Source organism: Homo sapiens, chromosome 20 (assembly GCF_000001405.40).
Source record: "Homo sapiens chromosome 20, GRCh38.p14 Primary Assembly".
NCBI classification, from domain to species: Eukaryota; Metazoa; Chordata; class Mammalia; order Primates; family Hominidae; genus Homo; species Homo sapiens.
In genome coordinates, this window is record NC_000020.11 from 46,060,432 (window position 1) to 46,199,074 (window position 138,643).

A 138,643-nucleotide genomic window follows, 5' to 3' on the forward strand; every position below is an offset into this window, starting at 1 on the left:
AGGAGGCAGTGAACACTTAACTGGTGAGGCTCAGTGCTCTTGGCACGTTGGTCCCTAACTCACTGGAGGCCTGTGCCACCCACTTCACCACACCCACCCCAAGTTATTAAATGCTCTTCAAGGCTCCTTCAGGTTCTATGAATTCTGCCAACTCCCTGCACAATGGGTAGAACAGAGGGTGGCAACTGAGACAAAATGAAAACAGGAAGTGCCCCCCTACCAATGGCCATTAACCACAAATGGCCTCCTCACATCCTGTTTTCCTTTCCTAGAATAAGAGGACAAGGCTGCTGACACAATGAATGTCTACCAGAAGCAGGATGTTGAACACAGCACTATAATTAGCCAACAGGCCTTTGCTCTGAACTGTTATTAAAGCCTCTAAGTGAGCTACCTATGAAGAGAAGGCAGGGTTCAAAGAGGTTTGAGGCCGGATCATATGCTGAGGACAAAAGGGGGCAGACCAGAGTCCTCGAGACAGGAGCCCTCACCTCTGACTTGGGGAAAGCATCCTGCAAAGAGCATATTCACACCCAAAAAAGATGAACAAAGCTTTTACTTTTTTCATTTTAATTAAAAAGTAATCATTTCATTTTATTAACAACACAAGAGTTCCAAAGAGGAAAAAAAAAACCACTATATAACACAAACAGGTCAGAACATAAAATGCTGCCATTTGGGGACCTTGAATTTTGAAACCATTGTTTGCTTAACCACTGGCAGGGACTCAGCTGAAGTCGCTGCTCTCCCTCACCCCTGCTAGAGGACCTCAAGACTGTGATCCACAGGGCTCTACTGAGCACAAACCCTGGGGAGAGGGCAGCTTCCTGGGGCTCCATTTAGAACCACAGCCAGAAACCCTCCTTCTAACAATTTCACTCTGGTACAAAAGTCGCGAACAGCCACCCATCTCGAGAACATGTCCAGCTACCAGAAGTCTGACATCAAAGTGGTCCCTACCTCCTGCTGCTCAGGAAACAGAATAAGAGTCTAGACAAAAACAAGAGCCTGGGGTTTTGAGCCAAAAGCCCAAAACAAATCACTGAAGAAACGGGTGTTCACGGCCAGAGTCTCAGAACCAACTTCATGGAAGTGCTGCTGGAGAGGGGGATGCTGACAGAACTGGTTAACAGGGAAGAGTGGTGGGGCCCAGATTCACAGTTTGTGGTAACTGCTGCTGACTGGAGCTGTTCAGTCCATTGGAGATCTTCCAATGAAATGAAAACAAAAAAGAAAAGAGAAAAAAACAAAAAACAACCTTGGCTCAGAGAGAAAAATTCTTTTTTCTGTGGCTGCCATGGCCATTCCTCAACAATCCAGAGTGGCTGATTTATGAATCCTCAAGCAGACCCCAAACATATGGGGTGAGGGTATGATGACACTGTGCCTGCCAAGGCCAGTTTGCTTTTCTTCAACTCTAGGCAGGAGTTGCAGGCAGGAGCTTGAGCTCTGGTCAATGTGTATGAAGCTGGAAAGCCTTGGTAGGTTCACAATGAACAAAGGTGGTGGCTACTGACATGACAAATGCCATTCCAAACTTGGCTAGCTGGGCCTGGCTCCAAATCCAGTAGAAACAGGGACCGGAGAAACCCCATCAAATACAAGCCCAGACACCTGTACTGCCCCCGGAGATATTTATTTTCTACAAAACAAAAAACAAAAAAAGATACAGCCCCAAATGCAGTATAAACTTTGTAAGGAATAAGCAACACAGCCTTGGGCAGAAGAGAGAGCAGGTGGTAGAAATTGATGACACTCGATGCCGGCCTGGGAGCGCAGAGAACATCCTCCAAACAGCTCTATTTAGAACAAGTAAGTGGGAGGAGGCCAGGGGATGAGGGGACTGGGGAGAGTTGAAAGATTTAGCTTCAGTAATGCCTCTGGTAAGATCCCATGGGGGCCTGTGGCTGCCCCATCTGTGCTGTGGTCTGGCTAACCAGGTGGGAGAGAGCAGGGCCACTCTGGATCAGGGTATCCAGAGCCTTCTGTACACTTGGATTGTCAAAGTTGATACCTGTGGAAGACACAGGCCTCTGGCTAGTCATGTTGCTAGCAGGTGCCAGGCGACTGGAAGGCTGGCCAAAAAGCCCTTGGGAAGGAGCCCCAGGTCTGGGGCCCATGTTCTGAGCAGATCCTCCCTGTCCCAAAATGCTTGGAGGCTGATTGCCAGAAGCCTGTGATCTTTGTTGAGGCTGGCTGTTTGCTGCTGTGGAAAAATTCTGGTTTGGGGTGTTTCCGGCAGCAACCGAGGGGGATGCAGAGCTGCTATTGGCCGTCACTGTGCCACTATTGAAGAGGCTGAGGATTTTGGCCTGAAGCTCTTGCTGGGAGGTGGGGGGTGCAGATGGAGTGGGTGTAGCAGAGGGGAGCACTTGGCCGCTCTGGAGCGGTTGGGAGCTTGGCTGTGTCTTCAGCGAGGCACCCGAGGTCGCCCCGAGTGGTTGGCGGGAAATCGGGCCTGGAAGACAGAAGAGGGAGGTATCTGGTTCAAAGTACCCCCCAAGGGCAGGAGGCCTAGCAGCCAAAGGAAGAACAACAATCACTGAGTCACATCAATCATACAGTACACAGACGATAACATCAATTTCCCAAAGAGGCCGCTTCATGATATGTGCTGTTTACAGAAAACAATAGGCTAGTTCCCCTAGAGAACTGCTAAAAAACAAAAGGGCATCCATCCTGGCTACCACGGAGCCAGCAATACTAGTCAATCCACCACATTAACTATAGGGATCAGCATTCAGTACCCAAATATAAAGTTATTATTAACATTATATCAGCATGGGTGGCCCACGGGAGAACCCAAGGGATGGACTTAGTTCCCTTACCCACTCCAAAGAGCCCTGGGCCTGACACCCTCCCAACAGAGCCTGGGGATTAGAGAAATGCAGAGTCAGAACTTCACCTCGGCCCTGCCACGTAGCTCACCAGGCAGAGAGTCGGTGCTGCTCCTCATCAGCCGCTCCTTCCGCTCTCGCAGGTAGTTGATGATCTTGTCAGTCTCTTCAGCAGTGAGGTACCTGTTGTCTGCCAGCAGGTTGATGAGGCTCTGGATGGCTGGAGGGTGGCCCCCACGCACTCCCTCCTCAGGGCCTCCTCTCTCTCTTTCCTGCAGGATGGCTTCATCGGCCATCTTGGCTGCCTGTCTGGCAATCTCCTCACGTTCCTTCTCCCGGCACTCATTCTTGTAACGCTCATAATTTCTGGCCACCAGCACCATGGCATCTGCTTGGGGCATGTTGCGATGCTCTGTAGGAGGAAATGACATGAGTTATTTTCTTCCATGACATATTTAAGTGCCCACCTGCTGCACTCTGTCAAGTCTTTCCTAACCTCATACCAGCAAGAAAATCATTTTGGTGACAAAAAGCCTTGAGATTGAGAGTGGGGTGGTGTGGGGGGAGAGATGAAGGCCAGGAAGGGAAGTGAACGAACACTTTTGGTGAGGAGATGCACCTTTATATACAGCTGGTTCTTTGGGGGAATTCCTAGATCACAGACTTGTAGTAAAAACCAAAGAAACATGACATCCTCCCACAGATTCAAACAGACCACGTGGGGAACAGCCATGGGAGGCAGGCCCAACAGCCTCTAGACCAGCAGCAGGAGGCCAACAGGCCCCTCTGGAAAGCAGGGCTCTCCACTGTGCTCCTCAGGACAGAGCTGGCCTACCATTTTTTAATTCATCAGTTCAAAAGTCATAGATTAAGATCAAACTGTGACCCTAAATAACCTCCTCTCCTCACCCATGGGCAACATGGTTTACTGGGTAGTGAGAGGACTCCTTAGAACTTTTGTCCTCACACATCTTGAGGACTATTCCTCAGACAAATGACCCACTGGAGATCCTTATGTAATTGTATGGTTATGAGGGTAATGGGTGAGGCAAAGAGAGATCCTGCGTATAGTGGGAAAAGGGTTAAGTCTGTGCTGTAAGAGTGAGGAGCAGGGTATCAGCTGGCGGACTCTTAATCCTCTGGGCTCAATGCATTAAAAGCTACTTCTGAGGAGGACTTCGAGAACTGGGCCTGGGCCTCTACAGGGTCACGGCCTCTTAGCCCCTCTGGTTACTTCTCCAGCACACTTACAAAAAGGACCCTAAATGCCTGTTATATTCTCTGTCCTCCATTAGAAAGCTGGCAGAAGCAAGGATTTTGTCACATTCAGTGGAGTACATGGCAGAGGTGTGCTGGAGCCAGATCTCAGTGGCAAGAGCCAACTGTGTACATTTCTTTCCAACTCTCCCTTCAGTGACTTCAGGTTGGTGGCTTGAACTGAAACATGGTGGGAGTATTTACACCATGGAGATCAGCAAATGCTATAAACGCCCTCCCCCCACACTGGAACTTGTTGTTACACGTGTGCCAGCACACCACTGTATATACCTAGTGGCTAAGTATAGTGTAACAGAGATCCACTAAGAAACTATCAGATAAGTAAGTGACTATGCAAGACTCTTCCATGGTACTTAAGAGAGGGGCCCTACCATATATGAACTGAGATATAAGAGTCATTTGCCCAAAACCTGCTTCTTCTGAGTAAGGCATAAAGGACTAATAATGGACTAGTGACTACCTCCGGTATTCTGACTCTGTACCTTGCGGGGTTCCAAACATGATGTTGACTGTGCAGGAGCGGTGAATCTGGTGTTGCTGGGTGATGACAATAGCAAAAGGAGAACCTCCCCTGCTAACATCCTCCAAGGCTTGTGACAGTGACACTTCTGTGTTAAGGAAGATCAAGTCCACTACCATGCCCAGGTCTCGCACCTTCCGCCCCACAGACTCAGCATAGTCTCTGTAAAAATAAATAAGATCCAGGTGAGCGACCAACTCCAAATCTGCATCGTGTGTCTCAAGCCAGTTGTGTGTGTTCCTACTGATAACTCAAACCTTAGTCTACCCCAGTACCGTATTCAGGATCCAAGTATCTAGACCAATACTCTCTCTCTACCCTGGCTCAGAACGGTTGTGACTTGCTTGAGATCACGTCAGAAGTTGCCAGTAGCACAGTATGATACCCAGGTCCTTCTCTTGATTCTCTAGCCCTGTGGTCCTTCCTTAAGACCATCCTGCTCCCTAAGACTTGTGGCACTTATCTCTTTTTGGGTAGGCTGCACAACACAGTGGGAAGATCATGGGTTTAACGCTAGAAACATGGGTTTGGATCCCAGCCCTTAAAATTTATTTGCAAAGTTGTGAAGCTTAAGCAAGTCCATTTACCTCTTACAAACATCAGTTTCTTTACTAATAAAACAGGAGTAACATGGCTCAGTTCATACGTCATTTTTTTGACCTTCCCTCCAATCTAAATTAGATCTCTGACATTCTCTTCTCATAGGACTCATCACCTGTATGCTTTTGTCACCTGCCCCATTGGGTGTAAGCTCCACCAGTGGAATGAGGCTATACAGCCCCAATACCCGCCATCCACCATACGTATAAAAGATTTGCTGAATGCTCATTTTTTATGATTACTGTGAAGATTAAAAATAATTTATGTAAGGCACCTAGTATGGGGTAGTACATAAAGTAGGTGCTCAGAAAATAACAGCTATTATCATGTGTCCAAAAAAAGCTCTCTAGAGTTAAAAGCAGCATCTATCACTGAACAAGACAGCCAAGAGCCTGTGAACTCTGCCTACTGCTTGGTGTCTCAACACCTATTTCCCTAGTCACTGCCTTGAAATTAGCTCTTTAACCCCAAACTGCTAGAAAATACATGAAGTTATTTACTTAGTACCACCTAGGGAAAGGGAACATAGCTACTGCCAAGCCTGCAAGCTGCTATACTCCTTTCTGCTTCTCTGCTCTGCCTCTTCAAGGAGAAAATGTAAAACAGGGATGCAGTGAAACAATGCTATAAGCCCTAGCTTGGTAACATGGTCATGTAACAGTTCTGCAAGGCCATGGTACTTCACAAAGACTTGGTTCTTGGCTGACAAATGCAGAGGCGTGTCTCCCAAAGTATTGGGCATTTGGGTTGTCCCATGAAGGGAGTATATACTACTCTGCTTGACCAGCGGCTACACCCTCTTCCACTCTCAGTCTGCATGGTTCCACAGGGCTAATCCCACCTCTAGCTCTTGGGATGGGAACATGACTTAGCCCTGGCCAATCAGAACACCCAGCACCCCTGCCAAAGTGACAGGCTCAGGGATGGGAAAGTGAGTCAGGTCAATCTAAAAAGAACTGCAGAACTTCAGGTGGAAACACTGGGAAAGAGAAGTTCTCTTTCCACTTGGCTTGCTAAGCTAAGAAGACACACGTTCAGGGCCAGTGCCATTCTGCCTCTTCAAGCACAAAACCTGCCTGAGAACAAAGGCAAATCTGAGGAAAACAGTGCTTAGAGACTAACACAGAGACCAATTTTGATGACATGGTTTGATCCTGGATGTGGCTGTGCCTCAATTTCCCAGTTAATTTTTGCTTAAATGAAAAATGTCCCTTTTGGCCTCAATTTGAATTGAGTTTTCTGTCACCTATAACTGAAAGAACCCTGGCTAACAGCGCACAGCAATGCAAGAATACACAGCTCAGATTCAGTGGATAGAGGTGCTAAACAGGAGCCTGAATTTCTCTGACTCTTCTCCTTACTGGGGAGAAATATCTAAGGGTTCTTACTTTGTCTGTTTGTTGACCACAATCACAGAACAATCAACGGGCCTTTCGGCATCAAAGCGTCTCTGGATTTCCTCAAAATATTGACGATAAAGCTCTTCTCTACGCCGTTCCTCACGTTTCAAACGCTCTGCAAAACACCACCAGGGTAAACTGAAATAAGGACTGGACCCTCATTTTAAATCCTGAGCTACTTGTAGGCAAAGGTCATAATACTCTGAATCAATCCTCTGGTCTATCTCCTAAAAACAGCCAGTATTAATATTTTTTACTATTATAAATTAACCAAAATGTAATGCTGGATTAAAGGACGTGGCCATTTTAATGCTGCATCTGATACTTACTGCCAAGCTGCTCCCTGAGAAGGCTGATACTAATTTATACCTCCACAGAGGTAGATCATCTAGTGCCTATTTCTCCACACCTTAGTCAACAGTGAGTACTGTCATTCTTTTTAAGTCTTGCCAACTTGACAGATAAGAATATTATTATTATTCTAATCTGCATTTTTGCTTTTTTTTTGGGGAAAAAATCAAGTAGTAAAGTTTAAAATTAAAAATTTAAAAGTTCTTTTTTTAAAAGAAAAAAATCAAGTATAAAGTTTAAAATTAAAAAATTAAAATTAAAAATGAGATTCTTAAAGATTTCAACTTGGCCAGGTATGAAATAATTTAAGAACCTTTAAAGATGTATTGAGAAAAACCAGGCTTTAAAAAGACATGTTTGCCTTCATCTAAAAAAGAGATGCTGTTAGGTAAAAGTTATAAAAAAAACCAAAAACCTATTTTGCCTAGATAATGCAGATAGTCAGTCATAGTTACTTGGTCAGTAGGCAAAAAACAAGCACTTAATGTCTTCAGCTCCAATCTTTTGTTCATTTTTCTCTTTTTTTTTTTTGAGACAGGGTCTCACTCTGTCACCCAGGCTGGAGTGCAGTGGCACAATCATGGCTTGCTGAGACCTCAACATCCTAGGCTCCAGCGATCCTCCTGCCTCAGCCCCCCGAGTAGCTGGGACTACAGGTGTGCACCACTGCACCAAGACAATTTTTGTATTTTTTTTTGTAGAGATGGGGTTTTATCATGTTGCTTAAGCTGGTCTTGAACTCCTGGGCTCAAGTGATCTGCCGGCCTTGGCCTTCCAAAGTGCTAGGATTACAGGTGGTGGCCACAGTGACCAGCATTTTGTTCATTTCTTATTGCTGGAATTTCATATTTATTTCTTCTTGTTGGATGACTAAACCAGATGATGGTACTAATTTGCATCTTAAAAATCATTTTCAAGCCAAATGCTCTTTACCCACTAATAAGCTACTTATATTTCTTCTTTTTATACACTGCTTGGCCAAGGCACTAGCCCTTTTTCAGATGGGGGTACTGGTTATTAGTTTCCTCTCTCTTTTGTAAAGTGTTCTATCAATAATAGGAATAGACTGTTTCAGCTACTTTACCTTTTGCACGAGACTGACTTTCTGGGCCTGGAGGGCCCCGTCCATCAAAGCTATCTCTGTAACGGTCAAAATAAGAGTCATCCTTTCTCCTGCAATAGTCATCCATTCGTAGGTATCGGTCATAAGAGCCTTCTCTCCTGAAAAGTTAAGGAAATTTTCATAAAGATAAAACTGTGTCTTATCCTGAAAAAGTCACCTAGAGAATTCTCTGGGATTAGACAAATGAGGTTTATATCTGGGACTCACTGCATTATCAGCTCTGTGGCTGTGATAGAGTTAACCTGTCTCACTGAGATGATGTACAGAAAGCACTTAGCATGGTCTTTGGCATATATTAAATGCAAAATAACTGGCAGGAATTATTGATACTAGTTTTGAGGAAACATTACATGTCCCTCCCTTGTGCTTTTTAAAATTATATCTAAACGCATATAACAATAATTTGCCATTTTAACAATTTTTATTATTATTATTATTTTTTTTTTAGTAGAGATGGAGTTTTGCCATGTTGCCTAGGTTGGTCTTGAACTCTTGAGCTCAGGCAATCCAATCCGCCCACCTCGGCCTCCCAAAGTGCTGGGATTACAGGCGTGAGCCACTGCGCCTGGCCTAACAATTTTTAAGTATACAATTCAGTGGCATTATATTCACAATGCTGTGCAACCATCACCATTATCTAAAATTTTTCATCACCTCAAACATAAATTCTGTATTCGTGAAATAACTCCCCTCTCCCCAGCCACTGGTAATCTTTAATCTATTTTCTGTCTCTATAAATTTGCGTATTCTTGATATTTCACATAAAGTGAAATCATACAATATTTGTCTTATGTCTGGCTTATTTCACTTAGCATAATGTTTTCAACGTCCTTCATGCTGTACCACAGATCAGAATTTCATTTCATTTTATGGCTGAATGATACCACATTATATGAATACACCACTTAAAAACAAATCCACACAGTGGCTTACACCTGTAATCTCAGCACTTTGGGAAGCCAAGGCGGGAGGATACCTTGAGCTCAGGAGTTCAAGACCAGCCTGGGCAACACAGTGAGACTCCACGTCTATACAAAAAAATTAGCCAGGTGTGGCGGCATATGCCTGTAGTCCCAGTTACTTGAGAGGCTGAGGTGGGAGAAGTACTTAAGCCTGGGAGGTCAAGGCTGCAGTGAGCTGTGATCATGCCACTGCACTCCAGCCTGGGAAACAGAATGACACCTTGTCTCAAAGAAAAAAAAAAAAAATCCATTAATCTGCTGATAGACATCTGGAGTGTTTTTACCTTTTGGTTATTGTGAATAGTACTGCTATGCATATTCATGTACAACTGAGTCCCTCTTTTCAATTGTTTTGAGTGTATACTCAGGAGCGGAACTGATAGATCATATGGTAATTCTATGTTTAACTTTTTAAGGAACTGCCAAACTGTTTTCCATAGTGGCTATACCAATTTGCATTCCTACCTACAATTTCTCAGAGTTTCAATTTCTCCATACCTTTCCAACACTGTTATTTTCTGTTAAAAATGTTGAAAATCATTCATACATTCAGCAAAATTTATTGAGCAGCAGCACATCTATCACTTGACAGTCACCAGAAATAAAAGGCTGATAAAATGACTGCTCTTACAGAGCTTTCAATTAGTTTAGCAGAACATACATAAAAAGAACTCAGGAAAAAACAAGCAGAGTAACTACGTATGTACCTGTACATAGGATCTCGGGAGTCTCTCATGTCTCTGTATCTGTCGTACATGGGGTCTCGCTGATCTCGAAAATCCCTAGAGTCTCTTAGATCACGAAAGTCTCTAAGATCCCTCACGTCCCGAACGTCGCGCACACTCCTGCTGTCTCTGTGATCCCGCAAATCTCTACTATGTCTGTGGTCCCGCAAGTCTCGGGGGTCTCGAATGTCTCTGCTGTCCCGGGCATCCCGGCCATTTCTGCCATCCCTGGGCTCTCTCCTTGGACTTCCTCGAATTGGGGATCGATCACGCCTTGAATCTCGACTGTCTCCAAAGCCATATGGATCCCTGTGGGAGGTAGCAAGAAAATGCTAAGACAAAGAAATTGAAAGTAGCCAACCCATCAGCTCTTCATATGAGAAAACCCCCACCCTCCAAGCATTCTTCTCTAAAACAGGGCAGCCAAACAGAACATGACTCAACATTTAAGGCCAGTCATCCATCTGGTCAGCAAATAGTCTAGAGGTTCCACAATCTCAAAAGATTAGGACATCAAAAGAATGCATGACCAAAAACTGAAGGTTTTGACTGGATAACAGTATTCATCAGGCTTTCAAAGTGAAAGTGTCTTTCCACCAGACTTGCTTGAAAGAGACTTTACAAGGGGTAAAAAGTTGGAGTGACAGAGTAAGGAGGCAAGACTCATGAAGAAAAAAAGAGCGAATGGCACAATCTTATAAAAGTGATCAAAGGAACTGTCCTTAAAGTACGGAAAATGCACTTGAAGTATCTTGGCAGGATAATAAAATTAAGGGGAAAAAATTACTATAAGATACATACAGTAAAGGACCAAGAACAATCTGTTTCTCTGTTTTGTCAGGGCTATTGAGTATTGGTATCTCTCAATCTGAGGGTTTACGTAGAAGCTGATTCCATTTTGCTCAAGATGGTTTAAAAAAAAAAAAAAGAGAACAAAACAAAACAAAAAAACAACCTGAACAGTGAAGTCACAGATATGCTTTGTCTGCTCTGACTCAATGTTCTTCATGAGACGTTTCAACCCACTGGAAACTCCTCTTCAACATATTTAAAATTAAAAACTTCTTACCCCAACCCCATCAGTCCCATTCCCCACTTTTCCACTTTTGACAAAATCATCTTTCCACTTATCAAGTTTTAAGTTCTTGAATATTAACTATGCTTTTTCTTCCCCCATCCCAATAAAGTCACTTGTGTCCCGTTCACTTTTTCTTTCCATTCCCATTGGATTTGTAAGTCCAATCCAAGCCCTTATTTCTATTCTGACACCAACAGGTTTCCAAAACACAAAATTAAAAATCAACCTACTTGCTTTCAATTCATTCAACACATAAATACACTAACTATCCTAAAATGCCAACTTCTATGTTAGAAAGCCTAATAAATCTGACAGCTATTATCTCCCTCTCATTTCTAATTCAACCTCCTCAGTTCTACTTAATTCTTATAACTCACAAGATATAATCTATCTCAATAGTTTTATTTATTTGATTTCTATACTTGGAATATTTTTCCTGCACTAATCCAAGTACCATCCAATCCACACAGGCAAGTTCGTGTCCCATGTCTTCCAAGAAACCTTCCCTACCCTTCCTAACTGCTGATCTCTTCTGCTCAGCTCAGGGCACTTTCTATCTGTATTACTCATCTTGATCTGGCATTTACCCTTTTACAACAATGTCTTATGTCTGACCCGCTTTAAGGATTACCTTCTCCGTAAAACCTGCCCTGAACTCTTGATCTTCCCCAACAACCATGCTCCTCCTCCAGTCCTTCCCATCTCAGTAAATGGCACATCCAACTACTCAGTTACTCAAGCCACGAAACTGGATGTCATCTTTCCCTTAAAGCCTCATCCTCCCTTCCAACCACATTTCCAAATTTTCTCCATTCTTTCTCAGTTCTGCCCACTTTCCTTTACCTTCTTTGGCAAAACTGAAGGCCAGCGCATAATCATCTCACCCTCAAACCACAGCAAGAGCCTTCTAAAGCAGTCTCCTCATTTCTGTTTTTGCCTCTTTCCAAATCTTTCTCCAGAAAGATCACTCTACAGTGATCTGTTACGTATGTAAAGCCCTTCCCTGGTTTCCCACAGTATGTATTTATTTTTATAGGGATGAGATCTCACCTATGCTGCCCAGGCTGGAGTGCAGTGGCTATTCACAGGTGGGATCACGGAACACTACAGCCTTGAACTCCTGGGCTCAAGTGATCCTCCTGCCTCAGCCTACCAAGTAGCTGGAACTACAGATGTGTGCCACTGTGCCAGGCTCCCACAGTATTTAGAATTCAATCTACAACCTCTACCAATGCCATGAAGGTCCTGTATAATCTTGGCTCCTGTCTTCTCTAACCCTGTCACACCCTCTCCCTAGTTCACCACTCTTTGCCACACCGGCCTTTCAGCTCTGCCTAGCCAACGTCTTTCCTGATCCCTTTACGTGAGTAGCAGGAAGAGATCTATACTCCTCTTCCAGGTCTCAGCATATAAATATCCCCTACTCCCTGATTGTTAGATTCAATCAAAGTTTACTTTCTGCCCCTAAAATTCTCTCATAGCACTGTTTTCACTTTTGTCATTTATCACAAATTGACATTACATATTTACTTAATGTCTGTCTGCCCTACTAGACTACAAGTGCCACAAGGACAAGAACTATGTCACTTTGATTCTGCACTACAAACCCACTATGTAGAACAATGTCTGTTATACGACAGATGCTCTATATGTATGTTGAATGAATCTTGCTCCAGTACAAACTTCTATAACCGCACTTACCACACTGTTCTGTAATTGTTTACGTGGCTTCCCTACCAAATAAGAAGTTCTCTTGAAGGCTTTGTAGCTCTAGGATACACCATAGGAGTTCAGTAAATGTTTAATGAATTGAATTATTCTACTAAACTGTAAGCCTCTCAAGAGCAGGCAGCATGTTTTGCTCATACTTTTGTCGTCTACCATGGTTACACACGTTAGGTATTCATCATGATGTCATCAGCTTGTGGAAAACCTCACCTCAGCTACACGGGCACAGCAAAAACAATTTAAATGCCAATTTTGCTTCCATGAAAAATATTTGTTATATATTCTAAGGTTCACCAGCATTCCTGACTTGTGAGAGCAAACATATCATAGACCAGGGACTTTAAATGAGAATAGCTAAGCATTATTTTTCTTATTAGAATAAAGTAAAGACTAACCAAGATTCTTACTTCAACCTTCCTTATTACATCATATAATCTTCCTAACATGTAACATCTGATGTAGCATGTAATGTGGGCAAACACTCAAGATCCAAAGAGAAAGGACAACTGCAAAGTATTTTTGGATTAATGATCGGCAGATAAACCTGCCTTGGGGAGCAGTTAGAAGTAGTCATTAGAGGTGGAATCCAATTTCAAGTGTTCTTGGCAATCAGGGCTGAGATATCATGATCCTGACAGACCACAGACCACACACAAAGCCTTGGGCTGGTGGAAATCGGGGTGGGGCATGTCATAGCATGTTATTTACCACCTTCGGAGTATTATAAGTGTTATGTTATGATTGGTCCTCATTCTTTTGAATCCACTGAAAAACCTTACTTACCTGTCAAAGTCCATCCCTGCAAGTTGACTAAAACTCTAGATTCGCAAAGTCTGGGTTCAATCTTCCAGTCTGAGAGGGCAAGCCCCACCCTTTCCCTCAAATAATTTGAAGTCCATGTGCAACAAAACTACTAATTCCCTCTCAAGTGCCTTCAGGGTAAAAATGTAGAAGAGGTGATATTCACAAAAGGAAAAAGAACCAAAGGCATGGTGGAAGTAGGGACAAAGAAGATAATAATTTTCTCAAAAGGAAAGGCAAAGCCTTTTTTCCTTTCTCCAAAAGATAAACACTATGGTAGACTGCTGTTCTTCTGGAGACGAAAACAAAACAAAAAACCCTTTAGGGTTGCTTTAGGACCCAAACAAAGAACTCCTCAGAACAAAAGGGCTCCTGCTGCTGGCCCCAACATATTTTTCAAAACAAGACTACAGCTAACAAAAGGGCAGTAGTATGCACGAATCAAAGTGCAAGAAGACAAAGCTTCCTGTGGGAGACGCTGGACCTCAGATGATAAGTGGGTTAGAATCAGGTTTCTGGAGCATAATAAGGTTAACAATATCATCCCACAGCACCAGAGGTGTTTTACTAAAGGAACCAAATGCAGCATACCCTCAGGTACTACATCACTAGAGGATAAAAAGAAACTGAACAGTGGTTAAATTTCAGCACTGGAGTCCACAAACTGAAGGCAGGTGGCAAACACAACTAAAATTCTGCTGTAAATTCCTCATCTATTCAGGAGGGGGAAAAAGGCAAATACTCTTTGCCTTGAGGGGAATATAGTCACACTGCTGGGAAACATTTGAGACGTAAGGGCGAAAGGGGTGAAGGGGAAAACAATGGCTCTGGTGGCAAGTGATGAGCTTCTGGTAGAATGTGTCTCTTCCTGAGGACTAAAGGGGTGTGCAGAGCACCAGGCATGTGACAGCCTACAGAGTAAGAACTGATAGATGATCATCTTGGAAAACTGTGATGGACTTTGAATTTCTCTTTGGCAAGAGACTGAAACTTCACATCCAAGATGGTTTTCTTTGGCTTTGGTTCTACAGACGGTCAGGGAGGAAGACCCCTGTCTTTTTCTTTCTTTTCTGCAAAGGTCAGCATCTCCTTTCTTCCTTTCTGTTCACCGGAATGTCTTCCTTGGGAGGGCCAGCCTCTTTCTGACCCTGAAAAATCCTTCATTAGCTCTTCAAACTTCTGTCACAGATATACTGTCCACAAATATCATCATCTAAATGGCTGGCTGCTGTATGATGTTGATCCTCCACCAGGAGGGCTTCATGCTACTGTTAGAAATGGAGACAACAGACTTGTCCAGAATATTGCCATTAGGTGGAGGTAGGATATGGACGTGCAATGAGATATCACACCTCACAGACCCAAATTTTACACATGTCCATGCTTTTCCTTAGGAAGCACTGACAACCTTCTCCAGCACAAACAGAACTTTCTTATTGGTAGAGGTGGCAGCTGCTGAGAACTGATGACTTCTTCAAGTGTTACTGCAGAGGTAATCACAACCTGGAATTTCTTTGTGGCCCACCTAGAGCAAGGGCTGTCTCACAACCAGGGAGCAAGCAATAATCAAAAGCATTAGGGCCCTGTGGATAAGCAGAAAGCATTTCAGGTCATATAAGAAACTTGTCTACAGCCAGGTTATTTCTGATGAGCCGATACCCAATGACTTTCACCAAAGAGATACCAGGTTTAACATCTTTCACAAATATATGGGGAAAAATCCTCTGCAGAGCGTTGGATGCAGACAAGTTAATTCTATTTGTTCTTCTTTAAGTCATTCAGAAGTACAGTCTTACTTCTTGTACCTAGAGGCCACATCTGCATAAAGATATGCTACAAGATCTGGACTGTCAAGGTGTTGAGCTGAAGATGGTAACTGAGATATCTAAGGCACAACTGGAATCATGATCCTGTCTTTGAAGAAGGACTAATGCTTAGTATCGATGCTTGACAACTTGCATGGTAACTATGCAAGGTACTCACAGGAGTTCAATGAAGTGGCCCTCAAGAGTTAGATGATAAGAATTCAGGCTGAAATGTGATCCAGAGCAGAGATTCCTCATGCAGAGTTCTGTGCTTGGCTGGGCCAATATTGTCAGAATTACACACTGACAGCTGGAGTCATCAGGGAGTCATATTATTGAATAGAGAGCAAAGCCAGCAGAACTGTGGTTTACTGAAACATCTGAAGAGGTGATAATCCTGTAAAACTCCCAAAGATACCTACGTTAAGTCCAGCAAAACAAGGTGTTATAAAGGTCTTGCCAGTATGCTTATACCAATATTCTTATTAAACGTAGAAAGCGCTAAAAATGTAGAGGTATAACTTTAGGAAATATTTGCCATAGGTAGTGTTTTTTTTCCCCTGTGAATGATGCACCCCCTGTGGCTGGGGGCATACAAAATGATTAGGGCTGCCAAATAAAGGCAGTTTGTTGTTGTCAACTATTGATACATTTGGAGTTATCTCAAGGCTTTGACTGGAAGCATGCACCCAAAGGAGGTACCCAGTGTTCACCCTCAGTTAAATGATTTGCCCCTTCCAGATTAATTACTTGCCCGTCTCACCTACTCTTTGCAATTTATGTCTGCCCTATTGGTATATCTTAAGAGATAAAGTATGATCAGGACAATGATTAAAATGTTAGTGCTCGCTATTTTGAATACAATGTTAAACCTGTCTTTTTTTTTAAGGTAAAAAACTGGGATTTTGAATACAATGTTAAATTTGTCTTTTTTTTTTTTTAAGGTAAAAAACTGGGACTCTTAGTTCGGTTTTTAGATGGGGTTACTAATGGTGACCATCATTCTTCCCTGAAGCAAATAAACATGACTGTATGGAACTTCATCATGTTAAATAACATGCTGAGGAACCCAGCTAGGGAAATATCACCAAGGGGAAGATGGATTGTTAATGGAATTTGAATTAGCCTAGCTGTCCCTCCTGTTGATTGTAAATAAAGCAGGAAGTCACTGCCCTATCCACACCACCAAATGACCTCATTTTACAATTGATTTCTGAGGAAGGTGATATTTTAAAAGGCATACAAAGGTGACCTGTATATTTATATAGTTGGTAAGGAGCTCATTTTATTTTTTGAGACAGGGACTCACTCTGTTGCCCAGGCTGAAGTGCAGTGGTGTGATCACGGCTCACTGCAGCCTCAACCCCCTGCACTCAAGTGATTCTCCCGCTTCAATGCCTCCCCAGTAGCTGGGAGTACAGGCAAGAGCCATGACGCCCGGCTATTTTTTTGTAGAGATGGGGTTTTGCCATGTTGCCCAGGCCGGTCTCAAACTCCTGAGCTCAAGTGATCCGCCCACCTCGTCCTCCCAAAGTGCTGGGATCACAGGTGTGGGCCACTGTGCCTGGCTAGAAGCTCATTTTATAAGGCCCTCTCCAGTGCTGTCTGTATGTTTGTTTGTGCGGGGACTATTATTTAAAAAAAGCATAAAACTATTTCTAGATTGGGGTAAATTAATATTTTTAATTTAATGCTCTGGCAACGGCTATTACTGGGTTTCAACCAGGGAAGTTGGTCATTCCCCAACACTGCAATGTTTGTTGAATATCTACAATCAACTAGAAATGTTAAAAGCATTTGGTTAAGTATCATTAACAGGATGATATAAAATACCCTTCTCAATCCATAACAGAAACAGGATCTATTCTCTATTCTGCAATGTGGCTTATTTGTTGTTGTTGTTTTTGCCTGCAGAAACACACAGACATTATCCAGAGATCACCAAGTATCATGGAGACAACAGAGAGGGGTAGGATTTTACTAGCGGAGTCAGTGTCTTTTATAGTTACAAATTCCACACTCCTGGTAAGTCACCAGGAAACACACACGTTAGCGCTCTTTGGAAATTGGATACACACCTTATCTCCTTTCAAGCCACCTGGCAACTAAAGATTCCAATGGGAACCCTGTACTTCTGAAGATTAGATGCAACTCTTATCCACCTGTATTCCATTCTGTGCTGGGACAATAAGGAGCAACACAGATAGGACTGCCCAAGATCTGTGGCATGGTTAGATGAAGGCTAATGAAAGCAGACATTATACGGAACTGCTGAAGTTCTGCAGGATTTGTTTATGTTCTTCAGGATACTCACACATACACACAAATCAACCAACAGAGTATTTACCTGCAAGCTGCAAGCATTCTTTAGAGAGAACAGACAGAATACCAATTTACATGCCCACTTCCGCAGTGAAACCAACGAATGGCCAGGGAATCCACACGACAGCTGTGGTATATAGCTGTAGCTATGGTATTGGATTCAACTCTGCTGCACAGGCAGAGTGGACAAAGACTCCAACTGAATGAAACCAGCAGCATTACTTGCCCTTAGGGTCTGCTTAAACTGCAGAGTGGGCATGCGTAATCTATTCCCGGTAGCTAGAACTTCACATCCAAGTAGGAGTATATACATGAAACACACAGTGGACATTCTTTCATATAAGCAGGTAACAAAATACAGGTGTTTTTGTCCAAAAGCAGGACAGCTGTATGTTATGCGTAATGCTCAGTTAGTTGGGTTCACAAGGTGACCAGTGGAGCTACCAGTACAGACGAGGATTCACTGTATGCAGCACTGTCCAGTTCACTGTAGGAAATGCAGTTTACTGTGGTACGTAGTTTAGTTATGTTTCTGGGGAAAACTGGCTTTTTTACTTAGAGGCAAGGCAAAATCAATTAATCCATTTGGGCCTTGAAGAGACACCAGATATGAAATATATCATTCGTATGAAATATATCATATCTGTCTGCCCTCTACACAAAACTGCATCCACTTGTGTGCTGTTATGGGGCCAGAACAATTGAATACAGTATCTTTATTTTTGGTGTAAATGGTATCATTAATAAAGCTCTTCTTTGAGAGGAGGGACCAATTTAATGTGTATCTTGAGGGTACACACCAGGATTATCTCTTTTGTATACACCGGAAGGAAGAATACATTGGGAAAACACCCTCGATTTCCGTGAAAGCTAAGAAAAAGGGAGACCTTCGAGAGCTGGAGTGTTTTGCCCTTTTTATTTCCCCTCAAACAGATAACCCAAGTATGTAAGCAAACAGGGGATCTGCAGCACAGGCACAGCGGCAATCTCTCAAGCAGCACTTTCCGTAAACCTGGGTTAACATCTGGACCGGCAGCCATTTGGAATGAAGAGTCGAATCTCTGCTGCCCACTGCAGTGCAGCATGGCATACACCAATGACTCTGGGGCACTCCTTCTGCTCTGGAGGCTCCCAATGACACGTGAGCTGGGGACAGACAGAGGTTTATCCTCTTCCAATTGCCTGCAACTCATGTTGCAAGCTGAACTTGCTGGATTTGCCACCGAAAACACAAAGCTTCCTCTGTATCTCCTGATGTATGTTTAAAAAAAGCAGCAAGGCCCTTCACACAGGGTTCATGTTCTTATTGTTTGCTTGAGCGTTTCACTTGTTGGGGGGAAGAAAAGACCTTTGGTGTACGAAGCTGGGCTTAACTCCCCAGAGCCCAACTCTCCCAAGGTAACTCACGGCTTCAGGGTACTTTACCTTCGTGTGGGGCTGGGTCTTGATGGAGCCGTATTCATATTTCTTCTTTCCGCTGCCTTATTAATATCTGAAAAGAATAATCAACCCATCTGTTCAATGCTACGGAATAAAAACAAGATCATCAGCACATTTCAAATGAAAGCAACAACAACAAAAACTACAATGACAACCAGATGGTGTAAGAAAAGCCATTCAGCAGAGACACACTGTCACTTGGGCAATTTTTATTATTGAGTTAAGGTAGTACATTGTCACGGCTTGGTAAGAAATGTCCCTTCGTTTTCTAGTTAACACGTAATTTGTCTTAAACTAATTACGTCAATGCTTTAACACGCTGCCAAGACCTAGACCTGACACATTCCCTCCAAGGGGAGGAAAAGGTTGTTTTCTAAACTCTTAGAAAGCAGCTGTAAGATTCTTTTTGTGAGGAAGAAAGTGGGGGGGAAGATAAGGAGAGTTTAAAAAACAAAAGAGCAAAGGCAAATAATTCTATTTTATGTTACTAAGAAGTAATAGCTGGATTTCATTGTCTTAAAACTTCCAATATCCCATGAAGCAGGGCCTCCTGTTAGTGTGTCTTGTGTTGAATTCCACTGGATAGAATCTTCCAGAATAACATGCAGGAAAGAAAATTATTATTATTATTTTTAATAAACAAAGAATATGACCTGTTAACATCTACAGATAACCAAGAATAAGGACTGGCGTTTGGTATAGTAGGGTTAGGTAATAAAACACTCCTCCTAAGTTGTTTTCATTAGAGAAGGCTGGCGTATAGAACTAGATATGGGAGAAAAGTAGAATCACATAAGCTTAAAGAAAAGCAAATTTGTATAGCTAAAGCCTGCTTTGCTAAAAACCAAGAATACCTGCTTTACAAAAATTGAAGTGAATAATAAATACCATGTACTAAGAAATCTATGCCCCAAAATAATACCTGACAGTTTTCATATGACTTAAAGCTAAATAAATACATTACAAATTTCATACTTCAGATGAATGAAGAAATAAAAGTGCTTTCTGCTGCAGTAGAGTTTGTTCCCCTTTTTCCGTATTAAACAATTAATAGTGTATCTAATGACATCAAATGGTATTAAGTACTCACATAATTCGAGTGCTTTAAAATAATAATTATGTATTTTAAAAATCCCAACCAGATTCCTATCACATGAAAGACCACAGCAATAACAAGAAACTTAGAGGTCTGGTAGAGATTTTATGCTGCTATTTTGCCAACTTTTGAGTTCCTGATCAAATGAAGGTAATCTTCAATTCCATTTTAAATCAGAAGTCTCTAATTTGTCTAGAAAAATGGCTTCTGACAAAACTGAAAATAATATAAAGCTAAATAGTGAAGTATATCTTAAATTGATTCTTACCTTTTCAATTAAGCAGACACAAGATATAATCCTTCTATTTTAAAAAAAACCTGAAAATATTTTCTATGTAAGACTTGGCCAGTAATATCTGACCATAGCTTTGCTACTGCATGCAGTACTTTCACAATTTACAACTCTTAAAGTTTATAATGGTCTAAATTACAAATTATATAATGACAGGCCTTATAGGGAATATCTAGTTCTATTATACGTAATTGTGAAGAATACTAGTTCAGGTTTATGACTTACTGAGTCTGTTCACTTACTGTGTACCACTTTCTAATTATATAGGTTGGCTATGATTCAGAGAGAAATATAATATCTTTGAGTATTTTAAGTAGTTTTCAAGGTGTCTCTGGAATACACTGGGTGTGTATTAAGATAAAAAATATACATAACATAACTTCAGCAGGAGTTCATATATTATTAAATGGTCTTGTGAATAAAGGAAACTCACATCTAAACACTGACTAGACCTGGCAAACATTCAGGTTAAGAGTACAACACATATAGTATTACTTTAATTGGTAGGTTTCTATTACCAATAATTTGCTCTCTACATATGAAAAGGAATATTACACTGTATAATTATAGCCAGTTTCGTGAGCATCTACATACAGAACTGGAGAAATCACATGGTCATGTATACTATATCTTTGGAACAAAACCAGTTCTAGTTAGAATGAAGGACATAAATATTTTACTTTGAAGCTGGTGGAATCGTTTTGTAATTACTTAAAAGATTAAAGAATATTCAAGATTATATCTTTAAACCATTTTGATTGTAATTTGCCTCGTAGTATCTATTTTCATTGGGTAGTCCAAAGTATTTATATTTGACAGCATGGGATGTTTCTTCTGCAAAAACAAGAATTCTCAGATAATTGTCTCATTTTAGGGTTTAGTAAACTTTTAGTGTAGTATGTCAAGTATCTGTTTATTCATCTCTATTTAAGAGTTCCTTAAATTTCCATCTGGGCTGACGTATGGAGAAAATGAGACCTGGATTTTTTTTTTTTTCCTATCTAATAGAATTGCTCAGATTAGGGTAGGGCTGGGGAGTTTTCAGTGAGAGTTGTAAAAACACAACCACCAACATTACTGCCAATCCCCATACACCCAAAAAATCCTAACACATGTGCACATAGAACTTTTGGGAAATCCATGAGTTCAGAAATACAGAAGAATAAATAACTTTAAGGAACTAATCACGGAGAGCAAAGATTCAAGAAGTCAAGAAAAAACTTCCCTCATCCTATTTTTTTTGTCACAGAATTTGAAAACCTGTCAGTTGGAAGCAGAGGGTTCATTTAAAAAAGATTTTCTTTGAAAATGCAAATATTGAGAATGCTAAAGCACCAACTCACGGCTTTACATAAAAGGAAGAAACCAGAAAATAATCCAGAAAACATGTAGGAAATGACAGAACTGTTTTAAACCACAAAAGAATGGGGTGAAGAATTCCCAAAGAAAGACACAGTATCTAATCTATAGTTTTATTTTGTATTAAATAATCAGATTATTTTCTCCTAAATCCTTATAGAGAGATATAATCAACACCAAGCAAATAGAAATGGTGTTAATGTAAAGAAGGGAAAAAAAGGTAGAAAGACAATTTGGAGATCTTTCTGGACATCAGATGGGGAACTCTGGTTGGAGAAAAATTAATCAACAAGAGGGAAGTGGCAACTTGGGAATCTCTTCCAAGGAGAGGTCTAATGTCTCCTCTGAATAGAAAAGGGAAGAAACGGTACTTCTTTCCCCTTCTGCTATACTTTATTCTGGCCAACTGCCCTTAAGACCAAAAGTCATCTCTCAGTGTCTTCTCCACTTCAGTTTGGGTGATACTTCTATACTTTGTTAATTATACTAGCAATGTGAATGCCATTCAAAATCATCATAATCACCATGAAGTGCTTTATCTTGGCCTGAATATCTATAGTGTCCAAGTGGTGGTCTGAAAACAGTTAAAAGCACTTCTCAGTTAAGAATTTTTAGACAAGAAAAAGAGCTTTACATACAAGGAAAAGAACTGGAAAATAATCTAGAAAACATGCTGGAAATGGCAGAACCATTATAAACTACAAAAGGATGGGGTGAAGAACTCCCAAAATATACAATATCTAATCCACAATTTTATTTTAGACTAATATGCCAGACAGGGGTCACAAAATGGTCCTTGGATAATGCTATAAATAAAAATGCATGTTTCTTTCACTCACAGTACCAAAAACTACTTTGTTCTACTTATTTTTTAATTGTACAATCATAAAACAACTCTTTTCACCTTAAAACCAGATTTTATAGTTCATAAGCTACAGCCACAGAAAACAATGAGGACTAGGAATAACAAGAGCGGTGTCAAAGAAAATTTCCAGGAGGCCATTGCTTTGGACTGAGCTCCTGAACTAGGCCCAAAGACCAAACCAAATTCATGATGAAGTTCCACGCTATCAAGCCAAGACAAAGATCTTTTCCTGACGTTCTGCGAAATCAGGAGATAAATAATGGCCAAAACCACAAATAGGCCAGTTTTAGCCAGCATGAAAAGGAAGTCTGCACTGCTTTACCCTTCACAAGAAAAGTAACTCTGAAATGACCAATCCGCTTTTTGCTCCTTGTCTCTGCTTTCCTCAGCTCCCTTCTCTGTTTATAAAGCCAAACGCCTCTGCTCAGCTCATTGGAACACTTGTTCTATTTTATAGAATGAGGTGTTGCCCTATTCTAGAGTTGCAAATAAAAGACAATTAAGATCTCTAAACTAAGTGTGCTGTAATTTTGTCTTTTGACAGCCACATGAACTACAACACTTAGTGACAGTACCACCACTAGCTGTTCAAAGAACCCAGAAGCCTATACTGTTTTAATAACTGACTACAAATGACATAAAACTCTCTAAAAGGCTTAGTTGAAAACCAACTAACAATCAAGAATTACTAAAGTGGCATTACATGCTGATAAAGATAATGCCAGTTGGAAAACCATACTGACAAGACAGAGAATATCACACATTAAATCCCCCAAATTGGGAGGGGAAATGACAGGACTTCTCGCTAAACTATATTTATGAAGACAACTTTGATGATATATTGCAACATCAGGGATATTGTAATGAGTTATATTGTAACAAGTCAGGGATAAGAGAATGTTATGCTTGCTCTTTCTAAATCAACCCTTTAAGTTCACTTTGAATACTATACTTTCCCTATATATTTGATTATCTCCTTTATTCTCCAACTAAAATAATTATTACATCTTTAACTGTATTAGAATATTATTCCTGGGAACAGAAATGGGGGAAACAATAGTTTATACTTACAGAATGCTTATTTTGTTCCTGAGCCTGTGTACTAAGAACATTATGTGTATTATTTCATTCAATCCTTTTACAACTCTTGGAATTAAATACTGCTATAATTTCTACTTTGCAAATGAGAAAATTTGAAGTTTAGAGAAATTAAGTGACAGGCCACACAATTATCAGGAGGCAGAGCTGAGACTCAGACCCAGGTCTTTCTTACACCAAAGTACTTAAACATTATGCTATGCTGCCTCCAACGGAGTGGAAAGACATGCTTTCCATTTAGAATATTCTTGCTAGGACTCCCTGATCAAATACTGATGGAACCTGGAAAAGGTCCAGTCTATGCTAGACACTCCATTGCTTAAATGACCCAGAGACACCCAACAGGGTAGAACCTACTTATTCAATGACGACTTCAGTTTCTATTACCTCAAACTACAGTGTTTCTGGGGTTTGCTATTAACATTCACCACAACTCTTCCGACAAAAATTATCAACATTTAATTTCCTACCTTTCTTATTCTTTTAAGGAAAGGGCATTTGGCTGGGGATAGCAAATCTGAGCTGTGGTCCTTACTTTGGGAAATTTACTCCAGTCATTTGATTTCTCTGAATCTATATTTCCTTTCTGACAAAATGGATATTCTGCCTGTGTTAGCTATGTTGACTCAAGGAGAAAAATCAGCTGAGAAAAAATGATTTTGGATTTGCAAAGGTTGAGCTAATCTAAACTACAAAAAAAGAGTCTGAGCTGCTTAAAATTTTAAAATACAGATTTAAAACTGGCAAATTTTCAACTAAACTGTACAAGTGGAGAACAAGTGATGAATTTGAAAAGGATAGCTTATAATTAATACATTGAATGCTTCATTGATTCATAATGTCAAATGCCTACTATGTGTCACACATGTCCCAGGCCTTACACATGTGGAAATGACACAGCTAAAGTCCTTGCCTTAAAGAAGTTCATTTTTAAAAAAGAAAGGGTCTCAGCTCTGTTGTCCAGGCTGGAGTGCAGTGGCTCGATCATAACTCACTGCAGTCTCAAACTCCTGAACTCAAGCGGTCTTCCTGCCTCAGCCTCCTGAGTAGCTGGGACAAGACGCATGCACCACCACACGCAGCTAATTTTTTTTTTTTTGAGATACTGTCTCCCTATGTTGCCCAGGCTGGTCTTGAACTTCTGGGCTCAAGTGATCCTCCCACCTCAGCCCCGCAAAGTGTTGGGATTATAGGCATGAGTCACCATGCCTGGCCTGGAGTTCACTGTTTATTTAATAAAGGAGAGGCACAAGTACACAGATAATTACAATACAATCTAAAGTGGGATTATGGCAGAGATAATGGAGTCCTAATTTTGTGTATGTGTGTGGCAGGTGAAAGGAACAGAGCAGAGAGGAGACTAGGAAGAATGTGTGTATGGAGGGGGTGGGGGTGAATGGGATGGGAGGAGGCAGGGAAGGCTTAAAAATAACATTTAAACTGGGTCCTGAGGAATGAGTGGGAGTTTACCAGAAAGAGAAAAGTCATCCCAGAACATACAAAGGTAAAGGAATGGTGTGAAGGACATAATAAATTAGAAAAACTACAGGAAGTTTGGTGTTGGGAACACGGGGATAGGAGGAATAAAAGAGAGAGGAATAACATGAAGCAAGAGTTGGACTAGATCCAGATTGCAAAACACTTTGCTATGGACAAGGAAGAATCTAGTGGCTAGAGGGTCTATTGGGGGCTATAAACTGAACTACCACAGAGTCTCAATGAAGCCAAATTAACGAAACTTTATGTATATTATCCCCAAATGCGGTGAGGGAGTATTTAAATGTAAGACATTCAAAATATTGCCCATTTTAGTAACATTCTTCAAAGACCATTGGTTTGACACTGAAGGAGAAAAAAATTGAAAAAGTCATGATTTTACTTTCAATAAAGGGCTCCCATGTAGCTAGGAATACAGGTGCATGCACCACCACCCTGGCTAATTTTTTTTGTAGAGACAGGATCTCACCATGTTGCCCAGGTTGGTCTCAAACTTCTATCAAAAGGGATCTTCCCACTTCAGCCTCCCCAAACGCTGGGATTACAGGTGTGAGCCACTGTACCCAGCCTTAAGATACTTTACAGAGCTAAAGGTATAAGACAAGACACTCTGTTTTCTAATGCAACTTAAGCTGCCCTGATCCTTGCCTAAAGTTGTCTGGTCTTTACATAGGATGTCTGGAAAAGTTCTGATTCTTATGAGGTGAACTATTTCCTTAACATAAAATTGGTCCAGATGACCTATTATCTCTTTTTTTAAGTGAAAGGATAAAGAATGAAGATGACCATTCCCATAAATATTCATATCTGGTGGTAACAAAACCACCATTTAAAAAGCAGCATGCATGCTGGTATTATATATTTAGCTGTCAATATACTTCATATTTCTCTAATGTACTGCTGCTTGAGACAGTGGCTTTACCCTGATCCTGTCATTAATGACTCTCATTAATGAGAGTAACATAAAGGATAATTCTGTTAGTCATTGCTCTTTTAACTTTTTGACAGTTTAACTCTGCTTAAGCAGAATGGTCTAAACAAATATATGTGCTATTCACAGGACAACTATTTTTGCACAAAAAAGCTGATATTGAGCTTTAAAAGCAGCTGTCTTAAAGATATGCAGTAATCATTAATAAACCACAAGGTACAGAGAGGAAATACAGCGTAGTAGAAAGAGTAGTCAGTTCTGAGGAACACTATTACTTCAAAATATTCATGAGAGGATAGCAGGAGAAAGGCATCATGATAACTTCCTCTCTCAGATATTGACATTGCACATATTTAGCACATAAATGCCTCTGAGAAGTTTTGGAGTAAGGACACCACTATATCTCAACATTTCCCAATTTTGCTTGACCCTGAAATCAATTATCTCCAATGATGTCTTGAATATGTTCTACTAATTATGTGATCTGGGGCAAGAAATCTAACCTCTTTGAGTCATCATTTCCCTATAAATAAAAAAGATCAAACTAGTTTATCAGTCTCATAAGATGACGGGCAGGAGCAATGATTTAGTATTTACCATATGCACTACTGGCTGTATGTTATTATCATTACTACACTAAGAGTAACAGTGACTTCAGGAATAGACGTTTCATTCTTCACGTGGGGAGTCAAAAACAAGAGAACAACCTAAACTGAAGGGAAGAAAAAGTTTAATATATTTCTTGTGAAGATTTTCCATTCTTAAAAGCACAACTAAATTTTATTAATCCTCACAGTAGTAAAACATTACACAAAGGCACTGCCATCTGCAGGTCATAAACATGGACTGCTTGCAATGATTATTTAAAATGAAGTTTCAAACCAATAAATCTTTTCTCATCAGACTACGAAAGTCTTTCCAAAAATTGTTTATTCTGGTTGGACGCGGTGGCTCATGCCTGTAATCCCAGCACTTTCGGAGGCAGAGGCGGGCAGATCACCTGAGGTTGGGAGTTCGAGACTAGCCTGACCAACATGGAGAAACCCCGTCTCCACTAAAAATATACAAAATTAGCCGGGCGTGGTGGCGCACGCCTGTAATCCCAGCTACTTAGGAGACTGAGGCAGGAGAATTGCTTGAACCCGGGGGCCAAGATCGCACCACTGCACTCCAGCCTGGGCAACAAGAGTGAAGCTCTGTCTCAGAAAAAACAAAAACAAAACCAAAACAAACAAGTTGTTTTTTCTTAGCTCTCAAGCACTGGTAGATGAGTTTCCATTTGCTGAAGTTCTGAAACGGACGCCGGGCTTAAATCAAATTCTCAGAAATGTGAAGAAAATGACCTTAGCCTTACGTAAATTCTACATTGTGATCATACCAAGGTAACCCCAAAGAAACATGTTTTTAACAGGGGGAGAGATACATACACACACACACATATATATACATATACATATATATATATTTTTTTACACAGCCTTTGAGGGGAGGGGAAGAAAACTTGAATAAGCCTGAACTGACTTATGGGACTTTCCTGTCAATGATTTAAATTAAATCTGCTCTTACATTCACATAAACAGATCTTATGAACACACTATTAACTTACAAGTAAGTTAATCTGTCAATGCCTCCTTTAAACTTGTGGTGTTCACAGGTATGCAACATTGAGCAAACTGAATCTAGAAAAACTCCTTCCAATGAGCCTTGCAATATGGATTCGCTGGGACATTCTACAAGGAAAATCAGTGTTTCTAAGTTTTAGGTTAAGAGAAGTGTCAGAGGTTTCAAAGGCAATCTGAAGAGTGACAGATGAGCTCAAAGAAAGGCAAAGAAATCACAATAAAGGAAGAAATGGATGTTAACAAATAGCCAAGTGATTTCTAATATCCACAATGCAAAGCATGGGCTTTACTGGTTGCAAAAAGTAGACACAAAGTTAGTTTTCACACCCAGACTGACTCATAGAGAAAACATTAAATTAAGAGTTGTCAAAACTCACAAAAGCTTCCCCAGCATTTGTAGAAACATCTTTTTATGAGCCAACAGGGGGCTACGACATCACAACGCTGTAAGAAAATTCAGGCACACCGGGTGCACCTGAGTGAACACAGTTCTTGCAGTTCCCTGGGACTAACACTTTTAAGTCAACAAAGAGAACAGTTTACAAGAAAGCTGTTACATTATCCCTGAAGAGCCCAGGGCATTCATAGAATCTGCTTTGCCTCAGGAAAAATTCTGTGCACAGAGTGCAAGCCAGAAGAACCACAATTAATCAGCTACTCCTCGGGCAGCGTTTCCCAAAGTGTGGAACGCAGAATAATTTCAGGAGGAACAAGGACGCACTGTTTATTTCAACAGACAGATATTTATTTTTTTTATAAGCATTAGAAAAATAACTGGCTTTCCAGTACCCGGTTTGTGATTGAAGTTGCCGCCTTAAATATATTTAAGGAGAAAAAAAGAGTCAGTTTGAATTTTTTAAAAAATGTAACATTTGGTAAATAGCAGTACAGATGGTCCACGGACATAAAGGTGCAACGCGAGACTGAAACGTGTGCAACGCCGTCCTAAGAGAAGCCCCTCGCCCGCTGGCGGGGAGCGGACAGTGCCCCGCGCCGGGAGCTTGGAAAGCCGGCCGGATCGGACGCTGGCGCTGAGCTACGTGGTAAACCCGGGAACAGTTCCTCTCCCCGTTCTCTGGGCCCGAGGTCCGCGCCTACAAAACGCGTGGGGTGTCACACCACAAGGAGACACCCCGAGAATGCGGTCAGGGGCCGCGAGACGGTGGCGGGGGACAGCGCTCAGTACACCGCTCGGCGCTGCACGCCTGGAGAACGCCCGGTGCCACGGGACGCCTTGGGCCCGGTTCGAATCCCGACTGCGCCACTGACTCGCTGAGGACCCGCGGGCGAGCGACTCCACCGTTTCGACAGGGGGTGCGGGATGTGCGGCTCAACCAGAGAAGCCTTGAGGACTCCTAGTGACCGACCGTTCGTGCACAGACAGGCGGCTGCGATGCGACGCCGCCGACCTGCGTCCACCACAGAGAACCGTAGGCCGCCTCGGCCGGCCGGGCCTGGGCCTGACGGGAGCCGGAGGCGGCCGCGCCCCGCACCGGGCATGCGCAGCACCGCGCGCACCCGGAGAGGAGCCGAGACCGTGGCCGCGCGTCGAGTGGGCCTTCCCGCCTCAGCCTCCCCGTCCGGCCAGGCCCCCCACAACGGCCTGCCCGTCAGCCCCACGCCTCGGCTGACGGCCAGCGCTTCCCGGCACTCACCGCTACCAGCGCGGCGGGCTCCCGGCCGCTCCTTCGCCTCAGGCCCGCCGCTGCCGCCTCCGCGTCGGCCCACCTGCCCGCCGTAGGACAAAGGCGCCACCAACCGACCGGCGCGGGCACGAGGCAATGGCGGCCGGGCGGAGAGTGGAGATGGGGGCAGAGGGCGCGCACGTAGCGGCAGGCGCGGCACTGTCGCAAGACCGCGCGTGTTTACGGCAGGGCTGAGTTGGGGCGTCGATCTCCTTGGCAATGAGGGCCCGGGAAGTGGCTCTCGGGCGGGAGTTGAGAACGCAGGGAGTTGCCTAGCAACAGCGTCCTAGGCTGAGGATGGGCCCCACGGTGGTCGCCTCAGCCCCCGCCCCAGAGTACTTTTTTTCTGTTTTCAGAGCACATTCCCTCCTCCCTAACTGTGGGAACAGAACATTCAAATCCCCAAATACCTTGATTTAGTCTTGCATAAAACTGAAAGCAAAAACCCCAAATCCCTATACACGTGTGTATTGGAGAATATATATAGTCCTGTAACCTCCGGACCACAAGGAACAAAGAGAGCAGAAAGGTGGAGAAAATGTTGTATTTAAATTTACATTTAAATAGGCTCTGTACTCTATTAGTTTCACTGACAAGCGGCAAAAGGTTTCTGGAGATATAGTCACAGGTTCTTCTTGAGTTATTTATTCTTGGAATATTCGTTCAACGTCAAAAATTTCCCGGAATGTAACTGTTGACCGTGAAGCCTGTAAAATGTTGTACTGTTCATTTCATGTATAGAATACATTTGTCACAGGGAATGGGATTTGCTCACACAATAGTAAATGCACTCTATTAATCACAGCCATAGCTATATTAATCAGGTACTCTTTTATTAGTGTTGGAAACGCCTCAGACTCCATGGGGTCTAGTTCTTCTCCTTGCGAATATTGCCTACTAAGAAAAAATGGTGCCTGCGGAATTTAAACACTACAAGAAGCCAGATTTCTTTGACATCTACCCCTATGCTCACTCCACTCATTTATTCACTGAATGTTTATTACATACCTACTATGTAGCCCTATACTTATTATATGCCTGCTTGTTAGGCGCTGTTATGAGCAAATGCAGACCCTTTTCTGCTATCTTTGAGATTACAGTCTGGTGAAAGCATTAGACGAATAATCACACTTGAGTGTGTAATTGCAAACTGAGATAAACGCTGTGATGGAAAGAAATAGGGATTCTCAATGGTTGTAACTAGAACTTTAGTTTACTCACAGGCAAAGTGGGTTATTCCAATTCCCACTTTATAAGACTGTATGAAATTAGAAATGAAGACATAAAGTCTGTCAAATAATGGATACCCAACAAATGTTCATTCTTATTCCTTTCCCTCCAATATAGATCCTAATACTATGAAAATTTAAGAAGAATCATATTAATTAGATGATTAAGATAACCAAGCTTAGGGAAAAATGTTGGTTTAGAGGTGAGTGGCAGTACCTCAAGTGGGTAGTGGACTTTAGCCAAAAGATGTATTCAGTGACTTGTGTATTAAGTGTTTAATGAGTGTTTTTTATGCACTTGATTTTGTGGAGAGTAGAGAGTAAGGTAGACAAAATCCTTGTGCTTAGGGAGCTCATGGCCTATTAGGGAATATGAGCAATAAACAAACGATAATATATAGTGTTTGATGAGTATTTTTGATAGAGGAGCAAGTTAATTTTATGAAGAAAGATTCTTGTAGGGAGGCAGGTGCTCAGGACTTGGTGACTTCTTATTTAGATGTTTGCTTTACATAATAGGTAACATCTATTGTGTGCCTACCATGTGCTGAATCCTTTACACATATCATCTCATTTAATCCTCACAACCCTATTGAGAGGTGACAGCGTGCTGGCAGCCCTCACAGCCCTTGCTCACTCTCGGTGCCTCCTCGGCCTCGGCGCCCATTCTGGCCGCGCTTGAAGAGCCCTTCAGCCCGCCGCTGCACCATGGAAGTCCTTCTCTGGGCTGGCCGAGGCCGGAGCCGGCTCCCTCCGCTTTCGGGGAGGTGTGGAGGGAGAGGCACGGGCGGGAACCGGGGCTGCGCGCGGCGCTTGCGGGCCAGCTAGAGTTCCAGGTGGGCGTGGGCCTGGCGGGCCCCACACTCGGAGCGGCCGGCCCGCCCTGCTGGCCCCAGGCGTGAGAGACTTAGCACCCAGGCCAGCAGCTGTGGAGGGTGCGCCGGATCCCCCAGCAGTGCTGGCCCACCGGCGCTGCACTCGATTTCTCACCGGGCCTTAGCTGCCTCCCCGTGGGGCAGGGCTCGGGACCTGCAGCCAGCCATGCCCGAGTCTCTCCGCCCCACCAACCCTCCTCCCTCGGGCTCCTGCGCGGCCTGAGCCTTCCTGACGAGCGCAGCCCCCTGCTCCAAGGTGCCTGGTCCCATCGACCGCCCAAGGGCTGAGGAGTGCCGGTGCACGGTGCGGGACTGGCGGGCAGCTCCACCTGCGGCCCAGTGGAAGATCCACTGAGTGAGGCCAGCTGGGCTCCTGAGTCTAGTGGGGACTTGGAGAACCTTCGTGTCTAGCTAAGGGATTGTGGGTGCACCAATCAGCACTCTGTGTCTAGCTCAAGGTTTGTGAACACACCAATCAGCACCCTGTGTCTAGCTCAGGGTTTGTGGATGCACCAATCCACACTCTGTATCTAGTGGGGACTTGGAGAATCTTTATGTCTAGCTAAGGGATTGTGAATGCACCAATTGGCACTCTGTATCTAGCTCAAGGTTTGTAAATGCACCAATCAGCACTCTGTCTAGCTCAGGGTTTGTAAATACACCAATGGACACTCTGTATCCAGCTAATCTAGTGGGGACGTGGAGAACTTTTGTGTCCAGCTCAGGGATTGTAAACGCCCCAATCAGCACCCTGTCAAAACGGACCAATCAGCTGTCTGTAAAACAGACCAATCGGCTCTCTGTAAAATGGACCAATCAGCAGGATGTGGGTGGGGCCAGATAAGCGAATAAAAGCAGGCTGCCTGAACCAGCAGTGGCATCCCGCTCGGGTTGCCTTCCACACTGTGGGAGTTGTGTTGTTCTGCTCTTTGCTATCAATCTTGCTACTGCTTTTTGGGTCCACACTGCTTTTATGAGCTGCAACACTCACTGGGAAGGTCTGCAGGTTCACTCCTGAAGTCATTGAAACCACGAACCCACTGGGAGAAACAAATAACTCCAGACGTGCCACCTTAAGAGCTGTAACACTCACCTGGAAGGCCTGTAGCTTCACTCCTGAGCCAGCGAGCCCACGAACCCCCCAGAAGGAAAAAACTCCGAACACATGCGAACATCAGAAGGAACAAACTCCGGACACGACGTCTTTAAGAACTGTAACACTCACCATGAGGGTCTGCGGCTTCATTCTTGAAGTCAGTGAGACCAAGAACCCACCAATTCTGGACACACTGTAATATGTGTACTATATTCCTATTTTACAAATGAGACAATTGAGGCCAGTTAATTTGCTTGTCCCACAGAGATTATGTGGCATGGCCAGACTCACTGAACCTGTGCGGCCTGATGCCCAAAATGCTATTGTAACCACGAGTGATACTGTCTTCTGGGATAAGAGGTTCCCTTCCAAATCAGGGGGTACCTGATTGGTGTAAAAGCCTGTAACCCTTCAGAGGTGAGCACCAAAGTTTGACCAGGAGATAAATTGAAAATCTGCTACAGTGGAGGCCATCTGATTTCTGTCAGATAGATCTTTAAGCTCACTGGCTGTTAAAATTTGGTGTACAGTGGGTTACCCCTTACTGTAAGGGAAGAAAGGTATAGTTTAAAGTGTGGCCAGTACTAAAGAACGATGTGTGTTTCCTAGAACATATGAGTAGGCCTTGTGGTTTACAGGACAGCCAAGACAGGGCAATGAGCAATTCCACTCAAACAGCAAACTGGAGGGGGCAGCATTTGGTGCTCAGCAAATACCTGTTGAATGAAGAAAAAAAAAGAAGAAAGAGTAAATTCAATACCATAGTCAATAGTGGAGGAATTTTTTTGAGATATCAATTTGGTTTTATTTTAATCTGGTATTTTTCTTAGTATTTCAGACTGCTTTATAGGATGAAGCCAGATACGTTTTGGGTAATGAAGTGGTGATTAAAAAGTGTCTAAGCAATGGGCTCAGGAATATCCCAGGAGAGAGAACCAGAGGGTCTATGATAAAGAAAACATGTAGTTTTTTTTTTTTTTTTTTTTAAGGACAAGATTACTGCAGAGAATCAGAAAGTAGGATCAGAAGGCAATCTTGAGTAAAACCCTTCCATTTTGACAAATGCAGGGCATAATATAGCCTCAAAATTTTGATTTTTAAAAATTAATTTTTTTAGAGACAGTCTCACTCTGTCAAGGCGATCAAGCCTTGACCTTCTGGGCTTAAGTGATCCTCCCACCTCTGCCTCCTGAGTAGCTGGGACTACAGGCATGTGCTACCATGCCGGGCTTTTTTGGGTAATTTTTGTAGAGACAGGGTTTCACCATGTTGCCCAGGCTGGTCTCAAACTCCTGGGCTCAAGTCATCCTCCCTCTCGGCCTCCCAAAGTGTTGGGATTACAGGTGTGAGCCACTGCACCCTGCTGAATCTCACTTTTGTATTGGTGATGAGCGGCTGGCCTAAAGACCTATTCTATTTTTTTTTTTTTTTTTTGAGACCGAGTCTCGCTCTATGGCCCAGGCTGGAGTGCAGTGGCACAATCTGTGCTCACTGCAACCTCCACGTTTCAAGCAATTCTCCTGCCTCAGCCTCCCGAGTAGCTGGGAGTACAGGCGCCCGCCCCACGCCCTGCTAATTTTTGTAGTTTTAGTAGAGACAGGGTTTCACCATATTGGCCAGGCTGGTCTGGAACTCCTGACCATGTGATCCACCCGCCTTGGCCTCCCAGAGCGCTGGGATTACAGGCGTAAGCCACCGCGCCCGGCCCATGAAGACCTATTCTAAACGCCAACAGCACTCAGATGCAGCCTGAGTTTGCAAAAACACTTTCAGGAATACTTTGCATATCATCTGACACAACCCAGGAGAGGAGAAACCTAGTACTTAAGAGCGGCAGCTTTGGTGATAGAAGTCAGAATAGAGGTTAACTCTGGGGGCATAGACTGGGGAGGAGCTTGAAGGAACTTTCAGGAAGATGGAAATGTTCTATATCTTGATCCCATAGTGGTTACATGGAATATGTACACAGGTAAACGTCTATAGAGTCATGGGTTTAAAATTGTGCATTTTACTATATGTAAAGTATACATCAATAAAAATTTAATTAAAAGAACAAAATGAAGATTTTGAAATCAAAATGATTTGGGTTCAAATCATGGCTCTGTCCCTTAATTTAGCTATGTGAGTTTGGGTCTTCTTTCATACATTTGATATGTATTGAGTACCTCCTAGGTTTACCATGCTAGACACAAAGGACACAGCAGTGAACAAGAAAGAGATGGTCCGTGCTTTCACAGAGCTTCAACCAAGCCACAGGTACCTGTCTTGACAATAGGGATAATAAGACCTTCCTCATGAGGTCATTGTAAGGATTAACTGAAATCATGCATGTAAAGTTCCTGGAATATAGTTGATGCTCAAAAACAAACAAATAAACCCAAACATTTTATACAGTGTGAGGAACCTGATACTTAGGTTAAGTGACTTATCTAAAGCCATACATTTACTAAGAAGTCAAGTCGAAACCAGAACTTAGAACCCAAGTCTTAATTCAAAGTCCTATAATTTTTCAATTACAACCACATTTTCCTGTTATATCTTTCATTTGTGTGAAAGGAAAGCACTTTACATCTTGTGTACTATAGCTAATGTTTACAAAGATCCCTGAATGACACTGAGATAGAGTTGTCAGATTTAATAAATACGAGTAAAATAAACTAAACATTTTGGGCCTGCTATGGTGCCTCATTCATTTAATTCTAGCACTTTGGGAGGCCAAGGCAGGAGAACTGGTTAAGGCCAGGAGTTTGAGGCCAGCCTGAGCAAGATAGAGGGACCCCTGGCCTACAAAACATGAAAAAACTAGCTGGGTATGGTGGTATGCACCTGTAGTCCCAGCTACTCAGGAGGCTGAGATGGGAGGATTGCTTGAGCCTGGGAGGTTGGGGCTGCAGTGAGCCATGATCGCGCAACTGCACTGCAGCCTGAGTGACAGAGTGAGAACCTGTCTCAAAAGAAAGAAATAAACAAAAATTACGCTTTTTAAAAAGTATGCCCCATGCAATATTTTGGACATATTTATACTAAAAAATTAGTCATTGTTTTTCTAAAATTAAAATGTAACTGGATGTCCTATATTTTATCTGGCAACTCTACACTGAAAGAATCATTGAATTTTAAATAGATGGTTCTTCATTAGAAGTGATCTTAGTTTCTAAAAGATTCACATAAAGAAAAAGACTGAAAAACATTTAGAGGTTGAGGTGCTTGTTTCTTTTCTTTTTTTTGTTTTTTAGTCAGGGTCTCCATCTGTCACCCAGGCTGGAATGCAATGACATGATCAGGGCTCACTGCAGCCTCAACCTCCTGGGCGCAGGCGATCCTCCCATCTCAGCCTCTCAAGTAGCTGGGACCACAGGCACACACCACTAGTCCTGGCTAATTTTTGCATTTTTTGTAGAGACGCAGTTTCATCATGTTGCCTAGGCTGGTCTCACACTCCTGGGCTCAAGTAAGCCTGCCTCCTTGGCCTCCCAACATGTTGGGATTATAGGTGTGAGCCACTGCACCTGGCCTGGTATCTCTTAATTTAATTTTTTAATTATTATTTTTCTGGTTACATATACAGGGACAGAGATTCTGTGATCCAACTTCATCTTGCCATCTTTACCCAGAACTTTCACATTACCTCATTTACTCTACACAGCAACCCTGTGTGATGAATGCTAAATGATTTAAACTTTAAACGTTCCTTAACATTTCAAACATACATAAAATACATACCTTTCTACTCACCACTGTGATTAAACAAATGTAAATGCTTTTGCTAACTTGCTTTAGAAATGAAGTGATATAAAAACAGCTGGCTGGGCGCGGTGGCTCACACCTGTAATCCCAGCAGTTTGGGAGGTCAAAGCAGGTAGATCACCTGAGGTCAGGAGTTCGAGACCAGCCTGGCCAAAATGATGAAACCCTGTCTCTACTAAAAATACAAAAATTAGCTGGGCATGGTGGCACCTGCCTGTAATCCCAGCTACTCGGGAGGCTGAGGCAGGATAATTGCTTGAACCTGGGAGGTGGAGGTTGCAGTGAGCCAAGATTGTGCCATTGTGCTCCAGCCTGGGCAACAATAGCGAAACTCTGTCTCAAACAAACAAACAACAACAACAAAAACAGCTAAGATCCTTCTATCACCCTCATCTCTCTCCAGGTAATCACTCCCCTGAAATACATTCCCATGTATATTTCGTACTTTAATTTTATTTTATTTTTAACAGACAGAGTCTCACTCTGTTGCTCAGGTAGGAGTTCAGTGGTGCTATTGCTCACTGCAGCCTCAAACTCCCGGGCTCAAGCAATCCTCCTGCTGCAGCTGCCCAAGTAGCTAGGACTACAGGTACCACCACCATGCCTGGCTAATTTTAAAAACTGTTTTTTTGTAGAGACAGGGTCTTGCTATGTTGCCCAGGCTGGCCTCAAACTCCTGGTCACAAGGGATCCTCTCACCTTGACTTCCCAAAGCACTGGAATTACAGGCATGAGCCCAGTCATAGAGTGCCCAGCCTATATTTTTTACTTTTATCATAAAAGATATATCCATAAACTGTATAGCGTTGTTTAATAGTGTTTAGATACAGTTTATGTATCCTTTTATGACTTTTTAAAACTGTACTAGGTTTTTAAGATTTAAGTGTGTTGAAACATGTAACTAGTTTACTGGTTCTTAAAGTGTAGTCCCTGGACTAGCAGCATCAGCAACATCTGAGAATTTGTTAGAAATGCAAATTTCCACTGAATAACTCAGAAACCCTAGGGGTAGGACCCAGTCATCTGTCCTTTACCAAGTCCTTCTGATGATTTCGATATACCCTGAAGTTTGAGAACTACTGATCTAATTTATTTGTTTTCTAGTATTATACTGTATGAATCAGCCACAGTTTATGTATCTGTACTAGATAAACCTAAGGAAGTTAGGTTTTTGTTTTGTTTTGATTTTTGTGATTGTTGTTGTTGTTTTTGAGACGGAGTTTCGCTCTGTTGCCCAGGCTGGAGTACAGTGACGCGATCTCAGCTGCAATCTCTGTCTCCTGGGTTTAAGTGATTCTCCCGCCTCAGCCTCTTGAGTAGCTGGGATTAAAGGCATCTGCCACCACGCCAAGCTAATTTTTCTATTTTTAGTGGAGGTGGGGTTTCACCATGTTAGCCAGGCTGGTCTCGAACTCCTGACCTCAAGTGATCCGCCCACCTTGGCCTCCCAAAGTGCTAGGATTACAGGTGTGAGCCACCGCGCCCGGCCCTGCTTCTTTTTACAAATGGTGCTGCATTGAACCTGCTAGTGTGTATCTCCTTGGGTACCCATTTCAGAGCTTTCCAGGATACTCATTTAGGAGTGGAATTGCTATCTTTGTAGTAGATCACATTTTAAACTTTACAAGATTTAGCAAGATTACTCGCCAAAGAAGTATTATTTAAAGAAGTATATTCCTGCCAGCAGTGTATAAGTACCATTTGTAAATTTCCTTGCCAACTTTTGATATTTTCAGACTTTATTCATTTATTTATTTTTGACTACGATGATGGCTGTGAATGATGTATTTGTGGATTTCATTTTAATTTTCTTGAATTCAGCGATATTCAGCACCTTATCCTACAGCTCTCCAGGTTTCTTTCTTTGTGAATTGCCTGTTCACATTTCTGGCCCATTTTTCTATTAGGTTTACCTATGGTTTTAAAAAATTAGTTCATAGGAGTTCTTTACGTATTCTGGATACTGATCTTGTGTCCGGGTTGGGTCTTCTCTCTGTGGTTTGTCATTTTACTTTGTCAATGGTGTCTTGTCATTCAAAAGTTTTAAATTTTAATTGAAATGTTTCAACATTCCCCTTTATGGTTCGTATGTAGTGTCTTGTTGAAGAACGTCTTTCCCAGTGTCATATAGATAGTCTCCTTGGTAAATACTACCATGATGTCAGTTTGGTAGATGAGTCAACTGAGGCACTGAGAGCTTAAATGACATGCTCAGGGTCACAGACCACTGGAGATGAGAGACTTGAGCTCTTGGTCCCTGGGTTGCACTGCACTCCACGGTTCCAGAACTTTTTGCCATCCTATTCTGCTGCTTGTTTCATGAGAACTCTTGTCAGCCTTTTTCCGTAGGTAGAGAGGGTGTGCAGAGCTCAGAAAGGATGCAGGTTTGGTGCAGTTTTTATTTACTCCATAATGAAGCACCCATAATGAAGCACCTGGCTCTAGACTTTAGGATTTTTAAAAAGATTTAAATTATTTAAAACAACTTCAGATTTATAGAAAAGTTTCAAAAAATAGTATAAAGAATTATCGGCCCAGCATACTGGCTTACGCCTGTAATTTCAGCACTTTGGGAGGCGGAGGTGGGTGGATCACTTGAAACCAGGAGTTTGAGATCAGACTGGACAACAAAGTGAGACCCCATCTCTACAAAACAAACAAAAAAATTACCCAGGTGTTGCTTCCGCTTGGCTGTTTTCCTGCACAGGAGGGCCGTAGGCACCCATGGCGCCCAGCCGGAATGGCATGATCTTGAAGCCCCACTTTCACAAGGACTGGCAGCGGCGCGTGGCCACGTGGTTCAACCAGCCGACGCGGAAGATCCGCAGACTCAGGGCCTTGCAAGCCAAGGCGCACCGCATCGGCCCGCGTCACGCATCGGGGCCCATCCGGCCCATCGTGCGCTGCACACCACCCTCCCTCCCCGCCCCCGTGGTTCCGTACCACACGGAGGCGCCCGTCGGCCGCGGCTTCAGCCTGGAGGAGCTCAGGGTGGCCGGCATTCACAAGAAGGTGGCCCAGATCGTTGGCATTGCTGTGGATCCGAGGAGGCGGAACAAGTCCATTGCTGTCCCTGCAGGCCAACGTGCAGCGGCTGAAGGAGTACCTCTCCAAACTCATCTTCTTCCTCAGGAAGCCCTCGGACCCCCAAGAAGGGAGACAGTTCTGCTGAAGAACTGAAACTGGCCACTCAGCTGACAGGACCGGTCATGCCCACCCGGAATGTCTATAAGAAGGAGAAAGCTCGAATCGTCACTGAGGAGGAGAAGAATGTCAAAGCCTTTGCTAGTCTCTGCATGGCCCGTGCCAACGCCCGGCTTTTCGGCATACGGGCAAAAAGAGCCAAGGAAGCTGCAGAACAGAATGTTGAAAAGAAAAAATAAAGCCCTTTTGGGGACTTGAGACAAGAGAAAAAAAAAATTACCCAAGTTTAGTGGTGCGTAACTGTAGTCCCAGCTGCTCGGGGAGGCTGAAGCAGGAGAATTGCTTGAGCCCAGGAAATTGAGGCTGGACTGAGCCATGATTGCACCACTGTACTCCAGCCAGGGTGACAGAGTGAGACCCTGTCGAGAGAGAAAAAGAGAGGGAGAGGGAGAGGGGAAGAGAGAGAGAGAGAGAAAGTAAGAAAGAGAGAAAGAGAGAGAGAAAAAGAAAGACAGAATTTCTGGGCCGGGCGCAGTGGCTCACGCCTGTAATCTCAGCACTTTGGGAGACCGAGGTGGGCAGATTACAAGGTCAGGAGTCTGAGACCAGCCTGGCCAACATAGTGAAACCCCATCTCTACTCAAAAAAAAAAAATACAAAAACTAGCTGGGCGTGGTGCTGTGCGCATGTAATCCCAGCTACTTCTGAGGCTGAGGCAGGAGAATTGCTAGAAGCTGGGAGGTGGAGGTTGCACTGAGCTGAGATTTTGCCATTGCACTCCAGCCTGGGCAACAGAGTGAGACTCCGTCTAAAACTAAAGTAAAATAAATTTAAAAAAAAAGAATTTTTGAATGTCCTTCACACAGATTCCCCAAATGAACATTTCACTGTTTGCTCTATAACTCCTCCTCTACCCATCTCTTTCTGTTCCCCTCTCTCTGACTCTTGTCTAATCTACAGACTTCATATGCATTTCACAAATGGTCCCAGTAATGTTCTTCAGAGCAAAAGAAACACTGTTTTTTTTCCTAGTCCAGAATCCAATCTAGGATACATGTTGCCTTCAGTTTTCAAGTCTCTTGAGTCTCCTTTAATCTACAACAGTTCTTCAGTCTTTTTTGTCTTTCATGACCTTGACATTTTTGAAGAGTACAGGCCATTTATTTTATAGAATGTTCCTCTTTGGGGCTTGTGTGATGTTTATTCATTGTTAGATTCAGGTTATACATCTTTGGCAGGAATGTGCAGAAGTGACGTTGTGTCCTTCTCAGCCAGTGTTTGTTCTAAACCCTTTTGACTAGAACCCCCTGAAGCATTATGCGCATAGATGCATTTTTTTTTTTTCAGGCAAAGGGATTAAAATCTCTTATATACAATTCTCAGAGGGCTCACACGACCTAATAAGAGCCAACATATGGCCGGGTGCGGTGGCTCACACCTGTAATCCTAGCACTTTGGGAGGCCGAGGCGGGTGGATCATTTGAGGTCAGGAGTTCAAGGCCAGCCTGGCCAACGTGGTGAAACCCTGTCTCTATTAAAAATAGAAAAATTAGTCAGGCGTGTTGGCGTGTGCCTGTAATCCCAGCTACTTGGGAGGCTGAGGCAGGAGAATCGCTTGAACCCGGGAGGCAGAAGTTGCAGCGAGCTGAGATCGTGCCGTTGCACTCCGGCCTGGGTAACAAGAGTGAAACCCTGTCAAAAAGAAAAGAAAAAAGCCAAGACATTCCACATTTCTCCTTGCAGGTCTTGGTGGAAGTCCTTGGCTAACAGGGCTGTCTGAAAGAGGCTAGGAGACAGGCACCGAGAGTGGGTGAGAAGAGGTTTCTGCATCCTTTACAGACTCCACGGCCTTCTGGGACCTGCCTATGCTGCCCCAGGGAATATATCTAGTGTGCCATGCAAACAGATATCCCACTCTCCAGCTTCCTTGGCCCAAGTATATTGAGGGAATTTACCATTTATGAAGTCTTGGTGGGTCAGAACACAAGCTGTGGAATCTGCATCGTCCGTGTTCACTTCTTTCTCCACCACTTCCTAGCTGGGCAAACTTTGGCTTTAACCTCCCTGCACCTCACTTCCTTCATCTGTCAAAGCCGTGTAAGAATAGTCAGGAGGTCAGGATGAAGTAAGTTAAGTTAAATGAGGTAGCACGTATCACTCTTAGAATCATGCCTGGCTCATCGTGTGGGCTCATTAGCTCATAGATCTCACCTTCTCTAGGTTCACTTGATGACATCACACTTTGTGTCTTCTTATAGATTTGCTTGTTCTATTTGTTAGACTATTCCTAGAAAGCAGAGGCCCTTGGGTTTTCATGGGCTACTCTGTTGACAGAGGGAATAAACTTCACTGATCATTGAGTGATCATTGAATTCTGGTCCACTAGGACATTGGAGTGGGGGTAGAGGGGACTTTGTTGGGACCATATCAAGTTTCTGGTGAGCCCCAACAGAACTAATAGCTTCTCAAAGCGAGATTCTGTAAAACACAGTGAATCAGAATGGAACTGCACACACTTGACAAGCTCTGTTGTATGTTGATAGAGGTGGCTCAGAGAGTTGTTGAAAGACTACCCTAAAGTCTCTCCCGGCCAGTAGAGAGCTTCTTTGGCAGGGTTACCTGGCTTGAAGCCCAGCCTCAGTGACACCTACCATGTCAGCATAGCTCTGTACAACTGTGCTAGTCAGAATAATGACTCCCTGAAGAGGTCCACGCCCTGATCTCCGGAACCCGTGAATATGTCACCTTAAACGGCAACAAGAACTTTGCAGATGTCATTGATCTTGAGATGGGGAGACAGTCCTAGATTACTTAGGAACACTCAATGTAATCACGAGAGTTCTTATAAGAGGGAAATAGGAGGCTCAGAATCAGAGAAGATGTGATGATAGAAGCACAAGAGGGCGGGAAGGAAGGAGGCATGGGCCAGAGGAGAGAAAGATGCTACACTGCTGGCTTTGAAGACAGAAGATGGGGCCATAAGCCAAGGAAAGCAGGTGGCTTCTAGAAGCTGGAAAAGGCAAGAAAACAGATTCTCCCCCAGACCCCCCAGTCCTTCTGACCCATTTTTGACTTTGGACTGTCTTCTCTCCAGAAGACTAAATAAATGCATGTTTTCTTTTTCTAATTTTACCATGGCTTACTTTTTTCCCTTTTAATAATTAAACCTTTAATCCAATTAAAATCAGTTTTTGATGCATGACGTCATGAGTAGGTGTAATTAGATTCTTTCTCCCTTTTAATAATTAAATCTTTAATCCAAATAAAATCAGTTTTTTTTGGTGATTTTTTTGGTTTTGTTTTGTTTTTTCTTGAGACAGTCTCACTCTGTTGCCCAGGCTGGAGTGCAGTGGCAAGATATCGGCTCACTGCAACCTCTGCCTCCCGGGTTCAAGCAATTCTCCTGCCTCAGCCTCCCAAGTAGCTGGGACTACAGGCGCACACCACCACACCTGGCTAATTTTTTTTTCTCTTTTAGTAAAGATGGAGTTTCACCATGCCCAGGCTGGTCTTGAACTCCTGAGCTCAAGCAATCTGCCTGGCTTGGCCTCCCAAAGTGTTAGGATTACAGGTGTGAACCACTGAACCCAGAATCAGTTTTGATGCATGAAGCCATAGGTAAGTGTAATTAGATTCTCTCTCTCCTCAAATAATACTGCTTAACCATTTTTGTGTTTCTTATTTACCGCATACATTATTTTCTACAGGAGGATCAAGTTCAGGGATATCAATTGTTTCTATAGCTGTCTCTTTTTGAGGCATTCTGTACTGTTTCAATTATGTTACTCTAGATGGAAATATTTAGATATTCTGTTTCCAGAAGCCATGTGAAGTATGCTTGTGAAAATATTTAAAGAGAATTATCTTTGATGTAGGTAAGCGAATCTTGTTTGTGCTACTCAAATGACCAGATTAATCTGATTAATGCCCTCCTTCACTTGAAATTCAAAGGATCCATTTTCCAATTTGCCTACAAGTGTTGGGGTATATAAATAGAATGTAACTCTAATAATCATACAGAAAGGTAAAGTAAAATGTCAGAGTCAGGCAGCTCAGCTGAGTTGGTGGCTCACTGTTTCCTGAAGATTTTTATTCATTGAGTCCAGGGTAGAACTTGAGAATATTTATTTATTTTTTTTTAAAAAAAAGCTCTCTCAGGTTTGCAAACCACTGGGCTGGTTTACAAATTAAAACTGCAGAGATAAACTACCTAAAAGCCATTTTCCACATGTCACCAACTTTCAGGGTCCCTCACAAATAACCCAAACTGAGAATGTTAAATCTCCCTTATGAGGGTTAGAAGTAGATAACTGGCCAAGTCAGTAGAGACAGAATTTGAAGAATAAGTTTTCCAAATTCAAAACTTAGTGGTGTTAAGTAACTATTTTATCCTTATTCATAGTTTCTGGAAATCAGGGTTTCCAGAGGGGCTTGGTTAGGCAATTTTTCTTCACATAGTCTTAGGGCCTATCCACGTGGTCTCTGCACAGGCTGTGGAGAGAGGGCTTCCTCACTTCATGGCGACCTCAGAGCAGTTGTGCTGCTCACATGAAGCTCAGGGCTCTGAGGGAGTGGCTAAGAGAACCAGGCAGGAGCTGTATTGCCTTCTATGACAGTTTCAAGAGTCACATAAGCCTGGCCAGATTCAAGGGAAGGGAGCGTAGAACCCCATCTCTCAATGGGAAGAATATCAAAGTCCCACTCTGAGATATGGTTGTGGCCATCACTGGGAAATGCGGTCTGCCACAGTGGAGTCATCTGTTGCCCCCACATCCAGTGCACCAGAGCCTTTCTCTCAAATCTTTCTCGAATCTATCCACTTCTCTATGTACCCCTGCCCACCACTAGTCCAAGCCATCATCATCCCTAGCTCGGACCCCTTTGACTGCCTCCAAACCAGGGCCCCCAATTCCACTTTTCTTTCCCTTCAATTCTTTCTCTTCTGCAGCTAGAGTGATATTTTTATAAAACAAATTTAATTGCACTCCCCATTGTTCTCAGAATAATAATAAAGCTGCCTTCAAGGCCCTGCGAGATCTGTATACTTTCTGCCTTCCAGACTTATCTTATCCCACTGTGCCCCTTGCTTTCCAATCTGCAACCCCATTGGTATTCTTTCAGGTCCTACATCCACCATGTTCTTTCCACCTCAAGGCCTTTGTACCTCCCATTTCCTCTGCTTAAAATACTTCCCCAGCCCCTTTCCTACCTCTCCCCGCTCCCTCCTCCCTTTCACCTCTTTAACTCCTACTCCTCCTGAAGAATGAGTCTTTGCAGATATAGTTAATATGGGGTCATACTGCATGGGGGGGGGGCGCTAATTCAATGCTGGTGCCTTAATAAGAAGAGAGAAATGTAATTGAAATCTTACTCCCCTGCACTCAGAGTAGAGAGGGAGTATGGCATGGTAGCTAGGAGCACAGACTATGGATTCAGACTTCTTGGCTCTAAATCCTGGCTCTACCATTTACTGGCTGTGTGACCTTGGGGACGTACCTAACCTCTCCGTGCCTCAGTTTTTTCCTTTGTAGAACAAGGATGGTAACAGTACCTGTCTCAAAGGATTGCTGTGAATGTTGGTGAGTTAACATAGGTCAAACACTGAGAAAAACGCCTGCCACTTAATGCTAAATAAGCTTGGCTGGTAGTAGTTTGTCATCTTGTTGCATGCTCTTATAGGATGGTGCATTTCTCTTTTCTACCATTTGCTCAATCAGAGGCCAGATAATGGGACGTGAGGAGATGTTTCCTATTGTCTCCTAATCTATGACTTTAGACCCACAGCTGAGGATAAACGGGTGCTAAATATATTATGAACCTTAACCTGGGGTTCATGAACTTGGATGGAAAAAATTTACTCCTTTATTTTCATTGACCTCTAACTTAAATTAAGCATTTCTTTTGATCATGAATGTAGGCAATAAACTACAGTAGTGTTAGCAGGGCCTGCTACATTGTCACCAATAGAAGGCACAGATATTTCTATTTGATATCACACTAGAGTTGCTGCTGCAGATGTCTTGAATTATTGTTTGCACACATCATTACTCTGAAATTATGGAGGTTTTAGGCTTGCCACTAGAGCTTGTTATTTAATCCAGTATTAAAGAGGCATATATATACTATATCACATACTTGTCTTAATATTTTGATAACTATATTTCAATATAACTGGTCTTCTTTATAACTCTCTCATATTTTACATTTACAAAGATTTTTCTGAGAAGAGTCTGTAGGATTCTCCAGATGGCCAGAGAAATCTACAACACAAAGAAAACTTAAGAATCCTGTTTTAAAGAAAGTAGCCAACAACTTGGGTGAAAAGCTCTTTTAAGGGCATATTAAGAGGTGAGTGCTTTCTTTGAGTCAGCCATAGTGCTGAGGACTTTATATATATCTTCATTTAATCCTCCCAACACCCTTAGAAGTAGGTATTATTATTTATTCCCATTTTATAGACGAGAAAATTGAGGCTCAGAAGAGTAGGGATATTACCCAAGGTCACAGAGTAGTATGTTAATGGCAAAGTCGTATAAATCATTTGAGTTGGTTAGGCGCAGTGGCTCACGGCTGTAATCCCAACACTTTGGGAGTCTGGGTGGATCACGAGGTCAGAAGTTCGAGATCATCCTGACCAACATGGTGAAACCCCTTCTCTACTAAAAATACAAAAATTAGCCAGGCATTGTGGTGCGCGCCTGTAATTCCAGCTGCTCAGGAGGCTGAGGCGGGAGAATTGCTTGAACCCTGGAGGCGGAGGTTGCAGTCAGCTGAGATCATGCCACTACACTCCAGCCTGGGCAACAGAGCGAGATTCCATCTCAAAAAAAAAATCCTTTGAGTCTTTGCCACTACCTTGCAAAGTAAGTACCTCATACTTTCATTTTACAGATGAGGAAACTGAGACTCAAAAAGATAGAGTCATTTTATTTCTCACTGTTAAGTGATATAGTCAGGATTTAAACCCATTTCTGTGAGACTACTAAGCCCACATGTTCCACTGTACCTGGCAGGGTTAATTACAGGTACCATGGAAATATAGCCTGGGAGAGCTGGTGGTTTATCAGATACCTTTCTATGGCATCCATCAGGATCAAGTAGTTTGGAAAGAAATTATTACTTTTACTGTTTTTGCTGTGGGGTGACAGAACTGTGCGGGGAATGTCTTTATGGATGTGAAATTCACGTCAGCATTTGGAAAACTCCATTAGCCACTATTGTCTAGACTAGGGAGTTAAAAGTAGGAAGCAAGAGATAAAAGAATACATGGGTAGGAAATTCTGTGTTGGCTCATGCTGAAACGGAAAGAATCATTATTTTGAAACCATTAATGATGAACTTGGTAAGGATCAAAGTAGTCTCGTGATCTGTAAATCTAATGAAATGAAAATGAGGTAATGGTATGTTTTATAACTACGGAGGATCTGAGAAGCTGGAAATTATCTCAGCGTGAATACTGTAAGAGAAGAGGGAACAATGGAAGCCATCTAGAAAAGAATCTTTATTCAGCTTTATTTATAGCAGGTATTCGTCTTGTCTTTCAATACAGGGATCACAAAGGAGTTTGTTTCACCTTGCTGGGTGTATGAAAATACAACAGTTGTCACAGTCCCTGCTGCTTCCTTCCATGGAACTTAACACGTACAAAGGAGGGAAAGGTGGAGACCTATGATGAGGGGGATGAATAGCTCAGGCTGGGAGGGGAGACTGGAGGTAAGAGAGACTGGGGAGAAGAAAAGACCTAAGAGAGATTCTTTCCACCATTTCCCAACCCCCTTTCTCTAATTTTTTACTTAAAAAAAAAATTTTTTTTTTACAGAGATGGGATCTCACTATGCTGTCCTTACTGGTCTCAAACTCCTAGGCTCAAGTGATCCTTCCTCCTTGGCTTCCCAAAGTGCTGGGATTACAGGTGTGAGCCACTGCACCTGGCCCCAACCCCTTTTCTCTAGACCTGAGCTATCTAACATAGTAGCTACCAGCTATATGTGGCTTTTTACATTTGATAAAAGTCAATACAATAAAACCCCCACTTTCTTGGTGGTACTAGCCACATTCCAGATGTTCAACAAGCACATGTAGCTAGTGGTAGCTACCATATTGAATGGCATAAATATACAATGTTTACATCATCACAGAAAGTTCTATTGGACAGCACAAATCAACACTCCAATCCACCTAGATGTTTAGGAGTATTTAAAGCCTAGGACAAGGGAAATCCCATGACTGTAACATCCCTGGCCCAAAGGATGACAGAGAATAGAGTCTTTGAAATGGGGCATAAGGGTCCCAGTTTCCTGGGTGACCATAGGCTAGCTACTTCTGTTCTCTAGAACTCAGTTTTCTAATATTAAAGAGTAATACCATTTTTTATTAGACATTATGTGAGAAAATCACATAGTTAACTTAGTCCTTATAATAACCATGTGAGCTCTTAGGCTCATTTCACAGAGAAGAAACTAGAAGTTAAGAATATGCTCAAGGACACACAGTCAGTAACAGAATCAGATTTTGGGCCAGGCCTATGACTTCAGAAATTACACTTTTACTCATCGATCGATGCTGCCTCCTGCTGCTAGTTCCTCATTTGTAAATCAAAGTGCCTTTGCTGTATTCTCCCAGAAACAGAAACTGAGACAAAGATTTGAGTGCAAGTAGCAAGTAGTTTCTTTGAGAGGTGACTCCGGGGAGCACTGATGGGGTAATGGGGAACTGAGACAGAGAGGAGAAGGAAGCCATTACAGGGTGGGTGAATGAGCAGGTTACACAGTGGGCAACTGTGGCTTCACCTTGACTGGACAGACAGTGTAGAACACATACCTTTTAGTTATCCCAGCTGCGGGGAAAGGCAGCTGCGGCATTGATCCACCAACTCCTCATCTGTCATTGGTAGAAGGCTGCATTATCTCCAGCCCTTCTGGCCTGCCCTCTGAAGGGCTAAACATGCTCTTGTGGCCAAAAAAGGCTCTGGGGCAGAAGGTCACAGGTGCTTGAGATAGGGGACAGGAAGAGTGGGAACAGTGAATATGGAAGGCCTGAGGGTGGAGTACCAACAAGGTGCTACATGGGGATTGGATTAAGTCCTCTTTCTGCTCTAACCAATTAGTGGCTAGCGGTGCTAGTACTAGGTATTATTAGGTATTTTTACATCATAAAACCTGAAAGCATAATGACTACAATCTACCAGAGCAGGGATCCCCAACACCCCGGCTGTGGACCGGTACCAGTCCGTGGCCTGTTAGGAGCCGGGCGCCCAGCAGGAGGTGAGCGGCTGGCTAGCGAGCATTACAGGCTGAGCTCTGCCTCCTGTCAGATCAGCGATGGCATTAGATTTTCATGAGACTGCGAACTCTATAGTGAACCGCGCAGGTGAGGGATCTAGGTTGCGTGCTTTTTATGAGAATCTAATGTCTGATGATCTGAGGTGGAACCGTTTTATCCAAAACCAGGAACCATCCTTCCCAACCCCTCTATCCGTGGAAATATTGTCTTCCACAAAACTGGCCCCTGGTGCCAAAAAGGTTGGGGACTGCTGTACCAGAGCCTATCTGTAGAGGAGAGACTGGAGATACAATTAGACATCTGAGCTGATTTTCAACATGGATGACAGAGTAAAGGGTTAATATTCAGGGCTGGGATTTTGTCTAGTTCACGTGACCTAGTAAGTGCTCAATGCATATTAGTTGAGTGACTACATGATTGAATAAAGTTAATATGAAACAGACAATTTAATAGAAAATGGACAAAGGATATATACAGTTAGTTCACAGAGGAGGATATCCAAATGGTTGATAAACATTTGATAGGATCCTCAACTTCCCTAATAATTGAGGAAATGTAAATAAATGCAGCAAAGAGATCTCTCTCTTCACCATCAAATGGTCAAATATTAAAATGAATGATAACATTTAGTACTGGGGAGAAGGCAGAGTAAAGGTCCCTTCAAACATATGAATTTCCCAAGGTTTTTGGAAAGTATCTTTAAAATATCTGTTAGCATTTACAATATAAATACCCACAAATTCCTTCTAGAAATCTATTGTATAGAAATAAAAACACACGTGCCTAACCATACGTGTAAAAACATTGTTGCAGCCTGCTTTGCAGTAGAGAGAACCTGGATGCAACCTGAATGTACATCAACAGGAAAATGGTTAAATTGATTGTGACAAGTCCACACCATGGAATCTTACACAATTATTTTAAAGAAAGAATGTGTACGATCTGTATCTACTAACCTGGAATTATTTCCATGATATATTATTAAGTGACAAAAATGACTGCAAAAAAAGATAGAGATTCCTTTTCTTATTAAATGAACAAATATATTCTTAAATGTGTAGACAGATATTTATCAGGCTATTATGGGGAGAGAGGTGTAAAGATAGATAAAGAAAAAAAAAATACATGCCAAGGCGGGAGGATTACTTGAGTCCAGGGGTTTGAGGCTGCAGTGAGTTATGATAGTGCTACTGTACTGCAGCCTGGGTGACAGAGTGAGACCCTGTCTCCAATAAAAAAAATAGGAAAAGAAAAGAAAAAATAAAAATAGGAGTTTATAAAGGTGGAAATAATATACGTGGTCTAATATTATAGGAAAATGTAAAATAGATAATCTATTTATGATATCCCTTGGAAAGAAAAATCTGAAGGTCCCTATAGGCAAGGATTAAAAGGTGGCACACGCAAATGTACAAACCAAAATGCTGATTTCATTATGAGATGGGACCATGGATTTTTTTGGTCTGTAATAAAGCGCCTGTTTCATATTTATCTTGAGTGGGAAAGTCTCGATTACTCACTGGGCTATGGCTGCATGAAAATATACAGAATTGTATCTCTAGATCCTGATTCTCAAAGTGCTTTTTTCTTTTCCCCAGCTAATTCACTGGGCAGAAGTTGCCTTCTAATGGGTCTTTCTTCACGGTCTGGCATTTTTAAGGCAATCAGAACTTTGAGGATGTTTTCCCTGCATTATTGGGCCAAAAACTATCTGCCCTCTCTGGTTCTTACGTTTGGTGTGTGCCCAAAATTAGGAAGAGCAAGGGGAAAGGAGAAAAATGTCATCCTGCATAGAGAACAACAAGTTGTGCCGAGTGTTCTGAGGGAACATTGCAGGGCAGATGGATTGTTCTGGATGTTCAGGATGTGTACCCTTCTTACTTGAGGGGAAGGAGGGCAGGAGGCTTGACAAGGAAGCCAAGGAGGCATAGAATGTGCGTTGTAAGCCAAGTGTGGCCACTCTGATTCCTTTCCCAAGACTTTGAACCTCGAAGGAGTGATGCTCAAGTTCAGGGGTAGTTAGAGATTGTGTTCATTATCTATTGCTGGGTAAGAGGTTGACCTGAAACTTAGTGGCTTGAAACAAGAAAACATCTATTATCTCACAGTTTCTGTGGGTTAGGAATCCAGAAGCAACTTAGCTGGGTGGTTCTGATTAGATCACCACTGGGATCAATGTGTCAGCTGGGGCTGAAGTCATATGAGGCTTGACTGCTGCGGGAGGGTCCACTTCCACTTCCACTTCCACTTTCACTTCCTATGTGGCTGAGGGCTGGAAGCTTTGAATCCTTGCCATATGGACTTCTCCATAGGCTGCCTGAGTGCTGAGTGTCCTCACGACATGGCAGACAGCTGCTTCCCCAGAGGGCCTGGAGACAGTGCAGGGGGTGGGGGAGAGGGGAGAGAGAGAGAGAGAGAGGAGAGAAGAGAGAGAAAGGAGAGAGAGAAGAGAAGGAGAGAGAAAGAAGAGAGAGAAAGAGAAGAGAGAGAGAAAGGAGAGAGAAAGAAGAAGGAGAGAGAGAAGAGAGAAAGGAGAGAGAGAAAGAAGAGAGAAAGAAAAGAGAGAAGAGAAAGGAGAGAGAGAAAGGAGAGAGAAGAGAGAGAAAGAAGACAGAGAAAGGAGAGAGAGAAGAGAAAAGAGAAGAGAGAGAGAAGAGAGAGAGGAGACAGAGAAGGGAGAGAGAAAGAAGAGAGAGAAGAGAGAAAAAGAAGAGTGAGACAGTGCACACATAAGATGGAAGCCTCAGTCCTTTTATTTTTATTTAATTTTTTTGTAGAGATGAATTATTGCTGTGTTGCTCAGCTGGTCTAGAACTCCTTGCTTTAAGTGATCCTTCCTTTCTTGACCTCCCAAAGTGTTGGAATTACAGGCATGAGCCACTGCACCTGACCTCAGTGGGTTTGTAACCTAACCTTGATGTGACCTACACTCACTTCTGCTGGTTTCTGTTGGTCACACAGACCAACCCTGGTACAATAAGGAAGGGGACTACATAAGGGTGTGAAGACCAGGAGGTAGGGATTGTTGAGGGCTGTCTTGGAGGTAGGCTGGCACAGAGATGGTTTATAGAACTTTTCTGTGGCAGAGTCTCATCTATTCCCTGCCTCCTGTGGTTTTGCCTGGGTGCCTCCCTTGAGCCTTCCTGTCGGCTCTCTGGGCTGCCCAACACCCTTTCAATAGTGTCCTCTTTTATTTAAGTTCACTGCTACATCTTCTCTTGTTTGCAAGGACAACTCTGATTAGAACAGGTGCTACAAGAGAGGACAGTGGCGGGGGAGGTGGGTGGGTAGCAGAGGAAACTCATTTTAGATAAGATGGTCAGGGAAGGCCTCTCTGAGGAGGGGCCACTTACCCTGAGACATGAATGGTGAGGAAGAGTCAGCAGATGAAAGGTGGGAGGAGGGGCGTTTTAGACAGAGGGGGCAGCATAGCCAAAGCTCTGCGGTGGGAACCAAGGTTGCCAATGGCCAGGTCACGCAGCCTCTTGAGGTCACAGTAAAAACTTGGATCCTTTCCCCTGCAACCAAAGCATCTCTTCTTCCAAACATCAGAGTCTGGGAGGGCTGAGGACCAGGCTCCAGGCCTCATTGTGCGGGGATCAGATCAGCCGAGTAAGTGGCTTTAACCAGATAAGGATCAAGACATTCTCTGCTTTGTTCTCGCATCTGTTTTGCCGGCTCTTGGGTTTTCCAAATTTCTGCTTGGGTTCTTTTCTGAGTTTCTTAGTTCCCTTTGATAAATTCCCACGTGATACTGGTGAGCTAAAGGGAAAGCTTTTTGTCCATAGTTAGGCCTGGGAATCCCAGCTAGAGAGCCCTGTCATCTTATGGAGATGGGCTGCTACCCAGGACGGTGTGGGAATGGGCAGGTGGGTCTGAGGGATCCCTTCAGCCTCATTACTCTATAGTTCTGCGTTTATTCAACAAATACCTGTTCAGCATCTGGCAGGTGTTCAGACTCTGTGTGGGTGTTAGGTTAAGAAGATAAAGGAGGCACTGTTCCTCCTCTCCACAATTCAAGTTAGAAGTGAGGGATGGCCTGATCCAAAGGCGATTGAGTGCAAATTCCTTGTTCCTTAGGAATCAGCCACATGGCTGGCCCACAGCCAAAGCCAACAGGTCCTCTGTACCCTGTATTTTAGGGAGCCAGATAGTTTCCCTCCAGGTTTACTAAAGGAGGCAGAACTCGCTTTACACCCACAGCCCAAAATTCCAATTTCCTCTTCCTTGCCCATACAGCAATCTTGGGGAGGAAGGAGGTCCTTGGTTTTACTGAGTAGTCAGGTGTTCATAGGAGAAGGCCATTTCCTCCCTCCCCGTTAAGGGTGGGGTAGTGGAAATTCAAAGGAAGTCCCTCATGGAGACTGAGAGGTGACTGCAAGCATGGGGTGCTGGGATGCTGTTCCCTGATGGGTGGTGGACTGTGGGCAGTGGACTGTGCCTATCTGAGCAGGGTAGAGGAGAGGTGAGAAGAGGGGCATTGTGGTGTAGCTGACTGGATGCGTGAGCTTCTCTAGGTCAAGTGGACGTTGCAGTAATCAGCCTGGCTGGAGCACTTTTCTGGTGGCCTACTCAAGCAGGTTGACTGCTGGGCAAGAGGGTCAGGACACTGGTAGGCCCTAGGTGGTGGGGTGGGGTAGGCGAGGTCAAGCCTGGGCTGGATGACCCTGTGAGAGAATTGTGCAGTGGAGAAGCCGCTAAGGAACTTACTCATTTGCCCATGAGAAACCATATATGGACACGGGGTTGGGGTGGGGGTGGTAGGGTATGTCTCCCAATCAGACCATCCGCCCCACCTCCACCAAGTCCTTTTCCTCCTAGCAGGCAGGGTCCTGGCTCAAGTTAACTCTTGAATGAGTAAGAGAGAAGATAAAATGAGATTTAAATTGAGTTTGAGAATAAAGGTCTAAAGGATGGAGGTTTAACAACAGAAAGTGATCCAAAAGTAATGCAATCTGCCCAAAATGTCATTAAGGGATGGAAAAGGGAGATTCAACACAGCATGGCTGAAGGCAGAGATTAGGGGAGAAAATCTTCATCATTATACCCCACAGAGTTGAATCGCCTCAATACACTGGCTCCACAAGTAAACAGAAAAATTGAAATACAGTGTGGTCGGGCTAGAGTCTTGCTTGGGTAAAGCTGCCCCAGGTTCTGAGAGAGCACAGGGGGATAGGTTGGTTGTTAGAGAGAGATTTCCAGAGGAGGGTTGCCTGAGATGGACCTTGAAGGGTGAGAAAGAGTTGGCCAGGTGAAAGGAGAGTGGCAGTGGGAAGGGAGCTCTCCAGGCAGAGGTGACAGCACGGGACATCTGGGGAGTGGGGCTGGAGCATGAAGGGGAAGGCAGGAAGGATGCTTAGAGATGTACACCAGGAGGCCCATGGCCTTGCAGCTCTGCAAGCTTAAGGGGTGAGGGCCCTGGAGAGCCACTTTAAACCTTGGAGCAACACAATTGGATTTGCATATTAGACAGAACACTCTGGATGCCAGATTCTGGCAGCGCTGTGGACACTGGACCTCTAGGCATGCTCCTCACCCATTCACCTGGCACTGTGAACCCACCTCCCTACAAAGGCCATTTCATCTCTGAGTTTCCAAAATCCTGGCTCCCTACTCTTTTGAATGTCCTTTGCCCCATTCCTATTGCAGAACCCTTCATTGTTCCCTTTTTGATTGGCCTCCGAATATTGCCACTTTCCCTTAAATCATCTTCTCGCTTTCCTCCTCCAGCACACTCTTCTCAGCTCAACAAGATTCTAGGCCTTCTCTGGGCCTGTGCCCACCAGCACATGCCTCCTCAGGATATGTATATACTAAAATATCTTCCCTTTATCTTATCTGGTCTTCGCCCCATGGGGCAACCCGAAGGCTAACATTTATTCCTTCACACATTAATTTAAGCTGCTTTAATTGCTGCTATGATATGTTTTATATAATATAATTAATGTTTTAATTCTGTGTACTTGCTTCCCCAGGCAGTTTTGTGAAAGGCCCAATTTTGGAATCAAGCAAATAAAGAATAAGTAATGGCTGAAATCATTATAGTAACACCCCTCTCTCAAAGGATTTAAAACCGTGCTTGTTTTTTTCAAAGTATGTTAAAAAGGGAAAAGATATTTTAATCTTCTCTCCATCCTGGGCATGTTTGGGTGGCTTTAATGAAGTTCCCTGGACCCTGATTTCAAGAGTTTCTGGCCTTTTGGTATCTGACCACCATTCTCAAGAGGCCACTGCAGCTTGAGGTCTGTGTTGAGATTACCAGCTTCGCACCCCCTGCCACCAACTCTTTGTCATGATTGGAGGCTGTACTTAGGATGAGAAGTTGCTGAACCCACTCATTCATTTATTCATTCATTCAGCACCCATATATTGGTGTCCTATTATGTACCTAGGACTGGGATAGATCCAGTCCTGCCCTCAGGGAGCTCACAGTCAAATGGGACCAGGCAGAAGGAGTTATGAGCTGGCATGCTAAATGCTGTGGCAACACAGGGGAGGAGGCAGGGTGGGATAGAGTACCTACCTCTGCCTCAGGGAGTTGGGGAAGGTGTAAGAGGAGGCAACATTTAAACTGTTTAAGAAAGGAGAAGGAAAGGAAGGAAACATCAAGAGCAATGAGATAAACCGTAAGGAAAAAAGATTGTGTGCCTGGGAAGTGGGGAGAGGCTGAAGCCAGTGTGCATGGGAGGACGTGGCAGGAAGTAAGCATAGAAAGAGAGGTTGGGGCTGAGTGAGGAAGGGTGTGCTTTGCCAGGATAAGAAATTTGGATCATCCTGAGGGTGCAGGGAAACCCAAAGAGGCTTTTATGCAGGAAAGTGTCCCAGTCGATCAGATCTGGAGTTTATCAAGAGAATCGCAGCAGTGTAAAGAGTTGCCTGGCACATAGTAGGTGCTCAATAAATCCTGTGGAATGAGAGAGGCTGTTGGGACAGTCCAGATGAAAGATGGCACCCTCTGAATTAGGGCAGTGGCAGAGGTGACAGAAAATAAGGGATGGATCCTAGAGGCAGAATCCACAAGACTTGCAAATGTGCCCTTAACAGCAGAAGCCATGAGAATGGGGTTAGAAGTGTCCTCCTCTTCCATCCTCCCTGATCTGTGAGGTCTGGCCTCTTGTCCTCTTCCAGAAATTGAGAGCTTGGAGGGTCATCACCTCAACCGTTGTCTAGTTCAAGCTCCTAAGTTTTCCTTGGAGAAAAATTTAGGCCTAAGGGAACACAGTCCTTCAGAGGCAGAGGCTGCACCAGAACCCAGGTGTTCCATGCTGCAAAGCAGAGTGTTAACACTGGTTCAAGAACATCTTGAGGGCCAGGTGCGGTGGCTCATGCCTGTAATCTCAGCACTTTGGGAGGCCAAGGCAGGCGGATCACCTGAGGTCAGGAGTTTGAGACCAGCCTGGCCAACGTGGAGAAACCCCGTCTCTACTAAAAATACAAAAATTAGCTGGGCGTGGTGGCGCCAGCCTGTAATCCCAGCTACTCGGGAGGCTGAGGCAGGAGAATTGCTTGAACCCAGGAGGCAGAGGTTGCAGTGAGCCGAGATCATGCCACTGCACTCCAGCCTGGGCAACAGAATGAGACTCTGTCAAAAAAAACCCAAAAACCAAAAACCAAACAAACACCCAAAAAACAAAACGAAACAAAAAACAAAAAAACAAAAGCACGTCTTCAGAGTTCATGAACCCAGGAAATGTAGGCACAAGTGTGTGTGTTTCTGCAAAATGAGAGGGTCCCGAGTTTCCTAACATACTTAAAGTGTTTTATGATGCCACAAAAGGCTGGCCCACTCTTTTTTTTTTTTTGAGATGGAGTTTTGCACTGTCGCCCAGGCTGAAGTGCAGTGATGTAATCATTGCAATCATGGCTCACTGCAACCTTGACTTCTTGAGCTCAAGCGATCCTCCTGCCTCAGCCTCCTGAGTAGCTGGGACTACAGGTGTTTGCCACCATGCCTGGCTAACTTAAAAATTTCTTTATTTTGTAGAGATGGGGGTCTTGCCATGTTGCCAGGCTGGTCTTGAACTCCTGGCCTCAAGCAATCTCCCTTTTTGGCCTTCCAAAGTGTTAGATTACAGGCGTAAGCCACCGCGCCTGGCCCCCACCTTTATTTTTATTTTTATTTATTATTTATTTTTTTTTTTTTTGAGACTGAGTCTTGCTCTGCCTTCGAGGCTGGAGTGCAGTGGCACGATCTCGGCTCATTGCAATCTCTGCCTCTGCGGTTCAAGCGATTCTCCTGCCTCAGCCTCCCGAGTAGCTGGGATTACAGGCGAACGCCACTACATCCGGTTAATTTTTGTATTTTTAGTAGAGACGGAGTTTCACTATGTTGGCCAGGTTGGTCTCGAACTCCTGACCTCAAGTGATCTGCCCGCCTCGGCCTCCTAAAGTGCTGGATTACAGGCGTGAGCCACCGCGCCCGGCCCCACTCTTAATAAATGCCTGTCTCCAGGTGCTGGGTGGGAGGTGGGATGGAATGGAATGAGGTGAGGACGCATGGATGCATGGATGAATGGATGGGAAGTTGAGACGACGCGCCCACACGAGGGAATTTCCTTTGAAAGAGAGCGAAATTCTGAGTTGGGAAACTCTTCCTTGAAACGCCTCCCCATACCCCAGCTGTGGCCTTCCCGTTTTCTGCGTGGTGGTGTGGGGGGAACTTCCTCAGGCCTCTCCGCAGTGGAGCCTCTTTCGGTTCTGCCAGGATACCTAGAGGCAGCGGAGAGCGGGGCAGGGAGGGGAAAACCGTGAGGGTCCCTGTGGCAGGCCCCAGCACCCATGGGATCTCTCTCCGGTCGCAGGAAGCAGGCTAGCTCCTAGCCCGCCTCGGCTTGGCCTTTGTGGGACCTGGGGGCAAAGAAGAAGAGCTGTCTCTGGGACCATGCCTCCTCCCGTACACAGCAAGATGCGTCCCTAAACTCCCGGGGGAATTAGACTTGTGGGAATGTTCTGGGGAAACTCCTGCGCGGTGAATTGCTGGGGGCTCCGCCCCCCCGATAGGTGGACCGCGATTGGTCTTTGAAGACCCCGCCCCTTTCCTGGGCGGGGCCAAGGCTGGGGCAGGGGAGTCAGCAGAGGCCTCGCTCGGGCGCCCAGTGGTCCTGCCGCCTGGTCTCACCTCGCTATGGTTCGTCTGCCTCTGCAGTGCGTCCTCTGGGGCTGCTTGCTGACCGCTGTGAGTTGTTTTTGCCCCGACCAGACGGGAGTTGGGAGTGGGGAATGAGAAGGAAAGGGAAGGAAGACTTCGGGGAAGAGGCCTTCCTGGCTGATTTTTGTGGGGGCAGGAGGGTGGGTGGGAGCTGGGCAAGGTGCCCCCGCTCCTGGCTGAATGGGGTGGGCTGCCTCTCTCTTCTCCCGGGCTGGGGTCCCGGGAGCGGCCTACAGGGGCCGCTCAGGGAAGGCACTGGCTGCCCAAGCGTGCCTAGACGGCCTGGACGGGTTTAGGGAGCCTCAGAGGCTGGCCACACAGAGACTGGTAGGGGGTTCAGAGGGCGGGAAGTGAGGCGGACCAAGGGAAGGGGCGGGTCTGGCCCGTTTCCTGTCCCCTTCTTATTGTGGACAGATGCCAGCCTCTGTAAGTAGTTATCATCTCCTTGCCAGCTGGGGCTGCCTTCTTCCAGGGCATCTTGTGGGAACAAGAGATGGGTGCAGAGGCCCAGGTACTTTTGTGAGAAGGCAAGGAGCTTTTAACATCGCCTTCCACCCCGAACCGTATCTTGGGTGTTCCAACCTAGGAGGAATCCCCAGGGCTTTGCCTTTTTCTCCTGAATTTAAGATGACATAGGAGACCCCTGGGGAGATGAACAGTTTATGGGACACAATAAAGGGTTAGGAGACCAGAGTTCTGGTTGGCTCTGACAGGGCTGGTGATCAGAGGGCTGGAGAAACCAGGGGTTTCTCCAGGCACCAGAGGGGCTCAGAGCCAACCAAGCATATCTCCGGGATTTTCAGAAGCCTACACTTGACTCACTTTTTGTTTAAATGTATTTTTGTAGTTCCTCATTCTGGAGGCTGGGAATCCCCCAAGTACCTGGCTCCTTCATCCCAGCCCCTCTGGCCTCCCCCTACTTTAGAGGGCTGTAGATTCCTGCCTGAAGCCTGGGCAGGAATGACCCATGGTATCAAGGAAAGCAAGGGAAGCAGCAAGGGAAGAGAGGGAGTGGGGAGGCTGCTTTGGTCCCACAGCTTTCACTTTCACCTGAAGCAATGGCTCTTAGGGAACAGGGAGGCAGGGGGAGGGCGGAGCTGGAAAGAGGTAAAGGGGGGCCCTTGTGGTAGGAGTGGAGAAAGAGCCAGAGGAGGTGGGGTGAAGGGTGTGATCCAGGCTTCTCAAGAGCAGAGTTTGCCCTCATAACTCCCAACTTTGGCTCCAGGTAGAGGCTGGGCTGTGACAACAATGTCAGAAGCTATCTATTGAGGGCTTCTTGTGTGTCAGGCTCTGAGCCAAACACTGCCTGTTTTCTTTGTCTGATTTCTCACAACTCCCCCATTATACAGATGGGCAAATTGAGGCTCAGAAAGGGGGATTGTCTTGCCAAAGGTCTCATAGCTAGCTAATGGAAGAACCTGGTTGTGAATCTACATCTGCATGATTCCCGAGCCTGCCTCTCAGATAGTGAGAGTCTCCAAGCTCTGGTCCTGAGCTGTTTTGTGGCAGAAGGACCAGAACTATGGGGAGTGAGAACTGGAGATTGACAGACTTTTAGGGGAGCGTTTTATTTCTCATGTGTTTGAAGATGGTATCAAGGACTTTCCTATCTTTGGGAGTGTGGGAGCTCCACGTTCACAGGATGGTGTCTTGCAATGAGCTGGTGGGGGGCAGTAGCCTTTTCTACTTCCTTTCCCATTTTGGGTAAGACACATTTCTGTAAGTAATTTGCTGAGATACCCAGGTTGAATGAGAGCCACCAGTTAGGTAGGATTCTGGACAGCCAGCCAGGTAGCCGGGCTGCTTGCCATATATCATGCAAGCAGAAACAAATGAATGATGATTAAAATTGCCATTTAATGAGCACCTACTATGTTCCTGACACTGTGCTAGGCCATATACATGTATTCTTTCTTATCTTCGTAATCCAACCTGCAGGGCAGGCATTATTACTCCCATTTTAGAGATAGAGAAACTGAGGCTAAGAGAAGCAAAATAACTAGTAAGTGTTACAAAGTCAGGACTGGAGTCTAAAGCTGTCTGACTCTCAAACTTGTGTTCTTTTCACTGGCTGTTCCCAAACTGTGGGACAGTTTTAAGGAGCACATGGACATAGAATTAAACATACACTTACTTTACAGTTCTTTTAAAAATCCTTCTCATTTTTTCAAAGAGGAAGTCTCTGGAGCTAGAATAGAGTTAATGCCTCTCAAAGGCTTGCTAATCCTTCTTTTAAAACAAAAATCAAGAGCAGGCCTGGGAGGGCCTTCAACAAGCAAACAACCAGCTGGGTTTTAATAACCTTGTTTTGTTTCCCCAGAATTTATTTTTAGGGTTACCTTTTATTTATGAGAAGTGATACTGGTTCTTGTCTCTTGGCAATGATGTGAGGTTTACATTTAAAGTAAATGTACCGGCCAGGCACGGTGGCTTGTGCCTGTAATCCCAGCACTTTGGGAGGCCAAGGCAGTCAGATCACTTGAGGTCAGGAGTTTTAGATCAGCCTGGCCAACATGGTGAAACCCTGTCTCTACTAAAAATACATAAATTAGCCGGGCATAGTGGTACACACCTGTAATCCCAGCTACTCAGGAGGCTGAGGCTGGAGAATTGCTTGAACCCAGGAGATAGAGGTTGCAGTGGGCTGAGATGATGCCACTGCACTCCAGCCTGGGCGATGGAGCGAGACTCTGTCTCAAAAAATAAAATAAAAGTATTGAAATTAACAATAAGTAATTAATAGCATGGGTGGTACCTGGATGTAGTAAAATGGTGAAGATGAAACACAAGTTGATGGAGAGAGGAGCATTGAGACCTGAGTTCTCATTTGGACTCTGTCACTGTGAGACTCTGGGCAAGTGACCCTCCTCTTTGGTGCTCAGTCTCAACTATCTGTAAAATGAAAGTGTGAGTTTACCCTTCCAGCTTTACATTCTAGCATTTTATGAGGGAAGGGCTGGATGAACAGATGATGAGGAGTTGGAGGAAGAAAACATGATGGGCTTTGGAAAGGAGCAGGAAGGGAAGCAGAAGAATAGGAGGAAGAGGCCAAGTGCTAAACATAGCCCCAAACAGCACTGGGACCAGCTGAAGTCAGCCAGCTTCAGGACTCCAGGGGAGCTGCTGGAGTCCCCATATCCTATGGGATCTTTGGGAAGAGGAATGACTCAGGCATCAAGCCCCAAGGAATTCTGTTCTGTTCAGAGAATATTGTGAGTTTACAGTACCATTGCTTTGTAAAAATACCAGAATGATTCTCTGGGTGCGATTATAATCAGCTCAGTTGACAATTTACTTGAAAACAAACATGCCAAATATCATGCAGGTTCCACTTTCTGTTTTGACTTGCACTTCAGTTTGCAGCCTCTGTCCTGGATGACTTTTACCTTTCTGCTGAAGAAGTTGCAACGGAGATTTCAAGATCCCTTCAAATTGCACAATTCTGTTTTTAGGTCCATCCAGAACCACCCACTGCATGCAGAGAAAAACAGTACCTAATAAACAGTCAGTGCTGTTCTTTGTGCCAGCCAGGTGAGATGCCAACCCTCTAGCCCCATCATGGAGTCCCCCTTTGCTTTGGTGGCAGACGCAGACCCCATATGTTAACTGTAAACTCAAATCTGAAACGACCCATTTCCCAGCCCTGCTTCACTGTCAGAATGTTCTGGTTCCCTCTCTACCAGGTAAAACTCTGTCTACCCTGAACTAGGGATCCCAGCTTCTCCATCTTCCTCGCCTGATTATGAAGGATCCAAGACTTTCATCTTTGAATCCCCTACCCTAAAGCCTGGCCTGATCATTGTGTGGTTAGTGTCTGACTCATGGAGTTGGCCAGAGCCCTCCCTCATTTCCTGATGTTTTCCAGGACAGAAACTGGTGAGTGACTGCACAGAGTTCACTGAAACGGAATGCCTTCCTTGCGGTGAAAGCGAATTCCTAGACACCTGGAACAGAGAGACACACTGCCACCAGCACAAATACTGCGACCCCAGTGCGTGCGCTGTTGGGAAAGGGACGCTTGGGAACCGGGCTGATATTCCCGACAATGCAGCCATTCTAATTTTATGTAGCCAGGGTCTGCTCTGATTGGTTGGAGTCCGGGCTGTACTGATCATTAAATGATTTGATTGCCATCTCTACTTGGAAGAGGGTCTGAGGAAGAAAGAGCAGGCAATGTGGGGAGTGAGGCTCAGAGCATGGCCCAGCAGGGGGTTCCCATCCTTCCTGCCCTTCTCTTCTCAGACCTAGGGCTTCGGGTCCAGCAGAAGGGCACCTCAGAAACAGACACCATCTGCACCTGTGAAGAAGGCTGGCACTGTACGAGTGAGGCCTGTGAGAGCTGTGTCCTGCACCGCTCATGCTCGCCCGGCTTTGGGGTCAAGCAGATTGGTAAGTGGCTCATCTGGGAATCAGTTTTGGAGGGGGACAGAGGAGCTTAGGGCCCAAGGTGAGGGGCTGGGCAGTGGGCACTTAGCCCCAGAGGCAGAGGAAGCAGAGGCTCCAACCTATGTCGGTATCCCCACTGGAGTGAGCTGCAGACGGGACCTTGTTCATTCTGCCTTCTGCCATGGGGATCTGCCTTTGAAGGGCAATGGGAGAAGTCCTCCTGGGGACTGCAGCTGTCGGGGGCAGTACCACATCGGGGGAAGAGTGCTCAAGGCAGGAGCTCTTCCCGTCCTGCCTGGCCACTGGCTGCCTTGTGAGCCGGACAGGTGGTCCACTGTGATGGTTAATGTCCCCCTCCCCACCCACTCCCAGCTACAGGGGTTTCTGATACCATCTGCGAGCCCTGCCCAGTCGGCTTCTTCTCCAATGTGTCATCTGCTTTCGAAAAATGTCACCCTTGGACAAGGTATAAGCACTCATCCCTTGTGTTTCCTGCTCTAAGAGTGGCATGGAGCTGCCTCCATTCTCTCCAGCCACCTGTCCTGTCCCTGCTCCCAGAGGTCCACACACACTCATGTACTTGTGAAGCATCTGCAGAGTGGCCTCATGGCCAACCAGACAGGCACATTTCCACATTTTTTTTGCCTGCTGTCTCTTTGAGGTAATAGACACTGTTGATCTCTCGCTTCATGAGAGCCTCCTATCTTGGGGGTATTGGGACACTTATTTTAGCTTTCCTTCTGCCCCTCCTGCTTCTCCTCAGTTTTCCTCGTCTTGCTTTCACCTTACCTGGCTTTCTAGGGCTTTCTGGGCTCTGGGTGCTCACCCTGAGGGCCTCCCTCTCTTACCTCCAACTCCAAACCCACACCAGGTCCTGCCACTGGCTGTCTACGTGTTTTGGGAACTTACTGTCTCCACTGTTGTCACTTTAGTTTGGGCCTCATCACTGTGGTCTGGGTGATGCCTTTTCTGCCTCCTGGCCTCCCTGCCTCTGTCTCTCCCCTCCTGCTGGTTCTGTCTCCATCCTCTTGCCAACATGAGCGTTCGACAGTTTCTTTCAAATCATGACACTCTCCTATTTGAGATGCTTCCTGTCTCTCTGTTGGAACTAAGACTCCTTAGCATGGCACCCAACCTTCCTGTTGCATTTCCTGCTCTCTTTCCTGCATCGCATAGCTTCATGCTACTTGCAATCCTCTGAACACACTGTTCATTCTCTTCCATCAAACTCATCTGCCTGGAATACCTTAAACATGGGCCCCAGGCCAGGCGCGGTGGCTCTTGCCTGTAATCTCAGCACTTTGGATGCCAAGGCGGGTGGATCACTTGAGGTCAGGAGTTCAAGACCAGCCAGCACAACATGGTAAAAACCCATCTCTACTAAAAATACCAAAAAATTAGCTGGGTGTGGTGGTGGGCGCCTGTAATCCCAGCTCCTCGGGAGGCTGAGGCAGGAGAATCACTTGAACCCGGAAGGTGGAGTTTGCAGTGAGCCAAGATAGCGCCACTGCACTCCAGCCTGGGCAACAGAGCGACATTCTGTCTCAAAAAACAAACACCTGCCCCATTAACTTTTTGCATTTGATTTTTAAAAATGGGCAAGATAGGCACATGGGACAGAAGGCACAAAAGAGCCAAAGTGATGTCTTTCTCCCATCCCTGCCCCTTAGGCTCCCAGTTCTTTCTGGAGGGAGCCATTGTTCCTTGCATATCCTTCCAGAGATTCTACATATAAACAAACCAACACACACACACACACACACAAACACACACAAAATTTCCCTCCTTTTACTTTTGCACAAATAGGAGTATACATTTTATTTGTTAACTGTCTGCCTTTCCCTAATAGATTGAAAATTCCTTAAATGTAGAAACTTGGCCTTTTTTTTTTCTTCCATTGATACATCCCCTATACCTGGAACAGTACCTGACGCATGGTAGGTGCTTAAATTTTTACTGATAAATGTTGACTGATAACTGGAGGCACCACTGGTATAGTTTTTTTTTTTTTTTTTTTTTTTTTTTTTTTTTGAGACAGAGTCTCACTCTGTCGCCCAGGCTGGAGTGCAGTGGCGCAATCTCGGCTCACTGCAAGCTCTGCCTCCCAGGTTCACGCCATTCTCCTGCCTCAGCCTCCTGAGTAGCTGGGACTATAGGCGCCCGCCACCACACCCGGCTAATTTTTTTGTATTTTTAGTAGAGACGGCGTTTCACCGTGTTAGCCAGGATGGTCTTGATCTCCTGACCTCGTGATCCGTCTGCCTTGGCCTCCCAAAGTGCTGGGATTACAGGCGTGAGCCACCGTGCCCGGCCACCAGTGGTATAGTATTAATGGAATCAGTGCATTGGCTTACGTATCTGATTACAGCTCAGTAAGTGTGTGACCCTCACTGAGCCTCAGTCTCCTCATCTGAAAAATGGGAATGACCTTCATTTCACAAGGCTTGAGCTAAAAACATGTAAAGTGTATTGTAAATTCCTGAATGCTCTACTCATGTAAGACTAAAGTAGGCCGGGCGTGGTGGCTCACACCTGTAATTGCAGCACTTTGGGAGGCCGAGGAGGGCAGATCATGAGGTCAAGAGATCGAGACCATCCTGGCTAATATGGTAAAACCCTGTCTCTACTAAAAATACAAAAATTAGCTGGGCGTGGTGGCGCACATCTGTAGTCCCAGCTACTCAGGAGGCGGAGGCAGGAGAATTGCTTGAACCTGGGAGGTGGAGGTTGCAGTGAGCTGAGATCGCGCCACTGCATTCCAGCCAGTCTGGCGAAAGAGCAAGACTCTGTCTCAAAAAAAAAAAAAAAAAAAAAAAAAGACTAAAGTACATGGTTTCTTCAAAGCTTCTCTCTCTTTCTCCCACCTTAGATGATTTTTCCTTTGCAATGTCCTGTGTCCATTCCGCCCCACTCCTCCTGGGGCCACCTGGACCAGGTCTTCATCATCTCATATCTATATGTTTGCTGTGTCTCCTGGCTGGCCACTCTTCTGTAATTTCTCCTCCTCTGAGCTCTCTGGGCAGCTGAATCTTCTCACTAGTGAAGTCGCCTGGTTGGATGCTGATGAGACTGACCAGCTGAATCCAGTTGAAAACTTCACACTTGGCAGTGATCTGGTTCTAAAGACACAATTTTCCATAGTTTCCTAACACCATCCTGCATGCCACCTGCCTTATTTCCCCACATCACATCGTCCCACTTAGCGGGACTGCACTGCTGATCCAAATTTTACATCCTTTAGGGCCCACTCAGGTCATATGTCCTCAGGGAAGTCTTTCTGGAAGAACCTTAAACCAGAGGTTCTCAACAGGGGGCAGTTTTGCTCCCTGTGGAACGTTTGCCAATGTCTGGACACATTTCATTCGTCACAAACGGAGAGGGGGATGCTACAGGGATCTGGCGGATAGAGGCCAGGGATGCTGCTGAACATCTGCAATGCATAGGACAGCCCACCCCCACCCCCACACCCCCAGTAAATAATGATCCAGCCCAAGTGTCACTGGTGCTGACGTTGAGTAACCCTATCTTAAGCTGAACTCATCATCTCTCCATTCCAGCCTTGGTGGATTCTGTCTCCTCTGAACCATTCCCATCTCACTTTAGCCTACCTAGATCACAAAGCTTGGCACTCATTATAGACTCCCCTATTTATTACTCCTTCAAGATGTGCAAGAATCTTTTCTCTGCACTTTTAAGTTCTGTAAGAAGAGTCTGTGTCGTTCCTATAATAACCAGCATAGGACGTTGCACGTGTTGTGTGCTCAGTGAACCTGGATTTGTTGATTGTTGACTGACTCACTCTAGAGTTGGAAATCTTATGCTTGGGGAAACTTAATATCTCTTTCTTTCTCTGTGTGTGTGCATTTGTGCACGTGTCTGTGCATAGCTGTGAGACCAAAGACCTGGTTGTGCAACAGGCAGGCACAAACAAGACTGATGTTGTCTGTGGTGAGTCCTGGACAATGGGCCCTGGAGAAAGCCTAGGAAGGTGGGAACTGAAGGGGGAGATGAGGCACACAGGAACACTGGATGGGAAAAAGGGGAGGGGAGGCAGTTTGGGGGTGTGGTATCACAGCTCTGCCACTTATCTTGGGAGTCTGGGCAAATCACTTCCCCTCTCTTAGCCTCAGTTTCTTCATCTGTAAAATGGGATGATAACAGCACTTCCTTAGTAGGTTTTGATTTTAGAGTGAGAAGGTTGGCCTACAGTAAAGATCAGATAATGTAAATCAGTGAAAAAGGTCAGGGGTAAGAAAATTACATTCTCTTTACCTAACGCTAAATGACCAGTTAATGGGTGCAGCACACCAACATGGTACATGTATACATATGTAACAAACCTGCACATTATGCACATGTACCCTAAAGCTTAAAGTATAATAATAATAAAATTTAAAAAAACGAAAAATACATTCTCTTTGCTTTTTCTCAAAATGTACTTTCCTCTTTGTAGGGCTGGGACTAGAATGAGGTGAGCAAGGCACTTGCCCTCGGGCGCAATATTTAAGAAGGTGCCATAAAAGTGTAGTAATCAAGGTAAATTCATTTTGATGCAATATTTTTAAAAATAAAAATTAATGCAAAGAAATCCATGATGAGCAAGATAGCAACATTTTAAATAAAGAACAGGATCCGACCCTGTGTTTGCATGACCCTGCCTCACTCACCTCACCCTAATCCTGGCCCTGGTTCCAGTAAAAGGAATAGGCAGCCAGCCTGCAGGCCGTAGTTTGCTGACTTGGTGTCCGCCTGATGATTTTCAAAATATGGCATTAAAAGAATGTTTACCTTGATGACTGAGTGTTTTGGACATCCTTTTCAATTTTGTCCTGAAACAATTTCATCCCTTGCCTCACGCTAGTCTCCGCCCTGCCTTTTGGTCTTTCTTTTATTTTCCCACTTTGAAAAAAAAATTCGGCATGAGAAATACTTTACCTTTCCCCTCCACTCTTCTATACCAAAAGCAACATGCAGACATGAATCATGCTAGACCTCGGCATTGGGCAGAGAGCAGGGAGTGGCGGGGAGCATGGTGAGCAGGTGGTGACAGCCACTGCCACCACTCGCTTCTAGATGGTTCCCAGGTGGGGAGGCTGCCAACTGGAACCCAGTCTTCCCAGTTTGTAAGAGAAATCAGATGTCTAGGTTTGAATATGTGATCTCCCAGTTTAAAAATGTCGGCAAATATTTCCAAACGTTAAGAAAATGTTCTGGCTCCTTTAAAGACATCTGCCAGCCACATTTCCCCAAGGACCGCGGTTTGAACCTTCTGATGTAGATGAGCTCTGACATTGGAAGATTCTGGAGTCTGACAAGTCACAGCAGGTTGAGGGTAGGGAGAAACTGCAGGTGAGGGGTGCATGCTGAAGTCCTGATTTCTCCAGGTCCCCAGGATCGGCTGAGAGCCCTGGTGGTGATCCCCATCATCTTCGGGATCCTGTTTGCCATCCTCTTGGTGCTGGTCTTTATCAGTGAGTCCTCAGGTGGGGAGGTGTTGGGGGAGGGAGGGGAGACCACCTGTTTCTTATCTGGCCTCTCCAACTCCCCATCCTTTTTTTTTTTTTTTTTTTTTTTAGAAAAGGTGGCCAAGAAGCCAACCAATAAGGTAGGTCACCCCTGAGAACCCGGGACAGAGTTTTGACAAACTGGGAAGATGGCCTCACGGTTGCCTATGGGGCAGTAAAACTGATTCAGAGTCTGTCTCTGCAGCCAGTGGGGTGGCAGCAGAATTGGGGACTGTCATCCCCACCCACCATGCTCCTTCCATCCAGAGCTCAATCCCCCACAGAACTGCCCCTGGCACCACTGGCAGAGCCTAACACTGGCTGTTCTTCACTCCTTTCCTGGCATTCAACGCGTGGGGAGCTGCATCTTTGGGCCTTGGGGCTGGGTCAAATGGGTGGGAGCAAATGTGGCAGCCCCTTAAGCCCACTGGCTCCCACTCTGGAAGCTCTTCGTCGCCCTTGGTGTGGCCAGCAGGGGGCAGGAGGCACCCGAGGAATCAGCACTGACCCGCCGTCTGGGAAAGGGGGGAGGGCTTGGGGAAGGGATCCGCTTCCCAGGGAGGGGCTCCTCAGAGGCACAGCTGCCCCTGCTGCTGGGGGTGACCTCACACCTTGCCTCTCCAGGCCCCCCACCCCAAGCAGGAACCCCAGGAGATCAATTTTCCCGACGATCTTCCTGGCTCCAACACTGCTGCTCCAGTGCAGGAGACTTTACATGGATGCCAACCGGTCACCCAGGAGGATGGCAAAGAGAGTCGCATCTCAGTGCAGGAGAGACAGTGAGGCTGCACCCACCCAGGAGTGTGGCCACGTGGGCAAACAGGCAGTTGGCCAGAGAGCCTGGTGCTGCTGCTGCTGTGGCGTGAGGGTGAGGGGCTGGCACTGACTGGGCATAGCTCCCCGCTTCTGCCTGCACCCCTGCAGTTTGAGACAGGAGACCTGGCACTGGATGCAGAAACAGTTCACCTTGAAGAACCTCTCACTTCACCCTGGAGCCCATCCAGTCTCCCAACTTGTATTAAAGACAGAGGCAGAAGTTTGGTGGTGGTGGTGTTGGGGTATGGTTTAGTAATATCCACCAGACCTTCCGATCCAGCAGTTTGGTGCCCAGAGAGGCATCATGGTGGCTTCCCTGCGCCCAGGAAGCCATATACACAGATGCCCATTGCAGCATTGTTTGTGATAGTGAACAACTGGAAGCTGCTTAACTGTCCATCAGCAGGAGACTGGCTAAATAAAATTAGAATATATTTATACAACAGAATCTCAAAAACACTGTTGAGTAAGGAAAAAAAGGCATGCTGCTGAATGATGGGTATGGAACTTTTTAAAAAAGTACATGCTTTTATGTATGTATATTGCCTATGGATATATGTATAAATACAATATGCATCATATATTGATATAACAAGGGTTCTGGAAGGGTACACAGAAAACCCACAGCTCGAAGAGTGGTGACGTCTGGGGTGGGGAAGAAGGGTCTGGGGGAGGGTTGGTTAAAGGGAGATTTGGCTTTCCCATAATGCTTCATCATTTTTCCCAAAAGGAGAGTGAATTCACATAATGCTTATGTAATTAAAAAATCATCAAACATGTAAAAAGAAAAACGGGGGTGAACATGCTGGGTGACATGAGCTATTTAACCTGCTGTCAGGCTCACGGAATGAGGGCATTTTCTGTAGATAAATAAGAATGTCCCCAGGCTGCTGCCCCTCCAGGGTGGTTTCCATGTGTGCTCACATGTGGTATTGAGATTGCAAAGTGCTCTTCCCATTTGATTCATGTTCACAAAAATAGCCTTCCCCAGCAGGGTGGGTCTGCATCCCTCCCTCTTTTACAGAGGTGGAAATGAGGTCCAGAGAGGCGAAGTGACTTGCCTGTGGTCACACAGCGGTGTCTGGTGGTGCCATGCTCAGAGCTCCTCACTCTGGGTCCTGAGCTCCTCCCAGATCTGCCTGCTGTCTGGAACTGACATCTGTAGCTCCTTCCCAGGGAGATCCTGGGTCTCTCACCGCCTTCTGACCTCCCTGTGGCTGCAGGAGCTACTGCTTCTCGGTCAGATGGTATCCCCTTCCCCCAAGCAGTATCTCAGGATAAAAATAAACCATCCTGTTCTCTTTTCCTGCTGAGCCAACTGAGGGGGAGCCTAGCCAGGAGGAGCGGCAGATGGAGTGGGAGCAGAGGGGAGGGGAGGGGAGGAAGGTTGGAGGACAAGGAGGAGAAGGAAGAGCAATGCAAAGTGCCATGCAGAACCCCGGCACAAAGGTTCGAGGTGAGGTTTAACCCAGGGGTCTCAGCCTTTCCCAGGAAAGAACCTGCTTTGGATTTCCCCAACACATCCTGCTGGCTGGAGGGTGTGGGGCGATGGGGGGCAAGGGGAGATGTGGAGAGGGCTTATCCCAGTGGAGGCTGTGAGGGCAGCTGCGAGCCAAGAGAGGGGCACCTGGCTTGGCAGGCTTCCCAGAAGAGCTTCAAGAACCATTTGGATACACCAGGTGGAGGCCTTTGGTTTAGAAAGTGGAGCAAAGTGGTGGTGGCGGGGAAGGGGAACTTTGGGACCTAATTCTTGTCTCTTATCTAGAGCCTAAGAGTGAGTGTTGTTCACTTCTTTGGTGGTATGGTGGAAAGAGACCAAAGACCCACGCCTGCCACAGATCATCTGTGTGGCCTTGGATGAGTCACTTTCACTGCTTCACTTCTCAGTTTCCCTATCTGACAAATGGTGACAATATCTGCAGCAGACGCTATTGATGCCTCCTGTGTTCTCTTCTAGGTCAGAGCTTCTCAAATTTGAGTGTGGGTCAGGCGCAGTGGCTCACGTCTGTAATCCCAGCACTCTGGGAGGCTTAGGTGGGCAGATAACCTAAGGTCAGGAGTTCGAGACCAGCCTGACCAACAGGGCAAAACCCCGTCTCTACTAAAAATACAAAAATTAGCCGGGCATGATGGCGGGTGCCTGTAATCCCAGCTACTTGGGAGGCTGAGGCAGAAGAATCACTTGAACCCGGGAGGTGGAGGTTGCAGTGAGCCGAGATCATGCCACTGTACTCCAGCCTGGGCAACAGAGTGAAACTCCATCTAAAATAACAACAACAACAATAGCAACAACAACAACAACAATAGCAACAACAACAAAACTTGAGCGTGTATCTGGACCACCTGCAAGGTGGTCCTCTCCACTATTTTCAGAACTGGAAGGATCCTTAGAACTCCTAGGGACCCATCATGCATCCGGGAACAAAAGCCCAGAACTGAGTAACTTTCCTGAGGCCACATAGAAAGCTCCTGGCCAATCTCTGTTTAGAACCAGAACGTGCTAACGCTGCCAAGAATAACCACCTCTTCTTGTTAAAGATCGTGGGGCCCCACCTCCTGTGTTTCTGATTCTGTGGGTCTGGGATGGAGATCAAGAATTTGCATTCTAAGAAGTTTCCCAAGTGGTATTGATGCTGCCGGCCCAGGGTTTATACTTGGGGAACTACTGCCTTCATATTTCTTTCTTTCTTTCTTTCTTTCTTTTGAGGTGTTGTCTTGCTATGTTGCCCAGGCTGGAGTGCAGTGGTGCCACCCCAGCTCACTGCAGCCTCCATCTCCCAGGTTCAAGTGACTCTCCTCCCTCAGCCTCCCAAGTACCTGGGACTATGGGTGTGCGCCACCACGCCTAGTTAATTTTTTGTATTTTTAGTAGAGACAGGGGTTTCACCATGTTGTCCAGGCTGGTCTTGAACTCCTCACCTCAAGTGATCCTCCCGCCTCGGCCTCCCAAAGTGCTGGGATTACAGGGTGAGCCACCGCGCCCAGCCAGCATTCATATTCCTATACTGTGTAAGCAGCCAGTTTCTGACTGCAAGCACTGGGGATCACTTGCCTCAGGGCTTTTCCAGGTCTTGAAAACATGCTTGGTGCAGAGGCAGGCCAGGTAAGCTGTAGATGGGGGAGTTAATTCCCCGAAGTACTTTCAGCCAGCCAAGGTTGAAAGTGGGAGGATAAATACTCAAGCTTCCTTGCCCTTGGGAGGGACAAATGTGAGCTGTGTTCTACAGTGTCTCCGAGGCTCCCTGGAGGGACTGAGCTATGGAACCTACAGTGGGCACTCTGCACTGATTCCCATCCTTTCCCTGTCTCACATCCCCTCTCCACCACTGGTGCTTCCCGGGTTCAACTCCCAAATAAACGACCTGCATTCATCCCTAGTCTCAGGATCTGCTTCTGGGAGAAGTTCCCCCTGAGAATCAGCAGAGCCCATGCACAACAATGTGCAATTTTGTTTTTCTTAGCGTCCCTAATGAAGGGAAGAGGTGGTTATTCTTGGCAGCGTTAGCACATTCTGGTTCTAAATAGAGATTGGCCAGGAGCTTTCTATATGGCCTCAGGAAAGTTACTCAGTTCTGGGCTTTTGTTCCCGGATGCATGATGGGTCCCTAGGAGTTCTAAGGATCCTTCCAGTTCTGAAAATAGCGGAGAGGACCAACCTCTTCAGGGTGTAGGGTCCTGCCCGGTGCGTGGACGGAGGGGGTGGCCGTGAGGCGCGCATCAGCCAGAAGGTGGCGCCAAGGTAACGCCCGAAGACCCTGGCGGCGGCTTGGGCTCCCTGAGTAAAGTTGGGTTTGCTGACTCGCCCCACACCCGCCCACACTTGGAAGAGGAGACCTTTCTTCCCTTGACCCCATCAGCCTGAGCCTCCTGAAGCTTCTACTCTGCAACTTCATCCATTCCCAGGTCTCATCCTTGTCATGAATACTTCCTTCCTTAACAAATACCAGCTGCGGTCCCACTGTGTGCCCCATCCGGAGCTAGGGTTGTGCACAGTGACACTGCTAAGACACTGAGTGCTCACTATGTGCTAGGCACAGCGCTAAGGACTTTGCATGCATTGCCTTAATCTTTATGACAGCCCTGCGTAAGACGTGGTCTCTTACAATATACTTTTTACAGATGAGATGCAGAAGTCAAATGACTTGCTAAGGTCTCGAGAGTTAGAGCTGGAATTTGGACCTAATTAGGTTGACTCAAAAGCCTGAGGTTTTTGCTCATTCAGTGAGTAGGAAAGTAGGCATATGTTGCGGGGTGATGTAAACTCATGCCCGCAGGGGCTGGAGAAAGGGCTGGGAGTCAAGTCAGGTGGCAGACGCTAGGCAAAATGGAGAGGCTCTGCCCATCTTTGGGGGACAGCCTCCATTGGCTCCTTCCAATGGTTGCCGAGCAGGAATGAGGGTTGCAGATTGTCTGGAATCTGGATTTTTTTTTTTTTTTGAGACAGAGTCTCGCTGTGTCGTCGCCCAGGCTGGAGTGCAGTGGCATGATCTCGGCTCACTGCAAGCTCCGCCTTCCAGGTTCATGCCATTCTCCTGCCTCAGCCTCCCGAGTAGTTGGGACTACAGGCGCCCACCACCATGCCTGGTTAATTTTTTGTATTTTTAGTGGCGATGGAGTTTCGCCATGTTAGCCAGGTTGGTCTCGATCTCCTGACCTCGTGATCTGCCCGCCTCGGCCTCTGAAAGTGCTGGGATTACAGGCATGAGCCACCGTGCCAGGCCTGGAATCTGGATTTTTATGTGAACTCTTACTATTTTTAAATTCCAAAAATTGGTCAAAAAATCCACAAAAGTGGCCGGGCATTGTGCTCACGATTGTAATCCCAGCACTTTGGGAGGCTGAGGCAGGCAGATCACCTGTGGTCAGGAGTTCAAGACCAGCCTGGCCAACATGGTGAAACCCCATCTCTGCTAAAAATACAACAAAATTTGCGGTCATGGTGGTGCGTGCCTGTAACCCCTGCTACTCAGGAAGCTGAGGCAGGAGAATCGCTTGAACCCTGGAGGTGGAAGTTGCAGTGAGCCGAGATTGCACCACTGCAGTCCAGCCTGGGCAACAAGAGCGAAACTCTGTCTAAAAAAAACCAAAAAAACAAAAAAACCCACAAAAGCTTGGTGAGAGCATGGGAAAGCATGTCACAGACGGCTGGGATTAAAAGAGACTGGAAACTTCCCTGTGTCCTATCCTTTTGTTTTTATACGTGGGGAAACAGAGGCACTGAGAAAGTCCAGAGCTGGCTCAGGCAACATGTCCTGGGCAGCTTGTCTCTCTCTGTGCCCAGCCAGGAGTTGAAGAGCCCCTGGGGGCTTAGGATCCACCCTGTGCACCCCAGGTAACCAGGGCCTAAGGCACTGATGCTCTGGGACTGAGGGACTTCCCTTGGGAGAGGCCTAGTTGTGTGTAGATGTCCTCCTCATTCTATGAACAGTCCCCCGACACTCCCACCCGTGCAGCCCCAGCCACAGGCAGGAACACACACCAGCTCTCCCACTTAAGCCTTCAGGCCCTGCAGTCAATTCCTCGGGCAGCAGAAGTTATTAAAGACCCTGCCCCCAAGGACTTCTCTCCCACCGACTGATTCTGGCACAGCAAATTACAAACCCATCTGTAGGGGTGGGGAGATGCAGTTTTAATTTGTAAAAACAAAGAAAGAAAAAAAAGAAATCTATGCTGTGGTCCTGGAGTTGGGGAAATGGAGGAAGCTCCTGAGGGGGCTCCTCCTGGGATGAGCAGTATGGTTACCGTGGGTGCTCCAGGAGAAGCCCAGCAAGGTCGGTGAGCAGCTTGGGCCCAGCCAGCTACAGCCAGTGGGCAGGGGGTGAGGGCGCCTCTCTCTTCCTATGCTCGCCCTCCCTTCCTGTCCCTGGGGCTCCCTGCTGACTGGCACATCCCTCTGGGCCTTGGTGCCCAGCTAGTTCTCTGCCTCCCGCTCACTCCAGTGCTCCTTCCCATCCTCTGCAGCATCTGCCCGCACCCTCCTTCCTGCTTTCTCCAATGCTTTCTAACTACCTCCTTTCCCATCTCCAGCTATTCCGACTCACCTTGTTCTCTTTTGAACAAGTGTTATTATTCTGCCTAATTATAAAAGTCATGCTCATGCACCACACCCCTCATCCAAGCAATAAACAGGACCAGGGAAGTAAGACCACTTGTAAACCTCCCACCCCCTGCTAACCACAAGATATGGGTCCTTCTAGACTTGTTTTCTCTGAGATAAACATTTTTTTTTTTAAACTTGGGCTATTATTATATGCATTGTTTTGTAAGCAGCCTTCTTTGCTTAGCAGTGTACGGCAGACGTCTCTCCATGCCAATTACATAGAAATGGACAGCATGGCTTTTTTTTTTTGGTCTCACTCTGTCACTCAGGCTGGAGTGGCACGATCATGGCTCACTGCAGCCTCAACCTCGTGGGCTCAGGTGATCCTCCCGCCTCAGGCCCCTGAGTAGCTGGGACTACAGGGATGCAACACCACACCTGGCTAAGTTTTGTGTTTCTTTGTAGAGATGGCATTTCGCCAGGTTGCCCAGGCTGGTCTCAAACTCCTGGGCTCAAGTGATCCACCTGCCTTGGCCTCCCAAAGTGCTAGGGTTACAGGCCTGAGCAACTGCACCCAGCAACAGCATGCTTTTTAATTGGTGCATAGGATTCCACTGTAGGGCTGGATGCTGATTCATGAAGAGGCTCCATGAAGTCCCTCCTGGACTTTCAGGCAGTGTTTCTCTTTCCTTTTCCTCATGAGTCTCTCCCTGGTGCCTCCTCCGCTTTTCCTCTCTCTCCATCTCTTCGTCTCCTACCTCCCATTTTCTCTCCACCTTTCACTCTCCCCTCCTCTCTGACTTCATCCCTGAGTCCCCACCCTTAGTTTCTCCTGTCTTCTCCCCTCCACACCCCACTCTCCCCAGCCCTACCCATTCCCTCTGACTCTCTGCTCCCTGCGGAGGGTGGGGGGTCCATGGTGTTTAACACCGGCTCCCACATCAGACACGTGCCATCTCATTAGCGTGCCTGTCCCCCAAAGTGAGGCAGGCAGGAGCCACAGTAGCAGCGAGAGGCCTAATTGAATGTAACTAATTATTCACTCCCTTAAATGGGCCTGGGAGGGACAGAATTACTCACTCTGAACTGGGGAGACAGGGAACTGGCCGCTGGCAAACAAATCCTGGGGCCTGTGGAGAGGGCTCTCCTTGGAATACTAATTAGGGCCGAGTGATGGGATAAAATCAGGGACAGAGACGCCTCTCCCTGCCCTCCCACCTCGTCTGGGAAATTGGGGGTCAGGAGGAGGAAGGGACTCTTGTGTGAATCTAATTGAAGGACCCCTGGGAAGTGTTAATACGGGGTGGGGGCAGGGGAAATGAAATGCTGAGCCTGGGGCTTGAGGAAGGCAGGGGGCTAATGTTTAATATGGAGAGAGGCGGGAGGGCACAGCAGTGCCTGAGGGAAGGAGCTGGCAGCAACCCCAGAGCCACCAAGAGCTGAGGGAACCCCACTGGCTCCTGGGAGGAAGCCCTTCTCCTCCCAAGCACTACCAAGTGCCAGGCCCTGTGCTAAAGACCGGTGTTCCAAATCTTCTTGAAGCCCTTTGTGTGTTGGCTCACTCCGTATCTCAGATGAGAAAAACTGAGGCTCAGAGAGGGGAAGCGGCTCCTTCATCCATGATCAGGCAGCTAGAACATGCAGGGCGGGGCCTCGGTTCCACCTGGCTGCAAAGCTTCTGTTCCTAACCCCTAGAATTACCCAGGCCACATCCCAGACCAATTAGATAAAATTTCCATGGAGGTGGCATGTGACGGTCATAGTCTAGGCATCAGTATTTTTTTTTTTTTTTTTGAGACAGTCTTGCTCTGTCACCCAGGCTGGAGTGCAGTGGCGCGATCTTGGTTCACTGCAACCTCCACCTCCTGGGTTCAAACGATTCTCCTGCCTCAATCTCCTGAGTAGCTGGGATGACAGGTGCCCGCCATCACACCAGGCTAACTTTTGTATTTCTAGTAGAGACGGGGTTTCACTATGTTGGCCGGGCTGGTCTTGAACTCCTGACCTCAAGTTGATACATCTGCCTTGGCCTCCCAAAGTGCTGGGATTGCAGGTGTGAGCCGCTGCGCCTGGCCAATCATCAGTATATTTTTTTAGAGCTTCCCTGGTGATTCTGAGATTCAGCCAGAACTGAGGACCCCTGGTCTGGACTTTATTTCCCTATTTGAGTCACTGCTTCTATTTCACAAGTGGCATCCATCCTTCTACTGAGCCAACCTGTCCCAAAGGACCTCTAGGCTCTATCTAGCCTTATCTCTGGGACTGGTTTCCAGACAGCTGGGAGCACGCAAGTTGGGGCAGGAGGGACTGTGTGGAATAGGATGAGGGAGGGTTCTAATGTCCAGGGGTGGACCCAGGGTAGAAGACCTGAATGCAGCCCCAGGAGACTCTGGGATGCATCATTCTGGGCAGCTCCTGAAGGTCAAAGGTGAGAAGTCAATTAGGGATTGTGCAGATATGAAAAGAAGGACAAATCACACGATGGAGAGACGTATAGAATGGAGAGGTATGTGTGTGTGCATGCGTGCGTGCACGTGTAGTAAGGGAGTGGTTGGTGTGGGTGGGTATAGTAATCGTGATTCTTGATACCATTTATGTGCCAGGTGCTTTTCCCATATTATCTCATTTGGTCCTGACAACAGTCCTTTGAAGGTGTATGGTCATCCTTGCAGCTGAGCAAGGTGCAGCTCAGAAAGGTTGAGTAAGCGTCCCAAGGCCACACGCAGAACCAGTATTCAATATCTGGCTCCCAGTTTCAAATCCCATGCTCCTTTCTCCTACTCTGCCTTGATTGTGCTATTGCACTTGTGATCTCTTCTCTAGCAGGTGTTGGTGTGTGTGCATGCTGGTTAGGTGTGCATGATGTGCGTGTGCTTGTGTGTGTGTTGCTCCCTCCTTTTGGGAGGGACAAAACTTCCATTCTGCCCAGCACAATGCCTCCTGCTGACTAGTGAGAGGGAAGAGGAGGGGCACCCACTCCTGCTTCTTGCCCCTGTTCCCCAGTGCCACTCAGCTGGTGACTGCCTCTCCTGTGGCTGGGGCTGAGGAGGGGCGGGGCAAGGCGGGTTATCCTCCCAGCCAAGTGACAAATAGCCTTATTTGTAACAAAGGTGGAGAGACAACCTATTTCTAGGGTGGGGAAATTCTCTCTTTTTCAGGCTTTCAAGCTGCCCTCCTGCCACCCCATCCCCTGCCCCAGTGAAGGTGGCAGGGAGAGATGGGCCTGTCACACTCATTCCCCTTCCGTTCCGCCACCTCAAGTGCAGGGGACTTCATGGGAGCTTCATAGAGGGGCAGCAAATTTATGAGCCCAACACCGATTCCCCGATCACCTCGCTGGCCAATCCATCTTTCTGGAGCCAGAGATGAAATGAAATTATTGTGAAATAAATCCATACAGATGATCGAGGGACTGGCAGCAGGGGGACAGCAAGGGGTGGGAGCCAGGAGCTGGGGCTCAGGTGGGAGGGCTATTGCCACTCCCCTTGGCTGAGACCCAGAGAGGGGACTTCACTGGCTTTCCTTCCTTTGATGGGGTGGGGCTGCGTTCTGCTTATGCCACCAACTCTCTATGGAGCCTCTTGCCCAATAGGATCCTTATCTAAGGGGCTGAATGAAAGACCCTCCAGCTTGTGATGGGTCCTGTGTCACTCATGCTTCCAAACTCCCAGGGTCAGAGAGCAAGGAGGGAGTGGGAGGGGTTGCATTCAGGGTGAGGTGGGAGTGAAGACAGAGTCAGAGTCAGGGCCAAGGGCCTGGGTGATGCTTCCCATATTTAATTACCCGCCGTGGAGGCCCCCTGCTGTGCCAGGTGTTCGTGCCTAAGTTTTGGGAATGAAGGGAGACCCAAGGGAAGGCACCAGTGTTGGGGTTACTCAGGCAGCTTGGGGCCACAGCTGTTTACCAGGAGGTTTGGAAGTAGTTCAATATTTTAACAACCTCTGTAGTAGGACTTCATATTCCAGCTGAGTTCCGATCTTGGAGCAGGGCGAGGGTTGGGGCTGCTTGGTGCCCTCTCCCTCCTCTTTGCCCAGCAGTGTCTGGGATATTCCCCACAAAGATCCTGCAGGATGGCTGTGTCTCAGGCTGGTGCATCAGGGGCTGGCCTCAGAGCCAAAGGGTCCACAGTGGACTTGCCAAGCCCAGAGTGCCAGAGCTTTCCTGCCTCCCCTCCCACTTTAGCCAGCTCTCAGGGGGCCCCCCACCACCCTGAGCACTGAGCTGGAATTGGAGGCAGCCAGCCGGCTGGGATGTGATCATTCGGCCTCCTGAGCAAGGCCAGCCCTGGCCACAGGGAAACAATGAGGTCCCTTGAGTAGTCAAGGGTCTGCTGGGGCCACTGGGCAGGACAGGCCCTCCCTAGCCTGCCCTGGTCTTGCTCTGGGACCTTGACCCTCTCCCCTTCTGAGGAAGGAGTACAGTGGCTTTGGGGGATGATGAAGGCCAGACAGCCAGACCCTCAGCACCTATTGATGTTGCTGGCTGGGTGGGTGTGTGTCTGAGTGCAGCCCCGGGCTCACATTAGGTGGGGCGGGGGTGGAAGCCAGACATAGACTGCTCTGGAAATGAGATTTGCCTCGTTATCTGTGCTTGCTCAGACCGAGGGCCTTGGGCATTAGCCAGCCCATCCAAGGAGTTAAGAAGCAGGAGGAGGGGCAGAGAGCCGAAATCCAGGCTCCAGTGGATAGAGCCCCTGCTGGAATGTGTGTGTATGTGTGTCCCTCGGTGGTTTGGATTTGTGGGGTTTTGTCTACAAAAGTGTGTGTGTTTTCCTGGTTAGTGTGGATGTCCTTTAAAAGAATGTGTGTATAGCACTTTGCCTCCTGCTCATGGTGGTTGCTGTTTCTCTTTAGTGTGTGTGTGTGTGTTGCTGGAATTAACACAAGTATGTCTGTTTCTGGACTGCACCTGTGTGTGCACACCCACAGGCTCCTGTTGGTTTTGTTTGTACATGCCCTGTTCGCATCCCAGCCCACTCAGAAGGCTGCAGGCCCAGACACAGCCTAATGGACAGAGCCAGGTGGGCAGGGCAGGCTGGCTGGCCTGCACCCAGGGGGCGGTGGGTGGATCTGGGCATCTTCCAGAGGCACCGGCCTGGCAGGGAACAAAGGGGCAATCAGTAGAGAGGCCACTAGAGCACAGCTGATTGAGGAAGAGGAATTAACTAGGAGCCCCATGGGGCTCTGCAGGGGGCGGGGGCGGTGGCCCCTGGCATTCTGATTAGGAGGGGGAGCAGGTGCAGCTGGGCTTACCTGAGCCACAGGAAGGAGTTGGAGGGGGCAGAGGGGAAAGCCTAGGATGGGATGAAGTAGAGCAGAGCTGGGAGCTGAGGACCTGGACCAATGACTTTGAGGGAGAGGAGCAAGGGGTCCTGGGTGAGAAGGTCACAGAGTGTACTGAGCAGATATTGTCATCCTAAATGGGATCCTTGTCACCTGTCATCCTAAGTGGATCACACTCCCACTTATCCAGAGCTTGCTGTGGGCCTGGCAATGGGCTAAACATCTGCCATGTAATCCTCACAGCACAGAAGCCAGTTCCATCATCAGTCAGGCTCACACATGAGGATGTGGATGCCCAGAGAGGTAAGGCAACTTGCTGGAGGACACACAGCTATGAATCCAGGTCGGCTCGGCTTTAGGGTCCTCATTTTAACCTCTATGCCACCTTGCCACTCCCCAGGCCTCTGCTGCATTGCCAGTGGGGAGATGCTACAGGAAGACAGACTGTGGCACAGAAAAAGAGGGATGTACAAATCCACCTGACCAAAAAAGCAGCCTGATCCTGGAGGGGGTGAAATGCCTGACACTGGAGGTATGCAAGGAATAGCTCACTAACAAAGGGGTTCCTTGCTGGATAGGTGGTTGGATTCCATTCTCTCCATCATTGTAATATGGATTGAGTCAGAGTCCCCGGGTTTGAATCCCAGCTCCACCATTTATTCACTGTGTGATATTGGGCAACTTGCTAGACCTCTCTGTGTTTCAGTTTTCTCATCTGAAAAATGGAGGAGTGTGAGGATGGAGGGTCAGAGAGAGCTGGGGGAAGAGGTGGGACTTGGGATGAACAGAAAGCAAGGTGGCAATGCAGGTGTTAGGCTCTGGGGCTTGAGGGGTTGAGTGGGGTTCAGGTGACCTTAGGTTCAGCTTCCTCTGCTCTAGCCCAGACCTCACATCTCTCACTGGGGCCATTGCTTCAGCCTCCATCCTGCTTTTCGTGCCCAGCCTCTCCTCCTCCGGCCCATTCTCTGTCCTCTTCAATTTGACCATGTCACTCCCCTCATCTGTAGCCTTTAATGACTCCTCTCCCCCTATAAAAGTGGTTTTCAAAGTGTGTCAGGAGAACCCCCTGCGGGTTGGGGGATAACCTTAGGTGACACATGATCCAGGTCTCCTGGGAGACTTTGCACAGTTCTCTTTTGATCCCAAGGAGGACACCCCAGTTTGGTGCTGGTTTGTCTTTCATATCCTTTGCTGTAGGAAGATCAGGTCAGACTCGGCCACCAGCAAACAACTGAGTCTAGTTAGAACTCAATAACGCTGATTTGTTCTAAGCTTTGATTTCTACAACTGTTTCCTTCTCAAACACCTTCTCCTCTGGGCTCCCCAATGCTGCATTTTCTCATTTGCCACCCTGCTTCACTGCTTGCTCCCGGCAGGTCTCCTGTTTTGCTTTTTCTGCTGCGGCTGGTCCTCTCAACGCAAGTGTACTATCAGGCTCTGCCTCATTCCTATTCTTGTCTGGAGCTCCATCTAGTCCCAGAGCATTAACCACTACCACTGATTCTCAAATGTAACTCTCGACCCAGATCAATTTCCAGCTGCCTTCCTGATATTTCTATTTGGATGTCCAATAGGTATTTCTAATCTACAAGTCCTAAACGGAGCCTGTGCTACCCACGCCTCTGCCTCTCCCCTTGCCTGCCTTGCTTCAGTAGGTGGTCACACATCTAGGAGTTATCCTTGACTCCTCTCTCTTCTTTGCCTTCCCCATCCAATCCATTAGCCATGCCTGTCAACTTTACCTGCAAAACATATTCTGGAATAGCCAATTCCCTTCATGTCCTCATGCCCTGGTCCGAGCCAGCATCACCCCTCACCTGCAGGCTGCAGCAGCCTCTGGGCTGATCATGCCGCTCTCAACTTGCATCCCTCCAAACCTACCACACGGCAGCTGGAGGATCTTTTAAAAGCATTAATCAGATTACATCACTCAACTGCTTAAAACTCTCAAAGGGCATCCCCTTGTGCTTACAACAAATCCAAGCCCTTTGCTCTGGTTTATAAGGTGCTGTGTGACTGGGGTTTTTTTCTGTCAGTTTCTCTTACTCCATCCATATCCCTCTCTCCCTTGCTCACTCTGCTCTCGTCACATTGCCCTGCCTTTGCCCTTGAACCTACTGAGCTCGGTCCCACTGTGTTCCCTCTGCCCAGAACTTCTCTCCCTTGATCTTCTCTTCCTTTAGCTATCTGCTGGGGGGGGGGTCACTTCCTCCGAGAGGCCTTCCCTGAGTACTCAACAATAAAGCCACTCCAGACACCACTGCATCCCTCTCTTCTTGCTTTTTGCTGAGCATGACAGGTTTTTTTTTTTGCTTTCCTCCATATAATTACAAACTCCACATAAGAAGGAATGTTACCTGTCTTGTTCATTGCTGTATTTTCAGTGCCAAGAATGGTACCTGAATCATAGAAGATGATTATTATTTGCTGATTGAATTAATGAGTTGTATTTTTTACAGTTACCTTTGATGTATGACAGGTGTCACTTTTTTTTCCATTTTAGATGGTGACATAGGTTTCCTTTTAAGAATAAAGCAAAAAAAAATTCTGATAAGAGACTTGAATATATAAGGAACTCTTATAACTCAACAATAAAAAGACAAATACAATGAAAACATGAGCAGAGAATTTGAACAGACATTTCTCCAAAGAAGACATACAAATTGCCAATAAGCACATGAAAAGATGCTCAACATCATTAGTCATTAGGGAAACACAAATCAAAACCACAATGAGATACCATTGCATTTCAAACTACAATGTGATTATCACTTTACTAGAACGGCTAAACCTGGTGAAATTGGAATGCTTGTACATCACTGGTGGGATTGTAAAATGGTGCAGCCACTTAGGAAATAGTCCATCAGTTCCTCAAAAAGTTAAACTTGGTGTTGTCACATGACCCAGCAATTCCTTTGCTTGGTATATACCCAAGAAAAATGACAACATACGTCCATACAAATACTTGTACACAAATATCGATAGTAGCATTATTTAAAAATAGTCAAGAAGTAGAAAAAACTCAAATGTCTGTCAATGGATGAATGGCTGAACAAAATGTGGTATGTACATACAATGGAATAGCATTTGGCCATAAAAAGAGATGGAGTACTGACACAGGCTGCAACATGGGGAATCTTGAAAACCGTGTGCTAATTGAGAGAAGACATTCACGAAAGGTCACCTATTGTATGATTCCATTTATATGAAATGTCCAGAATGGACAAATCCAGAGAAAAAAAAGTCAGTGGTTTCCAGGGGCTGGGGTAGGGAAGAATGGGAAGAGGCTGATAAAAGGTACAGGATTTCTTTTTGGAGGAAATGAGAAATGTTCTGAAATTCAATAGCAGTGGTGCTTGCATGACTCTGTGAATATACTAAAAACCACTGAATTATACATTTTAAAAGGGTGAATTTGGCCGGGCTTGGTGGCTCATGCCTGTGACCCCAGCACTTTGGAAGGCTGAGGAGGGAGGGTTGTTTGAGGCCAGGAGTTTGAGACCAGCCTGGACAACATAGCAACACCTCATCTCTACAAAAAAATACAAAAATTAGCTGGGCATGCTGGCTCACACCTGTAGTTCCAGCTACTTGGAAGACTGAGGCAGGAGGATCACTTGAGCCCAGGAGGCCAAGGCTGTAGTAAGCCATGATTGTACTACTGCACTCCAGCCTGGGTGACAGAGTGAGACCCTGTCTCAATAAAAAAAGGGTGAATTTTATACTATGTGAATTATATCTCAATAAAGCTGTTATAAAAATAAAGTGAAGAAAAATGATAATTTAAAGAAAAAGGCCAACAGCCCCAGTACAGGGACACATGGATCTTTGGCAAAGTCATAGAAGACTCATGTGAATGACTGAAGTTGGTTTGTAGGCTTATAAGGATAAACTGCAGACATCCTAGTTTAACATTGAAGACCTATGCTTAACTCTAGCTTCGTGTGCTGCCCTTTTTAAAATGACTATGTTGACCTTATCCCTATTTCTGGAACACTTAGGAATCTTTCAAGCTGCTTTGTCTTTGCAAATTTTGGGCCCTCCCTGGGATGTCCCTTCTCCTTTTCTTCATCTGGTTGAACCCAAGTCAATATAGGTGGGCTTGATAGGGGATGGGGCATGTGCCAGGCACTGAGCTTGGTGCTGGTGAGACAGTGCAGAGGACTAAGACAGATATGGTCTGGGGCCTTGGCTGGCTCCCAGACAGGGTGAGGAGACAGATGAGGACCTGCCACACCCACACTGGGCTGCAGGAATGCAGTAGAAGAACCTAACACAGCCTGAGAGATCAGAGAAGGCTTCCCCAGAAAGGGACGCTTCAGCTGAGTAGTTGGCCAGGCAAAGAAGAGGGGAGGAGTGCCCCAGATGGAGGGAACAGTCTGGGCGAAAGCCTCAAGACAGCGCGCAGCAAGTTGGAGGAATCCTCAGAAGGTGGGTGTGGCTGGAACACAGCCCAGAAGGTGGTGAGTGCTGAGAAACGGTCCTAGAGAGAAAGCCGGAGCCTGGGGATCAGGGCCCTCATAGGCCATGCCAAGGAATCTGGATACTTGCAGAGCTCAGTTAGATTGCATACAACGCTAGCTGGGTGTGGTGGCGCACCCCTGTAGTCCCAGCTACTCAGGAGGCTGAGGCAGGAGAATCGCTTCAACTCCAGAGGCAGAGGTTGCAGTGAGCCGAGATTGCATCACTGCACTCCAGCCTGGGCAACAGAGTGAGACTCTGTCGCAAAAAAAAAAAAAAAAAAAAAAAAAAAAAGATTCCATACAACTCCAAATGATGGCTGTTTGACTATTTTTTCTTCACATCACGGATCACCCCTGCCGTTATACATCCATCTGTTGATTGTCTTTCCCCCTACTAGAAAGGACAAGGACTTTGTGCTGTTCACTGCTGTGTCCCCAACAGCCAGAAGAGTGCCTGGCTCACACAGACACTCAATAAATACGTATTGAATGCATGACTTTACTGGCCTGTGTCCTCTGCTTACTGAGTTATTGAAAGTCAGGGACCTGTTGGATTCATCATTGCGTCCCCAGGGCCTAGCACAGAGCTTGATGCACATGCTGTTTAATAAATATTGAAAGAATAAATGAATGGAAAAACGTCTTCCCCAATGTGTTACACACTCCCGCAGGGCCGGGACTATTTGATTTATGTATCTAGCGCCCAACACATTGCCTGGCAGAAAGCAGACCCTCAATAAAGGTTTGTTGAGCTAGACAAGAGTCTCTTCTGCATGCGGGCCCTTGTCAGGCCTGTCATGGGAGCTCAAATAAAGGCAACCAGACCCTATACTACTGGATCAGGCAGAAAGAGATACCTTGTTGGCAAAGGATCTTAGGACCCTGGAGTCATAGGCTGTGCAGGCAGGATCAGCCTGCATGTGTAGGGTGGCCAGAGAGACCAAAGAGGGCTTCCCGGGGGTCAGGAATCCTGCCTTTGTTTATGTCCCCTAGCACTGCCCTTCTCTGGCAACTGGCAGGCAGCCCCACCAATGAGGTTTGGGCACAGCTGGGGGTGGAATGGGATGGGACAGATGGTGGGAGACAAGGAAACCCCCATGTTTTCCTCCATCTGTTACATTTAATTGACTTCCCGCAGAAAGAAAAAAAAATAAACCAGTTGCAAGGATGAAATTGCTAATTAAAAGGCCCTCTGATTAGATAGACAAATATTTACCAATTATGCCTGACCCTGCCTGTCCCCTTTTACGTCTGCGAACTCCCCCATCAGCACTGTGGCCACATCATACCCAGCTGGTGGCTCTTCCACCAATCACTCTCTTGGGGCTCAGACTGGCTGCGGGTGAAATAGGGTAGAAGAAAGGTGAATACTGCAAACAGCCGTTCAACAAACGCGATGCCTGTTGCATGGTCAGGCTTAGTGCTGGGCCCCTGGAAGCCATAGCAGAATTTCCATGGACAGCCTTTCAAGTTGTGTGCTGCACAAAGGTGCACCTGCAGGAGAGTGGGGGCTCCCCCTGTCAACCTGGGACCCCTGGCACCAGGCAAGGGGGATTTTTATTTTCTTTGCGCAACGGGTCATTAGCTTGCCAAGCTGAATCCACAGGATTTTGCCTGCCCAGAGGGGGTACCTTTTTCTAATTCACACAGAATGGGCTAGTGGCAGCTCTACAGAGATGAAGATAGTTCAGTTCCTGATCCTCAAGGGCTCTAGGGATAGTGGGGGAGAAAAATATGCCTATGATGTATAAACATTCATGTGTGATTTTTTTTCTTTTTTCTTTTCTTTTTTTTTTGAGGACAGGGTCTCACTGTGTCACCCAGGCTGAGTGCAGTGGCACGATTACGACTTGCTGCAGCCTTGAGACCCCTCTCTCCCCAGCAGCCTCCTGAGGAGCTGGGATTACTGGTGTGCATCACCATGCCTGGCTAATTTTTCATTTTTTGTAGAGACAAGATCTCTCTATGTTACCCAGGCTGGTCTCGAACTCCTGGATGCAAGCAATCCTCCTGCCTCAGCCTCCCAAAGTCCTGGGATTACAAGTGTGAGCTACCATGCCTGGCTTAAACATTCATTCAATAAACATTTCTTGTTTACTGGCCACTAATGTTTGCCAAGCACTGTACTAGATTCTGGGAGAGAGAGAGATGAGTAATATATGTTTCCTGCCCTCCAGAAGCCGGGCTATTTGGGGGAGACAGAGATACTTACCTGGGTCTGCCCTTCCTTTTTCCCCTTCCCTTTTTTAATTCCAAATAATCTTCACCTGGGAGGTATGAATAACCGCTCTGGACTCTCACCATTCAAATCCTGGCTTTACCGTGTCTTGGCTGTGTGACCTTGGGCAAGTTATCTCACCTCTCTCTGCCTCAGGTTGCCTCTCTGTAAACTGGAGATAATGGTAACTGCATCCCAGGGTTATTATAATGATTAAATAAATTAGCACATGGAATTCATGCCTGACACGGAGTGCTCAGTAAAGGTTAGCTATTGTGTGACTGTTTCTTTTTTTTTTTTGAGTGCCTACTGTGTGCCAGGCCCTGAGTCCTGGGGATACAGAACTGTTACCAGTTCATTTCCTCTCCCTTCAGAGCTCACAGTGCGGAACACACAGAGAAACCCACCAACACACAGGCAGGCTCACACATACTCAGGCCTTGCTGAAAGAAAGTTGTGGTGGCAGGGTGTGGTTCTAGAATGAATGAGTCTTAGCTTGGAAGTCAGAAGATTTGGGGTTGTCTTAAGTCCAAGATAGGGAAACGGAATGATTGCCTGGTAAGGTAACGATCTCTACATCACTGGAGGTATGTAAACCAAAGTGTGAAGTTGCCAGAGAGAGGCATCTTGGCTGTGGGAGAAAAGTAGGTCAATTCTGGTACGATCGTCCCCTCCTGGGACAGTGAGACAAGCTTCCCAGGACCAGCTGGGGAGCCCTAGAGAAGCCCGGCACTGGCAATGTCCTGAGAGTCCATTCCTGGAGCCAAGGGACCCAGGCTTCCTACCGTGTATGTCCATTTCCTGGGCAAGGCACTGGATGGCAGGACTTTAAGCAGAGGCAGGAAAGGGCAACTTCCAGCCTCTTGCAGAAGGCCTGATTGCGGGGGCAGTCAGTTGGGATTGCTCAGCCCTGAAGCAGAGACTGAGAACCCCGCCTGCCTGTGTGACCACCATCCATGTCCACTCCCTCTCTGAGCTTCAGTTTCTCCACCGGTAAAATGGGAAGAGAATGGACCAGAGAGTATTTTTCTCCCATTCCCAAATTACAGAGTTTTTTTTTTTTTTTTTAAGACAGGTCTTGCTGTATCACCCAGGCTGGAGTGCAGTGGTGTGATCATAGCTCACTGCAGCCTTGACCTCCTGGACTCAGGTGATCCTCCTGCCTTAGCCTCCCTAGTAACTGGGACTATAGGCACAGGCCACCATGCCTGGCTAATTTTGTATTTTTATTTTTTGGTAGTAACAGAGTCTCCCTGTGTTGTGCAGGCTGGTCTCAAACTCCTGGCCTCAAGCGATCCTCCTGCCTGCCCTCAAGCGATCCTCCTGCCTTGGGATTACAGGTGTGAGCTGCCATGTCCAGTCCACAGACAACATGTATTGAGTGCTCACTACATGCCAAGCACTGGGCTAAGCCTGTTGCATGTAGCATCTTGTTTACATTTCACAATAATCAAGGGGGCAGGCATCTGCCTGCTTTACAGATGAGGAAACCAAGGCCCTCAGCAGTAAAGTAAATTTTCCAAGTTCACTCAGCATGGGAATGATAGACACAGGTTTGTAATCCAGGTCTTGTTGACATCGAAACCTGGGATGCTAGTAACCCTACCCTGCTGCCTGTCAGTCCTGCCAGGCTTTCCAGGACGGCCCCCACCCTGAGCCACATCCCCAGGAACACTCTGCCACTCCCTATCCCCCTCCTGGGCTCATACCATGAAAGCCCCATGCAGAGCCTGCTACTCTAGAGGGATATATATTATCTAAATTTGATAAGACAACTCAATTTCACTCCGTGTCTGTTACCGGCGATAAAACCAGGAGACTTTTATGACCCAGCATCCTCAGCAAGATTGTCAGGAACTTATTATACAAGGTCTAACTGGATTTCTCTCTGCAGATGGCTGGGAGCCATGGGCTGGAACGCAATTCGGCAACACATTTGGGGAAATAAATGCAAAATGCTTGTTCCAGAGACTTAGATAAGGCAGCAGGCCTCCAAGCTCCCCAAGAATCGGATCTGCTTTTCCTGGGCCCTGAAGGGCGATTTGGGGAGGATTTACGCTGTCGGAGGAGGAGGGAATGGCGGGCTCTTTCTCCCCTCATCCCTTGACTCTTCTTGCCCCAGGGAAGGAATGTGAGCGCACCTGAGACTTGGAGTTCAGCAACTGTAATTCCCTGAGAGGTAGCAATTCAGAGTAGACCTGGGGGTGGGAGGACAGGATGGTGGGCAGTGGTGAGACCAAGGTTATGAGGACTGTGTGCATTGAAAGAGGGGTGCAGGATGATCAAAACGATGGGGAACTGGGTCTTCACTAGCTGCTCGGGATCTGCCATAGAGTCACTCCTTACTGCCCTGAGAGGCCCGCGTCCTTCCCAAACACACCTCTAGGACTGGTGTGGCCCCCATAAACTGGGTTCCCAAACAGACCCCATTCCTTGGATGTGAGTTCACATCCAGATTCAGATGACCCCCGTACATAAGCTCACAGATACTCCAAGATTTTGAGGTTCACTGTGAGGGCGCTCCAAATTCATGGCTTACCTCAAATTCTGATCTCTCGCAGGCGTGGGCTCATAGACGGGCTTGCGGTCCATCTCAGCTTTCACAGCATCCATGCGATTTTTGCCATTGGAAGGAATGGCAACAACCACATTCACTTTTGCACCCACCTAATAGATCTGCCGAATCTTGAGGTTGGAGCTTTACAAGAGCCAGCCCCAAATTCAGGGTTCATTCTCTAGTGCAGACATCCCCCAAACCTCTGCTCACACACAGATCTGGCATAACCCCAGATTCAGTTAGCTGCCCAAGCTAGACTCCAGCCCTCTAGCTACCAGCAGCATCTGAGAGTTACCCCCTCAACAAGCTCATACCAAGCCTTGAGGATCTGGCACCTCCAGTCCCAGGCTCCGGTCCTTGTGCAGGGAAGCTGCTGCAACACCACTGATCTGGGAAGTTTGAGGTCTGCCCTTGCGCACCTGCCCTGTGACTCTAAGCTCTTTCTACGGGGCCAGGAAGGCGGCGGAGACATTTTTATCTGTCCCTGGGCTCCCCGATGCTTCAATGGACTCCAGTACCAGAAGCCCTTTTTTTTTTTGAGTCGGAGTCTCGCTCTGTTGCCCAGGCTGGAGTGCAGCGGCACAATCTTGGCCCACTGCAACCTCCGCCTCCCCGGTTGAAGCGATACCTCCTGCCTCATCCTCCTGGGAAGCTGGGATTACAGGTGCACACCACCACACCTGGCTAATTTTTCTATTTTTAGTAGAGACAGGGTTTCACCATGTTGGCCAGCTGGTCTTGAACTCCTGACCTCAGGTGATCCACCCACCTCGGCCTCCCAAAGTGCTGGGATTACAGGCTTGAGCCACTACGCCTGGCATGGGAGCTTTGTCTCATTCTTTCAGCCCTCCCTTACCTCTTCCCATGTAGAGTTCCATCCCAACTAGGTCCTTTGCCTCCAGTTTTTGGAGGGAAAGGGTAACATTTGCCAAGCATCCTCTGTTGTACCAGGGCCTGGCAAGTCTGTGCTTTCATTGAACTCTTACCACAACCTTTCAGGCTAGATTTTTATAATACCCACTTTGCAGATGAGGAAATGGAGGCACAAGGAGGTTAAGCCACTTGCCCAAGAGCACACAGCCCAGAAGAGTGGGAGCTTTGTATCTGCCAGGATGCTGCCCCAGGTCTTGGAGCAGAGCTTGGGAATGCCCTTGGGATTTGGAGTTCGGTGGCGGGGGTGGGGGGCTGTTGCCTAGGTGGCACGCTGGGGAGGGTATGCTGTTGCTGAATCTAAGCTTGTATTATTTCCACACTGGCAAAACGAATTATTTTCAGTAGACAGGAGGATGGGGTGGGGGTATGGGAGTGGAGGACATTGCGGTGAGACCAAGAGCACTGGCTGCCAGGGCCAGTCACTTGGGGGAAAGGGCAGGGGCTGGCCTTTGCCAGAAGACAGAGATGGATGGTCTGGATCCCAGGCTTAGGTTACCTAAGGGCAGACCAAGACTCAGCTCCTGCATTGGGGGTGGTGGTGGTGGTGTCAGAAATCACTGGAGAAGCCAGGAGGGGGGGCCTACCCCACCTTGGGTGAAGGCCAGGAAGTCTGTGGGGCCTCTGGAATACTAATGGCCTCCGGCGGGTCCTGCAGGATGCAGCAGGCAGGCTGGAGTCTATTTGTCTCTCCATTCTCAACACTGCAGTTTCCTGGAGAGGGGTGATGGGGACCAGGGAGTGAGGACGAGGCTTGGACCAGGGTCTTCGGCTGAACAAGAGCCAGGCTGCAGTGGGAAACACATGCGTGCTGGAACTGGGCTCTACCACTTCCTAGCTGTGTGACCTCAGACAAATCACTTCATCTCTCTGGGCCTCAGGTACGTGTAAACAGGTACAATGATGCTGACCTGAGGGTTGGTGAGGAAGGCGCACAGTGCGTGCTGGCTCAGGAGACGGCGCTCTCTGTTATAAAGCCGTTACCATCCTGCACGTAACAGGCAGGTCCTGAAAATCACCTCCAAGGGGGGTAGAGCCCGAAAATCCCCCAAATCCTCTGGCTAAGAGTGATTTTATTTTATTTTTTAAAAAGAAATAAGGAATATAATCCTCAAAAGATTTTCCCTTTTGGCTCTAAAAAAAAATCTAATATCTTCATTTCCATCCCCCCCTTTATAAGCTAATTTGTTGAAAATTAAAATGGGGAACTCACCAAGGCTGGCATTTTAATTGAATCTTGTCTGGTGTCCTCTCTAGGATTCCCTGGCTGGCGTCCTCCATTCAATCCTCCCTGCTCCATTTAGCCCGGTTCCCAACCTTGGTGGGGCCTCGGCGGGACCTTGGTGGGACCTTGGTGGGGCCTGGGACTGGCCCCTAGGGCCCAAGTGACTTTCCATCACGAAAAAGGAGCTTCAGCCTGGCCCCTGCCTACTCCTAGGGGTCATGGGGTCAGAGGGGCCCAGGGCACAATTTCTGATCTGTGCGAGGCCCCCTGCTGGCTGCGCCTGTTTCCTCACCTGGAGATGGGATTCATCTGAATGACTTCACCTAGGACCCAGTACTCCTGGCACAGCCAGCAGATCAATACCCAGTGTTTTGTCCTCACTCACCTCCAAGATCTGGGGGGCTCCCAAAGCGGGGGAAAGCAGGGCTGCCTCGAGCTGCTCCTAGGCCCCCACAGGAGAGCTTCTCTTGCATCCATCCATCCATGGGTCATCCAGCCGCAGGTTAGAAAGCCAGTTAGCGGCTTCCCCCACTTTCAGGGATTTTGGTAATAATAATAATGCTTCTTTTTTTTTTTTGAGACGGAGTCTCACTCTGTCACCCAGGCGGGAGTGCAGTCACATGATGTCGGCTCACTGCAACCTCTGCCTCCCGACTTCAAGCAATTCTTGTGCCTCAGCCTCCCGAGTAGCTGGTATTGCAGGCGTGTGCCACCATGCCTGGCTAATTTTTGTATTTTTAGTAGAGATGGGGTTTCATCATGTTGGCCTGGCTGGTCTCGAGCTCCCGACCTCAAGTGATCTGCCTGCCCCGGCCTCCCAAAGTGCTGGGATTATAAGCGTGAGCCACCGCCCCTGGCCAAACAATGCTTCTTGAGTACTTAAGTCCTGTCAGACATGCTACCTGCAGAGTCTTATTTTGTGCTCATAACAACCCAAAGAGGAAGGAACTATCGTTATTATTATATTATTGAGACAGGGTCTCACTGCCACCCAGGCCTGGAGTGCAGTGGTGCAACTGTAGCTCACTGCAGCCTTGAACTCCTGGGGTCAAACAATCCTCCTGCTTCAGTATCCTGAGCAGCTAGGACTACAGGCCCATGCCACCAAGCCTGCCTAATTTTTATTTTTAGAGACAGGGGTCTCGCTATGTTGCCCAGGCTGGTCTCAAACTCCTGGCCTCAAGACAGCCTCCTGCCTAGGCCTCCCAAAGCCCTAGGATTACAGGTGTGAACTGTAGTGCTTGGTCTGGAAGGAACTATTATGATCTTCCCATTTTATGGGTGAAGAAACTGAGGCTCAGAGAGGATTAGTAACTCCCAAGGCCACGGAGCCAGATTTAATGGCAGAGCCCGGATTAGAAGTCAGGCCATCTCACCCCAGAGGCCCCCTCAACTCAGCCTCAGTTTCCTGATTTTGGATTAAAGTGCGTTTGCCCTGGCCCTGGGTTCCTGGCGTGTCCCTGGGCCCTCGCCGTACTGCCCTCTGCAGCCTGCCTTGTCCAGGACCGGCGGGCGGGCCAGGGACTGAGGGGAAGACAGGGGCTCTCCGTGCCTCATCGCCCTGTCCCCCACCCCGAGGCCCAGCCCAGAGGCGGGCTTCCTCCTCTGCCCCGCGGGGGGCCGCAATAATTGCTAATCAGCCACCGCTAATTATCCGGCCCATGGAGAGGTGAGCGCAGCAAGGGAGCGCGGAGGCGGCGCAGAACCCGGGTTCCAGCCCAGGCTCGCGCAGCGGGACGCTGGCACGACGCTCTTCATGCTCTTCGTTTCTGGGCCTTGGTTTCCCTGGCTACACGTAGGGGTGGGAGAAGGCAGTAAGTAGGGCTCTAACTCTGAAATGCAAGGGAAAGAGCCTCGCTGCCTACCCCAAAGAAAGCTAAGGTGGTTGACCAGCTTTTGATTGGAGGCTGAGCTCAGCCTGGCTGCCTGCTTTAAAACCTGGATGCTGGGGTAACGAGGTGGTCAACTCTCACTTTTCTCATCCATTAAAGTACTGATATCCACTTAAAACGGTTATAAGGGTTCAATATGGTATTTGGAATCGTTCCTGACGTACAGTAAGTGCTCAATAAATGAAGCTTACGGCTAGGGAGCATTATGCTTACGTTATCTCATTTAATTCTCAGAACAACTTGGGGAGGGAGGCATTATGACAGATGGGGAAACTGAGGCTCAGAGAGGCGAAACCCCTTGTTTCGTGAACCAAGCATCCATTCATCCCTGCATCCATGCTGAGCATTTGCTGAGCACTTACCATGCTCCAAGCTCATTGCTGACACAGACAGACTACCTCCCGCTGCCTTGGGGCTCAGGCTCCAGCAATTTGAATTTCCACCCCTCTGGCTCTCCCTGAGAGGGACACCTCCCCACTCCCTTGTAGTAGCTGGGGAGGATATAAGGGGAGGCCCACCCCGTGGACACCCTTGGGGTTCGGGTGCCTAATGATCCCCCTTCCCATCAACAACTCATGTAAATTTCTTTCGTAATTACACTGAAAGCTATCAAACTATCTAATTTAATTTCTCTGCAAAAATAAATAGCTAAAGTGGCCCTAGGTACTGGCATAAATCCTTCAGGCAGAACAGTCTTAGATTGCTGCTTGTGCAGGCCTGACTGGCCACAATACACACTTAATAAGCACATATTTATTGGGCCCGTGCCCCCCTTTGGAAGAAGAGGCAGGGATTCTGTTGACTCAGCCAGAAGGAGAGGAAAGCGATTGGGGCCATGGTGGTAATGTGAGGAGGAGAGGAGGGAGCGGAGGGAAAATATGCTGGGTAATTAATTATCCGTCTTTGTACATCCATAACTTTTTATGCAAAACAAATATGCAAATGCTGCCTAACTGGTTGCCGCTGCCTAACTGGTTGCCTTCACCTGGGTCTGCCTCCAACATGAGTGTTAATGTGCAGTTGGGCCTGTGGGGAGGAGGCCTGTCTGCAAAGTGGGCCAGGGCTGGGTCAGTGTCTCCTCTCTCCCTCACTTGCTGTGGCTCCCCTGGTCCACTGGGCCCCGCATCATTACTCCAATGTGCTTACCCAAGGCCAGTGGGTTATGCCTTCTTAATATCACTCTTCAGCAGTCCCATCTCTCTTCCTGGATGCTATGGCTCAGCATCAGATGACATCCTTTTTTTCTGGCTTGTTTCTTCCTCTCCAACCTCATTTCCTGTCCTTCTCCCTCTTGCCTGGAGTGCCCCCACCCAGGCTCGCTGCACCTCAGGCCCTTTGCACTGGCTTTATCTCTGGAATGCTGTGTTTGCAGGGTCAGCTCTTTCTTTTCATTCAAGTTTAAGGTCAATGTTGCCTTCCCCAACCACCCAGTTGAAAGTGCCCCTTTTGGTTTTTTGCTACCTTGTTTTGCTGTTTTTTTTTTCAATAGTACCTATTACTCTGATAATTTTCCTTTTTTATGTATTAGTTTTTCAAATTTCTTTTTCTCTCCCGCTGGAATGTAACTTCCGAGAGAACAGCCTTGTGTTATTTATTGCTGTATCCCCAGTGACTAGAACAATATGCATAGTTGGTCCTTGCAAAATGTGCATTACCTGAATGAATGAATAAAGGGAAGAAGAGCTTCCTCACTCCCATTTTTGTTCCCCAGTCACTCTCTTCTATTTATGCCATTCAAGATAATCTTAAAAACACGAATCCTACTGTGGACAACCTTCCCTGACTCCTTAGTTCTTTGGAATAATATCCAAGTTCCTTTTCCTGCCCCTTTATGACCTGGCCTCTGTTCACCTCTCCAGCACTCTCTCTATCCACCTCAGTTCCCTTCATCCTACACACACATTGGCCTTCACACGAAGCACCAGGCTTCCAGCCCTGCACAAATTGTTCTGGTTGCCAAATTCTCTTTCATACCCTTCTTTGCTTGGTCAACTCCACCTTGTCTTTTGTGTCTCAGTCAGGCATTACCTCCTCCAGGAAGCCCTCCTGTGTAACCTCCTTTTTGCCTTTCTCCGTTGTGACACTTTCCACTTTGCCTTCTTACCTTTCTGTTACCTTTTGTAGATGGAGAGCTTCAGGAAGGCAGGAATGGTATCTAGTTTCTCATCATTTAGGCAACAATTGCAGAACTGGAATATGAACCAGATTCTGAATTAAGAAGATAGGTTCTGGAGCCAGCCTGCCTGGATTCATATGCCAACTCTGCTATTTACCGGCCATAGTAGCTGCCCTCTAAGATGGTTCCCGATGGGGTTGTGGCATCTGGTATTCTTGCCTTAGTGCAGACCCCCTCCCCTAGACTTTGAGCTGGACCTAGTGACCTGCCTCTAATAATACAACATAGCAAAAGTAATAGGATGTCACTTCTGAGATTAGGTTATAAAAAGATTGTGGCTTCTTTCCATCTTGCGCACCCTCTCTTGCTTGCTGTCTTGAGGGCAGCCAGCTGCTATGTTGTGAACTGCCCCATGGAGAGGCCCACGTGGCAAGGAGGTGATATCTCCAGCTCTACAGGCACCGGCTAAACTCCACATGGGTTCCTGGCCTGCAGAAACTGTGAGATAACAAATGTTTTATTGTTCGTTTGTTTGTTTGTTTGTTTTGAGATGGAGTCTCGCTCAGGTGGAGTGCAGTGGTGTGATCTCTGCTCACTGCAACCTCTGCCTCCCGGGTTTAAGCGATTCTCCTGCCTCAGCCTCCTAAGCAGCTGGGATTACAGGCGTGTGCCACCACGTACGGCTAATTTTTGTATTTTTAGTAGAGACAGCTTTTCACCCTGTTGGTCAGCCTGGTCTCAAACTCCTGACCTCGTGATCTGCCCACCTCGGGCTTACAAAGTGCTGGGATTACAGGTGTGAGCCACCGCGCCTGGCCAGCAGTGGATAATTAAATACTGAGTAATCATGGGGAAGTTACTAGATCTTTCTGTGTGTCAGTTTCTGTATCTATAAAATGGGGATAGGCTGGGCGCGGTGGCTCACGCCTGTAATCCCAGCACTTTGGGAGGCTGAGAAAGGCGGATCACTTGAGGTCAGGAGTTTGAGACCAGCCTGGTCAACATAGTGACCCCCGTGTCTACAAAAAAATATAAAAAATTAGCCTGGTGTAATAGCGCATGCCTGTAGTCCCAGTGACTCGGGAGGTTGAGGCAGGAGAATTGCTTGAACCTGGGAGGTAGAGGTTGCAGTGAGCCGAGATCATGCCACTACACTCCAGCCTGGGCAACAGAGTGAGACTCTTTGTCTCAAAAATAAAATAAAATAAAATAAATAAAATGGGGATAATGATTGTACCCACCTTGTGGGCTTGTTTTGAGGGTTGAATCAGTGTATGTAAAGCTCTTAGCATAGTGCCTGGTATACAGTAAGTGCTGTGTAGGTGTAGCTCTTATATTCTCAGGACCTAGGAGGTGCTTAATAAGTGTTGAGCAGAAATAAACATGATCAGATAGTAGTTACTGTTTACTCCTCCCTCGACATGAAGGTCCCGCTTCTCCAGATGGCATTCAAGGCCCATTATGACTCCCTGACCTCGGCCAGTTTCATGGCTGTGGTGCTGGACACTGTTCAGCCCGCCATATCTCATTTCATTCTTATCATAGAGCTACCCTATGAGGTTGGAACTGTTTCACAAACGTAGAGACCTGGCTTCAGAGAGGTTAAGTAACTTGCTCAAGGTCACACAGTGAGAACAAGGTTAAGCTAAGATTTGAATCCAGGAATGTCTAGCTTCTGGTTCAGCTTATTTGCACGTCCTCAGTGCCTCCCAAGGGCCTGGCATAAGTAGGAAGTGGGTACATGGCCACTGAATGACCAACTGCTTGCCCTGGGTGAATATTAGTCCCCCCATCTCCCGCATTTGTCAGGGAAAAAAACAACAAAAAAGCTCACCCCTGCCGAGAGATTTTGGAGAGCAATGCTTAACCCAGAGGACCGACCCGCCAATGGGGGCCTGGGGCATATGCCCAGGGGCCCTGCTCAGTGGCCTGCTTTAATGCAGGGGGAGGAAGAGGCAGTGGGAGCCAGCAGGGAGAGCTGCCCATTAGCCCTAATTAGCAGCCCGTTTGGAAAAGAGCTTGGGCAGAAATTAAGATGCTGTCAGTGGGTCCCAGCTGGGTCGTAGCAGATTGGCAGCTGCAACATTTCCAGAGCCTGAGCTTGAAACACCCAGCTGGGAAAGCCTCTCTGCCTGTTTCCACCTGGACCCAGCGGCCCCTGGGAGACAGCCAGACCCTCTTCCAGCCAGACAGTGGTCACCAAGACACCCCCACCCCCTACCATGCGTGCAGAGCACTCACAAAGCCCCCACTCCTTGGTTGTCTCTGTGGGGCCTCCTACACTCCTGCAAGATGGAACTTCTATACCTGTTTTGCAGAAGAAGAAACAGAGGTCATGAGAGCTTTACTGCTGTGCCCAAGACCCACAGTTAGGAAATGGCAGAGTTTCGGGGGAACCCTTGGCCCAGTGCCCTAAGCCCAAGGCTTGGGGATGGGAAGAGGAGGCCCCAGAAGGATCCTGACTAGGGCTGGGATAGGCGGTTAGCAGGAGGACAGGGGAAAGTGCCTAGGCCCCAAGTCACCATCATTGACTCCATCCCCTTACCCCAACCCAGGGGAGGGAAGAGTGCCACCAGTGCCACCTCTTCTGCGGGAAGAAACAAGTTATGCCATAGAGGTGGGCCGGGTGGAGGGGGAAATAGAAGTGGAAGAACAGGAAAACCAAACGTCAGGAAGGACCCAGCCTGCCTCCCAAATCTTCACTTCCTCTCTTAAAGTGCTAAGAATAAACTAGGATTTAAAATCAAGCTAAAAATAAAAAAAAATCACAAAACCCTAAAGCTGCCTTCCAAGAAACCAAAGGCAGTGATTCGGGCAGCAGACATGCTGTGGGAAAGCCTTGCTGGACGGCAGGCAGGGCTGTGCAGTGGGAGGTGGGCCAAGGGGGCCAGGGTCCAAGGGGGCCCGCTTCGGGCTGTCAGTGTTGTTATTCATAATAACAACAGGTCAGGTGTCCTGGGTTTATGACACACCAGCTACTTGCTGGGTGCTTTGTAGAGATTAACTCTTTAATCCTTGCAATTAACCTCCTAGGGGTGGGTCCATATCAGTTCTTGTTTCATAGTTGAAGAAATAGGTGCAGGGGGTGAAAGGGCCTGTGCACGTGGAGGAGAGAGATTTCCACTACAAATCTGTCCATCTCCAGAAGGTTGTGTGTGTCTCAGCTACACCAGACTGAGATGGGGGGATGCTGCCAGCTATGAGGGAGTCCATCATTTTTACCTCAAAGTATGACTTAGATCTTTTACTTTGAATAAGTTTTGAAAGCAGAGCAGAGAGAGAACAGGCAGATATTGACTGCCTGGGAGGCAGCGAGGAAGAATCACTTCCTGGAGGGGAGACTGGGGTCTCATAGGAGACCAACGCCTGACTCATCACAGATCTGGTTTTGGTGGAAATTTACCCCAACCTTGGGCCATCTTTCATCCCCCTAGACCTTGACCAGGGGTTGACATTGACAAAGTCCCACCTATGGGCTGCACCTTGCCTATTTTGCCAATAAAGTTTTATTGGAACACAGCACATCCACATCCACTTTTACTTCTTGTCTGTGGCTGCTTTCATGCTATGGTGACAGATGCATAGTTACCAGAGACTGTGTGGCTCTCAAAGCTGGAAAATACTCACTCTCTTGCCCTTTGCAGAAAAAGTTTGCTGATCCAGATCCTAGATGACATAATCATCCCTTTAAGATTTCAGAATCCTAGAACATCAGAGCCAAAGCATTCACACAGAATATACTGTCCAGCTGGGGCACAGGGAGGGGAAGGGACTTGCCCAAGGACACACAGCAAATAGTGAAAGAACCAAGCAGAGAGTCTTCAGCTCTTGCATTGGACTGATGCAGTGGCCAGGCGGGCGACCTTGAGGAAACCCTGACAGCATCAATGCTAGTGCTGACAAGTGTGTGGTTTGCACGTCCCTGACAATCCCTACATGGCATTAAATAACACTGAACTGTCACCTAGTGAGAAATGTGGTTCCTCCTCAGTCCTCTTTCAGTCTTTCGATTATGTCAAAGGGAAAGTTGGGTTTGGGGATCGCATGTCTTTATCACTTCTCTAATACTCAGTAATCTTCCTCTGTAATAAAGAGAGTATAGACCCAGACTGAAGCCTTCTGCAGGCAATGTTATCAGACCCGGCATCAGTAGCCCTGTTTAGTGTGCTTATTTTTACATCACCGTCTATGTTCTGTGTTACTGTTTTTCCACTTAATGTACTGATGGAAGTTTTGCTTTCAAAATAAAACTAAGCTTAAAAAGGAGGTTGTTGGGGGAAGAAAAACATTAAGTAAATAATAGTTCAGGTTGTACTTGGATAGAGCAGAAATCATGAATATGGTATTTGAATGGCTGAGACAGGGAAAACACCGATCGATTCCATAATGTTTCCAGAACTGCAGTTCCAAGGTTCCGTGATTTAAGAGCAGAACTTGGTCTCAGAGCAAGGGTAGGGCTGCCAACCCGGTGGTGCAGGCTGCCCACTGCACAAAGCCTCCAGGCCCTCATCTGGATGACGAGTGACTTCTAATTCACATGAAGATGTGCTATGGGCTAGCAGGCTCTCCAGCCAGGTGCCCTCATCTCTGCCTTCTGACTTGAGGTACAGATCCCATGGGATGGGGACATCTTGGAGGCAGCCAGGTGATTGGCAGAGGTCAGAGAATAGAGGTCACTGAGATAGGGGTGCTCCCTGTTGCCATCTGGTCACCCTGCCTGCAGTGAGGCTGCTCCTATCCCAAGCTGCTGCATGACAATGCTGACCTTGGTGGCATGGGCTGTGAACAGCCTTCCATAGGACCAGGCCCTGCAGACAGATCAACCTGGATTAGAGGGCTGCCTCTGCCACATGCTCACTGTGTGACCTTAGGCAGCTTGTCTCCCACCTCTCTGAGCCTCAGTTTCCACAACTGTGCAACAGAGCTCCTTAGTGATTGGACCTGACCCCCAGGGTTGTCCTGAGGATGTGCATTCAGTGGCACAGGGAATGAGTGACACACGGTGAGGGCTGAATAAACGGCAGGTAGGCTGAGCATTCCCCATCCTGAGAGGGACCCTCTGGAAGTGTCACGGGGTGGTCAGCTCTCCCAGAGGTCACGGCTGGGTCTGCATGAAGCTGGTGGCTGCAGAGAGGCCAGGCTGACTCCCGCAGCCACTGCCAGGCTGAGTTGATGGCAACTGGCTCTCCAGCTGCCAGGCAGCTCTTGACATTTTTATAGGCAGATCACAGGTAATGAGCTTTCCCTCCAGAACCTAGGGACATTCTGGAAAATTGTGTTCGGATTGAAGTGGGATGCGAGTGGGGAGAGCAGGTCCAGGAGGTGAGAGACTCTCCTTGCCTCTGCCTGCCTCCATTCCTACCCTCATCCCCACTGCAAAGGGGAGAATCGACCAAAACCATCTAGCCACATGGGGGCCCAGACCCCTAGGGATGGTGCGGGAGGCAGATTTCTCTTCCCTTTTGGCATTCCTTTGTGCTGAGCTCTGTGGTCTCAGAGGCAGATTCCCTGGCATTACAGAGGGGCAGTGACTGTGCTCCAAAGGCCTCCTTTCTTCCTTCCATGTGTGCATCCTGCATCACGTGTGCATCCACCATTCCCCCACCCGCCCTCCCACACATCAACAGATGTTTATGGAGCCCTCTCCTTGGCTATGCATTGCACTGTGTAAGGCCCTGAGGACAGGGTGGTAGACAGGACCAAGAAGAGGTGTCCATCCTTCCCAAGAACATTCACTCACTCATTCATTTACTCAACAGATGTTTACTGTGCTTCTGTTATGTGCCAGCCACCATGGCTAGTGGCTATACAATGATGATCAAGAAATATAAGGTTCCTCTACTCAGGGGCATCAGGAGGATGCCCCTCCAGCCTTCAGGATGGGCACTGATGGGTACTCCTGAGAATAAAGGTGATGGAGCCCTAAGGCTGGTGATGAGTGCTTACGGTGCCCCCAAAGTCATCACTGATGACTTTCATCAGTGATGGTATCCTTTCAGCAATATTGGTATCCTTTCAGCAATATTGGTATCCTTTCAACGATGATAGTATCCTTTCATCAATGATAGCATCCTTTCATCGATGATGGTATCCTTGACGTATTAGTGTTAAGTATTGATATGCTTCAAGCACATCAGTTACAGACACTGTCACTCCTAGGGCATCAAGGATGGGTGCTAGTGGGTAGAAACCTTTTGCTTCTGTGGGAGATCTTGGTTCATCCTCCACATTTGGCCTTTCTTCTTCCACTCAAAGCTCTTGCAGGCAGACAGACCTATGGTGGACTCTGTGGCCCAAGACATTATATGATGGTGGCCGTCCCACAGCCTCCCCCACTGAAAGGGCTGGCTTCCCACTGGAGGCCAATTTATTCTTTTGCCTGGGCTTCTCTCTGCAGCTAGAATGTCATTTTCCACAAAACCCTCTTTCTTGTAATTACTGAGAATTACTCATGAAGAGAGAGAGGAGAGAGAGAGTGTGTGTGGGTATTGATTGCCACCCTGAGAAGCTCAGGAATCATTTAGAGTAGATTAACCTAACTTTCTTTTGCCTTTTGGGAAGTTGGACTCTGACTTATTTGAGGAGATTAATCAGCTCATAAGAAATCTGGACAGCCTTCCTACCTCTTCTATCTCTTTTTGGATTAGCTGGGGCCATGTCATTTTCACCATGCCTTCGAAATATCCTTTTCCTCACTCTCTAGCACTCCGTCTACATTTTCACTATTATTGCCCAGTCCATTTAGTTCAGCAGGATTCTCTGTAGCTCCTCTTTTGGGGAATGGGTGGAGGCGTCCCTGGCTGCCATTAGATTACCCTGATAGCCTTGTTGCCTGGATCTTGGGTGGGCACAACTTCAGGGAGGGCTGGGCCACTACAGGCAAGTCTCCTGCATCCAAGCCCGGGGTCTCTGCAGCTGTCACGTAGGAAGAGTCCAACCATTCCATTCTAAAATGCAGTATTTTCCAGAGTCTTTTCTGCGAGGTTTGCACATTGATTCTGCAGATGCTAATCCTATCCATCCAGTCTTCCGGACTTCCAGGTGCTGCTCATCCATCCCCTCCTCTTCCCTTGCAGGAAGCTATCCCAGACTAAGCACTAGTCCTGCTTACTGAGGCAGAGAGGATGGGAAATGAGAGGAGAGAAAGGAAGCCTGAGAGGGGAAAGGGAGAAGAGAAAAGGTGGTGAGTGGCCCCGGGGAAGGAGTCAGCATTTGCCTGACTCTGCGACACATTTTGTGGAGTGCAAAAAGGGCAGGTTCCGGAGCCAGACAGACTTGGGGTTAAATCTCAGCTCTACTCCTTCCTAGCTTGGTGACCTTGGGCAAGTCACTTTACCTCTCTGAGATTTCATTGTTCACATGGGATGATAACAGTTCCTAGCTCACATTACCATTGCCAAATGAGATCTTGTATGTGACATGCTGAAAGCAAGGCCTGGCGCTTAGTGGGTGTGCCATTGACAGCAGGTGGATATCGCCAGGCCCCAAACATGGGGGACTCCCAATGAATCTTCTGTAAAGACTTGATGTATGATACGGAACTTCATCCTTGGGAGCCTCTACTCCTCTTCCTCATCCCCCTGTCTCCAGGTAGCTGCAGAAGGAGCAGCCAGGATACCCGGGTCTTTGGCAGGTGAGGCCCAGATTCTCAGCTCCTGGGAAGCTGAGAATATTGCAGGTCCTTGCTGCTGCTTCTCTCCTCTTCCAGGAAAAAGTTTGAAGTCAAATGGGTCCCGAGGTGGAATATTTTCCAAATGTCAGTGCAGTCTGTGGTACATTACAGCTAAATGTGATCATCTCAGTGCTGGGCTCTGAATGTCAGCGCACTGGCCGTGATGGAGTGACAAATAGCAGGTTGACAGGTGGGGCTGTGGCCCCCCCCCCTTCCCCTGGGAAATCAGCCTGGGGAACTGGGCCATCTCTGGGTTCAGCAGGTGAGGACCATGGGCCTCTGTGGGGACACGGAGTGGGCTTTGAGGGGTCCTGTGCGTGTGATGTGTGCATGCATGTGTGCACATGTGGCAATGTCTCTGTGCCTGTACACTTCCTCTTCGGTGTGCACAAAGGCTCAGACACCCTGGGAGGGAGTTCACTAAGCACAGCTGGAGATCTGTGTGTGGCTGTTGTATGTGTGTTCTTCATCTCCATCTCCATCATGTTCTCCGTGAGTCTACACTCATTAGTAGAACTGCTTGCATGGTGTACACACATTTTCACTAACTGACCGTGAGACTGCGTGTACCTGTATAGATAGACACCATCTATCTCTTGCAGTCTTTTCTATGGCGTACATGTGTGTACATGATCTTCCTGTGCCCATATGTGTAGTTGTGTGTGTGGACAATTGTGTATGGTTCTGTGAATAGTATTTGATTGTATGTGTGTGTGTGTGTGTGTGTGTGTGTGGTTGTCTAGGTTTATAAATTCCATCTCAACAGCAAAGGTGGAAGGGGAAACTGGAGTTGGGAGAAGGCTCTCTGCCTCATTGCCCTTGTGGTGGGGCATTTTGATGGTTGCCTGCTCTGTGGGGCCTGTGATTGGCTGGGTGGGATGGGGATTAAATTGCCTCCAATTACCAGAGAGTAAGCAGTGAGCTGTGAGGCCAGGGGGATGGTGCATGGATGCCAGGATCTGACAACCACAACGGGATTAAGAAGCCCTGTGTATGCAAGCGGCCTCATGTATCTGTGTGAGGCTGCGTGCTCGTGAATGCCTGTGACTGTGTGTTTTGCATCTTTGTGGGCGGGTGTATTTGCCCATGAGAATGCAAACAAGCATGTCTGTGTTGTGTGTGTGATTATGAGAACGCAGATGTGTCCCTGTGCATCCTTCTATGTGGCTGTCATTGTGCCTGCGTGGGTGTGCTAGCATGCATCTGTGTGTCTGGGAATGTGTGTGAGTTGTGGTCTGCGTCAATGCATATCTCCATGTCTGTGAGCATGTGTGTCTATGTATATGACTCTGCATGTGTCTTTGTGTGTGAGGGTTCTGCTTTGAGTGTGTGTGTCCTTGTGTGAGACTTCACATATATACGTGGGTCTCTGGTTTTCTCTGAGTAGTGTGTGTGTGTGTGTGTGTGTGTGTGTGTGGTTAAATGTGAGGGTCTCAGTGAATCAGTGGTTAGGAGGGAAGAGGTAGGGAGAAAACTGTTCTCCATCCCATCCCCATCCCAGCTGGTGATCAGAATTCCAAGGCCTCCTCCCTCTGACCACACCTGAGTACAAGCTTCCACAAAAAATGGGAAGACTCCCCATTAGGGAGCCTGATGAGGGGTCTGTGAGCTGGTGCTGAGCCTGGAATGGGGAATGCCATGGGTTGAGTTGTGTCCCCCTAAAATTCATATGTTGAATTCCTGAAGTAGTTGTACATGAGAACGTGACCTTGTTTGGAAATAGGATCGTTGCAGATGTACATGGCTAAGATGAGGTTATCCTAGGGTCGGATAGGCTGCTAATCCAATATGACTTGTGTCCTTATAAAAGGGAAAATTTGGGCCAGGCACGGTGGCTCACGCCTGTAATCCCAGCACTTTGGGAGGCCGAGGCAGGTGGATCACCTGAGGTCAGGAGTTTGAGACAAGCCTAGCCAATAGCGAAACCCTGTCTCTACTAAAAACACAAAAATTAGCCAGGCGTGGTGGCAGGTACTTGTAATCCCAGCTACTCGGGAGGCTGAGGCAGCAGGATCGCTTGAACCTGGGAGGCGGAGGTTGCAGTGAGCCGAGGTCGCGCCAGTGCACTCCAGCCTGGGCAACAAGAGTGAAACTCCATCTCAATAAATAAATAAATAAATAAATAAATAAATAAAAATAAATAAAAAGGAGAAATTTGGACCCAGACACAGATGTGTTGAGGGAAGACGATGTTAAGAGACACAGAGAGAAGATGGCCATTTGTAAGCCTAGGAGAGAGGCCTGGAACAGATTCTTTCTCACCGCCCTGCTGGCACCTGGATATCAGACTTCCAAGCCTCCAGGCCTGGGAGATCATTTGGTGCTGTTGTTTAAGCCACTCAGTTGATGGTGCTTTATTACAGCAGCCCTAGGACATGAATCCAGGGGATGTGAAGTGCTCAAGGGCTTCTCCTCCCACTGCCCTTCTGCTCCCTATGGACCCATTTCACAGATGTGTGTGTTGTGATCAGCGGTGGCCTCCTCTTCGCTCCGTCTGCTCTGAAGCACTCCTCCCTAGAGGCCTCAGTTTAGTAGCCTCCTTTGGGAGACCTTTCAGATAACCCCACCCCTGTCCCTCTCCCAGCCCTTCCCTGTCCCCGGATCTCACCTTCCTTCAAGCTGTCCTGGCAAGGCCAGGCTTTATCACCTTCTCAAAAGTAAGTACATTTTCTCCCCATTTTTCTCTTCTCTCTGCATAGCTCTGTGTCCTTGCATACAGGAGGTGCCCACTAAAGGTCTCAGTGAGGATTCCCAGGTTTCCAACCTCTTCCTGGGCTTGGGATGGGAAAGAGGATTTGTCCTCACCCCTCCTTCCCCCTACACCATGCCACCTCTTCCATGTCCTAACAGCTGCTGTTTATTTTGTTCTTACTGTATGCCAGGGCTAAGCTAGGTGCTTTAGTGGGGGACCACTTCCTCCTCTGAACAACTCTATGGGGTAGCTGCTATTTTGGCTTCATTTTCCAAAGGGGAAATGGAATCACAGGGAGGATAAATAAATGGTCTAAGATCACACCTTAAAATTCACAAATGCCAGATCAGGAAGGAGCTTTAGGAATCTGTTAGGTTACCCCTCTCAGCTGCCCCTATTTCACAGCTGGAGAAACGGAGGTCCAAGTGGCTCTTCTCCCTCCACCTGCCTCTGGTGCTCCACAGGGCTCACCCCTGACTGTCGGATCCCATCGTTTTACACACTGTCCCTGTGCCTCCTACTCTTGCAGCTTCAGCTTTCCTGAAGACACCAGTGAGTAGAAAGACCACTTTAGTCTCCGCTCCTCCTCCTGAGCTCCAGCCCTGCATTTCCACATCTTGTGCATGTGGCCTGCAGGCCCCTCAAACTCAGCATGTCTAAAATCAAACTGATCTCTCCTGACCTCAGAACCAAGGCTTCTCCTGGATTCTCTGGCTCATTACCAGCTTTGCCGCCCTTGTCACTCAAAGGCTGAAGCCTTTGACCTCCTCTACCCACCATCCCCACACGCGGTCAATTGCCAACTCCTGCTGGCTCTTTCTTCTAAACTATTTCTCAGATCCACTGACCCAGTTTAAGCCTCAATGTCTCTCTCTGAGGGTCCTGTGTCAGCCTTTCATATCAGCTAGAATGAGGTTTGGCTGCTTGAGACAAAAGACCAAAGTGACAGAGACTTTGACAAGTTGGAAGTTTATTTGTCTCTTATGTGAGCCAAGTCTGGAGATGGGAGAGGTTCAGGGCTGGTATGGTAGCTCTATGAGGTTGATAAGAACCAAGTCCATCCATAGGGTATGACCTTTGTCCTCATGGCTCAAGGTGGCTGCTTGAGCTCCAGCCATCTCAGCTGTGTTCAGCCAGCAGAAAGAAGAAAGGGACAGTAAAAAAGAGGCAAAGGGCATGAGTCAGCAGCCTTTTAAAGAGGTGTCCCAGAAGCTGCTACATGACAATTCTTCTAAGGTTGTATTGGCTGGGACTCAGTTCATGCACAGTTCATACACAGCTGTGAAGGAAGCTGGAAAATGTGGCCCTTGTAATAGAAGGCCATGTGCTTGGTTAAAATTTGGGGCTTCTCTGATTAAGGAAGAAAGTGAGACTGTGACCTCCTCCCTTCCTCACTGGTCTCCCTCTCATTTCTTTCATCCTCTAATCCAGCTTGGGCAAGTAGCCAGGATAATCTTTCTAAAATGCAAATCTATACATAGGGTTGCCAGATTTAGCAAATAAAAATACAAAATTCCCAGTTAAATGTAAATTCCAGATAAGTAATATATAAGTAATTTTGCATAAGTATGTCCTGTGCAATACTTAGAATACTAATACTAGAAAAATTATTTTTTATTTATCTGAAATTTGCATTTAACTGGGCACCCTGCAATTTATCTGTCCAGCCTATCCATATACTTTTCATGGTTCCCCACTGTTGTCAGAAAAAGACCCGAGCTCTCTGGAAGGCTTTGCTGGGCCCTTTGCAATCTGTCCCCCAACTGACCTGTCTAGGTCCTTGTTCCCTGAACAAGCCCTGCACTGCTTCCGCTGTCTCCAAGCCCCCCGAACCTTTGCTTAAGCTCTTTTCCTGGGAGACTGTCCTTCTCTATCTGAGAAGGCCCATGCACCCAGAGGGAACATGGCCCCTGTGGCTCTAGATTCCTGGGGACATGGCAGGGACGAGTGATTATTTGCTGAATGAATGAAATGATGGGTCCAGGGACACGCGCAAATGAGAGGCAAGGTTGGAGTGGCTCCCTCACATTATGACTCCCTGTACAGTGCTCTCTGCACCCAGGTTGGCTCATGTGGGCCCAGCACTGGGATCTCTGTCCCTGGGGCCTTCATTTTCCACAATCCCACGTCTGGGCATGGCACCCCCCCAGCACACAAGGGGTTAAGCCAGCCTTGGAGTTGGGAGCTGGAGCCCATGGAGTCCTTCCTGACAATAAAGCTAATGAATCCCTCCTTGCTGTTTTCTCTTGCACAATAACATTTAATCATCATTTGCACAGCAGATGAGAAGTTTGCAGCAGATGCAATTCTGCGTGACTGGCGATTTCTGCGTGTGGGCATCATTCTTGCTGTCCCCAGCACACCTGACTATCTGGGGTTGGGCAGGCTGTGCCCCAGAGAGGGTGTGTGTGCATCCACATGATAGGGATCTGACTCCACACACGTGTGGGAGATGGGCTTTGGAGGCACGTGTCTATGTGCGTGCTTGTCTGTGGGGTTGAGTTAGGCACATGGGGCATGGGTATGAGTGAACTGTGCTGGGCCTGCCTAAAGGTGCACGTGGACAGAGGTGGTTAATGCCTGAGGACACGTTGTCTGGAAGTTGAGGAACCTACATGGAGACAGGCAGATGCACATATACCATTGCATGTGTGTGAGTGCTTGGTGCAGATCTGAGCATTTGTTGGAGGATGGCTGTTTGTTTAGGTGCTTGTACTTGATCGTGTATATTATGTTCATACACACAGACCTATGTCCTCACATGTACAAATGCATCTATGGGAGCATGCGTTTGAATTTGGAGTTTGTAATGGACTGTTCCTGAGGTTACATTTGCTTTCCTGTGCGTGCATACAAATGGGCATATGACTGAGAATGAGAGCATGGGGTTGTATGTTCATGCACAGAAGTACATTTGAGGGTATGCACACATATGTGCTATGTATTTGAGTGGGAGTTTCTGGGGACACACATATGTTAGTGAATGGGTATGAATATATGCCTGAATGGGAAAATATGTTTGCTTATTGAAGAGTACCAGTGGACACACATGTACATGCATGTAAGAGAACTTATCTATGGCAGGCATGTGCATGCTCTGAATACAAACATGAGTGCACACATGAGAGCTTGCCTCCCATGCACGCATAGCATGCTGGCATGTGTCCACATTTGCAGACCTGCAGGGATATGCTCTGTGTGTATCGCTGTGAACATGTCTGCATTGTGCCCACAGGTGCGAACATGTCTGTGGGTACAACCTGTGCATGCATCATGTGCTGGCATGCTCATGCACACGCTGGAACGTGAGCCGTCTCGCCTCAGAGTGAGGGCTGACAGGGTTGCATTTTCCAAAAGCTCAGCGACCAGTGACAGAGCTGGCCTGGGAGTGCTTGCTGGCAGGAGGTGAGTGGAGCTGCTGATTTGTGACCTGGGGGTGGGCTGTGATGACGGCTGGCTGATGGATGCAGGCGCTTAGACACCCTGTATGACAGCAGCCAGCTCTCTGAGCTGCCTGAATCAGGAGGTGGGAGTTTAGTTCTTGACCTGTGCTGCTCAATGCTGGCTTCCCACCTCCCTGGTGCTTGTCCACAGCCACATGAGGACACACACACACACACCAGAGACACAGACCCAGGCTTGGACAGTGGCTAGCCAGCTAGGCCCCTCTGTCCATCTTGCTCCCAGCTCTGCCATCCCCTGAAGTGCCTCCCCTTCTCACCAACATGCTTCTCTGTTCTCCCAGAAACTTCACTCACAATCAGAGTCATCTAGGCCCTGTGCAGAGCCGTGGCGTGTGGGAGTGTGAAATCATTTCAGGCCTTTAAAGGCTTCATGCCCTTGGGCAAAGCATGGTTCATCTGTGAGCCCTGGGTTCCTCATCTCATCCTCATAAAACAGGCCTAATGAAAGCACCTGCTTAAAATTAAACAAGGCAAATTATGTAAAAGCACTAAACACAGTAAACACAGCGTCCATTCTCCATGAGATTTACCTATCTTAGTATTAATTATGTATGGTGCTGAGAACAGGGCCTGGCATGCTGCAATGCTATATAAGTGTGCTGTCACCGTCATCACTACTATCATCGTCGTTGTTATTAATATCCCTGGTTCTGAAATCCTTGGCCAATTGCACATCAATTCTTGCTCAAGACCCTGAATACTCTTTTATCCCATGATAATGATGATGATGATGACAACAAAAGGGGAATATTTTTCTTTTCATCTTCCTAGATGCCTTGTAAGAAGGTCAGGAATAGTAAATGGGAGGCTCTTTATTTTCTAAGCTCCTTGATAGAGCTGGGTTTGCTCATTTGGAGCTTGGAGCTGGCATGGTTGTATTTTCTGCCTAACACAGCATGTGGAACTCTTGGGGAACCTGGTGGGAATCAATGAGACAGATGACCAAAGGCTGTGCGTCCCATAAAACCCTGCTCTGTGACCCCAAGTCATCAGAAAAACTCACAAATGCTTGGCATGAGTAGACACCTTGTGCAACCCAGTGAAAGGGCAGGACTCACTGGATTTCACTCTGGGATGGCTCAGCACCCAGTGGAGACAGCAAGTGTGGATGCAGGAGCTGGAAGCAAAGGGGATCGAGGGATCATTACCTTTTCCTCCACACCCCACTCTGGAACTAGCAGAAATCACGGGGCGCTTGAGGACTTCTACAGGCTGTGGAATGCAGTGGCGGGTAGAGGAATGAGCTCTCCCAGAGCACAGACAGGGACTTTTGGATACACCCAAGCATATGTTTGGGGCTTCCTGTGTGCTGGACACTGTATGTACTGCTGACGGGGTAGGTTCTGGGGGTCAGAGCACCCGGGTTTAAATCTCAGCATCTCCAGTTATTTGTCATTTGATCTTGCACAAGTTACTTAACCTCCTTGTGCCTCAGTTTTCTCACCTGTAAAACGAGGGCTGCCTCATTGCGTTGTTGTGGGATTAAATGCGTTAATTTATGTAAAATGCTCAGTAAGTGTCAGCTGTTGCTATTGCGTTTTATCCTTATTGCAACCCTATGAAGTAGGTGGTCTGAGCATATGCACTTTATGGATAAGAAAACTGAGGCACACAGAGGGTAAATAACTTGTCTGAAGTCACACAATGGCCGGGCGTGGTGCCTCATGCTTGTAATCCCAGCACTTTGGGAGGCCAAAGCGGGAGGATCACTTGAGCCCAGGAGTTTGAGACCAGCCTCGGCAGCATAGCAAGACGCCATCTCTACAAAAAATTAGCTAGGTGTGATGGTGCATGTCTGCAGTCCCAACTACCTGGGGGGCTGAGGTGAGAGGATTGGTTGAGCCTGGTATATTGAGGCTGCAGTGAGCCATGATTGTGCCATTGCACTCCAGCTGGGCGACAGAGCAAGACCCTGGAAAGAGAGAAAGAAAGAAAGAAAAAGAAAGAAAGAAAGAAAAGGAAAGAAAGAAAGAAAGAAGGAAGGAAGGAAAGAAAGAAGAGAGAGAGGGAGGGAGAGAAAGAAAGAGAAAGAAAGAGAAAGAAAGAAGGAAAGAAAGGAAGGAAGGAGAAAGAAAAAGAAAGAGAAAGAGAGAGAAAGAAAGAGAGAAAGAAAAATAAAGAAAGAAAGAAAAAAGAGAAATCATATGGTGGGTAAATCGTAGAGCCAAAGGCTCAGAAGGCAAATCTGGATAAATAATGTTCTTTATTTCTGGCAAGATCTTTGACTCTGTGTGACCTTGGGTAAGTAATTCTCCATGTGTGAGGTTTAGACAGGATGTTCAAGGGACCTATGACTTCATGTCCGTGTGTCCCTCTGGACATATAATCTGCCTGTGACCTCCTTCTTGGCAGGGTCAGTATCTGCTAAGGCAACCAGTGCATGTGGAAGGGACAGGCTTGGAGTCGGGGGAACCTGTGCCGCCTTTGCTCTGTCCCATACTAGCTGGGAGACCTTGAACCAGCCACTTTATTCCCCTGAGTTTCAGTTTCCCCTTTCTACAATGGAGCTGGCAACCAACCTCAGAAATGCTGTTGGGCTTCTGTATGTGAGAGCTGGGCACACGGGGCTGAGAGAGGTGGCTGCACATCTCCCCACGGGTCTCCAAGTTACCATGCCCATTTGTAGCATGAGCTATAGGAACCATGGGTTAAAGGTCCCACATAGGATGATTTGGGGGTTCCCAAATATCCCTCCACTTGGGCTTACCATGCTAACCCCACATCCCTGCCACTGGCCACTCTCAATGGACTTTAGAAGGCATATTCAAGTTGAGCAAGTTATCAAGCTCCTTAACCTGGCCTTCAAGTTCTTTTCACAACTACCTCCAACCAGCCTTCCCTGCCTCACCTCCCACCACTCCTCCACCCTGCGATCCAGCCCCCAGGGCCAAAAACCCTTCCCGAAGCTGCCACACACTTCTTACCTTCTCCCCACCCCCAGCCTTTGCAGATGCTCTTCTCTCTGCTTGGAATACTCTTGCTCGCATGGCCACCTCACATCCCATACTCATTCTTCGAGACCCAGTTGAAGTTACTTCCTCTGGGAAGCCCTCCAGGATTACTCAGTCTTTCTTTAGTGCTTCCAGGATCTTATTCTGTTAATTCTGCTACAATTCTTACCAAACACATTATTTTTGGCTGCTTCAGCTCCCTGATCCACTTCCTTCCTCCAACTTACGTCTTGGGCTACCGGAAGGGAGGAATTACCTATCATCTATGTAACCCTTGGCAGTTTACTACTCTCTTAGCCTCAGTTTCCTCATCTGTGAACTGGGGCTGACAGTACCTAAATGAGAAAAAATAATGCAGGTAAGGCACTGGGACATACTAGCCATCTCTGGATCTATCACAGTGGACCTTGGCAAATGTGGAGGGAATGAATGAGAGCTCCCTGGGAGGGTAAGAAAAATAAGGCTAATAAGCATTTATTGGGAACTTTCCACATGTCAGGAAGGCACTGAGTTCAGAGCTTAACATCCACTATCTCCTTTAAGACTTTTAATAATCCTTTAAGGAAGAGACTATCATTATCCCCATTTTACAGATAAGGCAACTGAGGCTTCAGCAGTGGAGGACCTTGATGAAGGATGCCCAGCTAGCAGGAGCTGGAATTCATGTTGGATCAATGTGGAATGAATGAATCACTTGGGCGTGGGGGGAGGTGGGAGGACAAATAACCGTATCTTATAATCATATGGTTTTAGAGCTGGAAACTCTTCAGGTGACTTAGTCCAGGGGTTCTTAATTTGGGATCCATGAGTGGGAAGACTGATGGGTTCCAAAGCCAGACAGATAAGGTCCCCCCATCTTGCCCAGTGGTTTCTGACCCCTCTGTCTCCTGCCAATCCTTGCATCCACTCAAGTCCTGGAGTCACCCAGCTTGTTCTTGCTTGGCTCCGCTGGTATTTCAGTGTGGTCTGAGACTCCTGAAGGCTCCGCAGTTGCCGGGAGTGTCCTTATCCCCCATGCAGGGCAGGATCAGGAGCCGACAACTGCAACCTTTTCCCCTCCCCTGGGAGATGTAGGGAAAAGGGGAAGGGCATCTGGAGCAAGGGAGAGAGCTCAGACCTTGGAGGCAGACACACTGGGCTTCTAAGAACCACAAAGATAAGAATAGTAACAAAGGCTAGCATTTATTGAACACCTACTATGTGCCAGGCACTGTCCTAACCACTTGACACATATGAACCCTTTTTAGCCTCACAACTCTTCGAGGTAGGTTCTGTTATTAACCCCATTTGACAGATGAGGAAACTGAGGACCAGAGAAGTGAAGTGACTTGCCCGAGGCCAGGCAGCTGGTCAGTGCCAGAGGCTCTGCCATTCACTGGCCAGGTGCCCTTGGACGGGTCACAGCCACTTCTCTGGGGTCCTTTCCCCTTCTATTCCGTGCAGGACACCACCTCATGGTTTCTCTGACGACTGAGCTGGTCTCTGTACAGCGTCCCAGCACACAGTAGGTGCTTAGTAAGTGAACAGCCTTCTTTCCTCTTAACTCTGATGGGGGAAACCTGGGGTGGGGGCATCTCAGCGGCGTGCTCCCTCCAGCATTCTCCCCCAGGCCAGGATTGAGTGACCCGCCCCTTCCCGACTCTGCAACGCCACCCCCATCTCCCATTCTAACCCCAGAGCCACACCGTGCCCGGTCTCGCCTCAGTTTTAATGCCGTTGGTCAGAATCCCGCACCTCTGGGCTCCAAAGCTGCACCCCTAGAGGAGGAGGAATGGAAGAGTCCGCTCCTAGCAAGTCCCCCCTCCGTCCAGCCGCCAAGGGAGGGTTGGGGGAGGGCAGGAAAGGGGGTCCGCGGGGGAAACGCGTTGTCCTGGGGCCCCGGCGTGTGCTGGGCGGGTGAGCAGCCGCGCCCCGACGGCAGGGCGAGGGGCTAGGAGGCCTGGGCCTCGTCGTCCCCGCGGTGGCCGGCGTAGAGCGCGGCCAGGGGCCGGAAGCGCGGACCCCAGCTGCTGAGATAGGCGAAGTCCTGCTCGGAGCCCGACGAGCCGCTGTGCAGGGAGCTGAGCGAGGCGGCCGGCGAGTCCGCGCCCTCGAAGGCGTAGGTCTGGAAGGCGTCGTAGGGCGGCACCGACAGGTCCCCGTCCGCCAGTGCCACCTTGCGGCTGATGAAGTCCCTGAACACTGAGAAGTCTGGCTCGGGGCTCGGCGGCCCCTGCGGCAGCGAGTGGCGCTCGGAGGGCAGGTGGGCCTGCGGGGGGCTGCCCGCGCCCCCGCCCGAGCCCCCGCCCGCTCCCCCGCCCGCGCTGCCGCCCCCGTCGCCGCCCTTGAGCTCGCCGAAGTCGTAGAGGCTCCGCAGCGCCGACATGTCGTAGGCTTCGGTGTCCTGCTCGCCGCCGCCTTCGTCGTTGTATTTGATGACGTTGTCCCGCATGTCTTCATCCTCGTCCGAGCTCAGGTGGCTCTTGTGGTGGCGCCTGAGGGTGAGGATCAGCAGCACCAGCACTGCGAGGGGGACAGAGGGGGCAACTGAGGGCCAAGCCCCTCCCAGGGCATTAGAAGGACCCTCTACCCCATCTCCTCCCGCCTCCCACCCAGCAGAGCGGGCCCAGCCTCAACATTCCTACAGATTTCCTGGATTTCTGTTCAAAAAGCCATTCTTGCAATCAGAACTGAGCTGAGTGTCTGGAGAGGTAGTGAGCTACCCATCTCGGGAGGTATGCAAATCGAGGCTAGATTACTCTGGGGTGGAGGTGGCCAATGGGAGAGCAGTGTTAAAGGTTTTCCTGGGTGTTGAGGCCTGAGGTCTCCCTTCTCAGCCCTATGAAGAGATACACTCTCTGAGGACTCTAGGTGCTGGGGGTCTGTAGCAGGCAGCTGAGAAACAGAAGGAGCTGGAGGAGTGAAAGATGTCCTTCACCCTGACCTCTCTTTCACCCTCACCCTCCTCTGCCACACCAGAAGTCTTGAGCTCCTACTCAATCCTTTGGTTCTCAGGTCAAGGCCTGCAGGAACCCTTCCCTGAGAGCTGCAGGCCAGGTTCCATGCCTTCCCCTGCAAGATTCCCCAGGACGGGGCTCCTTCCTCTATCATACTGGTTCTCAAAGTGCGGCCCCTGGGCAACAGCAACATCCTCCTGGGAGCTTGTTAGAAATGCAGACCCTTGGATCCTGGCACGGATCTTGTGGCAGTGGAGGGGAATCTGTGTTTTAACAAGACCTGCAGACCTGAAGAGGCAGCTCAAGTTTGAAAGCCACAGCTCTGTCATAGACCAGACCCTGCTGTGTTACCAGGTCTGTCTCCACCCCAAAACACACACCCTAAGCTAGGACCTGGGAAATGTTCCTCTATCTTGGTGCCTGGCATGCAGTAAGCACTTGAAGCATGCTTGTTGAATGAATGAATGACTAAAGGAAGAGTTGGATGGAGACTTGGGTAAGTGAATGAATGCTTGTCCCCTCTTGGCTTTCTTCACTTGATTTCCAGGACTCCACATTCTCCTCCTCCTCCCACCTCACTGATCACTCATTCTCAATCTTCTAAGCAGGTTTCTCCTCGCCTCTCTTAACTCAGATGTCCTAGGATTCAGACCTCGGTTCTGTGTCCATGCTCCCTCTCTTGGAGCTCTCCTTTGGTCTCAACAGCTTTAAAAGTTCCATTTAGAAACTGACAATCCCCATATCTCAGCCTCCAGCCTGGACCTCTCCCCTGAAATCTAGATTGTACATTCAATTTCCTACTCAACACGCCCTCTTGTTGACCAAGCGAATCTCAAACTTAACAGGTTCAAAGGTGAAATACTAATCTTTCCCCCTTCCCCACCCCGAGTCTCCCCCACCTCAGTGTTAGGAACCCCGACTTTTCAATTACTCAGGGCTTCTAAGTCTCTTTTGTTGAGTGCTAAATCTCAGTGTCTAGTACATGGGAGGAACTCACTGGATGGATGTATAGGTAAATGATGATGGGTGGATGGACTGACAGATGGACAGACATGTACGAGGTACTGTGCTGGGCACTGGACTCTTCTTGCTCCTCCAAACAGCTCCAGTGGCCAGAGCTGGCTGTGAGGGCCATGGGGCAGGGCACCTGCTCACCACCTAACAAGGTGGCTTGTGACAGGGAAGAGCACGAGAGCTGGGGACAGGCCCGGAGGGAGGGCACAGGGAAGGAAGGTGTCAGGAGAGAAGTGGGAAAGATGGATGGATGGCTTCTGGAGCCGAGGCTGGGAGCTCTGGAGGGGGATGCCCGCGGGAGCAGATGGTGAGGTTTGCGGGTGGCGGGCGACAGATGTGCCAGGCCTGATCAGCGATTCCACCCGTCACCTTTAGAGCACTGATGTGCACTTTCTTCGTTTGTGGGCAATTAGGCAGAACTTTGTTTGCACTGCCTCGGAAAATGAAACCGCTGTAAAGTGCACCCTCTGGAAAAAGGGTTTCTGAGCCATGGGCTAGGGTGGGGGGAGAAGGGGGACCTCCCAACTATGAGGAGCCTGCCCAGGGCCTCTGCTGGGACCTGAGGAGGTACAGCCTGGCCATAGGCAGGTCCTCAGAGGGTGGACAGAGGCCGTGCCAGTGCCAGCCAGTGAGGGCGGGGGGAGGCAGCTGACATCTCCCAGGGAGCAGAGCAAGGCTGGAATCTGCACTTGGACCTCCCTTGAGCTCCTCTAGCTTTGGCCTCAGTGCCCTTCTTTACTTGGGTGGTTACAGCTGTAACAGGTGGCATATGGCCATTCAAATCCAGGTTAGCTTCTGAAACTTGACCTCTTCATTGGGGAGACTTTGGGGTGCAAATGGCTGCTAGTGGCCTGGTACCAGTGTAGATTTTGCCCCCCTCCCCCACCACCAATGACTTGAGATTTTGCTCTCAGTTTAGATTCATAGCAGGTGGTGTAGTTAGAGGAGCAGAGGACACAGGGTGAGAAGACCTAATATCAAATCCAAAGATTATCCAGTACCCTTACACCAGCCACCTAACCTCTCTGACCCCCAGCGCTTTCATCTGAAAAATGGGATGATATGCCTGGCCATGTGCTTGTGAGGTTCACAAGAGCCCTTTTTACTAAAAGTCCTACATAGAGACTAAAAAAGGACCATTCACATGAGAAAATTTTTTAAAAATATGCTAGGGTGAGGTTTGGGCTACACGTGAATGGGGTGGGCCACAGTGAGCTCATCCCTGGAGTTGGTGGCGGGGCCGCTCTGCACTTAGAAGACTCCTCATGGGGGCTGCTTGTTAGAGCTTGGAGATGGTTTGGCCAGCCCATCCTCATGTGGAGAGGGAAGCTGAGGCCCCATGGGGGCTGGTTAGGAAGGAAACCCAGGACGCCAGGATGGGGCCAATCAGGCAGGGCTGGGTGGCTCTCGATGGACTCACCAACCAGGATGAGAACGCAGACCAAGAGGGCGATGAGGGCGCCGGGGCTGAGGGAGGCGGCCATGACAAAGGCCGTGGTGTTGCAGGACTGGATGGTGCCGGAGCTGTCGCAGCCACAGATGCGGATGGTGAGCGTGCCTGTGCTGCTCAGTGTGGGCGGCCCACTGTCTACCACCAGGATGGGCAGGAAGAACACGTCCTGCTCCTGCCGGTTGAAGCCCACGTGCTGCGTGTGCACTGCAGCGGTGTTGTCTGTTCCGGAAGAAGGGGGAGCGGTGTGACTTGGGGCCGGGGGTCAGCATCCTTGTCCTAGCCACCTCCTGATTGCATCGTGAGATTTGCCTCCCTATGCCCCAAACTACAGCCTCCCAATGGACTCATGGGTCTCTTCTCTGATCTCCCAAAATTCTATTACCAGATGCCTCCAAATTCTGCCCCATGCTGCCCAAAGATTCTGTCCCCCAAAGTCTACCCTCAGCTGCCCAAAATCCTGTCCCCATGTAGCCCACAATTCTGTCCTCAAACCATCCCAAGATTCTGTTTTCAGCTATTCTAAGATTTTGTCCTCAGCTGTGCCAAGGTCCCCAGCTATTCCCAGATTCCGTCCCCAGCTAGGCCAAGGTCCTGTCCCTGGCGTTGTCTTTTTTTTTTTTTTTTTTTTTGCCATTTGTCTCAACAGCTTGTTTTTGCTCTAGATTCCACCCCAGCTTCCCAGCGTATTCTGACCCTAGGAATCCTATAGGGTCCTTGGGTTGTGGTTTGTTGGGCCCTGACAAGTCCTGGGTCCTCAGAAGGGACTGGGAACTCTGGCTGGCATCTGCCTTTGGCTGTGGGATCTTTCTGTCCTTCATACCCCAAGGCCAGTTGAGAGTCCTGGAGCCTGACAAGGAGTCTCTGCCTAAGAGGCTGAGCCTAGAGGGCTGGGGGCGTGGTGAGGGGCCTGATGAGGGGCCCTGGAGCATTGAGGCCTTCTCCACATCTTTCCTTTTCACATAGGCGGCCAGAGAGGACAGTGAACAAACACAAATGGAACTCATGGCACTGGTTCAGCCTGTCACCGGGGAAGCCAGGCAGGACGCAGGGGGATGGTGGCTGGCCTTGGAGCACAGGCTGAGGTGACAGGTGGCACCCCCTTCTCCGCCCTTTCTGCCTCCTTCACACCTGTTCTGTAGGAGTCAGGCCACCTGACCCTCTGTCATTTTGATGGCCTCTCTCAGTTCTGCACATGCAGGGGTACGAAGTGCCCAGAGCTCCGAAGGCTGCTGCCCCTCCCTTCACAGCCAACTCTGCCAAAGGGGGCCCTGCATTCCTGCTGGGGGCCTTCAGTCCTCCTTCTCCCCGCGGTCTTCAGTCTGCTGTTTCTAATCTGAGAGCCAGATCTGGGAGATCTGTTGGCAGCCTGGGTTCCTTACCCTGCTTCGTGGCCCCAGTTAACCCAGCTCCTTCCCCAGACGACCCCAATTCAGTGTCCCAGATCTGGCCTTTCTCATCATGGATGCTATGCAGGAAAAGGAGCCCTACGAAGGTCTGACTTGTGGCCTTTGGCACATCTCAGAAGTGGACTGCAGGTCCAGATGCAGCACGACTGGCTGTGAGTTGGAGGCTGCCCACGAGGTGCCGGGAACATGAGGGTTCATTCCATTAGCCTATCTCCTTTTACACACATTTGAGAATTTCCATTAAAATGTTGAAAAATAATGCAAGTCTATCATTTACTAGCTGGGGAAACCCACTGAGCTTCTCTAAGCTTCAGTTTACCCATCTGTAAACTCAGAAAGGGTATCATGCAGGTGTGAGGATTAAATGGTGTAATTCACACATAACCCTTAGAAAAGTTCCCAGCCCATAGAAATGCTCAATAATGCTGATTAATATTTTTTCAGACCCCGCCCCCATCTTCCCTGTGCTGCACCCGCTGCCGGCTCCCTGTCTAGGCCGCCCTGCCTTTCCTCATAAAGTTCCTGCTCTCTGGAACACCCTCTTCACCTTCTTGCCTGGGCAAATTCCTCATCCGTCATGCTCCAGCTAAATGTCACCTCCTTTCTTGTGGCCTCCTTTCTCCGCTTCCCTGGGAAGGAAGGATTTATGGCTCCCCGCTCCCTGCTCTGACTACGCAGGTGCCATGCACAGTTCTGTTACAGCACTTGTCACGTTGTGTTAAGTTAGTGTGTGCCTGTTTCTCCACTGCATGGCCAGCCAGGGCTGGCATGGAGCCAGTCTTGAAGAGCAATCCTTGAATGAACCACAGCTTTTGGGAGAACTGGTGGTCTTGGGTCAGCCCCTCAGGTCACTGCTGCCACCCTGTCCCCGGAGCTTACATGGGGTGGTCACACTGGATGGCAGCTCTGGTGGCCACCTCAGCCAAACAGAAGCAATTAAGGCAGAATCTCAGGCCCCTTGGGTTGGAAAGCCTTGTGAACTTGGCAAGGTTGAGTCAAGTTCGACAGTTCAAACTGGCTACATTCAGGCTTGAACTCTAGCTCTCCCCCCAAAGGATGCGTCAACCCCAGCTGGGAAAAATCTGCCTTCTGCAGGGGAAGAAAGGGGGCTGGAGGGCAAGATGGGAGAAAGAGGGAATGGCATGGGACCCATTTGTACTGAATGGATTTTTTTTATGCATCAAGGACTCTCTGCATATTTTAAATACATAGTAATGTTTAATCCTCATAACCTGTTAAGAGTTGTGGCATTATTCCCATTTTGTATATATGGAAATTGTGGCTCAGAGACAAGTGACTTGTCTGAATTTTTCCAGTGAAAGCATTCTTCCTTCCTTCCAACCATCCAACAAATCTTTTTTTTTCTTGAGACAAGGTCTCACTCTGTCACCCAGGCTGGAGTGCAGTGGTGTGACCTCAGCTCACTGTGACCTCGGTCTCCCAGGCTCAAGCAATCCTCCCACCTTAGCTTCCTGAGTACCTAGGACTACAGGTATGCACCACCATGCTCAGCTAATTTTTTTTAATTTTTAAAGTTTGTTTTGTGTGTGTGTGTGTGTGTGTGTGTGTGTGTGTGTGTGTACAGATGAGGTCTCATTGTATTGTCTAGGCTGGTCTCGAACTCCTGGGGCTCCTCCTGCCTCAGCCTCCCAAAGTGGTGGCATTACAGGCATAAGCCACCATGACTGGCCTCCATCCAACAAATCTTTATTAACTACTATGTGCTAGGCACCATGCTAGTCGCCATGAGAAAACAATAGAGAGCTACACCAGCTCGCTGCTGGTCCTGGATCAGAGCTCATATTTTCATGTAAGAAACAATGCTAATCAAATAAACCCACAATTTAGTCTACAATTACAAACCATGGTGAGTGCTGTGAAGGAAGAATATAGGAAGAGCACATAACAGAGCACCTGAGCCAGTCTAGGAGGTCGGGGAGAGCTTCTTGGAAGAAGTGATATGATTCCTGAGCCTGAACAGTGAGTTTAGGGAGAGGGAACAGCGTATGCAAAGGTCCTGAGGTTGGAAGAAGCATAACACACTCAGGGACCCGGGACACTCAGAGGACACTCAGTCCTTTGTGGCTGGAGGAATGAGGGTAATAGCTACAATGAGTCAAGACGAGGCTGGAGGAGGAGGCAGGCGGTCATTGTGGAAAGCCTGGGAGGCTGTGGTAAGGAATTTGGGTCATTTTCCCTTCCTTCCCTTCCTTCCCTTCCTTCCTTCCCTCCCTCCCTCCCTCCCTTCCTTCCTTCTTCCTCCCTCCCTCCTTTCTCTCTTTTCTTTTTCCTTTCCTTTCCCTCTTTCTTTTCTTTTCTTTTCTTTCTTTTTTTCCTTCCTTCCTTCCTTCCTTCCTTCCTTCCTTCCTTCTTTCTTTCTTTCTTTCTTTCTTTCTTTCTTTCTTTCTTTTCTCTCTCTTTCTCTTTCCTTTCTTTCTTCCTTTCTTCCTTTCACAGAATCTTGCTCTGTCACCCAAATTGGAGTGCAGTGGTGCAATCTTGGCTCACTACAACCTCCGTCTCCTGGGTTCAAGCAATTCTCCTGCCTCAGCCTCCTAAGGAGCTGGGATTACAGGCGTCTGCCACCACGCCTGGCTAATTTTTGTACTTTTTAGTAGAGACGGGGTTTCATGATGTTGGCCAGGCTGGTCTCAAACTCCTGGCCTCAACTGATGTGCCTGCCTCAGCCTCCCAAAGTGCCATGATTACAGGCATGAGCCACCACTACTGGCCAGAATTTGGATAATTTTCTTAAAAGCAACAGGAGGCCATTGATTGGTGGGCTTTAAGCAAAGAAGTGACCTAGTGACAAACCCATTCATTCAACAGCAAGTAGGAATTGAGCATCATCTCTCTGTCAGGACTATTCTAGCCCCGGGGGATACTGCAATGGACAGAATGGATGCGGTCCCTGTCCTTGCTGGGCCTGTGTTCTAGTTGAGGCAGCTTATCATCTAAAATGCAGGAGTCGATGTGGAAGAACAGCCAGGAAGCTCTCGTGTGTTTTAGGTGTGAGATAATAGTAGTAGTGGAGGCACAGAGAAGTAGGCAGATTTGAGAAATGAGCGGCTGGCTCCGGCTCAGCTTCAGATTGCCAAGCAAGAAGAGGGATGTTTGTCTCTCAGGGTTGCTGTCTTGGGCCATGGGACCATATGTTCTGGGAACTCTGGTCCCCACCACTCCTCCACCCCATGAAGGGGAATCCCCAGGCATCAACCCTGAATGCATCAAGCTGCCCTCCTGGGCAGCAGCTGGCTTCAGTTGGGGAAGCCTCTGGCCACCCCGGTCCCCTACCCCACCCTTCTAGGTGGGATCTGTGCCCAGCGCTGCATCCATCCATCTGGCCTGACATACATCAGTGTCAATCCCTGGCTGCAAAGGCAATATTTATAAATCACGTTTCCAAACTGGCTACACATTTGTACAAAGAAACAGATGGGTTGGGGTAGCCGTTTGTCACCTAGGATATTTATACAGTGAGGAGGAGGGGGCTTGGCAAGTAGTGGGAAGGGGCTGAGGGACTGGAGGAGGAGGAGGCCTTCCACGGCTGCTGTGACCTCAGCGTGCTGCTGCCACCCTGTCCCCGGAGCTTACACCAGGTGGCACTCTGGATGGCAGCTCTGGTGCCCCCCCCTCTCCCCCAGCTAAACAAAAGCAACTGAGGCAGAATCTCGGGCCCCTTGGGTTGGAAAGCCTGGTGAACTTGGCAGAGTTGAGCCAAGGCTAGCTGTGTTTCCTGTGACCTGCTCAGGATACTACTGGACTAATGAATAGGCAGGGCTGTACTGGTTGTTAAAATATTGAAATACTTCCAAAAAAGGCTTAAATAGCTGTTGACACTAAGCCCCCCAAATCTCTCCCTGCTGCCTCAGCCTTTTCCCCAGGCAGCCTCCCAACTTTGACACAATCAAGCCACGAAGGAGTTAATGCCTGGTGTAGTAAAGTTTCCAGGGTCCTGCTCCAGGTTTTGGTCAGCGTCCTTTCTGATTGGCCATCTGAGCTGCACTGGTTGTTAAATCTGTTTATTATTTTTCATTATTTATTTTTAATTATTGATTGACTGAGACAAGGTCTCACTCTGTCTTCCAGGCTGGAGTGCAGTGGTGCGATCGTGGCTCAATGGAGCCTCAAACTCCTAGGCTCAAGTGATTCTCCTGCCTCAGCTTCCTGAGTAGCTGGGACTACAGGTGTGCGCCACCATGCCCAGCTAATTATTATTATTATTTTTAAAGAGATGGGTTTTCACTGTGTTGTCCAGGCTATTCTCAAACTCCTTGCCTCAAGGGATCCTCCTGCCTTGTGCTGGAGTTATAAACATGAGCCTTACATATTTTTAACAGGACTCCCAGGGGTACAGATGGGTCTGGCTTCAGAGGCCACTAAGGCTCCGCATTGGGTGTGAGTGTGTAAAGGCCTTGAGAAGGATCCCAGACCTGTTCCAAGGCCAGAAGGAACCCACATGATCTGGCCCCCTCGCTGACCACATCTCCTCCCAGTCCTGTCTCTTACTCACTCTAATCACACAGGTCTCCTCCATTCCTAATCCACCCCAGTCCTGCTCACCACAGGGCCTTTGCACTTGCTATTTCTTCCACTGGGGTGGTCGTTTTCTCTCATATCCTTTAGGTCCCTTCTCACTATGGATACCCTTGGAGAGTCCTTCCCAGGCCACCCTATTTAAGAAGATAGCTTCTCCTCTTACCCTGCTTTCTCTCTCTCTTTTTTTTTTTTTAGATGGAGTTTCGCTCTTGTTGCCCGGGCTGGAGGGCAATGGTGAGATCTCACCTCACTGCAACCTCCGCCTCCTGGGTTCAAGCAATTCTCCTGCCTCAGCCTCTGGAGTAGCTGGGATTACAGGCATGCGCCACCCTGCTGGACTAATTTTTGTATTTTTAGTAGAGACTGAGTTTCACCATGTTGGCCAGGCTGGTCTCGAACTTCTGACCTCAACTAATCCGCCCACTTCAGCCTCCCAAAGTGTTGAGATTACAGGGCTGAGCCACTGTGCCCTGCTTTATTTTTCACTGTTTCATTGAACACATTTTATCAAACACCTACGATATGCCAAGCACTGCTCCAGGCACCTAGGGTTGAACAAAGTCAAGTCCAGACCCTTGTGGAGATTGCATTATTCCTCCACCCCAGCCACTTATCATCCCCAACATACTTTTTTATTTGTGTCATTTCTGTCTCACCTCACTAGAATATAAACTAGGTTTTGTTGTGTTTGCTGTTGCATTTCCAGGACCCGGAGCAGACCCCGACACAGAGGCTTTGTGTCTCAATAAACACTCACTAAATAATTGCTGGATGTAGGAATTGACATTTCTAGGTATTAACACTATATCTTGGTGGCCCTTATCTTACTGGGGCTACCTAGCCACCCGAGGCAGTAGGTGTTACTCCCATTTTAGATGATGAAACTGAGGCTTAGAGAGGAACAGGCGCCCCAGCACTTTGGTAGGCCGAGGCGGGCAGATCACCTGAGGTCAGGAGTTCGAGACCAGCCTGGCCAACATGGCGAAACCTCGTCTCTACTAAAAATACAAAAATTAGCCTGGCGTGGTGGTGCGTGCCTGTAACCCCAGCTACTCTGAAGGCTGAGGCAAGAGAATCTCTTGACCCTGGGAGGCAGAGGTTGCAGTGAGCTGAGATCGCACCACTGCACTCCAGCCTGGGCAACAGAATGAGATGCTGTCTCAAACAAACAAACAAACAAAAAACAACAAAAAAACCCCACACGCATACACACACACACACACACACACACACACACACAAACAACAACAAACACAAAAAAACCAGAGAGGAACAGGAGCTTGCCAGGGTGGTATAGAGCACCCTTCGCTGAGCCTGGTCCCTTATTTCCAGTCTGGTGACTGCCCCCTTCCCTCAGTCTATTCCTTAAAGGTTCAAACATCAACATCATGAGAAACTTGTGAGAGCCAGAGGGGAGGAATCTCACAGTGGACTCAGGCAGGGCAGGGCAGTTTGCTTTCCAGGTGGTGTGCTGAGGCAGGAAGCACACTGGACTTGGGATGGGGTTGGGTTGAATCCTACCCACACCACTGACTCCCTATATGACCCTGGGCAGGACTCTTTCTCTCTTAGAGTCTCAGTTTCATCACCTGTAAAATGGGGAGAGGAGTCAGAAAACTACCTCACAGGATGGCTGTGAGGTTGCAGAAAGAAATGTGAGTGGGCCTGGCGTGGTGTCTCATGCCTATAATCTCAGCTCTTTGGGAGGCCGAGGTAGGAGGATTGTTTGAGCCCAGGAGCTCGATACCAGCCTGGGCAACACAGCAAGACCCCATTTCTACAAAAAATAAAACAATTAGCCAGATCTGATGGTGTGCATCTGTAGTGCCAGCTACTCAGGAGGCTGACGCAGGACTGCTTGAGCCTAGGAGATCAAGGCTGTAGTGAGCTATGATTGCACCACTGCACTGCTGCCTGGGTGACAGAGCAAGACCTTGTTTCAAGAACAATTCCAAAAACCAAAAAAGGAATGTGAGTGGAATAAAGCAGTTTTTAAACTGCAGGGTGGGCTGGGCACAGTGGCTCATGCCTATAATCCCAGCACTTTGGGAGGCCGAGGCAGGCCGATAGCTTGAGCCTGGGAGTTCAAGACTAGTCTGGGCAATACGGCAAAAATCCCGTCTCTACAAAAAATACGAAAAGTAGCTGGGCATGGTGGCACACATCTATGCTCCGAGCTACTTGGGAGGCTGAGGTAGGAGGATTGCTTGTGTCTGGGAGGTGGAGGTTGCAACGAGCCACTGCACTCCAGCCTGGCTGACAGAGCGAGACCCTGTCTCAAAAAAAAAAAAAAAAAAATCAAATAAAAAGCCAGAAACCTGCAGGGTGGGGAGTGTGTGCACGTGGCTTACTTCAGTCTCCACTCAGAACGGGGGCTCTTTCCACCCTGGACTCTGGCACAATCATTCCTCATTTATTCCCTGTCTATATCTTCCCATCTGCCATTTCTTATCCTTGGGACGCCCTCCTCCACTCCACCAACCCACACCCTGCTTGTGTTTGGCCAGTGGGCTGGGTAACAGCTCCAGCTTGGCCCAGACTTTCCATGTGATCTTAGATCCAACATAGGCCCTGTGGGCGCCTCCGTCCCTCTGTCTATAATATGGGAACAGGGCAGGGAGACTGTGCCCCTCCCTTCTTGCATCCTAGGGTTTGGAGGCTCACCTTGGATGTCAAGCAGAGAGAAATGAGGGTTGCTGGGAGCTTCAGGCACCAGGCGGAAATAGAAGCGGTGCCCGCCTTGGGGCTCGTCTCTGTCCACCACGCTGATGGTCTGGATGAGCTGAAGGGTGAGGAGGGGATAGAGGGCTAGTGGTGAGGCTGAGACCACTCTGGGTCGAGGTAGAGGATGCTGCTGGCCAGTCCTGGAAGCAACGCCCAGTCCCCACCCCCTCAGGGGTACCTGGCCTGGCTTGGCATCCTCGCATACAGCTGCCTCGTAGGGTGTGGCCAGTTCTGGGGGATTGTCGTTCACATCCAGGATTCGGATCCTTAGGGATGCCCGGGATAGCTGTGCATGATTGTCTGTAATGAGAGCACAGGAGCAAGGGGAGAGGCATCAAGTGGGAGATCTAGATAGCCTCCTCTCTACTATGAGGACAATAGTAGGCAGTGGGGTCATGCTGAGAAATTTGTGGGTTAACCAAGCTGGTACAAGGACCAGAACTGGGAACATTTGGGCATAAGTTAAGTAATCATCACTGTAATCACCACCACCATTACCATCAACCTTGGCACCATTGGCATTATCACTACAACGCTTGCCACCACAATCACCAGTAGCACCCACTGCCATCACCAACACCATCACCACTGTCAGCATCAACACCACCATCACCATCCCATCTCCACCATGGCCACCTTTGCCATCACTACCACTATTACTATTACCACTGTCATCATTAAGCCATTACCAATACCACTATTTGCATTATCATCAGTGCGTCTATCAACATAACTATGAGTACCACCATCACCATCCTTATACTGTTACCATCACCACTGCCATCACCACCATCACCATCAGGTCATCACCATCACTACCATCACCATTAGAATTAGCACCACCACCACCAGAACCACATCCTCTAGTACTACACCCATCATCTCTACCATAAATAATACTAAAGCCATCACCATCACTACCCTCACCACCACCACCAACCCCATCACCATCACCAATATCACCATCACCAATACCACCACCATCTCTTCCATAGTCACCACAACCACAATCACCAGCCCACCTATTACTACTATTACCCCCATCATAATCACCAATATTACCATCACATCCCTGGCCCCCAACAACACTGTCATCACCACTGCCATCCCCACCCCCTCACCACAGAGCACACAGCATGCACGTGGAGCATCTACATTCATTATTTTAAGTATCCTTGCAGAAATCCTGTGGTTTGGTACAATTTCTATCCCCATATTGCAAAGGAGAAACTAAAACGTGGGATGCTTTCTAGACATGGGTCGGGGCAACTAAACTCCAAGACTTCTGCTTTCTCAAGACCTGATCCTAAAAGGGCCAGACAAGTCCAAGGAGGTAGATCTTCGCCAGCAAAACCATGATGTCCCCACCTCTCCAAGTTGGGACGTCTTTAAGATCATGGTCCCTGTCTTATTTATCTCTGGGCTACCAGCATTGTGGGATATGGTACATGTAAATTCTAATATATTAATATTTGCTGAATGAATGAATGAAGCCTGGAAAAATTGAGACTGCAGGAGGCTTGAATTCCAGGCGTGGCTGTGTCCCTGACCCAGTGTTTGGTCTTGGGTAAGACCCTGCCTTCTCTGATGTCAGTTTCCACACCTGGAAAATGAACAGAGCATAGTGATTATGAGCAGTGCTGGGTAGTTCTGATTCCAGCTCTGCTGTTTTATGTCTGTATAATCCAAGCCAGGTCATTTGACCTCCCTGTGCCTCAATTTTCTCACCTGCAAAATCGGTCTAATATTGACCCAATTATGCCTAGCGTTCCATTATTGGAACGCTAAGCATGTGAGAGTTATTTATATCCTACTGCTCAAGGACTTCGCCAAGGTCTGATTGCAAAAATTCAAAAAATTGCAACCTCAGGCATAAATGGGTTAATAGGTCGGTGAAGAGACAGATTGAGTTAATATCTGCAGGGCATTTGAAACTGTGTGTACAACACGTAGCAAGTGCTATATAAGCATTTGTAAATAACCAGACATTCTCGAAGGGTCCTATTAGCAATAACATTAAATAATTCTAGGATGTGGAATACTTCATCCCAGCCTGTCCTCTCTAAGCAGTGCCCTGAATGTTGGTGCTTTCTAACCCCTCACCAGCCCAGACCTCTGAGTGCTCACTGGTGCTCCATCCTCTGCTATCTTGGCTACATGTTCATTACTGACATGTTCCACCTGCCAGTGACCTCAGGAACATCTCCTGGAGGAGGAAACCACACCTCACTTCCAAGCAGTGACTTAGAAGATGGGGCTCTCTGGCTGGGCTGGCAGGGAGCTCTCTGAGGGGCAGCCTGAAAGCTTCCAGGCATCCAGGCTCCCCAAGAGTTTCACGGGGAGTGGGACTGGTCGGCTGCCTCCTGCTGTAAACTCAGGATCCACTGTGTGCTGACGGCAGCTGCTCACGTGTTGATAAAGAGAGAAACAGAGATAGGAAGGCAGGTGCAGCCACCTCCTGGGGGGGCGGGCGGCGGTCAGGAAAAGGAGGGGGCTGAGTTCTTAATTAATTCAGACCCCAGCTTCTCTCTGGAGTTCCCCTTAGCCAGGGGCACATTATCTTCTAAGCTCACCAGATCTGCCACTCCAGTGATTAGAGGGGGCTTTTCCAGGGCGAGAGATGGGAGTCGTGACTGGGAATGCCGGGTGAACCGTTATTTTTAAGAGTGCGTTGCCGGAGAATTTCAACAGACAGACGGTCGGTGCTTTTGGGAAGAGGGGGGTGAGGCCCACAGCCAGGAACAGGCGCCTCTTTCCCAGCAGAGGCAGAGGGAGAGTAGAGGGGGCGGCCAGGGCCTGAGTGCCCTTACAGGGCCCTTTCCCCTGCAGTGGAGGGTGGTGGGGGTGTGTGGGCTGGAGGGAGAGACAGGGTCCTATGGGCCATGTCGAAGGTACAGCAGGATGGACTGCTGAGTGAGTGATCCGCTCCTGGATGCTCACTGCAGATGAGACCCCCATTATAGCACCTTTGCTTTGGGCTATGCTCGGCCTCTCTTACCTCTTCTTTTAAAATGTCACAGGTCACCTTGTGAGAAAGCCCTAATGTCCTTGGCATGAGTGAGAGTCTCAGACCTAAGAGGTGGGGCAGCTGAGTGACCCCTAAATTGCCATCTGCATATCTTATTCTAGGAATTCCTGAATTTAGGGCTGGCATGGAATCCCAGAGCTCATTGGCTGGCCCCAGGTCAGTACCCATTGCCACTGCCATTGCCCTTGTGGCAGTGGGTCTCCAGCACAGCTGTACATCACAATCACCTGGAGAGCCTTTAAAAACACCGATGCCCAAAGCTTGGTCAGTGATTTTTTTTTTTTTTTTAAACAGCTCCAGAGGATCAGCCTGTAGCAAGGTTTGCAAACCACTATGCTAGGGTGACTGGGAGGCGGGGGGAATCCAGCCTGATTGGCTTCCTCCAAACCCCTCCTATCACAATTAGTATCATTTATAAGAATGGAAAATAATCGTATTTTGCCACCTTAAATGTTTCTGGGATAAAACAAGGAATCCATCTGTTGATTAATCTTGATCTCTGTGCAGGATTTTCCAATTCATAACACTCTCTCTTATTATGACCTCGTGTCATCCTTGAAATAACCCTTGAAGAAGGCCTTGTTAAACCCACTTTCTGGATGAGGAAACTGAGGCCCACGGAGGGGCAGGAGTTTCCCCACAGCCCTAGCGGAGTCAGCAGCAGAGCTGGGGTTGGGTCCGAACCCTCCTGACTCCAAGTTCAGCGCTTGGTCCTGATACAATGTCAGGGGCCCTCCTGCTGCCTGGTCATTTGTCCATTCAGTGGCAGCTATGGCTTAGACCCAGGCCCAAGTGGATCTCACCCAATGGCCGGCTGCAGGTGCCCCCTCCAAGGACTGGGTGCCCCACAGCCCTCCCCTCTTGGCTTTTCAGTTCAGCTGACTGACATGCAAATTAGTTTAATTATTTCTTCTTCTAAAATAAATTATATTTTGCAGTAGCTGCAATATGTTGTGTCAGGCAAAATTACATTCAATATTTTTAAACTAATTGATGCAGCCTTGAGGAAGGCTGATTGACAGCCCGGGGCTGAGCAGGCCTGCAGCCTTAACCGATTCCTAAATTAAAATTAAACGTGCTTTGGCCCGGTGCTTCCTCCTTGAACTGCCTCACCATTAATCCGGGGGGGTGGCAGGTGAAGCCCCGGGGGTCTGAGGGACCTGAGGAGGCTGGGCAGCTCAGGGTGCCTAGGGTAGAGACCAAACTCGGGGCAGGAGAACTGCTGTGCAGTGGGGCAGGTCTCTCACCTTCACTGGGCCTCAGAGTTTCTTCTGTATAATGGACAGGGGATTGGACTGGACAATCTGGAACTGAAACCTGTGGTTTTTGCTGACAGTTGTGGATCAAGCATCTCCTTTGTACCAAGGACTCAGCAGTGAACAAGACAGCATGGTCTCGTTCTAGTGGCAGGTACAGACATTACTCCAGACTGTGATAAGAGCTGAGGGAAAAAAGTTAAGGAGCTGTGAGAGCTTGGAGCAGGGGGTCTTGCCTGGTGGGATGCAGGATGTTTTTCCTGGAAAAACATGATATTTCTGCTGAGTCCTGCTGAGTCCTGACTGGGAAGTAATTGTATGAGGGGGATGGGAAAGGAAAGACTGTCTCAGGCAGTGGGATCAGCACGTGCAAAGGCCCTGGGGTGGGAGGGGAGGATGTGGATAATGAGACTCTGGATCTCTTCCAAGGAGGATCCCAGCCCCTACTAGAGTTACTCATTTGACATCTGGACCAACCTGAGTGGGCGTGGGGATGGGGATGGGGGCCAATGGGAAGGCAAGAGGAGACGGGGCCTGGCCTGGTGCCCCTGTTAGGGCGCTCCTATGAATGTGCTCCTCCCTGGAAGAATGGCAACAAACACACATTAAGTACATGCCAAGGACCAGGGTCTGGGCTGCCCCATTTCGTCCTGTCAACCACGGTGGGAGGCAGGGAGTGCTGTTGTTGCTGTTTTACTGATGAGGAAACGGGCTCAGAGGGGTGAGAAAACTTGCCCAAAGTCTCATAGGAGCTGGGACTCGAACCTGGGTCTGGTTTTAAAGGGGAGTTTTTAACCACCACATGATGTTGCCTTTCTTGTCTTTAGCTGTCAGAATCCATCTTGCCTTCAAGGCCCTGAACAAATTTCCCTGCTTCCTCCAGGAAGCTTTCCTTGATTGCTCTCAGTTCTGGGCAATCCAAGGATAAGCCCAAGTCCCCCATGCCCACAAGGCCCCCCATGATCATCCTGCTGTGGTCTCTCTGGCCTCGTTGCTACCCCTCCCTCCTTCTTTCACTCTGCTCCAAGTTTGCTCCTTTACCTCCTTCAGGTCTTGGCCCAGATTTCTTCTAGGAGAGGCCTCCCCTAAAGACCTTATTTCCATGTGCCCTTTGCCATCCTACCAAATGCCACTTCCCTGCCTTATTCCTCTTTGTAGCATTTACCCAGCACCCTCTGTTTTTATTTAACTTTCTCATCCTCTATCTCCTCCCCTAGTATGTAAGCAGAATTTTTGTATATTTTCTTTACTGCTGTATCCCCAGCAACTGTGTGCACACTACATAGTAGATGCTTAATAAAGATGTGTCAAATGAATGGATTCCACTGTCTGTGGCATTTCTGACCATGGCCACGCTCCAGGAGGGATGCTGGGGAGGTGCAGGGGGAGAAACTGAGACCTTCTTGGATGAACTGACTCTGTTGTATCAGGGATTGGGTCCCCTCCATTTCAGAAACAGTCTAGTGCTGGGACCCTCTTCCTGCCTCTCTCTTTCTCTGTCTCTTGACCAAGGTTTTCTCATCAGTAAAACAAATGGAGTTGGATTCTGTGGCTCTCCTTGGCTGTCACAGAGAAAGACAGAAGCCTGGAGAGAAAGAGAGAAGTGAAGCTGCAAGAGTGGGAGTGGGAAGGAGAGTGGGGGGTGGAGTGGGAGGGGGAGAGAGAGAGAGGAGAGAGGTCAGCTCAAAGAAAGTGCCTTCCCTCTCACTTGCAGTGGCAGGGATAGAGCAGAGCTTGGACCCTCTTCTCCACTATCCCCCCAGCCCCTCCCTCCTCCCCGAGGGAGTTAAATTGCATCCAAACACCAGGCTCTGATTAGAGCTGGCCAGCTGGGCAGGAAGATTTATCATCCCAATTACAAGCCCGCCAAGACAAGCAGGCAGGACAGTGAGGCGCACGGGACGAGCAGATGGGGGTGCTCCAGGGAAGGGGGTGTCAGGGTAGACAGAAGCGAACTCCTTGCACTCCCTGCCCTGTCCCCATGCCCCCCCCCAGTGGGAGCAGGAGGCTCAGGTGCCCTTCTCTGTCCCTTGAAGGGACTTCAGTGATCTATTTGGTTTCCACATGGAGACTGGAAGCTTTGACCTTATTGGGGGGACGTTTATTCCTCCAAGGAAGGGGTGGGGGAGGACTTCTGGGTGAAGCAGGGACCCTGAAATCATAACATCCCTGAAATTCAAAGGGGAGATGTGGGAACTTTCCTTCCCCAGTGGCTGAGCTGGTCCCTAATGTTCTGGGCTGTCCTACTCCATGTATATCACAAAATCTTTGTTCCCCTTGGGGTCCGTTAGGGACTCAAGGTGGCACAGGATCCCAGGAGTCATCCAGTCCAAGAGGACCCTGGGCCTGATTTGCACACCTCTGGTGACAGGGAGCTCACTGTCTCTTGAAGCAGCCCCTTCCATGCAGAGCTGTGACATGTCTCTTTCCCGGGCAGCCTCCCTGGAGCTCCCAACCACCTGCCCTGGTCCTGCCCTGGACCCTCCAGCCCAAAGCTGAGCCTGACAGCCTCCCATATGTTCCCCCGACTCCATGTTTGCCCCCTCCAAGCCATCCTCCCCATGAACCCGAGGGAACACTGGGGACCAAACATCTGATCACGCCACTCTTCTGCTCAAAGACCTGTGCTGGCTCCCTGTCACCTCCAGGAGATGTCTGGTTCCTCATGGGACACCAAGGCCCTTTCTGTACAGGCCCAGTGAGCTTCTTCACTCACCCCTTGCCTCACCTGCTCTGGACACCCTTCAGCTCCAGAGCCTGGCCACACCCAGCCTCTCTGTTCTCAGAATGGCCTCAGACATCCAAGCTCCCAGGCCTTTGCACACAGGGGGCTTTCTGCTGGGAACACCTGAATCCCCTTTCTGCCTGGAACACCTGAATCCCCTTTCTGCCCATGGAAAAACTTCCTTGGCCTTTGAAACCCAACTCAGATGTCCTCTTGGCCAGGTGCTGGTGCTCATGCCTGTAATCCCAGTGCTTTGGGAGGCCAAGGTGGGAGGATTGCTTGAGCCCAGGAGTTGGACACAAGCCTGGGTAACAGAGTGAGAGCCCCCTCTTTACCAAAAACAAACAAACAAACAAAAACCACACACACAAAAACAAAAAAATAGATGTCCCCTCCTCTGGGAAGGGTTTTCTGGCCCTCGCTGGGTAGGCCAGTCTCTCCCTGCTCCTCAGGAATCGCCGCGACCCCATGACTTTCACTGTGTGTTGTCACTGACTGTCAATGGGTCTCTCCCCGCCCACCCGTGAACTCTCAGGTCAGTGGCCAAGCCTCGTTCATCACTGGGTCTCAGAGCCCAGCCCTGGCTGGGGTGGGTGACAAGAGGCCCCAGAAAACACTGGCTGCGGGTACATGGCTTGTTGGTGTGTGTGTGGGTCCCTGCAGGAGAAACTGAGCACTCTCTGCTGCTCAGACCCCACTGTGACCTTCACTCCTCATCCCTGTCCCTTTCTCCAGCCTCCTTAGGCCTCCTCTATGGTCCTTCTGAGAGGCATAGACTGGGAGTCAGAAAGCCTCATGGGGGAACTCCCTTCCTTGGCGTCTGTCTCCCCAGGTTGGGTATGGGGCTGGAGGATGGGTATAGGGCTGGAGCCCATCATCTCTGACATTCCCTCTCCTCTCAGATTCTCTCCCTGACTATTAAGAGCACCTACTGTGTGTCAGGCACACAGTAGGCACCTGCGCTAGGCACTTGAGGCACATTATTTCTAATCCTTGGGGGATTTATGTTTTATAGAAAGCACTCAGCACAATGCCTGGCATATTGTAAGCTTTAAGTAAATAGAAGCTGCTATTATTATTAATTATTTTTTGAGATGGAGTCTCGGTCTGTCTCCCAGGCTGGAGTGCAGTGGTGCAATCTCGGCCCACTGCAACCTCCACCTCCTGGGTTCAAGCAATTCTCCTGCCTCAGCCTCCCAAGTAGTTGGAATTACAGGTGCCCACCACCACACCCGGCTAATTTTCGTACTTTTAGTAGAGATGGGGTTTCACCATGTTGGCCAGGCTGCTCTTGAACTCCTGACCTCAGGTGATCCGCCTGCCTCGGCCTCCCAAAGTGCTAGGATTACAGGCGTGAACCACCGTGCCCAGCCAGGAGCTGCTATTATTAATAGTTACCATTGTCACAGCTATCTGGTAAACTAAGTATGATTGTCACCATTTTGTAGATGACAAAACCAAGGTAACAAGATGGGAGTGACCTGTCCAGGCCCACCCAACTGGGAACCATGCGACTAGAAGCATTTCTTCTCCATCATGCATTCCTGTTTTTCCAACTGGGCATGCAAGCCCATTCATTCATCCATTCGGTAAACACACATGCCTACTGTGTGCCTGGCCTGTGTGTGCTGCAGGTATAGACTGGGCCCTGCCCTCATGGAAGGTACAGTTTCCCAGGGAAGAGCGATCTTCACTGAATACTCACACAGACCCATCTAAAAATCATAACACGTGCTCTGTGGCATGAAGGGAAAAGCAGGGTGCTGTGAGACGTGACTTGGCCTGGGGTGACCCAGATGGGGAAGCTTCTGGCGAGTCTGGTTAACCCTTTGCTGTCCTGGACATCTAGCTATTACCCCTCCAGATCAGCTTAGGGCTGGATGACTCTTGAGAGTGTGGCTGGGTGCCCCCCTTGGCACTCCCGCCTCCCAGTGTTGGTTTTCCAAGTCTCCCCTAGACCCCCCCCCCACCCAGTCTCTTTGAAGACTGTCCCTTTACAACTGCCCTTTCCACCGAAGGATTCAGACACAAATTGTACTTTAAATTCAATATCAGTCATTAATATTTCATGATTACAAAACGTTAAAGATAATGTCAGTGGAAGGAGCGTCTGCATGGGCAGAATGGATGACTCAGAAGTTCGGGGAGAGGGGAGCCGGCATACTAAGTGGCTCGGGAGTCTTTGAGGTAATCCAGTATGACAGGCGGTGGCTCCTGGCTGAGTGCAACATTCTCCGAGGTGCTCACCAAGCGCCGCCGCTGTGTATAAATATTTCCCCTCTGATTCTTGTCACCTCATGTTTATTATGACCAGGAGCAGGTGGGGCCACCATGACCCTCTGAGTTTCCCTTCTGTTTTTGAGGAAGCCAAATGGACGCTTTGGCAGGAGGGCATGGGGCTGGGTGGGCAGACCCGATGGCCATGCACCTGGGGCTCTGGCTGGCTCCTGGGAAGCCGGAGGTCTTGGGTCAAGCCTGCCCCTGCCAGGACTTGCTCTGTGATCTTGGGGCCATCCCTGTTCTTCCCTGAGCCTCTGTTTCCTCATCTGTAAAATGGGGATAATAAGTTTGTTCCCATCTCATGGAGATGGTGAAAAGGAAGAGTGGGTCAGTTATTTGTGGCAGCTTTTTTTTTTTGAGACAGAGTCTTGCCTGTTGCCCAGGCTGGAGCGCAGGGGCATGATCTTGGCTCATTGCAACCTCTGCCTTTGGGTTCAAGCGATTCTCGTGCCTTAGCCTCCCCAGCAGCTGGGAGTATATGCACACGCCACCATGCCCAGTTAATTTTTGTATTTTTAGTAGACATGGGGTTTCGCCATGTTGGCCAGGCTGGTCTCGAACTCTTGAACTCAAGTGATCTGACCCCTTTGGCCTCCCAAAGTACTGGGATTACAGGCGTGAGCCACTGTGCCTGGCCTGTGAGAGCTCTTGATTTTGTGCCAGCACCAGGGAAACAGGACTGGAGGGGCAGCTGAGGAGAGCCGGGCTCTGGAGTCAGGCAGGCTGGGGTTGGGAACCTGGACAAATGACTTCGCCTTGCTGAGTCAGGTTCCTCATCCCCACAGTGAAGATGGCAGTAGAATGGACACCCCTTAGGGGTGAAGATTTCATGAGCTCATCACAAGAAAGGGCCCGGAACAGAGTCAAGACCTACAGATACCATCAACTGAGCACTTACTAAGCACCAACCACTAGGCTAAGTTCTTCCCATGAGCTATGCTGTTTGATCCTCCCACCAGCTCTCTGAAGCAAAACCATTCCTTTTCCCATTAATTAATATCCTGGGTGAGGAGTGGGCAGGGGCTGGGGATCACAGCTCAGAGAAGGGGGGTCTCGAGCCCAGTGGCTAGTCTTCTCCTTTCAGAGATACATCTCCTTCCCCACAGTCAGTTACTGGGGTTGATGGATGGGATGGGGGTGGGGCTCAGACAGCAGAGAGTGCCCAGAAAAGGGAGGCCATGCAGCAATGCCGTGGGGACCAAGCATGCCTGGTCCAAATCCCAGCTTTGCCAGTGCACATCTTTGGCAAGCAAGTTTCCAAACTCTCCAAGCCTCAATTTTCCCATCAGGAAAATGGGTGCTAATCATGCTACTGATGATAATTCAATAAAGTATGTGCTGGAAAGCATCTAGGCCAGGATATATATATATATATATATATACATATGAAGCAAAAATTGTAAAATGTTTGTGGAGGAGTACCCCTCCCCCGATTCTGTCTCCTATGAAATGGCAGCCTTACAGGCTTCATATGCTATTCTAGCTGCTTTCTGAAAGAGACCCACTGGGTAGAAGCACAATGCTTAACCCAAGAGGAGATTGTTGCTGGTGGTGGGACACTGGGCCGGTGATAGGCTGGTGGCGGAGGGGCGTGTATCTGTGAGTAGGGAGAGGAGGCATCCCTGCCCAGCAGCCAGGCCAGTCCTCCCTCACTCCATCTACAGCCCAGAGCCTCAGTTGCTACCCAGGGAACAGGTTTGAGGAGGCAAGGAGGGGGAGCTCTCTTCCCCCAAGTCCAGCCACCACTTCCTCTCCAGCCACCTTTGTTATCTCCCTTTCATGCGGTAGAGGAGTGGATTCAAAGGCTCCAGAGCAGCAGTCACTGAGGTCTGAGCCAGCTTTGTATTTCCTTTTAAACTGCAGTTGAAAGAGACGAAGGGAACTTCAGCCTAGGGACTTCCTTGACCCCAGAATGGGCCAGTGGGGCCTGGGAAATGGGGGGATGGCAGCTAGGGGAGGAGGAAGAGGGCTGGCAGGAGGAGCTTGGGTCAGGAGGGGCCTGGGGCAGAGGGGCCTGGGATCCTGATGGGCAGAGGCGAGTTTGAATGTTGCCTACCCGCCTGCAGCTCAGAGACTCAACCATATTCCTGTTGTCATGATTGCTTATTGGTGGCTCTGTTGATGCCTGAGACCTTGAGGGCTGATGGGGTAGAGAAGCTGGGAAAGCAGGTGGAGGCCATGACAGTGGCAGTGTTGCTCTGGGCATGGAGGAAGCCCAAGGGCACTCCCCCTGGCCTCTCTCCCAGTGCTCTCAGCTCCTCACCTCCACAGCCTTACTTACCTGGATGCCATGTCTCAGGCTCTCTCTCTTTCTCTCCCAGCTCACATTTCTCCCTAGCTGCACCAAAAAGACACACACACACACACACACACACACACACACACACACACACACATATTCTTCCAGAAACTCAGGCCAAACACCCTGGAGTCATCCTTGACCCTTCTCCATCTCTCCCCGGGACATCAGCCCATGAGCAGATTCCACTGGCTCTATCTTCAGCCTGTATCCCAAAGCCAGCCACTTCTCACCTCCTCCTCCCCTCCTCTGTAGCTACTGCCCTGGGCCAGGCCATGGTCCTATCTCCCAAGCACTATTGCTTTCAGCTTCTAGCTAAGGCCCCGTTTCCCTCTCAGGCTCCAGGCTCTTCTCAATGCAGCTGCCAGAGGTACCCTGATGGAGAACATCCCTCCTCTCCCCAAATGCCTCCAATGACTCTAACTTCATTTGGAGTAAAGTCCAAAGACTCTCCAGTGGCTCTGGCTGACCACGCTGCCCCTCATCAACCACACTGGCCTCTTTGCTGTTCCTCCAACGTGCTTGGCAAATTACACCGCAGGGCCTCTTTGCACTGGCTGTTCCCCCTGCTTGGAATGCTCTTCCTGCAGATGTCAGCATGACTCCCTCCCCTTTTGAGGTCTTTGTTGAAATGTCTTTTCCTCATCTCTTAGATGTTCCCCTAAGAGAAGCAACGCACCTCCTCCTCCCAGTTCCCTTTCCCAGCCTCCTTCTCTCCTTGTTTCTTCTTAGCACTTAGCATCACCTGACATATTATGTCCGTGCTTTCTCTCTGTTGATAGTCTTGTTCTCCCTATGAGGACAGAAGCTTTTCTGTCATGTTCAAGGCTGGATCCCCA

General features: G+C 47.7%; 3 protein-coding genes and 1 pseudogene across 23 annotated transcripts in view, besides 21 other annotated features; 2 read left to right on the forward strand and 2 right to left on the reverse strand.

Annotated features, from left to right (window-relative positions):
• Window positions 560-29,531, reverse strand: NCOA5 (nuclear receptor coactivator 5). Of its 5 annotated transcripts, NM_001348150.2 has the most exons (9): window positions 29,386-29,531; window positions 18,956-19,022; window positions 9,951-10,105; window positions 9,779-9,807; window positions 8,071-8,207; window positions 6,624-6,750; window positions 4,598-4,797; window positions 2,906-3,249; window positions 560-2,458 (listed from the first exon to the last, which is right to left on the reverse strand). In NM_001348150.2, exons 3-9 carry the CDS (start codon window positions 10,095-10,097, stop codon window positions 2,411-2,413), a joined length of 1,032 nt encoding a protein of 343 aa, NP_001335079.1. In that variant the 5' UTR covers window positions 10,098-10,105; window positions 18,956-19,022; window positions 29,386-29,531; the 3' UTR covers window positions 560-2,410. The 5 variants fall into 5 exon arrangements, with proteins under 5 accessions (NP_001335079.1, NP_066018.1, NP_001335078.1 ...); NM_020967.3 differs by having other exon boundaries at window positions 2,929-3,249; window positions 9,779-10,105; NM_001348149.2 differs by having other exon boundaries at window positions 9,779-10,105.
• Window positions 3,643-3,702: an enhancer, noted in NCBI's record as "active region_17957". NCBI's record gives its function as "activates an Ori minimal core promoter by ATAC-STARR-seq in GM12878 lymphoblastoid cells {active_cell/tissue: GM12878}" and the evidence as "EXISTENCE:reporter gene assay evidence [ECO:0000049][PMID:35858748]".
• Window positions 28,003-28,817: an enhancer, noted in NCBI's record as "NANOG-H3K27ac hESC enhancer chr20:44717073-44717887 (GRCh37/hg19 assembly coordinates)". NCBI's record gives its function as "activates a minimal SCP1, AML or CMV promoter by ChIP-STARR-seq in naive H9 embryonic stem cells {active_cell/tissue: H9 hESC(naive)}" and the evidence as "EXISTENCE:reporter gene assay evidence [ECO:0000049][PMID:30033119]".
• Window positions 28,755-28,964: an enhancer, noted in NCBI's record as "active region_17958". NCBI's record gives its function as "activates an Ori minimal core promoter by ATAC-STARR-seq in GM12878 lymphoblastoid cells {active_cell/tissue: GM12878}" and the evidence as "EXISTENCE:reporter gene assay evidence [ECO:0000049][PMID:35858748]".
• Window positions 28,755-29,631: a biological region, named in NCBI's record as "H3K27ac hESC enhancer GRCh37_chr20:44717888-44718701".
• Window positions 28,818-29,631: an enhancer, noted in NCBI's record as "H3K27ac hESC enhancer chr20:44717888-44718701 (GRCh37/hg19 assembly coordinates)". NCBI's record gives its function as "activates a minimal SCP1, AML or CMV promoter by ChIP-STARR-seq in primed H9 embryonic stem cells {active_cell/tissue: H9 hESC(primed)}" and the evidence as "EXISTENCE:reporter gene assay evidence [ECO:0000049][PMID:30033119]".
• Window positions 29,135-29,484: a silencer, noted in NCBI's record as "silent region_12972". NCBI's record gives its function as "represses an Ori minimal core promoter by ATAC-STARR-seq in GM12878 lymphoblastoid cells {active_cell/tissue: GM12878}" and the evidence as "EXISTENCE:reporter gene assay evidence [ECO:0000049][PMID:35858748]".
• Window positions 29,645-29,694: an enhancer, noted in NCBI's record as "active region_17959". NCBI's record gives its function as "activates an Ori minimal core promoter by ATAC-STARR-seq in GM12878 lymphoblastoid cells {active_cell/tissue: GM12878}" and the evidence as "EXISTENCE:reporter gene assay evidence [ECO:0000049][PMID:35858748]".
• Window positions 39,012-39,101: an enhancer, noted in NCBI's record as "active region_17960". NCBI's record gives its function as "activates an Ori minimal core promoter by ATAC-STARR-seq in GM12878 lymphoblastoid cells {active_cell/tissue: GM12878}" and the evidence as "EXISTENCE:reporter gene assay evidence [ECO:0000049][PMID:35858748]".
• Window positions 39,044-39,763, forward strand: RPL13P2 (ribosomal protein L13 pseudogene 2; annotated as a pseudogene).
• Window positions 42,110-42,345: a silencer, noted in NCBI's record as "fragment chr20:44731180-44731415 (GRCh37/hg19 assembly coordinates)". NCBI's record gives its function as "represses an EF-1alpha promoter that drives an FKBP-Casp9 reporter gene in an ReSE screen in HepG2 liver carcinoma cells {active_cell/tissue: HepG2}" and the evidence as "EXISTENCE:reporter gene assay evidence [ECO:0000049][PMID:32094911]".
• Window positions 47,965-48,284: an enhancer, noted in NCBI's record as "active region_17961". NCBI's record gives its function as "activates an Ori minimal core promoter by ATAC-STARR-seq in GM12878 lymphoblastoid cells {active_cell/tissue: GM12878}" and the evidence as "EXISTENCE:reporter gene assay evidence [ECO:0000049][PMID:35858748]".
• Window positions 48,365-48,414: an enhancer, noted in NCBI's record as "active region_17962". NCBI's record gives its function as "activates an Ori minimal core promoter by ATAC-STARR-seq in GM12878 lymphoblastoid cells {active_cell/tissue: GM12878}" and the evidence as "EXISTENCE:reporter gene assay evidence [ECO:0000049][PMID:35858748]".
• Window positions 57,065-59,162: a transcriptional cis regulatory region, noted in NCBI's record as "chr20:44746135-44748232 region (GRCh37/hg19 assembly coordinates) targeted for CRISPR interference". NCBI's record gives its function as "positively regulates CD40 gene expression in GM12878 lymphoblastoid cells {active_cell/tissue: GM12878}" and the evidence as "EXISTENCE:mutant phenotype evidence [ECO:0000015][PMID:33828297]".
• Window positions 57,104-57,920: an enhancer, noted in NCBI's record as "H3K27ac-H3K4me1 hESC enhancer chr20:44746174-44746990 (GRCh37/hg19 assembly coordinates)". NCBI's record gives its function as "activates a minimal SCP1, AML or CMV promoter by ChIP-STARR-seq in primed H9 embryonic stem cells {active_cell/tissue: H9 hESC(primed)}" and the evidence as "EXISTENCE:reporter gene assay evidence [ECO:0000049][PMID:30033119]".
• Window positions 57,662-57,881: a silencer, noted in NCBI's record as "fragment chr20:44746732-44746951 (GRCh37/hg19 assembly coordinates)". NCBI's record gives its function as "represses an EF-1alpha promoter that drives an FKBP-Casp9 reporter gene in an ReSE screen in K562 erythroleukemia cells {active_cell/tissue: K562}" and the evidence as "EXISTENCE:reporter gene assay evidence [ECO:0000049][PMID:32094911]".
• Window positions 57,686-57,745: an enhancer, noted in NCBI's record as "active region_17963". NCBI's record gives its function as "activates an Ori minimal core promoter by ATAC-STARR-seq in GM12878 lymphoblastoid cells {active_cell/tissue: GM12878}" and the evidence as "EXISTENCE:reporter gene assay evidence [ECO:0000049][PMID:35858748]".
• On the forward strand, window positions 57,883-69,427 carry CD40 (CD40 molecule). 13 transcript variants are annotated; one of them, NM_001302753.2, is made up of 9 exons: window positions 57,883-57,963; window positions 61,389-61,467; window positions 61,802-61,927; window positions 62,179-62,325; window positions 62,695-62,788; window positions 66,209-66,310; window positions 67,707-67,793; window positions 67,899-67,927; window positions 68,451-69,427. In NM_001302753.2, the coding sequence occupies exons 1-8, from the start codon at window positions 57,913-57,915 to the stop codon at window positions 67,924-67,926; spliced, it is 714 nt and encodes a 237-aa protein (NP_001289682.1). In that variant the 5' UTR covers window positions 57,883-57,912; the 3' UTR covers window position 67,927; window positions 68,451-69,427. The 13 variants fall into 13 exon arrangements, 11 of the variants coding, with proteins under 11 accessions (NP_001289682.1, XP_016883624.1, NP_001309350.1 ...); XM_017028135.2 differs by having other exon boundaries at window positions 67,904-67,927; NM_001322421.2 differs by having other exon boundaries at window positions 66,209-66,270; window positions 67,707-67,805.
• Window positions 58,756-59,105: an enhancer, noted in NCBI's record as "active region_17964". NCBI's record gives its function as "activates an Ori minimal core promoter by ATAC-STARR-seq in GM12878 lymphoblastoid cells {active_cell/tissue: GM12878}" and the evidence as "EXISTENCE:reporter gene assay evidence [ECO:0000049][PMID:35858748]".
• Window positions 60,150-60,239: an enhancer, noted in NCBI's record as "active region_17965". NCBI's record gives its function as "activates an Ori minimal core promoter by ATAC-STARR-seq in GM12878 lymphoblastoid cells {active_cell/tissue: GM12878}" and the evidence as "EXISTENCE:reporter gene assay evidence [ECO:0000049][PMID:35858748]".
• Window positions 69,489-69,638: an enhancer, noted in NCBI's record as "active region_17966". NCBI's record gives its function as "activates an Ori minimal core promoter by ATAC-STARR-seq in GM12878 lymphoblastoid cells {active_cell/tissue: GM12878}" and the evidence as "EXISTENCE:reporter gene assay evidence [ECO:0000049][PMID:35858748]".
• Window positions 72,637-72,686: an enhancer, noted in NCBI's record as "active region_17967". NCBI's record gives its function as "activates an Ori minimal core promoter by ATAC-STARR-seq in GM12878 lymphoblastoid cells {active_cell/tissue: GM12878}" and the evidence as "EXISTENCE:reporter gene assay evidence [ECO:0000049][PMID:35858748]".
• Window positions 92,481-93,022: an enhancer, noted in NCBI's record as "H3K4me1 hESC enhancer chr20:44781551-44782092 (GRCh37/hg19 assembly coordinates)". NCBI's record gives its function as "activates a minimal SCP1, AML or CMV promoter by ChIP-STARR-seq in primed H9 embryonic stem cells {active_cell/tissue: H9 hESC(primed)}" and the evidence as "EXISTENCE:reporter gene assay evidence [ECO:0000049][PMID:30033119]".
• The window catches only part of CDH22 (cadherin 22), a 134,760-nt gene continuing 109,424 nt past the window's right edge, over window positions 113,308-138,643 (reverse strand). For 3 of the 5 annotated variants that reach the window (XM_024451966.2, NM_021248.3, XM_011528994.3), the window contains exons 9-12: window positions 126,395-126,516; window positions 126,157-126,274; window positions 117,515-117,766; window positions 113,308-114,646 (exon numbers count right to left, since the gene is read on the reverse strand). In XM_024451966.2, coding sequence (XP_024307734.1) covers window positions 114,075-114,646; window positions 117,515-117,766; window positions 126,157-126,274; window positions 126,395-126,516 — 1,064 coding nt within the window. In that variant the 3' untranslated portion in view covers window positions 113,308-114,074. Of the gene's footprint in view, window positions 114,647-117,514; window positions 117,767-126,156; window positions 126,275-126,394; window positions 126,517-135,269; window positions 135,772-138,643 lie in introns of those variants that run through there. The other 2 variants (XM_047440373.1, XM_024451967.2) reach the window with 2 other exon arrangements.
• Window positions 114,143-114,192: a silencer, noted in NCBI's record as "silent region_12973". NCBI's record gives its function as "represses an Ori minimal core promoter by ATAC-STARR-seq in GM12878 lymphoblastoid cells {active_cell/tissue: GM12878}" and the evidence as "EXISTENCE:reporter gene assay evidence [ECO:0000049][PMID:35858748]".

Coding starts and splice junctions, on each gene's coding strand:
- NCOA5 (NM_020967.3), bottom strand. CDS start 18,993: ATGAATACGGCTCCATCAAGACCCAGCCCCACACGAAG. Junction 10,106..18,955: donor AGACCCAGCCCCACACGAAG/GTAAAGTACCCT, acceptor TACCTCCCACAG/GGATCCATATGGCTTTGGAG. Junction 4,798..6,623: donor GTGGTCAACAAACAGACAAA/GTAAGAACCCTT, acceptor TTATTTTTACAG/AGACTATGCTGAGTCTGTGG.
- CD40 (XM_017028135.2), top strand. CDS start 57,913: ATGGTTCGTCTGCCTCTGCAGTGCGTCCTCTGGGGCTGCTTGCTGACC. Junction 61,928..62,178: donor GCACAAATACTGCGACCCCA/GTGCGTGCGCTG, acceptor TTCTCTTCTCAG/ACCTAGGGCTTCGGGTCCAG. Junction 67,794..67,903: donor CTTGGTGCTGGTCTTTATCA/GTGAGTCCTCAG, acceptor TTTTTAGAAAAG/GTGGCCAAGAAGCCAACCAA.